The sequence below is a fragment of the Dromiciops gliroides genome, chromosome 6 (genome assembly GCF_019393635.1).
Source record: "Dromiciops gliroides isolate mDroGli1 chromosome 6, mDroGli1.pri, whole genome shotgun sequence".
NCBI lineage: Eukaryota > Metazoa > Chordata > Mammalia > Microbiotheria > Microbiotheriidae > Dromiciops > Dromiciops gliroides.
The window spans coordinates 122,825,801-122,969,979 of NC_057866.1; the positions used below are offsets into that span (position 1 = coordinate 122,825,801).

Genomic DNA, 144,179 nt, shown 5'->3' on the forward strand with positions numbered 1-144,179 from the left:
GAAAAACATTGCCTCTTTGGCTCAATTCTTTTCTTTTTTTGGGGGGGGGGAGCAATGGGGGTTAAGTGACTTACCCAGGGTCACACAGCTAGTAAGTGTCAAGTATCTGATGCCAGATTTGAACTCAGGTCCTCCTGAATCCAAGGCCCGTGCTTTATCCACTGTGCCATCTAGCTGCCCCAGCTTGATGCTATTCTGTGGGATAACTCTATCCACACTAGTCTATCTCTTCAACTATCAATCAGTTAATCAATAAACATTTATTAAGAACCCACTATGTGCCAGGCACTGTGCTAAGTGCCAGGGATACAAAAAGAGGGGGAAAGACACTCCCTGCCCTCAAGGAACTTACAATCTTTTCTTTTTTTTTTAATAGTATTTTATTTTATTTTTTCCCAATTACATATACAGATAGTTTTCAACATTCATTTTTATAAGATTTTGAGTTCCAAATTTTTCTCCCTCCCTCCTTTCCCTCCCCCCTCCAGAAGCCAGCAAGTAATCTGCTATAGGTTATACATTTACAATCTAAGGAGGGGGGCAATATGCAAATATAGACAAAGTAAGCTGTATACAGGATAAATAGGAAATAATTAAAACAGAGAAAGCACTAGAATTAAGAGGGGTTAGGGAAGGCTTCCTGAAGAAGGTGGGGTTTTATTTGAGACTTCTAGGAAGCCAGGGAGGTAAGTAGACAAAGGAGAGGAGGGAGAGCATTCTCAGACACAGGAGACAACCAGAGAAAATTCCTGGAGCAGAGAGAGATAAAGTGTCTTGGTCATGGTTCATCCAGGAGACCAGTGTCACTAAATCAAAGTGCAAATGTCGGGGAGTAAGGTGTAAGAAGACTGGAAAGGAAAAAAAAAAAGGAAAAGGGGCAGCTAGGTGGCACAGTGGATAGAGCACTGGCCCTGGATTCAGGAGGACCTGAGTTCAAATCCAGCCTCAGACACTTAACACTTACTAGCTGTGTGACTTTGGGTAAGTCATTTAACCCCAATTGCCTCACCAGAAAACAAAAAAGAAGAAGAAGAAGGGCCTAGCTTATGAAGTGCTTTGAGTGCCAAACAGAGCATCTTGTATTTTCTCCTGGAGACAATAGGAAGCCAATGGAATTTATCAAGTAGGGGAGTGACACAGCTGAATCTGTGTTTTAGGAAAATCACTGTAGTGATTGAATGGAAAATGGACTGGATTGGCCACACTAGCCAATGGAAGTCATCCAGAAATCATTGTGCTGAACCCTCCTTTTTTTTTCTTTTTTCTTCTATACTCCCTTGGTGATCTCACTTATTCTTGTCACTCAAAATACCACTGATAACGCTGATGATTCTCAGACCTACGTCTATTACTGTGATTTCTCGCTATCTCTATATTTCCTCATCTTTCACTGTCAGATCATATTATCAAAACTGAGCTTATTTTTCTTTTCAACAATTTCTCTTACCTGTCTCCCTTATCACTGCAATTAGAATTTTCATTGACTTCTCAGCCATGTGGCCATGGGGAAGCCATTGAATTTCTTTGGTTCTTGATCTCCTGATCTATAAAATGGAGATATACTCTTTTGCAGCTCTTACTTCACAGGTGTCATACATTTTGATTTATCATTGCATGGGACCTTAAAGGTCATCTAGTCTAACCCTATTATTTTATGCATAAAGAAAATTAGGTCAGGGGAGGGAAAGTGATTTCCAGGCTGGAATTCTAGCCTACATCCTTTGACTTCACATCCATGCCTGTCATAGGAGCTAAAATTTTGAGGTAGCTGAGGTGAGCCATTGTTTTTGCTATTTCTCCCAGGTTTGAACTTCTAGTGTCCAGTTCTTTTTAATTTTTTGTCATAGGATTTAGAGCTAGAAGAGACAGAATATCTAGTCAGAAACCAAATAAAGCAATGAGAATGACAAACCCAGAGAGAGTCACCTGGAGGAGGGTAGGGAGCTTCAGAATTATGGCTCTTCACAATGGAGAGAAGTACCAGATATGGACTAGAGAAAGAAGTTCTGGACCATCAGCTGAGCAGTCCACTGAGCAGAAAGCTGCATGCAGGAGAGTTGCAAGAAGACTCTTCAAAGACAGAAAGGATCACTGAGGCCAGTAATTGTGAGTTACCTCTGTCTGGTCACTCATTTTTCCTGTGGATACTATGTATATTTGTGGAATAGTGTATCCCAGACTTTGTGGGAGGATATTTATACCAACTGTTCTTATAGCACTTCAAAAATGTCTTTGTTAAATACTAATTAAATCTACTGGCTGATTGCTAATGGGAAATATACCAGTGAGAGCTCATGAACTACAGTAGTAAAAGTAGCTACACAGAAGGTTGTTTCTAGAGCTTGAGAATAATCACCAGTAGAGGAGACACGGCCTATGAGTGTAAGTTCAATTTGGTGGAACAACCTAAAGGGGGTGTCACACAGGTAGTAAGTAAAAGATCTAGGATTCACTATTGATTAGACAAATGCAAATTAAAATAATTTTGAGATTACACATTATACCTATCAGCTTGAATAACATGACAGAAAAGGAAAATGATAAATGCTGGAAAGGATGTGGAAAAGTAAGGATACTAATGCATTGTTGGTGGAGTTGAGAATTGGTCCAACCATTCTGGAGAATGATTTAAAACTATGTCCAAAGGTCTATAAAGCAATGTTTACTCTTTGATCCAGCAATACCACTACTAGGTTTGTATTCCAAAGAGATCAAAGGAAAAGGACCTATATGTATAATAATATTTATAGCAGCTCATTTTGGAGTGGCAAAGAATGAGGGAATGGCCCGTAGTTGGGGAATATCTAAAAAAAATGTGGTATATGCTTGTGATGGAATACTATTGTGCTATAAGAAATGATAAAGTAAGGGTGGGGGGAGCCAAGATGGCAGAGGAAAGGCTGTAACTTTCAGAGCTCCTTGCAATCCATCCACATACCTGCAAAAAATGTCATAAAACAATTCTTGGAGCAACAGAACCCACAAAAGAACAGAGTAAGATCATTTTCCAGCCAAAGACTTCTTAAAAGGGTGACAGGGAAGGTCTGCTGTACTGACGTGAAAGAGGAGTGCAGCACATGGTGCAGATCCAGCCCCAGGCAGGCTGCACCTCCAAAGCCTTGGAATCATCAGTGTCAGCAGCTACTTCTGAAACTCTGCTCATAGACAGGTGAGGGGGTCCAGCTGTTGGCTGGGGGGAAATAGTAGAGGTCTCTGTTGGAGCTAAGGCAGAATGCCTGTCTTCTGAACCAGTAAGCAGACTCAAGTGGCAGTGGCCCAGTGGGGCAGAGGCACAGGCATGCCATGCTTGTGACTGTAGAGAATCAGATTTCAATCAGATTTCTGCTTCTGGGTTAAAGAGTAAGCAGGCCCATGGTTACTTACAGGACAGGTGGGCTGAGAAAGAGACTCTCCTTAAATAGTACCACCTGGGACCCCCTGAAGTTTGGGACAGTACATCCTGGTAGCAGTGCTCCACTTTAAGAGTTAAAAGCCAAGAAATAGGTGGGCAAGATAAGTAGACAGAAAAAGCAGTGGATCATTGAAAGTTTCTTTGGTGAAAAGGTAGATCAAAATACACCCTCAGAAGAAGATAAAAAAGTCAAAGCTCCTACCTCCAAAACTTCCAAGAAAAATATGAATTGGTCTCAGGCCATGGAAGTGCTCAAAAAGGACTTTGAAGATAAAGTAAGAGAGGGAGAGGGAAAAGTAAGAGAGGCAGAGGAAAAAATGGAAAGAGAAATGAGAGTGATGGAGGAGGGTCATGAAAAAAAAAGTCACAGCTTGAAAAGCCAAATTGGCCAAATGGAAAAGGAGGCACAAAAGCTCTCTGAAGAAAACAACTTCTTAAAAATTAGGATTGAGCAAATGGAACCTAATGACTTTATGAAAAATCATGCAACAATAAAGCAAAATCAAAAGAATGAAAAAATAGAGAGCGATATCAAATATCTCCTTGGAAAAACAGCTGATCTGGAAAATAGATCCAGGAGAGAGAATTTGAAAGTCATTGGACTACCTGAAAACCATGATCAAAACAAGAGCTTAGACATCATCTTCCAAGAGACTGTCAGGGAAAATGGCCCTGATATTCTAGAAACAGAAGGTAAAATAGAAATTGAATGAATCCACTGATCACTTCCGGAAAGAGGTCCCAAAAGGAAAACTTCCAGGAATATTATAGCCAAATTCCAGAGCTCCCAAGTCAAGGAGAAAATATTGCAACCAGCCAGAAAGAAACAATTCAAGTACTGTGGAGCCACAGTCAGGATAACACAAAATCTATCAGCTTCTACATTAAAGGATTGGAGGGGATGGAATATGATATTCTGGAGGGCAAAGGAATTGGGATTACAACCAAGAATCACCTACCCAGCAAAATTGAGTGTAATCTTTCAGGGGAAAAATGGGACTTCAATGAAAAAGAGGACTTTCAGGTATTCATGATGAAAAGACCCGAACAGAATAGAAAGTTTGACTTTCAAATACAATAGAGAAATATAAAAAGGTAAACAGGAAAAAGAAATCATGAGGGATGTTAAAAAGGTTAAACTGTTTCCATTCCTACATGGGAAGATGATACTTCTAACTTATGAGAACTTTCTCAGTATTAGGGCAGCTGAAAGCAATATACTTAGAGGCCACAGGTAGGAATTGAATATGAAGGGGTAATATCTGTGAAGCATTTATTTTTTGCTTATCCTTTTTTGTGGGGCAGGCAGGGTGGGGTGGCTTATATCTGGGGCTGGATTTGGGCTCAGGGCCTCCTGGGTCCAGGGCTGATGCTTTGTCCACTGCCACATGATTACATCTTTAAAATAAAGTTAAGGGAGGGGCAGCTAGGTGGCACAGTGGATAGAGCACTGGCCCTGGATTCAGGAGGACCTGAGTTCAAATCCGGCCTCAGACACTTAACACTTACTAGCTGTGTGACCCTGGGCAAGTCACTTAACCCCAATTGCCTCACCAAAATAAATAAATAAATAAATAAATAAAATAAAGTTAAGGGGTAAGAAGAATGCACTAGAAGAAAGGGAAAGGGAGAAGTGGAATGGTGTAAAGTAGCTCACATAAAAGAAACAAGAAAAAGCTTATGGAGTACAGGGGAAGATGGGGAAGGAGTAGGGGAGTGAGTGAGCCTTACTCTCTTCAGAATTGGCTTAAAGAGGGAATAACATACACACTCAAGTGGGTATAGTAATATATCTTGCCCTGCGGGAAAGTGGTAGGGGAAGGGGCAGGGGATAAGGGGGAAGAGGTAAAGAAAGGGAGGGCAGATTGGGGGAGGGGGAAGTAAAAAGCAAAACACTTTTGAGGAGGAATAGGGTGAAAGAAGATAGAAAATAGAGTAAATATCAAGGGGAGGGAATAGGATGGAGGGTAATACAGTTAACAATAGTAACTATGAAAGAAATGATGAGCAGAATGCTATCAGAAGGACTTATGAAAAATACAATCCATCTACAGAGAAAGAACTGATGGTATCTGAGTATAGATTGAAGTATAATTTTTTTGTTCCTCTTTCTAAAGTTATTTTGTCTGTTTTCTTTTACAAGCTGACTAATATGGAGTCATTTTGCATGATTGCACATGTATAACTTATATTGAATTCTTTGATTTCTTAGGAGGGGAGAAGAGGAAGGAAGAAAATTTGGAACACAAAGTTTTGAAAAATCAGCGTGGAAAAAATTTGGTTTTTACATGTAATTTGGGGAAAATTCTATATAAATTGATTAATTTTTTTAAAAAATGAAAAAGTAGATGATTTCAGAAAAACCTGGGAAAACTTATATGAACAGATGCAAAGTGAAACAAGCAGAATCAGGAGAATGTTATACATGGTAAGGACAATACTATAAAGATGATAACCATGAAAGGCTTAGCAATGCTAATCAGTACATTGATCCAAGATAATTCAAGAGGACTCATGATGAAAAATGCTAGAGAGAGAACTAATGAACTCTGAGTGCATATTGAAACATACTTTTTTCCCTTTTTTCTGTGGGGCAATGGGGGTTGAGTGACTTGCCCAGGGTCATACAACTAGGAAGTGCCATGTGTCTGAGGCTGGATTTGAACCCAGGTCCTCCTGAATCCAGGGCTGGTGTTTTATCCATTGCACTACCTAGCTGCCCCCAAAGCATACTTCTTCAGTATATTTTTCCTGCTTCTTTTTCTTTTGCAACTTGGCTAATATGGAAATATATTTTGCATGACTCCACAAGTATCATATTGTTTGTCTTCTAAGTGTATGGAGGAAGGCCTAAAGGAGGGGAGAGAATTTGAAACTTAAAATTTTAAAAAAATGAATGTTAAAGAAGAGCTAGGATTCAAATTCTAGTCATCTGACTATAAATTTATCACTGTGCCATGATGCTTCTTAACATGGAATAGAGTATAATTTGCATAAATGTGAGGACATGAGTCCAGTAGTCTAGATGAGACACTGGGCAATATCCACCAAGTGGAGGAAATGAAAGTGACTTACAAAGGAACCCAATCAGATCCTTTCCTTAGTACTATTAAATCATTTGCACGCTGTTAAGTTATTGTCATATTTAAATTTCCTGAAGTTGCTGGACCTCAGAAATATTCATTAACATTTTCCATATTCAGCTTAATAACCAGAATACCCCTCATTTTAAATACAGCATTTTTAACATGATTCCAAGCTTACAGAATTGATAAATGATTATATTACTTATTCTATTTTACCTGAAGGGCTGAAACATAAGGGGTTATTACATTGGAACACATCAGGGCTTACATGGCAGCATGCAATCTGTGCTGTATGTTACTTGGAGAAGCATATTATTCAAACTGAGCTTTACTAAACATTGGAAATGTTTAGTATTGCATATTGAAGATGTAATGAAAGGAGGGAGATCAGTTCCAAGAGCTATGTATGTGAAGTCAAGAGAATCCCTTCAAACTAAAGAACTTTCTCTGTTCTAGGAAAGAGTGTTGGGCAAAGAGAGGCAGAGTAGCTAAGAAAAGATTCCAGAGTTCAGTAAAACCTTCATGGTAAAGTAAAAAAGTACTCACAGAATTCCAGAATCCTACTTCCAGATCCCATGCTATGGATTTGACCACAATATGTTTCTTGACCAAATTATACTTTAATACCTGATTTCCCAATGAAGTAAGAGTGAAAAACTAAGTTCACTTTGCTAAAATTTTCTCAAACAGCTATGCTGGAACATACATTTGTTCTGTCAATCAAGGGAGACCTGTACTTACTGCAAAAGATGGCAGGATCATGGGTCTAGAATAGCAAGAGAACCCATAGGGTTTATGTTGCTTGAATACTCCCAATTTCTCCTCCAAACAACTTTAAAATAATGCCTCAAATCAGATTTTGCAGCTGCAGAGTCAACAAAAAGTTGGAATGAAACCATTTTTGAGCCCAACGCCACAGTGGTGGTCATGCCTGGAGTGCAATGCAGGCCATGCCAAGGTAATGCCAGCAATAGTCCTTGTAGGTGTCTACATTAGCAGCAGCAATTTTAGGAGCTCTCAGCCCACAGACAGTAAGGAGCTGGGACAATTGGTCAGCAAGAGATTACAGGGGACCCTTTGATGGAAGAAAGTGAAGAGGAATCAGGAAGCCTCTTGAGGGTGAAAGAGGAAAATGTAAAAGCTGACTTGAAACTTAACATCAAAAAACTTATGATCTTGGAACTGGTCCCATCACTCTTTAGCAAATAGAGGGAGAATAATGGAAGCAGTGTCAAATTTTATATTTGGGGGCTCAAAGATTACTGCAGACAGTGGCTATAGCCATGAAATTAAAAGACGCTTGCTCCTTGGAAGGAAAGCCATGGCAAATCTGGAGAGCATACTAAAAAGTAGAGACATCACCTTGTGGACAAAGGTCCATATAGTCAAAGCTATGATTTTTCCAGTAGCAATGTCTGGCTGGTAGTGTTGGACTATAAGGAAAGCTAAGTGCTGCAAATTCAATACTCTTGATTTATGGTGCTGGAGAAGACTTTTGAGAGTCCTTTAGACAGTAAAGAGACTAAATCAAATCAGTTAACATTCTAGCTGTTCCCTGGAAGGTCAAATACTGAAGCTGAACCTTAAATACTATGTCCACATACTAAGAGGATGGGATTCTTTGGAAAAGACACTGATGTTAGGAAAGATTAAAAGCAAAAGGTGAAGGGAACAGCAGAGGATGTGATGGATAATGAACATGAACTTGGACATAATTTGAGAGGTAATAGAGAAGAGAAGGGCCTGACATGCTATGGTCCATGAGGTTATGAAGAATTGGATACATGCAACAATGAACAAATAAATGACAATCAGAATGGTTTCAGAAAAACCTGGGAAGACTGATGGGTGTTGATAATTATGAGGGAGCCATGAACTCTAACTGGTGTTTGGTATGTAATTCAACAGTGTGATTTCCAGCCAATAGCATTAGGAAAAACATACCTTAACCCCTCAGGGGTACTCTTAGAACCCTGAGGGGGAGAAGGAGTCAACTATAAGAGCCTTGAGGGAATGACTCATGGTTGTAAGAGAGGATGGTCTGGGGGCAGCTAGGTGGTGCAATGGTTAAAGTGCTGGCCCTGGATTCAGGAGTACTTGAGTTCAAATCTGGCCTTAGACACTTGACACTAGCTGTGTGACCCTGGACAAGTCACTTAACCCCCATTGCCCCGAAAAAAAAATATATATAGACAACAAATCATTCTTTTAAGAGAGGGAGGGAGGGAGAGGGGATGGTCTGAGTATATAAGATGATACTAGCATGACTTGTTTTTATTTAAAAAAATATTGCTGCCTTTTGCTTATATACCACTAAAAGGCAAATTGATTAATTGTCCCTACAATGAACTATTTTCATCTTTTATGTCTTTTCCATTTTAATAAGGGTGATACTTCAGGGTTGTTTTCATTGCTCTTCCCTTATTAGTAATATTTAGAGGGTTTCTCCTTATGACTTATTCTTGAATGAACAGAGTTAGAAAGCACAGTGAGTAAGGAAAGCCTTAGTTTTGGACTTAGATGACCTGAGTTAAAATCCTAGCTCTACTACTTATTACCTAGGTAGCCCTGGGCAAGTTGCTTAACTTGCCTCAGTTCCCTCATCTATCAAATAGAAGGTTAAATTAGGTGATGTACAAGGTCTCTTCCAACACAAAATCTATGATCCATGATGGCTGGTAGTGATTACTGTTTCACTTTCAGAGTGCTCATGGATTGCCCTTTAATAATTCACTCTAGAGTATTTGCTAGAGAATTTTGAAAATGCTTAATGTTTTGCTTTTTCCAGATAACATAATTATTAAAAAGGAGATCCTTAATGCCATAACCCAGAGAAGTAACCAGTAGTAGGAATTTTAGGCACCATGGTAGGCAAAAATGGAAGTATTTTGGGTAAGAGATACTTTTTCATTTTTATCCAAATTATACTGCATAGCATTACAAGCATTGGCACTGATCCAGCTTTGTCTGGGACCTTAAGGGAGCTGCTTCAAGCATTCTTGACAAAGAAGAGCCTCTGTAAATATGAAGCACATAGCTAGCCTAAACTTATATTTAAAATGTAATTAATTTCATAATTAATGGAATCTTTCTCAGGTGGTATCTTCATTTAAAATTTTTTTAAATTTAACTCAACCTTAAATTTTTGTGGGGTAGGGGGGCCTTTGATTAATTTCTGTCCTCTGAAGTTCTTTCACTTACAAGACTGTTTTCCATGTTACATTTGAATCTAAGTTCAAGGAATATTGTAATGTAATAATATTTGATTAAAACATCATGCTGCAAAGCTAATGACGTAGAAAAATCCAAATTAAATTAGGTTCTAGTTAACACAAGATATCCCCCCTATGCTACATAGAAAAGCAGTAGACAGATGAAATGAAATATAGCACAGTGCTTTTGTTCCCAACTGTCTGTGCCTGCCTCAAATTCCCAAGACACCTAATTATTACACTTCTCCCTGGTGGTTTGGACATAAATGGACTGTATCTCCATACAAGTGTGTGAGTGTAACATTGCCATCTCAGAAAACATCCTCAAGTAACTGCTATTTAGGGATTTTCCCAGTGAGCTCAAAATGAAATTCTGTACAGTAGAGTGACAATTCAGCCTCCCTTGGATTTCATAAAACAGAACACAACATTTAAAATACAAACTACAGCACTTATATCAGAACAATATAACAGCCTTCAAATAGGGAAGGAAATTTTAAGACATTTGAGACAGAGAACGTTATGCTGTAGAAGAAGGGAGAGCTGGGTTCTAGTCCCTATGACTTTAGGTTAATGGTACATTCCCTTTCTGGGTCACAGTTTCCTCAGCTATAAAATGAGAGTTAGACTAGATGATCTCTTGAGTCTCTTCCAACTTTAAAATTCAATGCCTTGGTCAATACAGTTGTTGTTGTTGTTGTTGTTGTTGTTGTTGTTGTTGTTGTTGTTTAATACTTGTAAAGTGTGTTATAAATATATTATTTGTTTCCAGTGAGATGTAGATGAGAATCTGGAAACCTCCACTCTAAGCGTTGAAGATCCAGGGCATCAGAATGCACATATAAGAACGTTGTGGGTAAGAATAGGCTGTAAATTAATGCTCATAGAGAACTATGCTCCAATAATATCAAAAGAAATATATAAATCAGAGGAGTGGTTAAGTCAGTCATAGAGTCAGAGCAAGGGGACAGCTAAATGGAATGCTTCATTTGTAGCCGTGGAATGTCAGGAAATGTAGAGGAAGGAGCTTAGTACACAGCTGAACCCCCTGATGGAAAATTTATAGAGGGCATAGATACACTTGCACAGGTCACAACCTGCATTGTAAAGGAAATCCCAAATTGATTAGAGCACAGATCCATCTAAGTATCAACACATTATTCCTGTGTTATTAGTTATTCATATTAACTATGAGACAGTGTGGTTCTATAGATTAAGAACGTACGTTTTCTTGGTATTGCCAATATAGGGCTACTGCTGGAATATTGGAGACTTCGGTAGGTCACTTAATGTCCACTGTCCATACAGAGAAAGTGAGGAATATCTAGATTTCCTGTGTGTTTTACCAGTATCCAAGAAATACAAAAGGAGTTCCTCCTTGTTGGATCCTCCATATACAATTTTTGGTAAAATATTGGTGGATCACATAGGATGAAATGCTATGTTTATGTGCATTCTGCACAAATGGCCTTCGTCAAAATGTAAGGAAGTTCTTCGAGATCTGTTATATATGCAGATGTTTCAGAGCAAGGGTTCTCAAGTGGGGTCTGGGGCATCCCAAGGGTCCCTAGAGACCTATTCAGGGGTAATGTTTGAAGTCAAAACAATTCCTTTCTAATGCAGTAAATATCAATAAGTTATAAACCACAGAAACAACGTCTTCAGCCTTTTTAAGAGTGTAAAGTCATCCTAGACCAAAAGTTTGAGAGCTGCTATTTTAGAACCATCCTAAAATGTGAAATTTGGACCAATCTCTGAAGAAGTGTGTTTGTAAGACCTAAAGCATTCTTGAAATATGTTAGATTTCCAAAGAGGCAACTTACACAAAAGGTCATTACTTAGCAAATGTCTGATCAGAAGTGGTAATGGGGGGTGGGGGACAGATAGTGGTACAGTGGATAAAGCACTGGCTTGGACTCAGGAGGACCTGAGTTCAAATCCAGTCTCAGACACTTGACCACTGTGACCCTGGGCAAGTCACTTAACCTTCATTGCCCCACCCCCCAAAAAAACGTAATGGGCTGCTTATATATAAAAAATGAGGATATAAAGATTTCTTTGTGCTCTGCTTGTACCCTGAAATGTAGAGGAAGACATGCCTACAGTTTCTAGGGATGCCCCAAAACTGTAGTTCTCAACTTCTTGGTTTCAGAACCAACCAACCAAACAATTTGTAACCATTGTTGCACACTATTTTTACACAGGTTTGGCTATTAATATTCCCGTATTTGAAATTAGAGCATCTGAGTATTATTATAAAAAATGGTCTAGTAGGATCCCTCTGTAGATCATCTATGGAAACAGACACCAGAATGGCACAGGCTGAGATTGCTATGGATATGTTGTATTCTGTACAATTGAAGGGAAACACCCACATCTATGAGGTCTAGTCCATATTGACACCTTGATTGTAGGTATATCTAGGTGGGAATGATTTTTAGTCTTGCATCTATTTTTAACTTTTATATAACCACCAAACTGTAGGGAGAACAGTAAAGTTTGGGCTGGTAAAAATGGGGCAGAAAGTTATGTATAATAAGGACTGTGAATCAGGGACCTTAATCTGGACTTAGGTCTCAGAAGGCTTTTGTTTTTTCCTAGCTTCATTTGCTTAATCAGTCCTGGAGGATTTTGTGAGCTAGAGAAAACCCATCCCAAACCAGACCCTAGAACATTCCTATGGGTTTTGTGAAGGAAATTTGAGGCAGTTGGGTGACGCAACAGAAAAGAGTGCTAGACCTAGAATTAAGGAAGTGTGGTAGTTCTTTCAATTGTGTCGCTGGGGTTTCATAGCAAGTTACTGCAGTAGTTTGCTACTTTTATAGATGAAGCAACTGAGGCAAACAGGGTTCGTGATCCTATCCAGGGTCCCACAGCTGAAAGTGTCTGAGGCCAGATTTGAACTCAGGAGATGAGTCTCCCTGATTGTGCACTATGCACTTTGCCACCTAGCCTGACTTATGTAGATATCCAGTTAGTGTGTGCTGGCTCCCTCTCTTGGCTATGTACTAAATGCAGTAGGTCTCCTTGCCAAGGAGTGAATTTCTAGTTGCCATGCCCCCAGTAAATGGTAACAGAGAGAAGGACATTGTCCTGAAGAGGCTGAAGAGCTGGAACATAGCAGATAATCCAGAAAGAAGCTTGACAAGCTCAGTGAAAAGTGAGTATGTGATGCTGGGAAGACTGCAGCTTATGACATCACCAGAACAAAAATGCTATCTCTGCCAACCATCATACTCTAACATGGCTGCACCCTGGTCACATGTGTTCCCTAGGTGTGTGCCCTCTGTGCATTTGTCCTAGCCACATGGTCACCTGATGTATCCTCCTATGTTTCCTGGCTGCATGTTCCTACGTATGTGCCCACTATTTGTGTTACCATGGTCCATTATCCCCTGTTCCTGACTCGTCCCCACTTGGTTGTATGGTAAGTCCATGAGAAAAGTAACCCAATATGTTCATAAGGATTCTGTTCTGATCACTTTGTTGACTGTTATTTATTAAAAGGTCTCTTACATTGAACAAACATGTCCTCTGACTGGATGTGAAAGTAACATCAATGAGGGCTCATCATGGGTGCCTAATTTTGTGTAGGAACTGACCCCAGAGGGCCTTAAAAACTGAAGTAAATTATCCGGGGGCCCAGTATGAGGAGGAGGAAGGACAATCCAAGAAATTAAATTAGAATCTTGAAATTTTCGAACTATAAGAGACCTTAGAAGTCACCTAGTTCAACTCCTATGAAAAGCAAGAATTTTCTCTATAAAATTCCTGACATGTGGTCATCTAATCTCTGTTAGATGTCCATTGATTGACAGAGAACTCACTATCTCTTGAAGCAACTCCTTCAATGTTTGAACAGCTTTAATTATTAGGAGGGTTTCCCCTTATATTAAAGTTGAAATATTTGGAAGTTTTTTCTTCTTATACTGACATTATGGACATATATGGACATTATATTTGAGTTAATGTAAGCTAAAGTACATGGAGGCAGCATGGCATTATAGGTAGAGAGTCAGCCTGGGAGGTAGGAAGACTTTGGGTCAGGTAATGTGTATTACACTAATTGTCAGTCAGTTAATCAGTCAGTCAGTAAGCATTTATTAAGCACCTACTCTATTCCAGCCACTGTCCTAAGCACTGAGGCAAAAGACAGTCCCTTCCTTGGAGAAGCTTATAGTCTAAGAAGGGAGGCAAACATGAAAGCCAGATATTATGGGATAAAATTGGAGATTAAAAATGGAAGCGAGGGACATAAGAGGGAATATAAGCCGTGTGCAGGAAACAAGCATTTGTTAATTACCTACTATGTGCCAGGCACTTTATAAATATCATCTCATTGATCCTCACAACAACCCTGGGAAGTTGGTGCTATTATTATCCTTATTTTATTAATTATCCCCATTATAAGGGAACTGAGACAGAGGGTAAATACCTTGCCCAGGATCGTACTACCAAAAAAATGTCTGAGGCAAGATTTAAAACTCGGATTTCCCGAGTCCAAGCCTAAGCACCTACTGTTCCACTTGGCCAGTGCTCACTACCTCAGAAACAACTCCATGAGTATTAATTCCAAAAAACTGGTGGTCTGTATTGGTAGAGTGAGTTCCTTATGCCAACTAAATTCAGTTATGGACCCAAACAAGATTGCATTAGCCATCGTGGCTGTTAGTTTCCAATACACAGTCTTTCACTATTGAGTCATTTTGAGTCTGCAAACCACCATCTCCTTTTCACACAAATTAATTCTTATTTTTGTGGTTGATTTTTTTTAATCCAAGTACAAGAATTTATATTTATCCCTAGTACATTTATCCTCTTATATTCATCCTAAGCTTCAGCCTGTAGAGATCTTTTTGGATCCCAGTTATGTCACATAAGGCATTAGCTTGTGAGAAAATAATTATTAATAGTGAGTTTCCTGGGGATACCCCAGTTTTATCCCTTTCTCCCCTTCCCCCCCAAAGTCCAGTCTTGGGAAACTCTAGCTGGTTTGGGACCAACCCATGGGTACAATCGAGATGGAGATGGATTCTTTAAACCATATCTAGACTTTGCCCTTTGCCTGAGGAGAGTCTTACACACGTCCCCCTTATGCCTTCCCTAGAGCTCATTTTAATTTGGACCACCCTCAAGTCATGTTAACCAATGGAACTGAATGGTGCTAACCAATTAGCTTTGATAGTGCATAACGACCCACCTCTATCAAGAGTATAAACTGCCTTGACCACAGGAAGATCACCATCTTGGTGATCTTGGCTCTCTCTGCTCGCCTTCTTGGTTTAATATGTTGTCTCTTAGAGTTATGTAATTGTTTAGGTCTTTAGGCCTGAGGCCAGTGGGGAAGCTGGGGAGATGTGGTAAATACTTTGCTAATATGTAATATTAATTAATAATAAATCTTACTACCAAAATGGATGCAGGAGCCATTAATATATAATTAGTAATAATTTTTAGAAAAATACAGTAGCCACAAATAATTTATAAAACACAAGCTATCTCTTTTAGCTTTAGAGTTATTTTTGGATATGATAAACCTACCCTCTATGTCTTTGGCTACTCCATGGATCAAAAGGTTGACTAGATCATGGGCATGGACAGAGCACAGCTGTATCTTCAACAGTCATTCACATCAGTCTTAGCTCAATCAGAGAATCTCTGATTTGCACATTTTTCTTGCTATATGATAAAAATATATTCTTTATTCGTTATTATGTTTTAAAAATAATTGATTCATTATTATGCTTTTGCTACCATGTTCCCTGAACAATGTAATGAGTTTACAGAGTGGTGAGTTTTTGGTTGTGACATTATATCTCACCAATTAAGAATTATTATTAGCTTGGATTGCTGTTTGTCAGAGATACCCCTTTCTGCTGAGCCTATAAAGTCTTTGTTAAAGACTCAGGACTTTCCCTCCCTTTTGCCTTTCCCCTGCCCCCACTTTCTGAGCACAGGTTAGAGTCCAGAGACCTGAGAGGAGACTTTGGTCTCCAAAGCGGTAACTGTGCATTGGCATAGCTCCACAGGAATCTCTTTTCCTCAGAGATGGCAGCCTCTTGGCTGATAAGTATACCATTTGCCTGTAATACCAATGAACAATCATTGATGTAGGGAGAACAGAGAATTTTATGCTGTCTGAGGTTGTAATGGAGTTCTCTTACTCTTGAGTGTCTGGCTCTAACCCTGGAGAGGCAGAGGTAGTCATGTGGAGCAGCTGTAATTGCTCTCAGCCACATGGCTCCAAGAGAGGGGGAGCCCCAGTCTTCAAGAGAGAAAGGAAAGCACTAAAAGGTGAAGTTCTTGGACAGAGCTAGACTCCTGGAAAAGGATCACCATTCCCTCTTGTTCAGCAATGGGGAGCCAAAACAAACAAATAAAAGACAAAAAAGTCCCATTGGACTCTCTTTCCCAACAACTGGGGATTATTTGGACAGTGTAGTGCCAGTGGGAAGGGGGATTCCTTCTCTAAGAACTACAAGAACATTTTCCTTCTGGAGAGAGGTCAGGATCTCAAGGGTAGTACCAGAAGTATGTGGATGCTTCTGTATGTCTCTAGTGTAAAAGTAGGACCCACCAGAATGTTGGGGGGGGGGTTGCCCTTTTCTAGAAAGCTCAAATTCATTTTCTTTCTGTGGGGCAGTGTTATAAATCTGGGTGACAGCATAGCCACTTGGGGCAACTAGAAAGGGAGAAGAATTCTATTGCCTATTCATGGACTACCGTGAATCCTTCATGTCTTCTTCATTCTGCCTATGGGATGAAATAAGATTGTCTCATATCTTGCACTTGATATTCATTGTAATCTTCACTGCTTGTACAGGGTTTGGGGGCCCTTTTACCCATATCTGTGGAGACATGAGTTATATGTAAAGTTATATTTGAAGATTTTCCAGAAGATATTCTGGGTTGGGGTAAAATGGGATTAAAAAGATATGATTTTGGGGCAGCTGTGGATAGAGCACCAGCCCTGGAGTCAGGAGGACCTGAGTTCAAATCCAGACTCCGATACTTAACACATACTGGCTGTGTGACCCTGGGCAAGTCACTTAACCCCAATTGCCTCACACACAAAAAAAGTGATTTTGAAGTCAGGATGCAATATTGAATTTAGTCTGTATAAACCCAGAATTTGGGGGCACTGGACCATGGGTTACATATGAATTGGATTGGTCAAATTTATTTCTAAATAATCTCTGAAAAGAACAAATATACAGTGACAGAGGCATAATCATGTGGTAATTTGATCTGAAAGTATTAAATAATGAAAGGTGATATTTGAGAGAGGGGTACTTAGAGAAAAGGTGAAATTACTTGAAATAGAAGGAAGCTTAATATCCAGAGAATCCCCCTGAATGAATACTTAGAGAGAATGTTTTCTGGTAAGCCAGTTTCCTGGTTCATAAAGGAGCCAGGATAGTTTCTGGATGAGCATGGCTACAGTCTTAGTCTATCAAATAGAATTGTATTGGGTTCTCTAGAAAGTGGCTTCAATTTAGTTCCCAGGGCTGAGTAGCATAATCAGTTCAGTGTCTTTAGATTTGGGGGCTGGACCAGACATCTGGTGGTTGACTCCTGCTTAGGGGAAATGATCTTTCTGGATATGTTGGTGGACCATTGATCAATTTTCTTTTAAATCTGTCACCTGATTTACTTTGTTAGGAACATAGCTACATGTAGATGATATATTGCTGAAATTTTTAGTCAGATGTCTTAAAAGCCATTTTAGATGAGCAGGAATTAGTTCAAAAGAAAAGGCTCATGAAAGGTGTGGGGGAAAGAGGGAAAAAGAGACAGAAAGACAGAGAGACAGAGATATGCTATAGGAGAATGGGAAAATTATTACCTATCAGAGGGGATGATGGAGATGGAAGATGTAGGCACACTTATTTTGTAATCAGTCTCTAAAGGGGTTTCTTGTAGGAAAGGGACAGAAACCTTTGTTGAGCTCTCTCCCATGTCTATGTCTATTTCAATATTCCTATAGCAGTTAGGCTTTACCAGTAAATGCTGACAATATTTCCCCTTTCTTAATAGAGAAGAGGAAGGAAATAAGCTTTTATTAAGCAGCTGATATGGGCCAGAAGAACTATACAAGAAAGATCTTAACATCGCTAATGTGGTTACTGACTTATGTAAGGGGCTAAAATTCTAGCTATGATGTCTAAAATCTAATGAGTGGTTGCCCCAAATTAGAAGCTTTAGCAAGAGTTTAGACGTTTAAGTGTTTATTAAAGTGCAATCAGAAGTTGGTGAGGAGAGAGAGAGGTAATAATCTAACTATCTCTAAGAGACCCCATCATACCAACATCAAGAACCCAAAAGCCCAACACTTCAGCAGCTACTCTGTTTCATCAAGGAAACACTCTGTGTTTCTTGAAGAAACAAAGGGGAGACTGTAATGATTGGAATGATGCCACCTGCTGGAGACTTACTGTGGAAAAGCTCTGCCATGAGGAGAAGGCCTCTGAGGGCAAGCCATGCAGTCAAGGTCCTTGGTGTCAGGAAGTAACGTTTGCTCGTGGGTACTGTCTATCAAGGCTACCAGCCAATCAACTTGAGGAGCCTCCCATTTCTGGGAGGAGGACACAAAGGAGGAAGCAGATGTTGGTGGGACTGTGTTTCCTCTTTGGCTGCGAGACATTGCCATGGTGGCAGGGAACTTGAGAAGTGGGAGATTAGGAAGGCTAGGATTGCCAGGTTATAAGAAATCTCTTCTCAATCTTTCTCTTTCTTTTATTATCTTTCAATAAACCCTTAAAAAAATTCTAAACCCGTTTATCAGTGATTTTAGTCAGTTTACCCCCAAAACTGGGGGGGGACAGATTAGAACCCACATTTAGAATTTTAAATTACACAACTCCCAGAACCTCTTGTGAAACAGGAAAAAGGGCCGTCCACACACATCTCCAAGGTAATTGGCAGGTAACTTTGACAGGACCCACAAGCAAACATCACTTCCTGAAGCCAAACTGACCTTCAAAACCCCAGAGAAGGTCACTTCCAGATGCTAAAATCACATGGTTTCTAAATCACATGCTTTCTCCTCATGGTGGAGCTTCCCTGCAATATCTCCTCAGGTGTCATTTCAATTCTCACACCTAGTACCATACATCCTGGAGAGTAAAGTCAAGTGGGCCTTAAGAAGCATTGTTAACAATAAGGTAGTGGAAGTGACAGAATTTCAACTGAACTATTTAAAATCCTAAAAGATGATGCTGTTAAAGTACTGCACCCAATATGCCAGCAAATTTGGAAAACTCATCGATGGCCACTGGATTAGAAAAGGTCACTTTACTACCCAAGAAGGGCAATTCCAAAGAATGTTCAAACTGGAGAACAATTGCACTCATTTCACATACCAGCAAGTTTACACTTAAGATTTTGTATGCTAGGCTTCAGCAATATGTGAGCCAGGAAATTACCAAAAGGACAGGCTGGTTTTCAAAGAGGCAAAGGAACTAGAGACCAAATTGCCAAAATTCACTGGATTATGGAGAAAGCAAGGGAGTGCCAGGAAAACAAACAAACACATCTACTTTTGCTTCATTGACTATACTAAAGCCTTTGACTGTGTGGATTACAAAAAAAAAAGTAGCAAATCTTTAAAGAGATGGGCATATTAGATCATCTAACTTGCTTCCTAAGGAACTTGTATTCAGCTCAGAAAGCAACAGTTAGAACCAAACATGAAACAACTGATTGGTTCAAGATTGGGAAAAGAGTATAACAAGACTGTATCTTGTCAGCTTTTAAAAGTTATATGCAGAGTACATCGTGCAAAATGCCAGACTGGAATTAAATGGCAGAATTAAGATTACTAGGAGAAATATCAATAATCTCAGATATGCAGATGATACCACTCTAATGGTAGAAGGTGAAGAATTAAGGAGCCTCTTGGTGAGGGTGAAAGAGGATAGTGTAAAAGCTTGCTTGAAGCTTAACATTAAAAAACAAACAATCAGGGGCAGTTAGGTGGCACAGTGGATAGAGCACCAGCCCTGGATTCAGGAGTACCTGAGTTCAAATCTGGCCTCAGACACTTAACACTTACTAGCTGTGTGACCCTGGGCAAGTCACTTAATCCCCATTGCCTCACTAAAACAAAACAAAACAAAGGAACCCAGACCCCCCAAAACAAAGATTGTTGCATCTGGTCCCATTACTTCCTGGTAAATATAGGGCAAAGAAATGGAAGCAGCATCAGATTTTATACTCTTGGGCTCAAAGATCACTGCAGACAGTGACTACAGCCATAAAATTAAAAGACACTTGCTCCTTGGAAGGAAAGCTATGGCAAATCTGGACAGCATACTAAAAAGCAGAGGCGTCATCTTGCTGCCAATGGTCTGTATAGTCAAAGGTATGATTTTTCCAGCAGCAACGAGAGTTGAACTATAAGGAAAGCAGAGTGCCACAGAATCCATGCTTTTGAATTGTTGTGCTAGAAAAGACTTTTGAGAGTTTCTTGGATAGCAAGGAGATCAAATAAATCAATACTTAGAGAAATTAACGCTGACTATTAATTGGAAGGACAAATACCAAAGCTGAAGCTTAAATACTTTGACCACATAATGAGAGGACAGGATTCATTGGAAAAGACTGATGCCAGAAAAGACTGACGGCAAAAGGAGAAGGGAACTGCATAAAATGAGAGGGATAAATATTGTCATGTCTAAACTTGAGATAGTGGAGGACAGAAGGGCCTGGCTTGCTATGTGTGGTCCACCAGATCTGGAAGAGTCAGACAAGACTCAACAAATGTGCTAGGGCTTTACAAGTATTATTTCATGTTATCTGCCAGAAAGGTAAGTGTTATTATTATCCCCGTTTTACAGTTGAGGACACTGAAGCAGAGGTTAAGTGATTTGATCAGGGTCACACAGCTAGTGTCAGATCATATTTGAATTCAGGTCTTCCTGACTGGAGGCTCTGCACTCTGAGAGGAGTAGCAAGCCTTTGTTAAGCTCTTACTATGCATGCAGCACTGTGCTTAGGTGATGGGGATACAAAGCTAAAAGTGAAATACTTCGTACCCTTCCAGAGCTTACAGTCTAGCACCGTCAGAGACAGAACACAGTTACATACAACATATTAAGCAAGAGGCTAGAGCACTTGTCACCGGAAGTTGACCAAGCTCATGCTCAGGACCATCCCTTTATGGGTTCAAAATTGATCCAAGATAAGTTTGGAGGGAAATCACTAGCTGCTGCTGGGTTTCCGAAAAGGCTGCATGTAGAAAGTGGTGCTTCGGGTGTGCTTTGAACCCAAGGCTGCTTCTTCTTCTTTTTTTTTTTTTTTTTTGCGGGGCAATGGGGGTTAAGTGACTTGCCCAGGGTCACACAGCTAGTAAGTGTCAAGTGTCTGAGGTTGGATTTGAACTCAGGTCCTCCTGAATCCAGGGCCGGTGCTCTATCCACTGCGCCACGTAGCCGCCCCAAACCCAAGGCTTCTAAGATGCAGAGGCGAGTAAGGGTGTGCCTTCCAACCGTGGGGTTTGGGGAAGGGGAGGCTACGTGAACAGCTACGTGCAAAGTCGAAGGGCCAGTGGTTCCTTAGGTGTGCTGAACAACCAGAAGCCCAGTTAGGCTGGACCATCTTGGGGGCACATGAGGTGGTGTATAGGAAGACTGGAAGGGTAGGTTGTAAAGGGTTTCAAAATCTCAAACAAAGGAGGATATGCTTGATCCTAGAGGTAATAGTCAAGTCAAGCCAACGAAAGCATTTATTAAGCTCCTCCTGTGTTCCAGGCACTTGGGAGAAGACATATTTCTCTCAAGATGAGGTTTGAGACTTAAGGAGAGAAGCCGAAACCGCAGCTTTTCAGAGGTAAAGGAGTGCGGCAAGGAAGACGGGCCCCTGCATAGGAAAGGTAGTGCTCGCCACTCCAACTGAGAGGGGCCGGCTCTGGCCCGGGGGCAGCTGCGGGATCGGGGAAGGAAAGCTTAGAGAACCAAGCCCAGATTCTACGACGCCCTCTGGGCAGAGGAGAGGGCTGGACGGGAGGGGTGGGAGGGTGGGGGGTGGCCGGAGGCAGGGGATGGAGAGAGGGAGAAACGACAGAGTTTAGTTGAAATGGAATTGACTCGGGTCTTCCCATCCCTTTCAGGCAGAGTGGGAGAGGGCGGTCCTAATGGCCCCCGCCCCGCCCCGCCCCTCCCGGCTCTTTTGGGACCATTTCTTGGGCTTTGTCTCGGAGGCCGGCCCCTCTCAGTGTGATGCCTGTTTCTCCACCAATCCCGAGCCTGGAGGCCGAGGGAGGGGGGAGGGCACTGTCTCAACCTGTCCCCAAGCCTTGCCCCTTTACACGCGCTTTCGGACCTCCTGGGCTGATTGACAGCCGTCAGATCCAACTGGCTAGTGGCGGAGAAAGCCTACTGCGGGGGCTGGGGCGAGGATCCGACTCGGAGGCCAATCGCCCTGGGCCTGAGGGGTGGGGCCTGCTCGTCTTCCTCGATCGCCATCTAGAGCCCCCCCCCTCACCCCGTTCGCCAATGGTGGAAGAGGGGGGCGGTGGCGGGCCATCCGGAGAGCCAATGGTGGAGGCGGGGGGGCAAGCCGGGGGCGGGCTCCGAGACCGCGGCGGGTACCCTGCCAGGAGCCGGAGCTGCTGCGAGCCGAGGGGATATCGGGAGGCGGAGAACTGAGGCCGGGCCGGCGGGAGCAGTGGAAGAGCTGCACGAAAATGCACTCGGATGCTGCTGCTGTCAGTGAGTAACGGGCCGGGAGCGGGTGAGAAGCCTCGCGGGCAGGGGGCGGACCGACGCCGCCCGGTCCTGGAGACTGACCCCCCTCGCCCTCCGCCGGCCCTAGCCTTTTCCCCTCCCACACTGACGGAGCCCCGGCCCCGCTACCACGGCCGCTGCCTCCTGGGCGCCGGGCCCTCTCGCGGGGTGCTGCTGGCGGTGACGCTGCGGGTAGTTGGGGGGGAGGGCGCTCTGAGGCCGGCACCCCGGCGACGGGGGGTGGGGGGGGGCCGAGGGCGCAGCCGGAGGGGGAGGGGCAGGCTCTGTTTGGGGAGTTGGGGGGGGCAGTGCAGGGGGTAAAGGGGACCTGGCGGGGGATGACAGCGGGGCACTGGAGCTGGGCAAGCGAGGGGGGAGAGGCCAGGAGGGCGGGACTATGCTGCCGGAGAGGGTGAGTTGTGGGAGTGGGTGCTGGGCGGAGCAGGGGGAGCAGTAATGGGGCTCGGGGATGCGGCTGAAGATTTAACTGTGGGGGCAGGAGCTTGCAATTAATGAAAGGGAGGGGGTTGAAGGGATTAGGAAGGATGGTATGCGGACACCTGCGTGGGGGGGCGAGTTGGGGGAAGAACAATATTTTTGGGGGGCGCTAAAATATGCGAGTGGGGGGTTGAGGAATAAGATAAGATCTACGAGGTGGTGTGGGGGAGACAGCATGAGGGTAACTGGCTTGGGGGTGACCAGATGAAGGGGAGGGGCTGTGGGTAGTGGGATGAGAGTGTTGAAGTTTGTGTGTTGTGTAGGTAAAATAATAAGACGGGAGGGGGGAGGGGAATGGGGCAAGATTGCTTGAAGAGTTTGGGGCGGACAACACTCCGGGCGCTTCGTGGGGAGGGTTGAGGATCGGGCAGAACAATATGACGGAGAGGTTTTGGAAAAACCTTATTGGGGGAGGGGGAACAATGTGGTTATGGGGCATGGGGGAAGGTATGGGAAGGGTTTGGAACGGTAGGAAGGGGCAGGACTGGTTGGGGTAACGGTACCAGGGGGCGGGGTTCTTAGAAGAAGGGCATGGTGGGGGAGGGGGAAACAGCCTAGGGAATGGGGGGGGCTCTGTGGGGGTGGGGGGGAGCAACCTGGGAGAGGGGAGAGGCTGGACTACTGTGGTGGGGGAGGGGAGAAGGAGGGTTGGGGAACTAAGTGGGGGGATGGGGGAGCTGGAGAGCTGGATGGGGGGTTGGGAAATAAACTGTATGGAGGAGGGGAAGGGTTGGCTTGGTGGGGGGGAGAGGAACAGTATGGGGATGGGGGTTGGGGTAACAATGGGGGAGAGGGTCGTCGAGAATGACTTGGGTGGGGGTTTCTAGTCCAGTATTACAGGATCGAACTTAGCATCTCTGGCTCGATCTTTGGGAGTAGGTGGGAGGGGTTCCCCGCCCCCTCCTTCCAGCTCCTCGAGTTCTCTCCCCTCCCCCACACCCCATGGGCCAGGTGACCCCGGCAGCTGGCCCAGCCTGAGGCCAGGCTTGGGGTTTCAGGGATCGGCAGCCCCCAGCCGTGCCCCTGGGGAAGCTGAGGCGATGCCTGGAGTAGAGGTGGGGAGTAGATAGTAGAGGGGATGAAAAGAGACAGCCCGGGTCGGGGAAGGGGGCTGAGCTGTCAGTGACCTACGGAAACGGGGGAGCCGAGGAAGGACAGGACTAGAGGGGGGAGGTGAGTGACACTCACCGGGAGCAGCGGCAGGGGGGCGGAGGCCGGGGGCAGGCTACTTTGGTGCAGGGGCAGAGTCTGGGTCTTTGGAGGTCTTCTGCTTGTGACGCATTTTATCATTTTTAGCGGGGCTTGGTTCCCTGTGACCTGACTGGCCCGAGGGCCCCCTCAGAGCGCCAGAATAGCTGCGTCCCTTTCTTGAGTGAAGGGCGGAGGAATGGTAGGGGTACACTTTAGGCTTGAGCAGAAGCCACAGGCTTGGAAGGGGAAGGTGGGTTTTACAGGCATCATGGGACCTGTAGTCTTGGCTTTGCCAAAACACGGTTGGGTTGGATGCACGTGGGTAACTGTGGAGACGAGTCCCAGAATGCTTGGCGGCTCCTGTAACTTGCTGGATTTCCCCCTTCTATCGTGGGCTGCTTGGCTGCTTTGAGGCTCCACCTTTAATTTAGAACGCTAAGACTCTTTTGCTTTAAACTTAGCGTAGCTTTAGAGGTGTTAAACCAGGTCTAGTACGTTCGCATTTGTTTCTTAAAGCCAGCAACAAAAATCTTGAAAATGTTAAAAGACATTTTGATTACATTGTGTACAGTAATTTGTAGAGCAGAGATCTTTTGGGACCATCTATTGAAGATCAGGTTGAGGAAAAAACAGTCAGCAAGAAACCAAAAACAAAATGAAGAATGTTATTGTAGCTATTGTTAATTATTCAAGTATACTACGTGTACTAGGTTGAGCCTGGATAAAAAAGGCACTGTCTTTTGTTTTAAAAAGTATCCTTTTACTCTATTTTTAAGATACTTAGTAGGCTGAATGTTTCCTTTTCACTAGGGTAGGGAGACCGGCTCCTTTCACCATTGAATTGATTAGTATTTTTAATTGATTAATAAGCTTCCAATAAAGTAGTCTTAAGGTAATTTTTGAATTAAGTGATAGGGATGGGTTAGTGAATTTTTCATTTTTTTGTTCCATTCATAAAACCAGTGTAACATGAAATACGGAGATGACAAGAAAATTACTTTAATTGTAGTGTGGGAAGCAAATGAAAGTACAGAGAGAAGATGGAAGACAAAGGATTGACAAAGGTTTTCTAAGTACAGTTGGTCATGGAATGTTCTGTCTGTAAGGGCTTTACATATATTTAGTCCATGCCCACTCATTTTACTAATTAGGAAACTAAGACCCAGAGAGGTTAAGTAACTTAACCCAAATTCATGTGACTACTTAGTGGAGCTGGGACTAGGAGCCAGCTCTCCTGATTCCCAGAGTAATTCTTATTTCAGTAAATTATGCTGTTTGTCTATAGAATGTGGTGCATAAAATGCTGCTTGGTAAATATTTGTTGTTGATGAAATAAAGTATAAGTATTGGAATTGGAATTTACTAAGAAAAATAAAGTAGAATCAATGAAAAGTTTTTAATTGTGGGAGACCATTTGGTAGAGCAGAAGCGAAAGATTATTTTGACAATGGCATTTGTCATAATATGATTATGAAATTGAAGGTAGAAAAAACTAGAAAAACATCATAGTGGGTCTCCTTCAGCAAAAAGACAAAAAGATGCAATGAGTAAGAAGTAGAAAACAGTTGGGTGTGGAGAGAAGAAACCTTGAATTTGTAGACTGTTTTAAAAATTGGGCAGTGAGTAAGGTTTGGGGAAAAAGATTCAGGAGATCTGTCTTCCATGCTTTGCCAGAGGTTCTGATTAACCTTGTTTGAGATGAAAATAAGTGATATTGTTTCTAGCACATATACTCGGAGTGGAAAGCAAAAGCAAAAATAAAGGTTAGCCGTCTGGTGGAATTGGAAGATATAACAATAACAATAATTGCATTCTGGATTTACTTCCTAAAGGAAATATTAGATTACTGCTTCTTTCCCACTTCCTTTTTGTTTCTCTTCTCTAGCTCTCCCCAAAGGAAGGGATGTGGTCTTCGTGGTTATTTTGGAGTTAACCTGACATACTGCAGATTCTCTAAATTTTAGCTTTCTGCTTTCTCCATTTATATCTTATAGCAAGCACTAGAATATTATTGATGTGTTACTGGTTTTTACATTTTTGTATATAATATGTAATCTTACAGTTTTTCTGGTAGCTTTGTTCTTTTTCCCCTCTTTATTTCATGTTCTTAAAGACATGAATATTTTTATGCTAGACCATATGAGAACATCCTTTATCCTTTTTCTCTCCATCCACAACTCCAATAATTCTCTAAAGCAATAAGTGTTAGTATACATCAGTGGACAAGGGTATCGATAGTCTTATTAAACTCCATAGCCAGTATTCTAACTTAAAGCCAGTAGTGATAATAAAATGTTTACTTTTATTTTATATCGTGGAATATTTCATAGAAAATTGTCATTATCATATGAATATAGAATTCTCTTATGTGCTTCTGTGGCTAAGTGACTAGTGGATAGAGGGTGGGGGCTAGTGTTAAGGAAGATTTGAGTTCAAATGCAGCCTCAGACCCGTATTAGCTGTGTGATCCTGGGCAAGTCCTTTAAACCCCCTTGTATGTTTCAGTTTCCTCAACTGTAAAATGAGGATAATAGTAGCCACCTCATAGAGTTGCTATGAGGCTCAAATGAGATAATATTGCAAAAAGTGCTTAATAATCCTTACCTGACATATAGTAAGTACTACATAGAAATGTTTGCAATAATACTTGATTATCTTACGCACTATAAAATGCAATTGGTCATAGTTCCTGTGTTCTTTTTTTTTTTTTGGTGAGGCAATTGGGATTAAGTGACTTGCCCAGCGTCACACAGCTAGTAGTGTTAAGTGTCTGAGGCTGGGTTTGAACTCAGGTCCTCCTCAATCCAGGGCCGGTGCTCTATCCACTGCCCCATCCTAGCTGCCCCTCCTGTGTTTCTTAATAATAATTGGCCTTATGAGATTATGAAGGGGGCACCTGCTCAATCCAGTATTTCTGGCACATTTGTAATTAGCTACATAGTCAGGAGAAAAGGCCAAGGATATACATGTTTGTCCTAAAGCTAAAAGTCCAATTTTTTACAGCTACTACAGACAATGATAGGAATTGTTATTAGTGGATAGAGAGCATTAGACTCAGAATCAGGAAGAATTGCATTTGAATCCTGCCTGAGACACTTACTTAGCTGTAGTTATCCTGGACAAGTCACTTAACTTCTCTTCCTCATCTGTAAAATATTGGGATTGGACTTGATATCTTTCAGATTTCTTTTCAATTTTAAATCACTGATCCTATGAACCCCACAAAACAGAGGGGCTGCTGTTCATACTGGTTGTAATATAGTCTTCCTTTTCAAACTGAATGTCCTCTAGACAGACATCTCAAACTAAAGTGTAAACATGACAGATTTTATTATCTTTTCCCCTCCAAACCCATCCTATTTAACTTATTTCTCTCAAGGGTACCACCATCCTCTAATCAGCCAGGCTCAAAAGTTCCATGTCACTCACTTTCACTCACCCCATATAGCCAGTCAGTTGCCAGGTCTTGTCATTTCTACCTCTACAACTTGTCTCCTCCTCTCATAGCCACTAACATAGCCAGTCTAGTTCAGGCCCTCATCTCTCACCTGGATGATTGTAATGTCCTCTCCCTACTTCCATTCTTACCTCATCTTTCACAAAGCTGCAAAAGTGATTTTCATTTTAGGAGTTTACTCAATATACTTCAGTGGCTCCCTATTTAGGATCAGCTATAAAACTCTCCACAAGCTGGCCCCAACCTACTTTTTCAGCCTTATTACACATTTCTTACCGTTATGCATGCTGTAGTCCAAACTATTACCAGTTTCTATGTCTTTTTTGCCCTCTCCATGCCTGGAATGTGTTGCCTCTTCACTTCTGCTTCTTAGATTTTTCTTAACTGCCCCCTTTAGAAAATCTTTACTTATCCCAATAGCTAATAGTGATTTCCCCCTCCCCCTCAAATTATCTTAATTGTTTTGTATAAAATGATACCTGTACATTTTATCTCCATTGTCTAGATTGTAAACTACTGGACGGCAAGGATCCCCTCCCCCCAAAAAAATCTCTAAGTCCTAGCACAGTGCCTGGAATATAGCAGAGATTGAATAAATGCTTATTGATTGGTTCAACCTCTTATGGATATTTTAACTTCTTTTTTTTGCTAAAGTGAAAAGAAATTTTCATCTCTTATAGTATTTTTGCCTATGTTATTGTAGCAATTTGTGTCACGGTATGTAGGGGCCAAATTTTAATTGGGGAGTGTTAGTTAGGCGGCTTGCTGCAATATTGGGCAAGGAAGGAGATTAACAGCCTCTTTCAAACCAGAATGGGGTTTTATTAACAAGAACGAATTTTAAAAACAACAAGATTTAGTAGAATTAAGGGAAATGGAAAAAGGGAATGGGGAAGGAAAAAATACGACCTGAATCACACCACTGCCCAGGGCTCAGCAGAGCATACAGCTGCATCCAGTCTCTTTCCAGCTCCAACACCAGAATGGCGAACCTCCTCCCTTCTCCTTACCAGCAACCCCCCTCTCTCCCAGGAAACAGGGAAAACACACACACACACACACACACACACACACACACACACACACACACACACACACACACACTACACACACACACACACACACACACACACACACACACACACACACACACACACACACACACACACACACACACACCTATTGGCTGGCAGCCCTGATTGACAGAAATTAACAGACAATATTAGAACAACCAGCCTTCCAGCTTTTGCTCGATGAAGGGTCACCTGACTGCCCTCACCAGCTTCTCATCATTATAATTTGGGCCAGGCCCACGTAGGCGTTGTGGGAGAGTGGGTGGAGCACTGTGCTGGCAAGGAGGTACAGTGCCTGAGCCCCTGCCAGTGCCGGAGTACGGGCTGGTGCTTCTAAATCAATTCTTTACAGGTGTTTACCCTGTTCTGGGGCGCATAAAGTATTGTGATGTTTGGTCATACATGTTGAATGAAAGAAAAAGCTTTTTTCTTCTGGACTGATCATCAGTTATTTTGTATATTTTCATTTATATTATTTTCCTTTTCTTTGAAATTATTTTCATAAAGTTAAATATAAATCATACTCATTGTGAGGATACCCTAGTTATAGACTTACTCTTGACAGTATTCTCAGCTCTAGTACTATCCTTCCTTATTCCACTACCACATCAATTTCCTAGCCTATTTTTGTTCACATTGCTTCTGTGGTCAGAATCCTGCAGTGGTTCTCCACTGTCTACTAAACAGAATTTCACCTCTTTAGCCCTTCATTCAAAGCACTCCACAAACGTGCCATTCTCCCTTTCCAGCGTTAGCTCATATTCACTCTTTCATGTTTTTTAACTCCAGTTAAAAGTTTGAAATCTCCTATATTTTGCTTATGACACTATGTTTTGCTACCATGTAGTATAATGGAAAAGAGCACTGGACTCCAGTCACAAGAGTCCCAGATCTGGACTCAAATATTAGTTTCTGCTCACTTGCTGCCTTGACTAGTTGACCTTGACCATGACAAGTTATTAATATCTCTGTGCCTCAGTTCTCTAAAGTTCCTTTTCCATCTCTAAATCCTATGATCTTTATTTATGCTGATAGCCATTGTCTTTCTCCTTGAGTCCTCTGCAGAATCCTACTTATCCCTTAAGGACAGCTCAATTGCCACCCTCTCCATGAAATATTTCTTGGTTTCCCTTCCTTGTTAGTAATGAATTTTTACTGTTTTAGAATTCATGTAGCACTTCTTATTCATCGTTTGGCAGTTTTGTGTGTGTGTGTGTTTTGTTTTGGTATTGCAATTATTTGTGCATATGTCTTGTTTCTTTACTAGCTGTAAGTTCCTATAAGGGGAGGGACCAGGTCTCATTTTGGGGAGGAACTTAAAAGTAATTTTAGTGAAATCTGTTTCTTTAATACAGGGGTTTTTCAGTTGAGGACCATGAATTTTTTATTGTTTTGAAAACTGTTTTTAGATATAATTTTTTTTTGTTATTTTACATATTTAAAAACACTCTTGTGGTGCAGCAAGGTGGGTGAAGTGATAAAGTACTGGCCCTGGATTCAGGAAGACCTGAGTTCAAATCTGGCTCCAGACACTGGACACTTTGTAGCTGTGTGACCCTGGGCAAGTTACTTAACCTTTGTTGCCCCTCCAAAAAAACAAAACAAAACCATTATTCTGAGAAGGGGGTTCATAGGCTTTACCAAATTGCCAAAGGTGGTCAATGACACAAAAGATTAAGAAACACTGTGTTTTTAACACATTGTTCTGTGATTATATGGGTGAAAAATTATTTTATTTCCTTTTCTTTTGGAACCTTCTTTTTTGGAATTAGCCTGTATTAAATATGGCTATGTTGCCTGGTTTCCTAATAGTTCAGTTCTCTGAACTAAAAATTAATCTCTTTCTGACTAAAGAGTAATTTCTTTCTGTGAACCACAAATTTAGGACATTGAAAACTCTTCCTTTATCAGGTAAATTTGACAAGTTGGGAGATGAACAGAAGATGAACATTCTGAGTTAGCCAGGAATTAATGCTGATGAGCTTTTTATAGGTGGTCAGCCTGCAATTAGTGTTAATATCGTTTTATAGCTTGTCCTTTGATGTACTTTCTTGCTTATTTTCAAAGTAAGGTTAAGGAAAGTAACCACTTGATAATTAGACTATCTAAAAGAAACATGGAGAACAAAAGGGGGAAGTAGCATAGAGATTTCTAATTTTCAGATGCTTTTATCCCCGCAGTGTTCATTTTTCAAGCACACTAGGTACTTTACTTCAGGTTTGAACTGCTTTATTCCTCACAAAATGATTATCATTAATTGAATTATTTTTTAGCTAAAAATTAATTTTAGCGTGCCTTTCATGACATACAAATCAAGAAGAGCAATTTAGTGATGGGGAAGAAGACTTTTTCCTCCTCTTCCCCTTCAATGCCATTGTTATCTCTGAAAATGAATTTTCATTATGCCTTTTTGAAAAATTTTCTTTTGTAACTGTTTGAAAACATTACTTGCTGATAAGCATTCATGAGTATTTGATAAGAAACAATTCACTTGAAACTAAACATCCAAACCCATCTGCAGAGAGTAATGTTCTTGCTTGGCCTTTTCTCTCATTGTTTGTAGACTACAGAAGAGAATCCTAGAATCTTAGCAGGAGATGGCTATGTGACTGAAGTGAAAAGAGCTTGCATGTTGTGCTGCAGTATTGTAGCCAGCATTGGTGAAGCAGTTGTGCCCCAGAGTGGATCACTTGCTTTAGTCCATTTCATTTTATGAACTTTTTCTAGTTACCTTTTCAACTGCTTGTTAGCATTTCTCTTGGCACTTAAAAAAAATTGGGAGGTACAAACTTTAGGTCCAAACGAAGCATTCATTTTCATTGTAGAATTTTGAGTTTGTAGTATGATTTTCAAGTCAAGATATCCTAGTGAAAATAATCAAATGTTGGGACATTGTTTTTGTTAATTTAAAAAATTAATTGGGGGGCAGCTATGTGGTGCAGTGGATAGAACACTGGCCCTTGAGTCAGGAGGACCTGAGTTCAAATGTGACCTCAGACACTTGACGTGTACTAGCTGTGTGACCCTGGGCAAGTCACTTAACCCCAATTGCCTCACCATAAAACAAACAAAAAACCAAACCAAAACAACAAACAAAATTAATTGGGGATGATAATAGCATCAACTACACAGGGTTGTTGTGAGGATAAAACAAAGTAATATGTAATATACTTTGCAAACCTTAAAGGTGTTATATAAATGCTAGCTACTGTTATTAATCCTTTCTTATGAACATTATTATGAGTTTATTGATTTTCTAATTGAATATATAGCATGAACTGATGACTAGTTAGCTTTTATACAAAGAATAATAGTCTAGATTGCAAGATAAACTTTTCCCTTGCTTCTTAATCTTTCTTAGTGCTATACAATCCAAAATTAAATTAGGACCATACTACCTATTCTGTACTGCTGCTAGCCAAATTCCTGCAGTGTGGTTGTTGAGCTATGTTGCTTTGTTTAAACTACCTAACTGAGCTGTTTCCTGAACTATGTGTCCCTCCTCTACTCCTCTCTTTTACATGGGCTGCTGCCCCTCACCCAGTGAATTACCTCTTCTTCACCTCTAGACTCTTAGAATATTCTTTAAGTGTCACTTCCTACAGGAAACCTTCCTATGACTTTCCTTTCTACTAATTGTTGTGTTCTTATATGAACAGTAGAATGAATGTCCCTTGAAGGCAGGGACTGCTTTCAGTTTTTGTCATTTATTACCTATCACATAGCAAAACACCTTCACAGGTTTAATACGTGCTTCTCGCATTGACTTACATGATTGGCTTTTTAATTACTGGGGTCCAAAAAGCATGCAGTTAAATGCTTGCTCTTTGTGCTTGTGTAATACACTTCTATTATTCGAAATTTTAGAAGAAGATCCAAGAAAGGGTTGAGAAGAAAGATTATTAAGAGAAAAACAGAACTGGGAGAGGTTGAAGAGAAAGAAATTTTAAAATCTTAATAGAATTTGTATGTGGATCAATAGCATCTGATATTTATATAGGTCTTATGTTTAACAAAGCACTTTGCTTACAGCTTTTGTCCCCATTTTACAGATGAGAAAACGGCTTCAGAGAGGTTAAATGAATTGTATCGGGGGAAAAAAGGTAGTTGTGAGATTCTATCACTTCTGACTCTCTTTGGCATTCTTTTTCATTCACTATGAAAAGTGAAGAGTGAAAGCTATTTATGCAAAGCCAGAAATGGTAGAAAATAACATCACTTGATTTATTTTCTTCTGATTCCATGCCAGGTGAAAAAATATGTTTGCACATATCATATATACACACATATTTATGTGGTTTCATTACCTTTCCCACTTATTGCTGTTCTTGGCCAGTGGCTCTGGGCTGCGAATAGTACCTGCAACATTAGTTAACCTATATTGTCTCATTGTTTCTCTCAATCTTTTTTTAAAAAACACTTGATCAAGTCAGAGAAGTTTTGAGATATTTCCAGGATTTCCCCTTCCACCACTTGCCCATCTCAATTTTTGATGCTATCTTATCTCATTTAACCCCCACACTAAAATTTTGGGAGTTATTTATAAGAGGGGTTATTTTATTCTTTGTATTTTTATCCCAGCCTCTAGCAGCAGTGCCTGGCATATGCTAGGTATGTAGTCAATGCTTGTTGGTTGATCATTTTTACCTGACCAATCAAAGAATCACTATATAAGTATTTCTACGTCCTTTTTCTTAAGTTAGGAATGACTAGGTTGAGGTCATATAGACCTGTTTCAAATTTATAAAAATAAAGGGATAGATAGATATCAGTCAATCTATCTATCATCCATCCATCCATCTATCCATCCATCTATCTATCTATCTATCTATCCATCCATACACACTCAGTAGGGTCACTCAGATATTTACAGAACATATCTACCAGTTTTGGGGAAAACATGCCACATATCATCTTTCCTTCTTTCCCTCCTTTCTTCCTTCCTCCCTTCTTTCCTTCCTTCCTTCTATTCCTCCTTCTTCCTTCTTCATAGGTGGAGCTGAATGGAGGTAACATTTCTTTTAAAAATTTTCTTCCTTCTGCACAAACTATACTGAACGTGATTAAACCTAGTAGCTAGTTAAGATCAGCCTATTAAAAAATAATAAACATTGGAGAAGCTGTGGAAAAACTGGAACGCTAATGCATTGTTGGTGGAGCTGTGAACTGATCCAACCGTTCTGGAGAGCAGTTTGGAACTATGCCCAACAGGCTATAAAGCTTTGCATACCCTTTGACCCAGCAATACCACTATTAGGACTTTTCCCCAAAGAGATCATAAAGAAGAGAAAAGGACCCACATTTACAACAATTTAGCTGCTCTTTTTGTGGTGGAAAGGAATTGGAAATTGAGGGGATGTCTATCAATTGGGGAATGGCCGAACAAGTTGTGGTATATGAATGTAATGGAATACTATTGTTCTGTAAGAAACAATGAGCAGGTGGATTTCAGAGAAACCTGGAAGGACTTGTATGAACTGATGATGAGTGAGATGAGCAGAACCAGGAGAACATTGTACACAGTATCAACAACAGTGTGTGTTGATCAACTTTGATAGACTTGATTCTTCTCAGCAATACAGTGGTCCAAGATAGTTCCAAAGGACTCATGATGGAAAATGCTCTCCAAATCCAGAAAAAAAAGAACTGTTGGATCTGGATGCAAATTAAACCATACTATTTCTATTGTTTTTATTTTTTTGAGGTTTTTCCATTTTGCTCTGATTCTTCTCACATTACATGATGAATGCAGAAATATATTTAATGTTTAAATATAACCCATATTAGATTACTTGATGTCTTGGGGAGGGAGGGAGAAAAATTTGAAACAAGAAATCTTATAAAAACAAATGTTGAAAACTATCTCTACATGTAACTGGAAAATAATAAAATATTTATATGGGTTAAAAAAAACAAAAACCAAAACAAACAAACAAAAAAGAATTGGCTCAAAGACCTTAATGCCACCTCCACCTTCCCCCTCCTCCAGTGTATTCTTCTCATCCCTCAATTTTAACCTAAAGATGTCATCATGGGGCAGCTAGGTGACACAGTGGATAAAGCATCCACCCTGGACCCAGGTGGACCCCAGCCTTAGACATAAGACAGTCACCCACTGCACGACCCCAGGTATGTCCCCCCAACTCCAATTTTTTTATGGTTCTCTAGGGTCTTGTATTTGAAAGTCAAATTTGCCATTCAGTTCAGGTCTCTTCATCACAAATACCTGAAAGTCTTCTTTTTCATTGAAGTCCCATTTTTTCCTCTGAAAGATAATCAATTTTGCTGGATATGTGATTTGTGGTTATAATCCCAACTCCTTTGCCCTCTGGAATATCGTATTCCATGCCCTCTGGTTCTTTAATGTAGAAGCTCCTAGATCCTGTGCTGTTCTGACTGGGGCTCCACACTACTTGAATTCTTTCTTTTTGGCAGCTTGCAATATTTTCTCCTTGACCTGGGAGCTCTGGAATTTGGCTATAATATTCTTGGAAGTTTTCCTTTTGGGATCTCTTTTAGGAAGTGATCAGTGGATTCATTCAATTTCTATTTTACCTTCTGCTTCTAGAATATCAGGGCAATTATCCCTGATGATTTCTTGGAAGGTGATATCTAAGCTCTTAGTTTGATCATGGTTTTCAGGTAGACCAATAATTTTCAAATTATCTCTCCTGGATCTATTTTCCAGGTCAGTTTTTCCAAGAAGATATTTCACACTGTTCTCTATTTTTAAAAATTCACTTGGATTTGCTTTATTGTGTCTTGGTTTTTCATAAAGTCACTAGTTTCCATTTGTTCAATCCTAATTCTTAGGCAATTATTTTTGTCAGAGAGCTTTTCCATTTGACTTTTCAAGCTGTTGACTTTTTTTCTCATGTCTTTCCTGCATCGCCCTCATTTCTCTTTCCATTTTTTCCTCTACCTCTCTAACTTTATCTTCAAAGTCTTTTTTGAGTGCCTCCATGGCCTGAGACCAATTCATATTTTTCTTGGAAGCTTCAGATATAAGGGGCCTGATGTTGACATCTCCCTCTGAAGGTGCACCTTGCTCTTCCTTGTCACTAAAGAAATTTTCTATGGTCCTCACCTTTCTCTGTCTGCTCATCTTTCCTTTCTTTTACTTGACTTTTAGCTCCTTAAAGTGGGGCACTGTTACCAGGCTACAGTATCCCAAACTTCAGAAGGTCTCAGGTGGTATGATTTAAGGAGGATCAGGTTCTTCACTTGCCTGGTCTGTTCCCTGGTCCATAGATGACCCCCAGACCAACTTGCTAATCAACCAGTTTTGTGTGTTGTGGTTATTAGCTCTAATGACCCTGTGCCCCTCCCTGACCTGGGCCACTGCTACTCAAGCCTACCTCCTGGTTCCCAGCAGGGGTGAAAGACCCAAGTTCTGCCTCAGTACCAGCATAGCCCCCTGTAGTCTCCCCCCTGCCAAGGGCTCAGCCCTCTCACCAGACTGTGAGCTTAGTTCCAGATGACACTGGCACTTCAACTGATTCAGAGGCTCTTGGGGTCTCCTTCTCTGGTGAAGCCTTCCTGGGACTGGATCTGTTTCAGGGTGATTGTGGGGCTGGGCTTAACTCCTATCTCAGCACAGCAGCTCCCTCCTTCTGACCTTCCAAGCCATCTTTGGTTGGAAAATGATTTCAGCACATTCTTCTGTGGGTCTTGTTGCTCCAGGCATTGTCCTATGGCATTATTTGGATGGTTTTTGAAGCGATCGTGTTGTGAGTTTGAGAGCTCATTGTTTTTCTCCCTCCATCTTGGCTCCCAGTTCAGGTCTTTTCATCACAAATGCCTGAAAGTCCTCTTTTTCATTGAAGTTCTGTTTTTCCCCTGAAAGATTATACTCAGTTTTGCTGGGTAGATGATTCTTGGTTGTAATCCCAATTCCTTTGCCCTCCAGAATATCATATTCCATGTCCTCCAGTCCTTTAATGTAGAAGCTGATAGATCTTGTGCTATCCTGTCTGTGGCTCCATAGCACTTGAATGATTTCTTTCTGGCTGCTTGCGATATCACTAGCTTCCATTTGTTCAATCCTAATTCTTAGGCAATTTTTCCAGTTATTTATGTCTGTCTTTACTTCTATAAATAGTTATTTGTAGTTCTATCTGTATAATTCCTGTGTATATCTTGGAAGATAGTTTTCCAGATAGTTGATGTATTCTGTGGTAATTTTAAATAAAATTTCTCTTTTTCTTTTGCTAGATTTTATTGACATTATTTGGAAATGCTGATGATTTTTATGTATTTATTTTATTTCTTGCAAGTTTGCTAAAGTTATTGGTTGAATTAATTTTTAATTGATTCTTTTGAGTTCTTTAAGTACATTTATTATCATGCCATTTATAAAAGTGCTAATTTTCCTTCTTCTTTACCTATGCTTATTCCTTCAATTTCTTTTTCTTGTCTGATTGCTCTATTTAGCATTGCTAGTTCGGTACTATGGATATAGTAATGACAGTGCATATCCTTGTTTTAAGCCTGATCTTATCTGAAAAGATTCCAAATTATCTTTATTACATTTAATACTAGCTCTTGGTTTTAAATATATACTATTTATCCTTTTAAAGAAATCCCACAAACTCCTTTGTTTTCTAGGGTCTTTAACAGAAAATTTTTTTTTTAAATCTAAAGCTTTTTCTTACTCCATTATGATAGGATTTTAGTTTTTGTTATTAACTTAGGTTAATTATATTTTTAGTTTTCCTAAATGTTAAACCAACCTTCCTTTCATGGTATAAATCCAATCTGATTGTAGTGTATAATCTTTTTGATGTGTTGTTTTAGTTTCTTTTCGCTAATATTTCATTTAAAATATTTACATCAGTGTTCATTTAGGGATATTGATGTAACATTTTTTCAATTTTGACTCCTTAGGTAACAAAATCGTTTTTGTATTCTAGGAGTGTGATAAGGAGTGCTACTTTTGTAAACAGTTTGTGTAACATTGAAATTGTTCTTGAACATTTGATACAATCCACTTATTTTATTTTTAGCGGGAAGGGTTCATTTATAGATTTTTAAAAAACAGTCATTGTTTTGGTTCTGCTTACTTTACTCTATATTATGTCATGCAAGTCCTAGCTTTTTCTAAATCTCTCATTTGTTACTAATTGTAGCTCAGTAATACTGCATTACATATTCATATACCATGATTTGTTTAACTCTTTCCTAGTTGTTGTTTTCCTATTTTGTTTACAGCTCTTTGCTACCACAAGAAGTGCTCCCATAAATATTTTTTAATATGGGGGTCTCTTCCTTCTTTGGGATATCACTGGGTAAAAGAATACTCATAGTTTAATGCCTCTTTGGATATAGTTCCAAATTGTTGGACTGTTTCACAGCTTCTAGCAACAATACCTCAGTGTACTTGTCCTTCAAAGCCTTTCCAACACTTGCTATTTTCCTTTTTTTTCCCTTTGCCAATTTGATAGGTATGAGATGGAAAATGTTTTAATTTATATTCCTCCTTATTAGTAGTAATTTAGAAAATTTTTCTGTATTTGTTCATAACTTTGTTTTCTTCTTTTGAGAATTATTTGGCCACTTATCTTTTGGTGAACAATTCTTGCTATATATTTATGTCAATTCTGTATATAGATTAGATATATATTCATCAGAAAAATTTAACACAAAAGTTTTCCCACAGTTAGCTGATTCTCTTCTAATCCTAAATGCACTGGTTTTGTTTATGCACAAATTTTTCAATTTTATGTAGTCAGTTATCTTCTATGAGCCCCTCTGTCCCTTGTTTTGTCAAAAACTGTTAACATCATTGTGAAAGATTTTCTTCTTTCCTGTTCCTATATTTGTTTATTGTATTACACTTAAATTATGTATCCATTTGTAGCTTACTGTATTACTATTTGTAGCTTATTATGGTATGTGGTGTGAGATTTTGGGCTAAACCCAATTTCTGCTAAATTTCTTTCCAGTTTTCTTAGTTTTTATTTGAAAAATAAATCCAACCTAAGCCCCAGTGGAATCCCTCAGTTTATCAATGTGCTCTACTGTTTCTGTGTTTTGTGTATCTAAACTTTTCCACTGATTATTTCTATTTTTAAATTAATACCAAATATTTTTGATGATCACTGATTTGTACTATAGTTTGAGATCAGGTTCTGCTGTATGGCTCTTTTCCTCCTCTGGTAATAATGTTCATAATTGCTATAAAATTTTTTGATCCAATTAGATCTAGGGTGATTTAATTTAAAAAAAAACACTTGATGGGAATGATGTCTGAATTCTTATCCTAAACTCTGGTACAGATTAGCTTTGTGAATGAAAAACTTAGATAAGTCATTTTTCTGGTTCTCAAGACACTTCAGTGTTGAACTTTGGATGACTATGGTCCCCTCCAGTGCTAAAATTCTGTAATAATCACATTTATAAAATTGTACTCTTTTGTTTATATAGCTAATGTAGAGGTTGAATGCAAACAAGGTATTAATCCTCAAGGATGGTGTCATTTTGTAAAGCAACAAGATTCTGTGACCCCAGGAAGAGAAAAATGCATGTTTTATTTTTCATACAATGAATGAAAGTTTTCTTTCTATAAAAATTTCAGGTCTGAGTTTTTTCCTTCTTGTTTAAGATACTTGCTATTTGCTTAACACTCATCAAACTTTAGCAGTGAGCTCCTAGTGACTCTAATATGTCCGTCTAAATCCTTAACATTTCTGAGGGTTTCCTGTGTTACAATAGGTAACAGGATTTTCCCTAAACAAGTTGGATTTGTACCCTTTTCTAGACTCTGTAATCAAGAGTTCCTGGGTTTAATGACACCTCAGTTGTGTGATCCCAGAAAAGTTGTACCACTTCTCAGTTTGCGTTTCTTCATCTGTGAAATGAGAGTAGTAATGCATATATTATTTCATAGGGTTATTGGGAGAATCAAATAAGAGGATGTATCTAAACCGCTCTGAAAACCCAAAAATGTCACACTGATTTCACTTATTTTTCAATTCAGTAAACATTTATTAAGCTGTCTGCTATATTAAGATATCTGTTTATTAAGCTATAATTTATCTACTATGTTTAAGGCACATAGCTAGGTGGCTCAGTGGATAGAGCACTGGACTTGGAATTGGGAAGACTCATCTTCATTAGTTCACATCTGGCCTTGGAAGCTAGGTGTTTGACCCTGGGCAAATCACTTAATCCTGTTTGCCTCAGTTCCTTATCTATAATGAGCCAAAGAAGGAAATGACAAACAACTCCAGTGTCTTTTTCAAGGAAACCCCAAATGGATTCATGAAGAGTTGGACACAACTGAAATGACTGAACAACAAATGTTTAAGGCATGGGAATAAAAAAAGGCAAAAATCCACCAGTCTTCTGCCCTTCAGGGGCTTGTGTACTAGAGGTGGTACCACAGTAGAGAAAGCGCTGGGCCTGGAGTCAGGAAAACCCAAGTTCAGATACAGCCTTACATACTAGAAATGTGATCCCGGGCAAGTCACTTAACCCCTGTTCACCTCAGTTTCCTCAACTGTAAAATGGTGGTTGTTATGAGATAATATTTGTAAAGTACTTAGCACAGTGCCTGGCTCACAGTAGGCACTATAGAAATGTTTATTCTTTCCCTTATAATCTTCCCTTATTCCTTATATGTACACATATATGTACACAAACCCACATATTCACACATGTATTTATATGCATGTTCACACATATCTTTTAAAATACATTTGGTTACAGTTTTCCTAATAGCAAAGGAGATGGTAAAGTAGGCAGGGATAAACAATTAGGAAATTAGTGGAAGCTCAGTAAAATATTTGCTGATTTATTGAATTATCTTTTGTTTACCCTTTACACAATTTATTTGGTAACCAAAGATTTTTCCTTTCTTACTAGCCATCTATGGTTGTGAGTGAAATAGAATTTGCATTTCAGAAATCCTCATTTTGGATCAAGAAGCCAAGCCCAATTTATACTTATGGAAATTTTTAATTAGAGAATTTCAATTATTCAAATTAGCATTTAAGTTTGAAATATAAACAGAATTTATGAATTTGGTTTTTCCTGCTATCATAGGCATTAACTTTATTTGATCTTTACTTCAACATCTTCATCTTCACAAAATCTCTCAGATTTCAGTCCTATTTGCCATGAATAATGAATATGGTTTCAATTTTTAAAATTGGCATTATCACTATGGATTTATTTTTGGTTTCATTTTTGTCTGATGACATGTCATAAATTGATAGACTACTTGTCTACTCTTGAAATTGTGTATTACATACTAAAGTCTTTGCTTTAATTTATTATTTTCCTCTTTCATGGTGAGACACCTGTTCCCAGGCACATACTCCCTCTCTAAATTAGAGCCACTCACTAAAGAAAAAATTTCTTAAACTATGGGTTGCAACTCCATATGGGGTCAAGTAACTGAATATGGGGGTTGAGAAAAATTTGACAACAGTAAGAGGTTATGTATACCTATTTTATAAATCTATATGCCTGAGGTCACGTCAAAATTTCTTGGGTGGAAAGGGGTCACAAGTGGAAAAAGTTTAAGAAGCCCTGCACTACAGCAGTCAGACAGAGAATTCTCTGAGTTGGAAGAGTTTGAAAAGGAGAGAAAATTTATCAGTTTGTCCTACCCATTCTTGCATTTGTCAGAAAATGCCTCTCTAAATAAGTGATCATGTGGTACCCTGTGTCCACATGAGGTAGGGGAAGAACAAATCCATGCACAAGACTTCTGTGTCCCAAGGAAGTTTATTAAAGATATTCTTGACAGCTGTCTAGAGATGATAGTTTTGGGTACTACAGGCTTCCAGATCTGTTTGCAAATTCCAGGGGTATAGCAGTTCCCCAGATAACTTTCATCTTTCATTATGTGTTCACTAAAAAAGCCTATCTCTGGCATGTTAAAGAGGTTCCCTCTATTTGGGGAAGTCACAGGATGGTGATTGGTGGAACAAAGTATTAATCTATCACCTCTGCTTCCAGAGCTATGCTTTGGGATCTTATAATTCAGTAACTGGTTGAGGGGAATAAAAGAATTTGAATAAAATATTCCCTAACATACACAAGGTTAGCTTAAAAAAAGGGGATTATGGACAGCTTTAACCTGTGGTGCTAGGTGCTATAGAGCTATTTAGGGTCCAGATAGATACTTATCTATGAATTTATTATTGGGCAAAAAGGGAGAGACCTTACCTTTCTGGCTAGTTTTTGGGGATGAATGAAAAAAAATAACAGGCATTTATTACTTAACAAGATACATGTCAATTACCTGGCAAGTGCTGGGAATATAGCCTTGGATGGTTCTTTAGATGGAGGACTTTATCACAAGAAGTACTTATTATTTTTTTCCTTTGGGATTCAACATTAACTCAGAATAGGGGAGAAAGAATAAACTTCCCATACTCAAGGATCATAGCGAGGGGATAAAAGTTTTATTTATTAATACAGAGCGATCAAAAAGTCACCCTGCAGTGTTAGACTTTTGGACCACTCTGTATAGATATTTGTATGCATATATATTCTATCCCAAGCATTCTTAATTCATTTACATTTCTCAAACTTAGGAAGGATACCACTTGAAGTTGCAAATTTCTATGAAGTAAAATAATGTCCTTATTCACAAAGTGAGAAATTGCTGAGTCTGTCTCATGGAAAGTCTTTATCATGGAAAACACTAGAGAAGTTAATTTCTTCATTCTGCTGCAGTCTGATCTCTTCCCCACTTCCCAGTGGAACTTGGGCTGAAATGGTGATTCAGGGAGAGGTATGAGATCTTGGTTAGGAAAAGAAATGAAAGAATTACTACAATAGAACATAGATTTTCTAGCCTAGGAGTCTGTAAAATTGAATTCTGTTTATTCTATGTCATTCTCCTATGGGTCTCCATTTGAAAATGCAAGCTGTATTATGGTAGGGTGTTACAGTTCCTTTGTGCCTTATCTTCCCATGTCTATCTAGACTGTCATCTTGAAAGGTGTTGTGGGCAAATCAGACCCTTTGAGATACCTGGTGTTTAGACCTCTCTATTTTAGTTTAATCCACTTACATAATAAGTTATTCTAAATAAATATTAATTTCTTTGCTTATAGAGAGATTTTTTTTGATTTTGATTTTCTTTTGGATTCTAATGCTTGGGGTAGTTGAATTAAAACATGATTTTGTAGGTGTCAGCAGAGCTAATATTGTAGTCTGGCAACTGGTCTTTTTTGACAGGTTATCTCTTTTCTATACTACTTTCTTCAGTCTGGGATGCCTTTCCTTTTCTGAAATCCTTCAGAAAATTCCCCCAATTCCCATCTTTTATGCATCCTTGCTGATTAAGCCTCTCTGCTTGTGACATTAAAGGTGGGAGCAGTGAGAGTGCCAGACTTGGAGTCAGGAAGGCCTGAGTTCAAATCTGGCCTCAGATATAGATTAGCTGTGTAGTGCTGGGCAAGTCACTTAATACTGTTTGCCTCAGTTTTTCATCTGTAAAATAAGCTGGAGAATGAAATGACAAACCACTCTAGTATCTTTGCCAAAAAACCAAACCTAAATGGGGTCATAAAGAATTGGATACAACTGAATGACTGACTTAATTGTCCATGCATGCTGTAAACTAAGACTTCTCATGGTTTTTTTGAATAGTTAAAGCTTTCCACAAAGAGGGTGGGGAAAAAGGAGTTTTTAAAAACGTTTTCCCCTTTCAGAGCAATGTGTAGTTTAATAGTTGCAGCCAGAACTACAGAAGGATCTAGTCCTGTACAAATATCTTTGAATTATTGCATTTGTGAGTCCACAGCCTAGCAATGCCTGCCGTACAGCAGGCACTTAATAAATGCCTAGCATTTGATTGATTGGAAGTGTATTTGCTGTGATTGAGACTCATCTGAATTATACTTGTGTACCAAATTCAATTTCTCTGATGTGATAGAGAGCTCCTACTTTTTTATCACACACTGTTTAGGGATAGATTAGTATCATTTGGAATAGGAGTTCTTCACCTAGGATCTCTGAACTTAAAAAATAGATTTGGAAAATGATTTCAATTTGTAATTGGTTTCCTTTGAAGTCCTTTGTATTTTATGTATGTCTAAACATTATTCTGAGTTGGAGTCTGTAGGCTTTACTAGCTTGCCAAAGGGGTCCATGACACACATGACAAGGTGAAGAACATTTGATTTAGAGGATTGCAATAAGGTTGTGCCTTTTCAAGGACTTCTCTTGGAGAGAAGGATATAGGTTCTATTATTGAGGAGGATTTGTGTAGTTAATATTTATACATAGGCTCAAAACATTCTAGGAAGGGACCTTAGAGATTATCCACCTTCCTTTCCCCTCATTTTTGTAGATGAGGAGACTGAGACCTAAAGAAGTTAAATTACCTGTCTGAGGTTACATAGGTAGTAATTTGCACATCCAGAATTTAAATCCACAGCCAGCCTAGTTCTTGATGAATGGTAAAATTTTAGTTGTCCCTTTCATCTGTGATGTGCCATATTAAGCACCATAGTTTTGAGTGATATTTTTAGATAGAGGAATTAACTCTACAGTGTTTTAGGACTAGACTCTCACTGCAAATGATCTCAGTGCTGGAATAGTAAGGCTTTATTAATTCTTTTGGTTAGAAATGCATTTTGGGGGCAGCTAGATGGCGCAGTGGATAAGCACCGGCCCTGGGTTCAGGAGTACCTGAGTTCAAATCCGGCCTCAGACACTTACTAGCTGTGTGACCCTGGGCAAGTCACTTAACCCCAATTGCCTCACCAAAAAAAGAGAAAAAGAAATGCATTCTGGTGCATAGCAACCACCTGTGTATGTTTGTTTAAAAAAAACAACCACCACTACCACAAGCTAATACACTTAAGAAAACCCATAATTATTACATTTTCAATTGTCTTCTTGTTTGGTGAGTGAGTACCTAGTATGCTAATAGTTGTTGCAGAGGGGAAAAGGAAACTGTCCCTTACTGTCCAGGACCTATATTTTCATTTTATGGGCCTTGTTTTTCATAAGCTTTTTGATACTTTTCTTTAATTTTAGTTGCACGAATGGCATGATTTTGCCACTCAAATATATTTTTATTTTAAAATTAACAGGATTCATATCGAAACTACATTGGCTTTAATATAAGGTCTTAGAATTTAGGTATTAACATTAAGTTGAGACATTTGATTTCTAGAAAGTAGGATGGCTGTATGTTGAGTTTCATAAGTTAGTATTTAGCTAGTATCAGAATTTTGATTTAGCTTGACATCTGAAGTTGCACAGCCTTATTTTGGGGCATGGGAAATAAATGAAACTGATTTTTGTTTCTTTTAAAGACTTTCAGTTGAATTCTCATCTCTCAACACTGGCAAATATTCACAAGATTTATCACACCCTTAATAAGCTGGTAAGTAAATATAATAAAAACAAAAATAGCTATACAAGAGCTTTTTTGGGGGGGAATTATGAAAGTCAATTAAGATATATTTAGATGTTCATGAAAATGTTGAATTACAAAACTTGATATGTGACTTATTGATAATAGCAAAACTATTTCTTGCAGAATTTAACAGAAGACGTTGGGCAAGACGATCACCAGACAGGTATATATAAAAACTAAATTTTGGGGTCAAGACTTGTGATTTCATTGGTGTAGGGAGCTCCGGGAGAGGAACTTTCTCTGCCAATGCAGATCAGCACCTTCTGCAGATTATACTCTGAGAATTGTCTGGGGCCCCTCCCCCGCAAGAAGTTCCATGACTTGCCCAAGGCCACATGGCCAGGATGTATCAGAGAAAGGACTTGAACCCAGGTCTTCCTGACTTTGAGACTGGCTTCTTTTTCCACTTGTCCACTACACCTTGCTGTGTGTATAATCATACTTTTTAATATTTAAGCTTCCTTCTGGAAAATTATAATAAAGGTGTGAGAAAAAGCATACATGTTTTATGTCTAGTGATAAACACTGTTTTTAAGCTGTTCATGTTTTCGTAACTGAAGAGAATTTTTAGTGTGTCACTGCTGCTTCCCAACAGGAAGTCTATTCTGGTGCCCTAGTTCATGACTAAGGAAGTGCTACTCAATAGTATTAACGTATTAAGTAGGACTGGATGTTTTCATGGTGGTTTAAAGGTAAATTTCCTTTATTAAAATATTTTGTGAACATTCCATTTACATAAAACTAATTTTAAAGTAAATAGTTTATTTTTTGAAGTTTGAATTGAAATAACTGTGATGATTAAAATGATCTTTTTCCATGTATTTAAATATCTCCGTTTTGCCATTAGTTGGAATAGGCAAGATAAGGGATTCTTGATTCTTTATACATAATATTAATTTCAAAATGTGTAGAATCCTCCAATAAAAAAATAAAACTAATCATAATATTCCCCAAATGGCAGTTTTCTTTGAAGATTTTCAGTGGATAAATCTGTACCATGCTTGGAATTTGCTGATCACTTTTTAGCTATGAATTTGTTTCTGAAATAGTAGAATAAAAATAATTTTCTCTGAATTTCTTAGTAGTAAATATGTAATACTCACTCATAGTTTTTGCTTGGGAATGCAAAAAAAGGAGAATGTGGGGATCAGAGGCAGTAGCAGCTAATGATGTTTGAATATTTCATTTAGTAACTAAGACCCATAGTTTTATGGCTCCTTGCTATCATTTTTTTACAAGGCAGTTGATTAGCTATAAAAACATAAAAAATTTTGTTTTAGTTCATTTTTAATATCTTTTAAAATTATACTGGGTTGGTACTATTTTTTGGTTAAGATGGTAGAAATATTGAGGTTTCACCAGTAGATCACAAAAAAGTCTCTCTCTCTCTCTCTCTCTCTCTCTCTCTCTCTCTATATATATATATATATATATACATATATATATATGTATATATATGTCTTTTTTTGGAAATTCTTAGCTATAAAAGTATAACAACTAGAGAATACAACAAAAGTATAACAACTAGAGAATCTCTTTTTCAGTGTATTTACTATTCAGAAATATCAGGTAAAATTTTAAAAAAGAAAAATGTAGTTTAAACATAGTAAAAAGTCTGCTGCACCAAGGTCATTGCTAAATATTGCAGTTAGGATTTTTAACAAGACTAACTTGTACTGCCAATTAAATGGTGAAAGTAAGTTAGTCATGACTTTTTTAATCTGAAGAGAAACATATACAAAGGTCTAGGCAGATTCCAGTTGTTCTTTGACAGTTGTTAACCAGATATATTTAGTTTGGTTCTTCTATTTTATCTGGCAAGAGGACATTTACTAATCCTTTTATATTTAGATGCCATTTTTATTAGAGTATCAATACAACCTTTTGGATTAATAGTTTAATGGAAAGGCGGTAGTTTCCTTAAAACAGCACTCTGATGCTTGCTTCCTTTTTCTCTTCCAAATGATAATAATAGTTCACATTTAAAGTGATTTATTGTTTACAAAGTGTTTTTCTCCTAACAACTATGTGACAAAGGTTCAGGTCAGGGGCCATTGGTATACATAAAGCATTTATTTTAGGTGACCCCATTTGGGAGCAAAGAGATGAAGGGGTCAATTGGGTGTTCATTTTAAGCTCATCTGAAAAACATCACCATTGGTCACTTGTTCCTTATCTCTGAGGTCACAGAAGCCAGATGTGACAGTGGGACAGAAACCTGTTGCTTCAAAAGGGTGGAGGAGGGGAGCCAGGATTACATTGGATTGGATTTTGATGGTGTTGGCAGTGGCAGTAGTATTAAGGAAACCATTTGGTTGAAAAAAGAGACAGACCTATGGGTTAGGAAGATAATCTAATTGAACCTTGGCACCTGGGAAAACAATGAGAATTCAAATAAGAGGTAAAGTAAGCAGGAGATTGAGGCTTCAAGGAAAACAAGTATAGCTGGATTTCATTTTTTAAAGGCTCCATGGAGTATTGGATCTAAGCAGCCTCAATCTGAGTTCTTTTTCTTTCTTCTATAGCTGTCAGGACTGTGGCTAGTTGATTACACTCTGGATGCATCTCCTGTCTTTTCTGCTATTTCCTTTGCCAGCACTAGTGCATTCTGCCCTATCCTGTTAGCATAGCTGCATCAGCAACTGCATCATTGGAATATCTTACTTCTGTGACCCACAGAGATGATCTGTGATCAGTGATTTGTTAGAGCTTGCTTTCTTGGTCTCATTCATTTATTGGTGAAATTGCTTATTCTACCCCTCACTGCCCTCCTTATTCTTTTTTCTTCCTTTTTTCTTTTTGGTTGTTCCTTAAATTTTGCTGTTGTTTTTGAGGAGCCCTCTGATGAACTTCCCTCCCAGAAATAATTGATTCATGAAGGAAACAATCTGGTATGGTAGATGCTACTATTTTGTGTCACAGGACTCAGTTCTACTCCATGACTGTTCTCTAATTGCCTTTCCTGAGGTTGGGGCATTTTACCTTTTGGCCTGTGTCCCCAGTCCAACCTGAATGCTAGATAAGCTTGGATGTTATATATGTACTATGGTAGGGTAGAATGCTTAGAGACACTTGGAGAAAGGTTTTTCTCCTGAGGTAAAATACACTAAGGCCCTCTTCTTTATTACATTCTTTGACATCCTTTAATCATTGTTTTTCCTGGAAGAGATTCTTATCTCATCCCTCTTTGACCACCACTGCTCTTGGCTTTTACTCTCATAATGTTTCCAGCAAGTTAAGATGGTTTTTGCTCTGCTTTTGAATGGGAGATAGGCAGGAGTACATCAAATAAATACTCCGTACCTCCCCACCCCACCACCCTTGCCCCATTTTTTTCTTTTGCCTCCTTTCTGCCTACCTGAGCAACTTTCACTATGTGTGAGATGCTGTGGTGGGGATATAAATAACTTCTTTGTTTTCTTTGATGCTCAAATGTTAACATATCTGTTTTTAAATAATAGACATTTTCATGCTCTAAAACATGAAGACATTGATCTTTCGCTTAGTCTTTTCTTGTTAGTGCTACTTATTTATTTTTCTGGTTTTCCCCCCTTGAAGTGTTTTTTTTCTCACTTTTTGGTTTTTAAATGCATTTTCATTAATGTCTTTTTTTTACATCTCCAAAATTTCCCCCTATAATATTTCTCCTCCTAGACAGCCATTCCATATGAGAAATAATATTTTTTAAAGAAAAAGAAAAATAATCAACAAAACTGATCAATATATTACAGAAGTCTGAAAAATCTATGCAGTATATCACATTTATATACCTTTGACCCCTGCAAATGGGTGGAGTGTTAGTGACTTCTCATATCTCTTTGTTGGAACCATGCTTCTTTGTAATTTTGCAACTTTCATTTGAATTTTTGTGTGTGTGCTTCTTCCTGTTTACATTACTGTAGTTATGTGTATTGTTTTCTTGATTTTACTTCATGCTGCATCAGTTCATATAGATTTTTCTGTGCTTCTCTGTGTTCTTCATAGCCATCATTTCTTATAGCGCAGTCATTCTATAATATTCATGTACCATCATTTGTTTAGCTATTCCCTGATTGATGGATATCCACTTTGTTTCCAATTCTTTGCTCTCACAAAAAATAATGTTTATATTTTTATATATATGAGGACTTTCTTATTATCAATATCCTTTTTAGGATATAAACCTAGTAGTGGAATCTTGGGTTAAAAGGTATTGACATTGACACTTATTTTTATAATTCAAAATTGCTTTCAAAAAAGGTTATACTGATTATAATCATAATATTTGTTATACAGCTCCACCAGCAATTCACTAGTATGCCTATCTATTGACAATTGACTATTCTTTTCTTTGTCAATTTTCAGGGTGTGAGTTAATAATATCTCAGGTTTGTTTTGACATGAATTTCTCTTAGTATTCTTGATTTGGAGCATTCTATTGTTAATACTTTGTTCATATTACCTCTTGGGGAATAATTTTTGGTTACATATATCTGTAAATTGTTTATATACCTTGGATATCACCCCCTTATCAGAGAAATTTCCCTTCCTATACTAGGTGTTAATTTTGTCATCCCTCAGCTTTTCAGTTTAATATAATCAAAGTTATCTATTTTATCTTTTGTAATTGCCTGTATCCCTTGTTTGGTTAAGAATATATCTCCTCCCCATCCATTGGGTCACGAAGAATCGGATCGGAGTGAATGAATGAATGACCTACCCGTAGCTGTGGAGAGTATATGATCTCTTTCTTTACTAATTTTTTAATGAGGTGAACTTTAATATTAAGGTTATTTGAAGTGTCTATGGGGGGCAGTAATGGTTCACATACTTTTATTGAAAATCTATCTTTTTGCTTTTATGATTTTGATCAGCTTCATTTGCCTTTCAGAATGTTATATTACAACTTTTTTGATTCTTTGTAGATGAGTAATAGTCCCGGGCTTTTCACATTGATTTTCCTTGATTTTTTGCTCTTCCTAGGCTATTCTCTTGATTGTAACATTTATTGTTTGACATTGATATGATGAAATTTAATTGAAGCCTATGGTTTCTTTGTGATGGCAGTCTGTGGACTTTATCAATCAGTATTTTGTCCTTTGTTTTCTATATATCTGGCCAGTTTTCTTGAATTTCCTTATATTAATTTGTCTTTGATATGATAGAGACTTTTCCCCAATCTTTTGCTTTATTCACTTTTAATCTTGTATTTCTAGGAGACTAATTAGCCTTAAACTGTTTCTATGACAATTGTTTTTGCTTATAAAGAACTTGTGTTCTTCCAATGTTGTTTTTTGATTTTGCTTTGCTAAATTTTGTTCCACTCTATCAGCCTTTATTTTTCATTTACTTTTACTGTATGTTCTAAGTTGCCTATATTCTCATTGGTTTTTATTAATTTTTCTTTGAGAACTCTCTTGACTTAATTTCAGTCTCAATTTCCATCATTTTTTCTTTTTTCCCCCTAATTTTTCTACTGAAACATTCCAGAATTTCTTGCTGCTGTTCTTATTTCTGAGACCGTTTAGAAATTGCCATGTTTACAAGCCTTTCTACTAGAGCTTGGTAAAAATCTTTGAAATGCAAACCCAGGAAACAGGAGAAATCTTGAAAGGTAAATAAATACATGGAGCATTTGAAAGTACTTAAATGATGATTAAATACTTATATTCCAATAGCAGGAAAAATACTGCTCAAGAATCTCATCTTCAAACTTACAGAAAGAGTAAAGTAAGACAAATATATAGGGCTTAGGGGTAATTTTCTTCTGTCTTATTGGTTTTAAGAGGACATATAAAGGGAAGGGGAGAAAGAACCATACTTGGGAAAAAATGAGGAATAAGGGAGAAGGAACTTAATGTTTTTCATAATTGTGATGACTCTTCAGAATAAGAGTATACAAACCATGGGCTAGAATTATCTTTAATCAGTTGTTAGAGGTTTTTCTAGTAGGACAAGGGTTAAAATAAGTGTGTGTGTGTGTGTGTGTGTGTGTGTGTTTGTATATAATCTCCACTGTTTTTATATAGTTCTTAAAATACTAGCTATCATAATAATGAGATAAAGGAATAAATCATAAGCATTTTTGTATATTCACAGTGAAAGTTAGAGACAGAAAAAGAAGCTCTATTGAAAATAACTACAGAATGTATAAATATTCACGACTCCATATACCAAAACGTATTTGGGTTTTTATATGTATGTGTATGTGTATATATATATATATATATATATATAAAACACCTACAGAATAATCTTTATAGAAATAAAGGAAGATTTAAATAAATATTATAAATATATTATAAATATTAGATTAACATATAGTGTTTGGCACATAATAGGTGCTTAATGCTTATTCTATTACAAATAATTAGAAAGATTAATTGGTCATAGTAGGACTGTTATGTAAATTAATTTAGGTAGCAATTAATTTACATATTTAGTGTTATATTGGTCAAAATACAGAACTAGGCTAAATAATAATAGTTCATTTGAAGGAATAAAAAATCAAGGATCTCCAGGGAGATTAAAAAAAAAAAGTGGTAACAAAACAGGCCTGATGTAGTACTACATCTCGAACATTAAAAAGCAAAAATCATACAAACTATTTGAAATTGGTTTAAAAAATAGGAGAGTGGGGCAGCTAGGTGGCACAGTGGATAAGGCACTGGCCCTGGATTCAGGAGGACCTGAGTTCAAATCCGGTCCCAGACACTTGTTACTTACTAGCTGTGTGACCCTCGGCAAGTCACTCAACCCTCATTGCCTCACCCCCCCCCAAAAAAAAAAAACCCCAAACAAACAGAGAATAAAAAATAGGAAAGTATATCATTGGAACAGATTAGGTTAATAAGCCACAGAAGAAACCGAATAGTAGCATACTCTTTGATCAACACAAGGACTCCAACTAAAAGGGTAAGAATTCCCTTTTCTCCAAAAATTGGAAAGCAGTATAACAGAAATTTAAGTTTAGATCAACATCTTACATCATATATCAGAATAAGTTCCAAGTGCATACTTGACCTGAATGTAAGAGGTCACATCATAAACAAATTAGAAGAGAAGGGAAGAATATAGCTTTCATAGCTATGGTTGTGCAATATCATTTGATCAAACAGATCTGATAGAGATAATCATAAAGGGTAAAAGGGACAAATTTGAGTACATTAAATTGAAACGCTTTCCCACTAATTGTTTTTCATTGATGGATAAAATTCAGTTAGAATAAGAAGGGAAAGAACTGGAAGAATCATTACAATAAGTTTCTCAAATAAAGGTCGTTTATCTAAGATATTAAAGGATTGGTACAGAAGTCTAAGAACAAGAACTATCTCCCCCTAAGTAAATGATCAAAAGGTACATTCAGTTTTCAAAAGAAAGAAATGCAAGCCATCAGCAGCTATAATGGATAGGCTTTAGGTTTGGTGTTAGATAAAGATCTGACATCCACGATATGTGGGGAATTGATAAAAAATATTAAGGACAAGAATTATCTTCCACTAAATAAATGGCCAAAAGTTACAAACAAGCAATTTTCAAAAGAAGAAATGTGAGCTGTTAATGATTGTGGACCTGACTTCCTTTGTTTAGATTTGGTGTTGGAATAAAATGAGATGCTCCTAGGTTATTCAGCAGTTAACAAAAGGAAGGTCAAGGATACTACAGCATGTAGTTTGGTTAGACTCATCCTCATATCTCCACATGAAAACATGTCTGATTTTGTGATATTGTGACATCTACCAAATGTAAACGGCCCCAATTCCACATGGGTGAGCCTTTTTATACCCTTACACCTGAGGGCACCAGGAAGCCACATCATTATAGCCAGAGGAAGCTGGGTCAATGGAAATGCACTTGAGCTTTTGTCCTCTGGGCCAATCACGTTGGCCTTTCTGGGGAAAATTAGCCTAACTCATATAGCCAGGGGTATCCTTGTAAATAGTGGTCTTGTCACAACTGTATAGAGTCAAATCACTAATAATAGAAATGCCAGTTTAAAGCACTCTGTTCTGTCTCATACCTATCAGATTGGCAATGGTAACAATAAAGGAAAATGGGAATTGTTGGAGGGCTTATGGGAAGACAAGCATACACATTAATACATTAATGCATGGTTCATGGAGCTTTATCCAACAATTCTGGAAAACCCTCTGGTGCTGTGCCCCAAAGGCACTAAACTGTGTGTATCCTTGACCCTGCACCACTAATTCTAGTTGTATAGCCTAAAGAGGTGAAAGAGGAAAGGGACCTATAGGTACAAAAATATTTATGAAAATGATTTTTGTGGTAGCAAAGAACTTAAGACAAATTGCATGTCCAATGGGAATGGTTAAACAAATTACGGTAAATGGAATATAACTGTGCTACAAAGAATGATAAAAGGGATGTACTTAGGGAAAGCTGGGAAGATTTTTATGAACTGATACAGAGTGAAAAGAGCAGGACCAGGGGCCCAATTTATAACTACACTAATATAAAGGAAAACAACTTTGGAAAACTTCAGAATTGTAAATACTGCAGTGATCAATTGTGACTTAAGAAGATGGATGAATTATGCTTCCCATGCCTTGGCAGAGAAAGTGATAGGCTGGGGCTGCGGAATGATACATATATTTTCAGACACAACTAATGGGTGAATTTGTTTGATTGTCTACACTTATTTTTCACAAGGTACCATTTGGAAGTGGGTGTGAATTAGGGGTGAAATTGGTACGGAGTGATAGGCAAAACAAAAAAAGGAAAGAACAAAAGTGTCAGTGAAATATTTTAAAAAATAACTTAGAACAGCAGAAAGACATTCAGAAGGGGACACAAAACAGTGTAGTTTTTTTACTGTCATTAAGTTGAATATGCTTAAAACACTATAAATAAAAGTTCATAGTTTCTTATATAGCCCTCTTTTTCCTTCCTTGTATATTGAAATGTTCATGTTTGTTGATGTTAAGGTGATAAAAGAAGAAAATTCATTTTTAAAAAGCATCAAGCAGTCCACAAAACAGGAAGAAACATGCTTGCCAAAGTGTTTGCTGCTGTCATGACAGATGATGGACACTGAGTCCAAATGCAAGAGGTATTATATATTAATGGTGAGGTGTCCTCCAGGTGCTCCTGTCTGCAGATGCCAGTTGTGCTAATTGCATCAAGTTCCAGAATACTACAGAGCCTTTTCAGTGAAACAGAACTATTGTTTTAAAAGGAAATCAAAGAGGGCACCTGGATTGTCCTGAATTGTCATTTTGTTGGTAGGGGGGTACTAAAGGAGAGGACCACTAAAATGAGATCACATTGTTGGTTGGTTGAATTATATTGTCCACACAGGAATAACCAAGTGAATGAGGAATGCCCGTTGTCTGGACCAGTGGTATCAAACTCGAATAGGATTCTTGCAGACTGCCATAATGACTTGGAAAACCATATGTTAATATTATCTATATTCTTATATTTTTATTTTGTTAAATATTTGCCAATTACATTTTGCAAGCAGACATTCTTTCCTTTCCTTTCCTTTCCTTTCCTTTCCTTTCCTTTCCTTTCCTTTCCTTTCCTTTCCTTTCCTTTCCTTTCCTTTCCTTTCCTTTCCTTTCCTTTCCTTTCCTTTCCTTTCCTTTCCTTTCCTTTCCTTTCCTTTCCTTTCCTTTCCTTTCCTTTCCTTTCCTTTCCTTTCCTTTCCTTTCCTTTCCTTTCCTTTCCTTTCCTTTCCTTTCCTGTCCTTTCCTGTCCTTTCCTGTCCTGTCCTGTCCTGTCCTGTCCTGTCCTGTCCTGTCCTGTCCTGTCCTGTCCTGTCCTGTCCTGTCCTGTCCTGTCCTGTCCTGTCCTGTCCTTTTTGCCAGGCATTGAGGGTTAAGTGACTTGCCCAGGGAAACACAGCTAGTAAGTGTCAAGTGTCTGAGACTGGATTTGAACTCAGGTCCTTCTGAATCCAGAACCAGTGCTTTATCCATTGCGCCACCTAGCTGCCCCTGCCAATTACATTTTAATCTGGTTTGGACCAGGTAGCATGTTTGACACCTCAGGTCTAAATGATCACATGCAGTTGGGCAAGCAGTCCCATCAAACTTTTATTAAATGTTACATGTGTTTTAGATGTCTACTGCAGATAGACTTTAAACTGGGGCTCAGAACTGAACAAGAAGTACTGAATGATTTTAATTATGTTTGGAGAAGGGAAGGGGATAAGCACTTATATAGAGCCAGGTACTCTGCCAGCTGCTATTCAAATATCCTGTTTGATCCTCAGAACATTTTACTATCCCCATTTTACAGTTGAGGTGGCTGAGGCTGGTAAGTGTTAAGTGACTTTCCCAGGATCATACAGATATTTATTAAGTATGGTAAGACTTGATTTGAATTCAAGCCTTCCTGATTCCAGACCCAGCTATCTAGGCATTATATACCACCTCTGTGTCCCTTTGTTTTGAGACAGAGCAGAGTGCTTTCAGTGATCACAAACTGTTTCCCAACACAAATCTTTTTTACATCGGTATTTCTCCATTAGTGCTATATAGCTATAACAGGTACAACCCAACAGTCTCTGTAGAATTAAAATCTGAAGGACAAAGAGGGCATTGGAGGGATGCGTGGTGGGTATAAAATAGACTACTGGTTATTACTAATGACTCATGGGCACGTGGCGTACAATCATCATTTAGGAAGTGGACATTGGCCAGGTTTGTAGCAGCAATCGGGAATATACTTACAAAGCCTGATGGATACGCTGGTACCCTTGGTCTATTAAAGATCCTAGAAGTAAAAGGCATCACATAGATCTTGTATCGAAGATTGATGGGACAACATGAACAGAAATCATATAGGATGAGAAGGTGGGTATGGTTTGGGGTCTGTACTATTGGAAGCAAATCCACTCTGAGCTATGTGTGGATCCATTAACATAAAATAGCCACGTGCTGTTTCATATCCAACAATTCTGGAAAACCCTCTGGTGCTGTGCCCCAAAGGCACTAAACTGTGTGTATCCTTGACCCTGCACCACAAATTCTAGTTGTATAGCCTAAAGAGGTGAAAGAGGAAAGGGACCTATAGGCAAGAATCAATAAGTGCCAAGAAATATTTCCCAAAGGGTTCCATTGTCATAAATTGTTCTGAGCCTTCATGGTTGTTTTCAGGCTGTCTCCCATTAGAATGGAGGCTCTTTGAGAGCTGGGATTGTCTTTTAACTTTCTTTGTATTCCCAGCACTTAGCACAGGACCTGGCACAAATTATATCTATATACCTAGTCAATGTTAGCTACCAAAACTGAGGATAATGTTACAGGGGGGGAAATGGATAATTTTTTATGAAACAGGACTAAATACCAAAGCGTTCCTGATAAAAAAGCCAGAGTTGCATAGAAACTTTGAAGTTCAAAGACAGGAGTTAATAGAAGCATAAAAAGGTAGACATGACTTAAGGAGGGTTAAATGGCTTACATTAAGTTATGTTGAGATGATACATTTCCCCCTTGAAACCAAACCTTACTATCAGGGGTCATAGAGGGAGTCTAACTAGTAAAAGACCACAGAGTGGTTTTTTTATGTCTTGATCTTAGGAGAAGAATGGAAAGATGAAAACTGGAATAAACTAGGGGAGAAGGGAAAAGATTAGGGAAAGTTATAACATAATTAGAATGTATAAGGAGACATCTGTACCAGTGAGGAGGAGATAAGGAGAGCAACTGACATTTGAAGATCATCTGTGCTGCCCAAAGGAGGGGAAAATAGGCAGTTGGATACAAAAATACATTTTACACAGTAGGGAAATAGGAGGGAAAAGGGACAGATTAAGCAAGGGATTAATCCTGCAAAAAACCCCAAATAAAACCATAAGGATGTGTAAGAAATGTTTGTAACTCTTTTGAAGAATGGGAGCCTGTGGGGGGTGCCCATCAACCAGGGAGTGGCTGAACAAGTTAATAGTCATATGTGAAATACTATTGTGCTGTAAGAAATTATGAAGAAGGCTTGAGAGAAACCTGGGAAGATTTGTATGAACTGAGTCTGAATGAAGTGAACAGAACCAGGAGAACAATTTATACAATGTCAACAATATGGTAAAGACAAAAAAAACAAAACCCCAAACCTGAAAAGAATAAGGACTCTGATCAGTCAGTGAACAGCTATGACTCCAGAGAACTAATGCTGAAACATGCTACCCTTTCCTGATAGAGAAGTTAAAGGACTTAGTGAACAGAGTGAGTTTGTGTTGTTTGGTGGTGGTGGTGGTTTTTTACACAGCCAATGTGGAAATTTGTTGCTATACTATGCATTCTTGTAACAGGGATTTTGTTTTTTGTTCTAGGGGGGAAGGGAAGTTGGGATGAGGAGGCAGATTTTTGCTGATTGAAAAAGTATGTAACTTTTAAAAATAATTGAAAAAAAATTGAATACTTAGACAAGGTTTTTGGATTCTCTTTTCCAATTGAAAACCAAATAAAATTAAAAACTGGATGGATATTTTAGAGGCCTTTTGCTTGATCCTCAGGGAACATGGATTGCCTTTTGAGTTTCTGGAGTGTGTTATGAGATATGTTGAAAAGTGTCAGAATGTCCAATTGTTTAAAGTAGGAAAGAAGTTAGTCTGTATTCAGAGCATCATTTTATTCTTTTGATATGTGGATCAATCAGTGCAGCCTAGAGACCATTTGCTCTGTGGTCACTTCCAAAAGAAAAGGACCCAAAACTAATACTGCTTTTCCGAAGAGAAGGACTTTTTGTCACTTTACTGAGTGTTGCATAAATATCATAGCATTAAAGAGGAACTCTGTTAAAGAATGGTTTTCAATATATTACATTTACTTTTCAATAGATCCCATTCTTTCCTCCCCTTTTACCATTCACTCCCCGCAATAAATCTTCTCTTATAACAGTGCCTTTTACTATTATACTGAAAATGAAAATAATATCCATTTAGACTTGGAGACGGGAGAGATCTTTTGCCTAGTATAGTAGATAAGTTATGAGGGTTTTTTAAAATATATTTTTCATGTGGAGGAGAAAAATAAATTTGTCCTCTTCTACATGCAAATGCACATAACTAAGAATTATGGAGTACCTCTGAAATTTTTAGCATATTAAATCTACCTCATATTTCACTGGATAAAATGTTCTAATTTTGGTCATTATGGCCTTTTATTTTTAAATTAATCTGATCTGTTTCTGGTTAAGATTTACTACCAAGATAGATTTCTTGTGTTCTTTATGTCAAGAAACAAAGATAAATGTGATAGTAAATTCTGTGTTGAAGACATTTGTTAACAATAATTTATTGGGGCGGGGGGGGCAGCTAGGTGGCGCAGTGGATAAAACACTGGCCCTGGATTCAGGAGGACCTGAGTTCAAATTCGGCCTCAGACACTTGACACTTAACTAGCTGTGTGACCCAGGGCAAGTCACTTAACCCTCATTGCCCCGCAAAACAAACAAATGAACAACAACAAACCTCAATAATTTATTAGTTGTCAATTTGTTAATAATGGCATTGTACTTGACCTTTGTATTGATCCCAGTAACTTCTTTTATCAGCGTGACATGTGTGGATGGATTCTCATCTCATTGTGGGTACACCCTACAATGGGGCAATCAATCAGTGAATCAATCAGCAAGCACACTGATTAGGTACCACACACTGTACTGTATTTTTTTGGAGGGGGAGGGGGTGCAATACAAAATTCCTACTTAGGAATAACCAAGTTAATAAGGAATGCCTTTTGTGTCTAGACTATAGCACAATTGGAAAAGTCCCCATCACAAGGTACAGAATAATGTCACCTTTCCATACCTTCTTCCTTCTGTAAATTTTTCATAGGGGCTCCCCCCACAATGTTCTAGGTCCTTGATTTTGTAAGATACTAAGTAGGATGTCTATCAGTTACCTGTTACAGCATCATAGGAAGGATTCTTAGAGGTCTTATAATCCGCCTCCTCCCCTCATTTTACAGATGAGGAAACTGGAGCCCAGAAGACTAAAATAACTCACCAAAAGTTGCAGGTAGTTAAGTAGCAGAGTTATCATTTGAACTCAGGTAATATGAGCCAGTATACTTTCCATTGTTCTGCACTGTGTCCTAGAGTATTACTGGTTTTTTTTTTTCTGGATTTTACAAAAAAAATTTTTTTTTAAGTTTTTCCTCATATATAACAGATCACAGAAAGGATTTTATGTAAAACAGCGAGTCTCCATCTCATACTACTTTTTACAAGAGTATATAATTAACTCCACATGTAACTTTAAAAAAACTGGTCTGTCTGTGCTTCCATCTCTTCTCTTAATATACATTTTAAAAAATATGTGTGTTCAATTCTCTTCTGATCACTGTGATCCTTAATCTTTTTTCTTAATGTATTCAGTGATGGAAAATTTCTTCTAGGAATTGTTTTAGTTGCATCCTATAAGTTTCACTTTGTTGTCTTAATATTTTCTTTTATCATTTCTATGATTTTTTTTTTTACTAACTCAGGAAGTTATTTAGTCCCTAAATAAATGTTTTTGTTCATATTTCCTTTATTACACCGTTTTATTGCATTATAGTTTATAAAGGTTGTGTTCAACATTTCTGTCTTTCTGAATTTATTTGTTTTTTATGCCCTAGTAAATAATAAATTTTTAAAAGATGCCAACTGACACAAGAGAATAGGTATATTCTTTAAAATTAGCCAAAGATCTTTCAGGTTTTTTCTGACATGCTTTTCAGATTCTTAATTTCTTATTTCTCTTTCTCCTTGATTTTTGTAGGTCTGAAAGAGATATGTTGAAGTCTCTTTCATCTGCCTTACTGTTTAAATTTTATAATATCCTAGCTTTTTACTGTAAGTACTTAGATGCTGTCATTTGGTATGCATATGTATAGTTACTTATTTTTAGTCTTATTGATGCCTTTTCTTTTTTACACTCGAATTATTTCCTTATAGTCATCTCCCTTTCTAGCCCTCTCTTGTAATAAAGAAAAGCATTTAAGCAGAACTGATCAACAGTGCTGTCATGTGCAGCATTCCACATTTGAACTACTTCTAGGTTCTTATTAGAGGGGGTATACTATATCACCTGTTCTTTGGGACATTCATTGGAACACATGTATTTAATATTGATGCTGTTTAATTTATGGTGCCTTTTAAACACAATGCTTGTTTTCCTCAACCTTATCTTTTTCCTGTCGTTTTGTTTTAAATTTCAACTGAAGCATAATAAATTCCAACACAGCTTCTCATTTTAACTCTATATGAATCTTTGCTTTAAAAAGGAATATTTCATATGTATAGTAAATTATCTAATCCTTTCTGTCACACTTTTATGGTAGAATTTTTTACTTACATGATTAGAATTAAGTTTTTCCCTCTGGCAAATTTTAATTGTCAAGGGATTAGGGATAGAGCCTGGACCAATGACTTTATTGGTATAGGGAACTCTGGAGTGAAGAAACACTTCCCCTCCCCCACTCCTTTCACGGTTCAGGTTGGCCCTTTCACTGGGGCTCTTTGTTGTAGAGGGCTGCCCAGAACACTGAAAGGGTAAGTGATTGCGTTGTGTGGCCAATACATTTCAGAGGTGGGACTGAAACCCAGGGTTCTGTTTGAGACTTTTTCTTCTATGCTATGCTGCTTATAATAACACATTTTATGATTTTTTTCCTTTTCAAAATAGAATAAATCAACCAGTCTCAGTTTCCCTGTTCCTCAAAGCCTAGCTTTAAATTTCCAAGTTCTTGTAGAATTATGCTCAGTTTGCAGATAAATTCATTTGGACTACAAACCATTTTCTTTTCTTCTTTGGCATATCATATTCCAGTATTTTCTTTCATTTGTGCTTGATACTAAATTGTCCTAAATGACTTTGCCTGGAGTTCCTTGTTATGAGGTATCTTTCTTCTTGGACACTTGAAAATAGTTTATTTTTAAATTGGGAGGCTCAGAAACTATGTAACCACATTTCCAATTTTTTTATGCCCTGTGCTGTAAAAAATAATGGAAGTGAGGGAAAACTGGCCTTAGAGTCAAGAGGACCTAGTTCAAGATCTGCCTCTGGCACCCAGTAAAGTCACAAATTTTTCACGCTGTAGGTTATTCTCTAAGTTGCTAATGGTTTTCTTATCTTCATCAGTGAAGAGAATTTTCACATTGAGAGTTCCCTACACACTGATTGATGTAATCACAAATCTAAAGATGCCTAATTTTAAAAATAAAGACCTAGGGTCTAGCCCAGTGTCTTGTACATATTAGACATTTAATATGTTTGTGGAATAAAATTGAATTTGTTTTTTTAAAGTATTTATTTTATTCTGAACTTAAATGAAACAAACATTTCCATAATACAGTAGAATAATATTAGAGAATAATCCCTCCCCTCCCTCCTCAAGGAGGCAAACAATCTGATATAGGCCATACATGTATGATCATGTAAAACATCACCATACTTGTCACTCCGTACAAGCAAACTAAAATCATTAAAAAATGTAAGAATGTGAAAAATAGCATGCTTCAACCTGTTCCATCAATATCAGTCCCTTCTTTGGAAGGGGATAGTATGTTTCATCAATAGTCCTTTGAGATTGTCTTGGATCACTGTATTATTGAAAATAGTCAAATCATTCAGTTCTTCATCAAACAACATTACTGTCTCTGTGTACAGTGTTCTCTTGGTTCTGCTCACTTCCCAGGACATCATTTTATACATGTCTTTCCAAGTTTTTCTAAAGTCATCCTGCTTGTCATTTCTTATTGTACATTAATATTCCATCACCATCATATAACACAGTTTGTTTAGCCATTCCCCAATGGATAGGCATTCCTTTGATTTCCAATTCTTAGCCACCACAAAAAGGGCTGCTGTAAATATTTTTGTACAAATAGGTCTTTTTCTCTTTTGGGGGATGTCTTTGGGATATAAACCTAATAATGGTATTGCTGGATCAAAGAGTATGCACAGTTCTATAGCCTTTTGGGTATGGGTCCAAATTGCTCTTCAGAATGGTTAGATCTTTTCACAACTCCACCAGCAGTGGATTAGTGTCCCAGATTTCCCACATCCCCTCCAACAACCAATATTTTCCATTTTTGTTATATTTGCCACTCTGATAGGTGTGAGGTGATATACCTCAGAGTTGTTTTAACTTTCATTTCTCTGATCAATAGTGATCTGGAGCATTTTTTCATATGATTATTGATAGCTTTGATTTTTTTTGTCTGAAAGCTGCCTGTTCATATCCTTCAACCATTTATCAATTGGGAATGATTTGTATTTTATAAATTTGATGCAGTTTATATATTTGAGATATGAGGACTTTGTCAAATTGAATTTGATACAAATATGAATATCCTTTGTTTTTAAAAGCTTATATCACCTATGATTATATTCCAATCTGAAGAATTTATATTTTAAGACCATAATAATTTGGGTAGAGTATGATGCTTTTCCTGATTTATTTCATGTTACTCCATTTTACATAATCTTATTTTCTAGCCAAACTGACCTACTTAATAGTCTTGAAAATTGACATTCCATCTTCCATCTCTATGATCTTATACAGTTTGTGTTGGCTCCCTATCACTGACAAAGTCTTATTCCCACCTGCATAACATCTCTTGTTTATACCTCCTTCTCCCTTTTGACACCACCACCATCCTGATATAGGCCCTCATCACTTCATGACTAGACTATTTAAGTGGCCTGCCTGCCTCAATCTCTCCCTATTCTAATTCATCTTCTACTCAGCTGTCAAACTGATCTTCCCAAAGCACAGGTTGGAACATGCCACCTCCTTATTCAGTCAGCTTCTCATTACCTCCAGAATCAAACATAAAGTGTTCTCTGTGACTTTTAAAGCCCTCCATGACCTGGTCCCTTCCTCCCTTTCTTGTCTTCTTATACCTTGCTTCCCTCTACAGACTCTGTGAACTAGTGACACTGGCCTCCTTGCTCCTTGCCTCCTTACTTACACTGGACACCCCATCTCCGAACTCTGGGTATTTTCACTGGCTGTCTCCCATGCCTAGACCTCTCTCCCTCCTCATCTCCCCTTCTCTCCAAGTTTCAGCCAAAGTCCCACCTTCTACAAAAAGCCTTTCCTGATCTGCCTTACTGCTAGTGCCTTAGTGCCTTCCCTCTGAGACGATGCCCAATTTATCCTCTCTGTATCTTGTTTGTCTTTAGTTGTTTGCATATTGTTAGACTCTGAGCTCCTACAGAGCAGGGACTATTTGCTTTTTTACCTTTCTTTGTCACCCATGTGCTCAGCATTTGTACTAGGCACATAGTAGGGACATAAATGTCTGTTGACCAAAAACCCAAATTCTTTGATAGCGAGCTTGCCATTTTATGCAACTACATCTGTTTTATACTTTGTGCCTGTGTTCTTAATTCCTTTTTCAGGAAGTCTTCGATCTTGCAGTTCATCAGACTGCGTTAGCAAAGTGATGCCACCAAGGAAAAAGAGAAGACCTGCTGCTGGAGATGATTTATCTGCAAAGAAAAGTAGACATGATAGGTATGTTACAATAACATAATTTAAAATAAATGAAGTAAGTAATCATTTAAACTTATTGGCTATCAACTTGTCAAATGTATCTTAAATGTTGGCAGTTTAAATTGTGGTATGTGGGTAACTTAAACAATGCTATGGTCCAATCAGGTTACACATTGAAGATGATATTTATTTAATAGTTCTCATTTTATGTTTATCAAGCTAATAAATAAAAATAAGTATGGCAATTTTGAGCCTTTAGGCAATATATTTTTATTTTAGTGCTTTGATTTCCTAGAAAGGTGGACTTAAAATCCATTTCTCTATATTTAAAGCTCTTCAGTTTGTGTATTCCTAAAGCAGAGACTATTGCATCTTTTTAAAAGTGGTCTTCACTAATGGTATAAAATGAAATATAATTCAGTTATTACTTTTCACAAAATTATGTTGATCATGTCATTGGAAAGAAATTTTTGAACTGAAATGAGGAATGACTGAGATTACCAGTGATATTGGAGTTTGTTCTGTAGATGGGAAAACAGTAATTATCAAAATAATCTGTTACTGACCAAGAAATAGAGAGGTAGATAAGTGGAATAGAATAGATAGAAATTACACTTTAGTAAATGATTATAATAATCTAATATATGATAAACCCAAAGATCCAACCTTTTGGAACAAAAACTCATTATTTGACAAAAACTGCTGGGAAAACTGGAAAGCAGTATGGCAGAAACTAAATATAGACCAACATCTCACACCATATGGTAAAATAAGGTCAAAATGGGTACATTTACACATAAAGGATGTTACCATAAGCAAATTAAGAGAGTATGGAATCATTTATCTGTCAGACTTATGGGCAGAAGAATTTAGGAGCAAAGATATAGAGAGTAAAACAAAATGTGAAATAGATTATATAAAATGTAAAAGCTTTTGCACAAACAAAACTAATGTAACCAAGATTACAAGAGAAGTAGAAAACTGGGAATTTTGGAAACAAGTATCTTTGGTAAAGGCCTCATTTCTCAAATATATAGAGAACTGAGTCAAATTTATAAAAATATAAGTCATTCCCAATTGATAAATGGTCAAAGGATATGAATAGGCAGTTTTCAAAGAAATCAAAGCTATTTATAATCATATGAAAAAATGCTCCAGATCACTATTGATCAGAGAAGTGCAAGTTAAAACAACTCTGAGGTATCACCTCACACCTATCAGAGTGGCAAATATAACAAAAATGGAAAATATTGGTTGTTGGAGGGGATATGGGAAAGCTGAAACACTAATCCACTGTTGGTGGAGTTGTGAAAAGATCCAGCCATTCTGGAGAGCAATTTGGAACTATGCCCAAAGGGCTATAGAACTGTGCATACCCTTTGACCCAGCAGTACCACTGTTAGGTTTATATCCCAAAGATATCCCCCCAAAGAGAAAAAGACCTATTTGTACAAAAATATTTATAGCAGGTCTTTTAGTGGTGCCTAAGATTTGGAAATCAAAGGAATGCCCATCCATTGGGGAATGACTGAACAACCTGTGTATATGATGGTGATGGAATATTATTGTGCTGTAAGAAATGACAAGCAGGATGACTTCAGAAAGGCCTGGAAAGACTTACATGAACTGATGTATAGTGAAGTAAGCAGAACCAAGAGAACATTGTACACAGAGACAACAATGTTGTTTGATGAAGAACTTTGAATGACTTGACTATTTTCAACAATACATTGGTCCAAGACAATCCCAAAGGACTATTGATGAAACATACTATCCACCTCCAATGAAAGAACTGATATTGATGGAATAGACTAAAGCATGCTATTTTTCACTTCCTTTCATTTTTTTCTTTTAATCAAGTTTATTGTACAAAATGACAAATATGTTAATGTTTTACATTAAAAAAAAGAAGTGAAGCAAAAATATCAAAAACAACTTGTTTGAACCACTTCTGGAATTAATATCTGCACTGTTAAATGTAGTAACTCTAAATGTGTTAAAATAATTTTTTTTGGATCCTGAATAGTTTTCTTGTTTTCTTTTTAGCCATTGAACATACTAGTTCGAAACTATCTGATTTCCCCTATTATAGGTCACAATGTCTGCAAAAATACATCTTAGAGATGAGAAAGTATTACAATTCATTTTGTTTATTAAGATTGTCCCCAATAAATGAGGAGTGTTAAATATATATGTATATGTGTATATGTGTGTGTGTGTGTGTGTGTGTGTGCCAAAAATGTAAAATTTAATCACCAATAAGTAGACTTTAGGCCTGTCACCAGACATCTTGTAAATATAGTCTGCTTGACCTTTCAGTTATAGTAGTAATTCTGCTGGTTTACTCATTTAAATAATATTTTATAAATATAAAGTGCTTTCTAGTTTTTTATAGAACACTGATAAATTTAGTATCATGCCAAGTTATAGATGAGCTATCTGACATACAGTTAGAGCAGGGTTAGAATTCTTAGCCTGCCTGAATTGGCATTTGCTTGGTACATTCAACTTTCCCATCTTTTTATATAAAGTATTTGAGTGGTTGAAGCATGTCAGTGTAGTACATAAACTTTATTTCTTTTATACCTGCAATAACTGTTCTATAAACTTTGTTCCAAATAGCTGCCTTTATGCCTAGGATGTATGTTTAATCCTCTGGACACTTAACTCTTTCTAGGGTAGTAAGTAACCTCCTCTGTCTTCAGCCTGGTATGGATGCACTGCGTTTAGAGTCAGAGGACCTGGATTCAAATTCCACCCTTTTCACTTAATGAGTCCAGTTAATTAGGTTCATTCCTTTTGTGTGTGTTTTTTTTTAAATTATTTAGTATTTTATTTTACCCCCGTTATACATAAATACAATTTATAACATTCATTTTTTAAAACTTTGAGATCCAAATTGTCTCCCTTTCTCCCTGTCTCCCCCAATTGAAAAAGCAGGCAATTTGATATAGCTTATACATGTGTAGTTGTGCAAAACTTTTCCATATCAGTCAGGTTGTGAAAGAAAACATAGACCAACCCCCCCACCAAAACATAACACCAAACTTATGGAAAATAAAGACAGTAAAAAAAGTATGCTTTAATCTTTATTCAAATACTATCAGTTATTTCTCTGGGGATGGATAGCATTTTTCATCATAAGTCCTTAAGATTTTCCTGGATCATTGTATTGCTTAAAATAGCTAAGTCATTTACAACTGATCATTTTGCAGTTTGCTGTTACTTTGTACTGTACACAGTACATTTCACTTTGTATCAGCTCATGTTCCCCATTTCTTATAGCACAATAGTATTTTATCACATACCACAGTTTGTTCAGCCATTCCCCAATTGATGGGCATCCCCTCAATTTCCAGTTCTTTGCCACCAGAAAAGAGCTGCTATAAATATTTTAGTGGATATAGGTCCTTTTCCTTTTTGTTTTTTTTTTATCTCTTTTTATATACAGATGTAGTAGTGGTTTTGCTTGATCAAAAGGCTATTTACGGATGGTTTTATAGCCATTTGGGCATAGTCCCAAATTGCTCTGCAGAGTGATTGAATCAGTTCACAACTCCCCCCAAAATGTCTTATTTTTCCCACATTCCTTCTAACAATTGTCATCCTCCTCTTCTGTCCTGTTAGCCAATCCAATAGCTATGTACCTCTGAATTCCTTCAATTTGCATTTCTCCAGTCAACAGTGAGTCAGAGCATTTTTTCATATGGCTGTAGATATCTTTGATTACTTCATCTGAAAACTGTTCATATCCTCTGACCATTCATTAACCAGTGAGTAGCTCTTATTTTTATAAATTTGACTCAATTATTTATATGTTTGAGAAATTTTTTTCAGTTACTATTGCTATCTGTATTTCCCTTCATCCTTTTCCTCCCATTTATTTTTCTCTCTCTCCTTGCACCCTGCCCTTCCTCAAAGTGTTTTGCTTCTGACTACACCCTCCCCCCAATCTATCCTCCCTTCTATTACCAACCCCTTTCTCTTATTCCTTTCCCCTTCTTCTTTCCTACAGGGTGAGATAAATTTCTGTACCCAGTTGAATGTGTTTGTTATTTGCTCTTTGAGCCAATTCTGATGAGAGTAAGGCTTATTAACTCCTCCTTACCTTCTCCCTCTTCTCCTCCACTATAAAAGCTTTTTATTGCCTCTTTTTTGTGAGACAATTTACCCCATTCTATCTCTCCCTTTCCCTTTTTCCCAGTCCATCCTTTTTGGTCACCTCTTAATTTTATTTTTTAGATAGCCCATTATATTTAGCTCACACCCCACCCTCTCTCTGTGTATACTCCTTTTAACTACCTTAATAATGAGAAAGTTCTTATAAGTTAAAAGTATCATCTTCCCATGTAAGAGTATATATAGTTTAACCTTATTAAGTCCCTTATAATTTGTCTTTCCTATTTACCTTTTTATGTTTCTCTCTGGTCTTGTACTTGAAAGTCATATTTTCTATTTGGCTCTGGTCTTTTCATGTGGAATGCTTGAAAATCATCTATTTCATTGAATGTCCATTTTTTTCTCCTGAATGATTATATTCAGTTTTGCTGTGTAAGTGATTTTTGATTGTAATCCTAGCCCCTTTTCTCTCTGGAATATTATATTACAAACCCCCCTGATCCTTTAAAGTCAAAGCTACTAAATCTTGTGGTATCCTGACTGTGGCTTCATGATGTTTGAATTGTTTCTTTCTGGTTGCTTGCAGTATTATCTCCTTGATCTGGTAGCTCTGAAATGTGTCTATAATGTTCCTGAGAGTTTTCATTTTGGGATCTCTTTCAGGAGGTGATTGGTGGTTCTTTCAATTTCTATTTTACTCTCTGGTCCTTGAATATCAGAGCAGTTTTCTTTGATAATTTCTTGAAACATGATGTCTAGGTTCTTTTTTTGGTCATGGTTTTCAGGTAGTCCAATAATTTTAAAACTATTTGTTCTGGATCTATTTTCCAGGTCTGTTTTTCCAATGAGGTATTTCACACTGTCTTCTGTTTTTTCATTCTTTTCATTTTGTTTTATTGTTTCCTGATGTCGTATAAAGTCGTTTCCATTTGCTCAATTTTAATTTTTTAAAAATTTAATTTATTTTTATCCATTTTAATGGTATTTTCCCAATTGTATGTAAATATAGTTTTCAACATTCATTTTTGTAAGATTTTGAGTTCCAAACTTTTCTCCCTCACTTACTTCCTTCCACCCTCCCTAAGACAGCAAATCCGTCTGATATAGGTTATATGGTACAATCATATTAAACATTCAATTCTATTTTTTAAGGAATGATTTTCTTCATTGAGCTTTTGTACCTCTTTTTCCATTTGGCCAGTGCTACTTTATAAGGAGTATTTTTCTTCAATAAATTTTTATGCCTCTTTTTCCAGTTGGCCAATTCTGCTTTTCAAGGCATTCTTCTCCTCATTGGCTTTTTGTACCTCTTTTACCATTTAGCCTATTGTGATTTTTAAGGTGTTATTTTCTTTAGTTTTTTTTTTGTGTGTGTGTGTGTGTGTGTGTGTCTCCTTTATCAAGTTGTTAATTTATTTTTCATGATTTTCTTGTATACCTCTCATTTCTCTTCCCAATTTTTCCTCTACTTCTCTTACTTTTCAAAATCCTTTTAAATCCTTCCATGGGCTGAGACTAATTTATATTTTCCTTGGAGTCTTTGGATGTAGGAGCTTTGACTTTGTTATATTATTCTGTGTATGTGTTTTGATCTTCCTTGTCACCATAGTAGTTTTCTGTGGTTGGAATATTTTTCTCTTGCTTACTCATTTTCCCAGACTTTCTTGATTTTTAACTCTTTGTTAAAGAGTTCCAGTGTGAACGGTACACTGTCCCAAGCTTCAGGGGTTCTGCAACTGTTTTCAGATATACTTCTAGGGACCTGTAAATTTTTAGTTCTTCCAAAGTAATATGATCTAAATAGAGGTGTGTTTATTCCCTCCTGGCCTCTGCTCTGGTCTGTGAGAGACCACAAGCATTCTTTTCTATCCTGGAACTGTGACAAGTGTCCCTGCTCTACTATGGCCACACACTCTGGTGTGCTAGTGCTCCTCCTCCCCCTATGACTGCTACCCAGGACTATGACCTGCATCCAGGTATGGGCAAAACAAGAGTCCTGCCTCAATGGCAGCAAAGAGACCCCTGTATATCTTTCTGAACAGTTGTTTAACCCCTTTACCATCTGTGGGCTCAGAGTTCTAGAAGCAGTGGCTTCTGCTGCAGATTTGATGGCCCTCAAGGCCTGCTCTTTGTTTGTTGGGGCCCAGCCTGTGCTGGACTGTGCTCCATTCTTGCCCAGCTAGGGCAGACCTTTCTTGCCAACCTTCTAAGTTGTTTTTGGCTATAGCATTATTTCATCCCATCCTTTTGTGGGTTCTGCCATTCTAAGAATTGTTTTATGGCATTATATAAAGATTTTTCGAGGAGTTTTGAGAAGAGCTCAGGTGAGTTGCTGCCTTTTCTCTGCCAGGTTCATTCTTTCTACCTGACTCACTTAGCACTTAGAACAATGATGGGCCCATCTGCAGAGCATCCCTTCTTACTTCACAGTAGTCACCTTTCATGTCAAAGGGACCCCAGTTGGCCTTGTTCTTGGCACCACTTATTCCTGTTTAGGAGTCTACCAATATGGAAAGGTGGACATCTTTGCTAATAATCAAAGAAAAAGGACCACCTCAAGCTATGTCACCTTCACCAACATAGAACATTTAATTGGTGATACTATAAAGATAAAATTACAGTGAACCCTGCCCACAATTTTTGATGCCAAATGACTAATTGATCACAGATTTGATGATGCTGTTGTAAAGTTAAACATTAAGTATTGGCCTTTAAAAATAGTGATTTATGCAGACAAACTTGTGGTCCAAGTAGAGCACAAAGGGGAGACCAAAAGTTTTGGTCCAGAAGAAAGATCTGTGGTCTTGATCAAGATGAAAGAAATTGCTGAAGCTTACTTTGGGAAGACTGTCACAAATGCTTTTATCACAGTACCAGCTTATTTCAATGATTTCCAACATCAGGCCACCAAAGATTCAGCCATTTCTGAATCATCAGTGAGCCAACTACTACTGCTGTTGCTTATAAACTTGGATAAAAAGGTCGAGGTCAGGAGAAATGGGTTAATCTTTGACTTTGGAGGTGACACTTAGGGTGTCTCCATTCTTATCATTGAAGATGGCATCTTTGAAGTCAAGTCTATAGTTGTGGATACCCACTTTAGTGGGGAAAACTTTGATAACCATATGGTCAACCATTACATTGCTGGGTACACATGAAAGTACAAGAAGGACATCAGTGAAAACAAGGGTGCTGTCTCCCATCTGTGCACTGCTTATAAACCTGCAAAGTACACTCCCTCTTTCAGTGCCCATGCCAATATTGAGATTGACTCCCTCTATGAAAATATCAGCATCTATACCTCTATTACCCATGCCAATTTTGAAGAGCTGACCTCTTTTGTGCCACACAGGACCATGTGGAAAAGGCCCTAAGGGATGCCATCTGAGATGAATCATAGATTTGTGACATTATCTTGATTAATGGTTCTACTTAGATCCTCCAAATCCAGAAACTTCTTCAGGACTTTTTCAATTTAAGATGTTAAATGAGAGTATCAGTTCTGAGGCTATTGCCTGTGATGCAGCTGACTGGGTTGCCATCTTGTCTGGAGGTAAATCTGAGAATGTACAGGATTTGCTACTGTAGGATGTCATTCCCCTTTCTCTTGGTATTTGATACTTCTGATGATGTTAAGGCAGTTATGATCAAGCACTATACCATCATCCCCACCTAGTACAGACCTTTACGACCCCCCTCAGACTACCAGATTGGTCTGCTCATTCAGGTTTATGAAGATGAGAGAGCTGTGACAAAGGATGATAACAACCTGCTTGGCAACTTTGAGGTCATAGTACCTTCCCCCCTTTCTCTAGTGGTATTCCTCAGATTGAAGTAATTTTTGACATTGATGCAGGTGACATCCTCAGTGTTTCTGCTGTGGATAAGAGCACAAGCAAGGAGAATAAAATCACCATCACTGATGACAAAGATCATCTGAGTAAAGAAGACATTGAACATATAGTCCAGGAGGCTAAAATGAGATATAGGGAGATGAGGTGTCTTTCAAGAACTCTCTTGAATATTATGCTTTTATCATGAAGACTATAGCAGAGGATGAGAAACTCCAAGACAAAATTGGTGAAGACAAACAAAAAACCCTTGACAAACATAACGAAATAACCAACTCTTTGGATAAGAACAGGCTGCTGCCAAGGAAGAATTTGAGCATCAGCAAAAATAATTGAAGAAAGTATGCCATCCCATCATTATCAAGCAGTGCCAGAATTCAAAGGTTATATCAGGGGGTATGCCTGATGGGTTCCCAGGGTGTGGAGCAGTCCCATCTGGAGGTTTTTCTTCTGGATCCACCATTGAAGAGGTCAGCTAAACACACCAGAAGAGAGCATTCCATGTATCTTTCCAAAAGTGGAAGAAGGCAAATTTGTAGCCAAGGCAATGCCAGTTTAAAAGTAATATTTAAGTTACTGTGTAAATTTGGACATTCTGAATACTTGAATGTGTGCAGAAGGAGAGAAAAGAACAACATTGCACGTTATTAGTATTGTAAAGAAGTAGAGGTACAATTCTTGTCCTGGAGAATAAAGTCTATTTAAAATTGGCTCCATTAAAAAAAGAACATTATGGGGTAGCTAAGTGGTGTAGTGGATAAAACACTGGCCCTGGATGCAGGAAGACCTGAGTTCAAATCTGGTCTCAGACACTTAACAGCTGTTTGACCCTGGGCAAGTCACTTAACCCTAATTGTCTCACAAAAAAAAGAACATTAAAGCATTTACTGTGTCTAAAGGATTTTAAAATGTTTGGGGCCGCTGGGTGGTGCAGTGGAGAGAGCACCGGCCCTGGAGTCAGGAGGACCTTAGTTCAAATCCGGCCTTGGACACTTAACACTTACTAGCTGTTAGGCAAATCACTTAACCCCAATTGCCTCACAAAAAAACCAAAAAAAACCCCAAAACCCCCCAAAAAACCAACCAAACAAATAAATATGTCTTAATAGTTTCTTTCATGTTTGTCAGTTTAGTCAGGGACAGATAGGTGGTGCAGTGGATAAAGCACTAGCCCTGAAGTTGAGGACCTGAGTTCAAATTTTACCTCAAACACCTACTAGCTGTGTAACCTTGGGCAAGACACTTAACCCTGATTTCCTCAAAGATCTGGGGCCATCTCCAGTCATCCTGATGTATATCTTGCTACTGGACTGAGATGGCTCTGTAGGAGAGAGTAAGGTTGGTGGCCTTGCACAGCCCTCCCTCACTTTAATCCAGTTCACTGCAAGTCATGATATCACCCAGTCAGTGTTTCATCATTGAGAACAGTGGGCAAACAATAACACCTTAATCAAGTCACTTACCTTCTGGGGGCTTCAGTTTCCTCATCTGTAAAATGATGAGTTTGTACTAAATGGTCCCTTTAAACTCTGATGATCCTTAAGATCCCTTTGCAAAAGAAAATTTTGGGGAGAGCTTGCTGTGGTAGAAAAAGTACTGGGCTTGGAGTCAGAACCTGGGTTTGAGAACCTGCTCTGCCTACTTTCTGTGGGCAAATCACTATTTGGCCCTCCATTTCCTCATCTGTCAAAGAGGATATTGGGTTAGATTATTTCTTTTTCAGGTCTAAATCTATGGTCCCACTGAATTACTTTATTATGGACTGTGTTTTTAAAGCTTTTGAGGTAACTAAAACTTTATTTGTATGGTTTCAGTTATTTACAATTCTATGCTTCTGCTATAATGTACCAGTTTTTGGTTTCTGTCCACCATTTCTCTTCATTAAAGTTACTGAGATAAGTGCTTAGCCACGTGAAGTTTGATATTTTTAAAAATGTGTGACCTCTTAGCTAATGTTTGAAGAAATTGTCTTTCCCTGTATTTTTTAACTTCAATTTTATTTTTAGTGTCCAATAGCTTCCTTTCACTTCCCCCTCCCTTGACCCATTGAGAAAGCAAGAAAAACAAAACCCATTACAAACAAGTATAGTCATGTGAAACGAATTCCCACATTAGCTATGTCAAAAAGAAAAAAAAAAGTGAAGAAAAGAAAATACGCTTCAACCCAAACTTAGTTCATTAACTCTCTATCTGGAGGTGGAGAGCATATTTCATCATGAATCCTTTGGAATTTTGGGTGATCATTGAGTTGATCAAAGTTCCTAAGTCTTTCAAAGTTGATTATCTTTAGAGCTGTCATTGTATAAATTGTTCTCAAATTTTTTCTCCCATTCCTCAAGAAAAGTGCCTTATAGGCTCTTTTTATTGTGGAATAGAATTTCCAAGGATGGTCACCAGAGTTCCCTGTTAATGGGGCAAATTGTATGTAGGCTTTTCTGGCCTATTTTCCCTCTTTTATTATAGGGTCTATTCACCATAATATTAGAAGAATGGAAGGGAACAAAGATTTTGTCTTCTTTCCTTAAAAAAAGTACTTTACTACTCATTCTCTGTCTCCTTTGATGAATCTTCAGTCAAATTACACCCACTAACAGGATCCCCCAGGACTCAGTCCTGGGCCCTTGTTTCTTCATATACTAATTCACTTGAGCTCATCAACTCCCATGATTACAATGATCATTTCTATGTAGTTGACTCTCAGATTTACTTGTCTAGCCCTCACCTCATTCCCAACTTCGAGTCTTTCATCTCTGAGTGCATTTAGACATCTTGACCTGAATTTTTTTATAATTTCTCCCAAATGTTTCCCTCTTCTAACTTCCCATTTACTGTTAATAGTACCACCATCCTCCCAGTCACTTGTGCTTACAACCCACATGTAATTTTCAAATCCTCATTTTCTCACCCCCATATCCAGTCAGTGGACAGTCATTTTCACCTCCATATCTTGTCCTCCCTTTTGACACCACCACCATCCTGATATAGGCCCTCATCACTTCATGACTAGACTATTTAAGTGGCCTGCCTGCCTCAATCTCTCCCTATTCTAATTCATCCTCCACTCAGCTGTCAAACTGATCTTCCCAAAGCACAGGTTGGAACATGCCACCTCCTTATTCAGTCAGCTTCTCATTACCTCCAGAATCAAACATAAAGTGTTCTCTGTGACTTTTAAAGCCCTCCATGACCTGGTCCCTTCCTCCCTTTCTTGTCTTCTTATACCTTGCTTCCCTCTACAGACTCTGTGAACTAGTGACACTGGCCTCCTTGCTCCTTGCCTCCTTACTTACACTGGACACCCCATCTCCGAACTCTGGGTATTTTCACTGGCTGTCTCCCATGCCTGGACCTCTCTCCCTCCTCATCTCCCCTTCTCTCCAAGTTTCAGCCAAAGTCCCACCTTCTACAAAAAGCCTTTCCTGATCTGCCTTACTGCTAGTGCCTTAGTGCCTTCCCTCTGAGACGATGCCCAATTTATCCTCTCTATATCTTGTTTGTCTTTAGTTGTTTGCATATTGTTAGACTCTGAGCTCCTATAGAGCAGGGACTATTTGCTTTTTACCTTTCTTTGTCACCCATGTGCTTAACATAGTGCCTGGAATACAGTAAGTGCTTTATAAACACTAATTCATCAACTACTGAAAGGTCCCTAAAAGGTGTGATTAGTGTCTTAATCTCTTTTCTAAGACTTCCTTTTTCCTTGCCTCTATTTTTTTTGAAAGCTCAAAGACCTTTTAATGCCACTTGCTTACTGTGGCAGTTAGGTAGCATAATGCATAGAGTTGCTGAATATGGAGTCAGGGATTTCTGAGTTAAATACTACCTCAGTCACTTGCTATTTGTGTAACAGTATACAAGTCATTAAGTTCTTCAAGCCTCAGTTTCCTCATTTGTAAATTTCCTATAATAATAATAATAGTAATAATATCACCTACTTCACTTGGGTTGTTGTGAAGATCAAATGAGATCATATATGTAAAATGATTTACAAAGTATAAAATGATATATAAATGTTAGTTTTTGGGATTATTTTAGTCAGTCTTTTGCACCTGCTTAACTCCCAAGATGGACCCTTCACAATATGTTAATGGAGAATTTGAAAAAAATCTCCAGTCAACACTATCAATAGTAACCTATGATAAATTGTAGTCAGGGATATAAAGCAGTAGCTTATGGTCTTAGAACAAATCCCAGATATTTTTAAGATTGTTTTTTAACCAGACCAATAGGTATTTACCATAAAAAGTCTTTTAATTTAATTCCGGGGCTAGTAGATAACAGTCATCTAATAAATAGTTTGTATGAATAGTGAGGCATCACAAATTCTTCTTTAAAATGCTTATAAGAACACAAAAGTTTCATAAATCAATGTGAAGATTTGTTTATTATGTGTAGCTTAAGGAAAAGTATGAATGAATGAATGAATGAATGAATGAACGAAAAATGAATGAATGAATAAATGAATGAATAAATGAAAGAAATGCTTATAAGTAAATTCTTGGCTTGAGTAGAGCCACCACTTTTTTTTTGTCCTCTCCAAGGATGTGTAAAATATTTAGTTTAAATAACGTGTCTTTTTTTCTAGCATGTATAGAAAATATGATTCAGCTAGAATAAAAACTGAAGAAGAAACGTTTTCAAGTAAGCGATGCTTAGAGTGGTTCTATGAATATGCAGGTAGGTGATCTTTTTTTGACTCAAAATCTTACTATCATAAATGGTTGTAATTTTTTGTATATTTTTAAGTTTCTTTTGGAACAAATTAGTGATGCTCTATTTATAGCCAGAAACTCAAGCCCAAGAATTTAAATATTAGGAGGGAACTGAAAGGATAAAATATATTGGGGAGAGGGGCAGGCACAGTGGATAAAGCACTGGCCCTGGATTCAGGAAAACCTGAGTTCAAATCCAGCCTCAGACACTTGACACTTACTAGCTGTGTGACCCTGGGCAAGTCACTTAACCCTCATTGCCCTACAAAAACAAAAACAAAACAAACATAAATAATCCAGTACAATCCTTGGGGCAGCTAGGTGGCACAGTGGATAGAGCACGGGCCCTGGATTCAGGAGTACCTGAGTTCAAATCTGGCCTCCGACACTTGACATTTACTAGCTGTGTGACCCTGAGCAAGTCACTTAACCCCAATTGCCTCACCAAAATACTTTAGATCACTAGAAATCCCATTTTTGAATGCAGATATCAAAGATTATTTGACTTAATTTATATAAAGTTAAACATTGTAGCTTTGGACCATAATGAATACAATGATACTCTTATTTTTTATTTTAAAAATTATATATTATGAAATATCATTAGCAAACATTTCTCTTTGTTTTAAATTGTTTTAATATGTATTTTTGAACTTTATAATTATAGAATAGTAACAGTACAATTTGTCTAGTTAGGCGATATATTTGCACATTGTAATAAAACTTTGTTGCTTTTGCCCAGATTTTAGCATGAAATACCATACTAAACCAAAGTATTTATTAGACTCATACCTGTGTTTATTTTTTAGGAGCAAAAAATGTTTTTTTTTTCTCTTATCAGGCTCATATTTTATCATTAAGGTAACCAGGTAAAATTTAATTCTCTTGCTTTCATTTTAGTTTCAGAAAAATGTGTTGGGTTTGGTAGTAAAAATTAAACTACAATATTAAATTACTCTTGGTAGTGCTATCTGACCTGCTGACATAACCCAAGAACCCTGGGGTATTTCCTTCCATCTTGTTGTTGATCTTTCTTTTTACATCTATTTTTTCCCCAGTTCAGGGGAACTTCTTGAGAACAGATTCTATTTCACTTTTTCTTTTTGTATCACCAGTGCTTAGCATATGACAAGCACTTAATACTTTAAAACTCATTCATATACTTTTATTTTCTTTTAAACTGTAGGGTTAGTTGAGTAATCAGATTCCACTTAACATTTCTTTTTAAGACCTAACTGAGGGGGCAGCTAGGTGGCTCAGTGGATAGAGCACTGGCCCTGGATTCAGGAGGACCTGAGTTCAAATTTGGACCCAGACACTTGACGCTTACTAGCTGTGTGACCCTGGGCAAGTCATTTAACCCTCATTGCCCCTCCCCCCCCCAATAAAAAGACCTAACTGAATGTATAAAGCATTTGAATGGTCTTTAGCTATTGTTATTTTGAAATTGACAGCTTTCTTACCTAAATCTTTGGACCTTTTGTTAATGTTAGTTGTGGGTTTGGGAGAAGAATTCTAAGTGAAATATCTTCATTTTTCTGTTTACGTTTGGAAGGTGGAGAAGGTTTGTAAATTAAAAAAAAATGGTTGGCTTTCTCCTCCAAGATGAATTCTCTTATTTGTTGAGGAAACATTTATTGCATAATGCATAGAGTGGACCTGGGTTTAAATCCCATCTCCTATATTTACTTATTAGCTTTATTGACCATAGGCAAGTCATTTAACTTCTGAGCCCAAATTTGCCCCATCTGTAAAATGGGAGTAATGATACCTGCAGTACTTCATAAGATTGTTGTAAAGCTCAAATAAGATAGATATGCAGAGTGCTCTGCAAACTTTAAAGCATTATATAAATGACAGTTGTCATTGGTCCAAGACTTTGATTTAGTTACAGTATCCTAGGATCATAGATTTAAAGTTAGGAGAGAGTGTAGAGGTCTTCTAGGTTAACCCTTTCCTTTTCCAGATGAAGAAACTGAAACATAGAGTTAATTAGTTTAAACCCAAGGTCATACCTGATATTTGAACACAAGTCCCCTGATTGTAAATGCATCGTCCTTTAAAATTGGCATTTTGGATTTTTATTTTTACCAATTATAACTTGGTGCTGTCTATAATTGTTGACTTTTGGTAGAAATAATTTTGTAGTCTATGAAGTTTGAAATTTTATAAGCTAACTATTCGAGAAAAGTAAATTACTAGAGTGATTGTAGAAGGATAAAATCTATCAACCTGAAAATTCCTCCCTTGATAATTCTTTCCTTTTGGGGTAGTATTACATATTGTATATTTATTTCACTTTCGCTATTGTTATTCTTGGAAGGAATTTAGTAGGACAAACAAAAGAGGAAAATAATACTAACTCCATATTTTTATGGACGCAAAAGGGAGGCAAAAGACATCCTTCCCTTCTTTATATTACCACCTAGTTTTTGAACAGGTGCTTTTTAGCCAGATGAATATGCCTTTAAAAGAAAGGACAGAAAATTCTTACCTAGTATTATGTACAAGCAAAAGTTACTTCAGCTATTATGTTTTGATTTGTTTCACAAATGTGAAACTTGGAAAAGAATTTTTATCCTTATGTATAAAATAACGGGAATTGGAATAGACCATTTCTAAGGTTCTTCTAGCTTTCCTATGATTGTAGTTAGTGGCCGTTCATTTGTTTAGAACCAGAAATTAGATGAAAAAAATGACCTTTAAGCAGCTAAAGTAGAAGATGCTTAGTGGTCTCTGAATTCAGTTAGCAGGTATTTTTAATTCCTGTTGTGTGTGGGTGCATGGCAGACTTTGCTCTAGGTGATAAATAAGACATAATTCTTGCTGTCAAAGACCTTATAGTCTAGTGTGGGAAAATAAGCTATATTCATAAGTAACTATAATATAAAACAGAATATTATTAGTTGAGAGAAAGTAGGCAACATGAGAGTTGAGTAGAGGTAGAGGTTGGATCTTACTGGAGATGGTTTTGGGGCCTTGGAGGAAGATAGAATTTTGACGTGGACTTGGAACATAATATAACTTCACTAACACTTATGTACTTAATAGTAAAGCACTAGAAGTCTTCATTCAGAGATAGTTCTAAAATGCCAGTCGATAGCATAGAAGCAGTGCGTTAGAAGAGAAGGGGAGCTCTTAGTAGTTGTCACACTGACATTAAATGGATAGTGATGTTTCATAGTAAGGAAACAGATACAAAACATATAAAAAGCAGACATACTAACAGAGAAAGCTTATCTATTTGGAGCCATTTAGGATATGGGCAAATCCACTTACCCAGTTCACCAGACCCTTTGATATTATCATTGTTTTGCAGTTTGAGCAATAGAATTTTTATACTAAGACAGTCTGCCATATTGAAAAGAACTATAGACTTCGAAAATACTTCTTTAGTTGTATAACAATCTCTCTCACCCTCAGTTTCCTTATCTTTGAGATGGGGATGATAGTTATACTATATAACTCGAAGGATTTTTGTGGAAAAAAGTACTGTAAACTTAAAGTACTATAAAAATGTGAGGAGGAGAGCAGCTAGGTGGCACAGTGGATAAAGCACCGACCCTGGATTCAGGAGGACATGAGTTCAAATCCGGCCTCAGACACTTAACACTTACTAGCTGTGTGACCTTGGGCAAGTCACTTAACCCTCATTGCCCCACCCCCACCCCCCAAAAATGTGAGGAGGTGCTTTCTGTTCCTCTATTTAAAAAGAAAAGTATGTTCCATTTGCAAAAGTTTTAAGAGATATTGTTATCTTAAATAAGTTTCAGCTATCTGGAAAATTCACATGCAGAATACTTTTATTTTCTTGGTATTTTGAAAACTTGTGAGAATACTTTATAATAAATTTTGTTTAAAGCAGGCAACTAATAATACTACTAATAATAGCATTTCTATATTACTTTAAAAGGTTTGGAAAGCAGCTTATATATGTTAACTACAAATGCACACAGATTTCAGCAATTAAAGGAAAAATTATAGTGTGATCATAGTTTTGGATAGCAAATGAAAATTCTAAAAATCACTAAATAGAATTTTAGTGATATACTTTACATTAAATTTCTTAAATGTAGGCAAAATCAGTGTGAGGAACAAATTTGTGTGTGACTTTATAGCTTTACAACAAGTGTACATAGCTGAATTTAATTTAAAGGTTAATGTACAAATTCCTTTTTATTACAGGGACTGATGATGTTGTAGGTCCTGAAGGCATGGAGAAATTTTGTGAAGACATTGGAGTAGAACCAGAAAATGTAAGTTCAAGCTTTTTCAAATGTTTATGAAAGCTTTAACAGTGAACAATCTGATTTCTGTTACTTAACTTGTGTGAAAATTCTTGGAATCTACAGTTGAGAGACTCCTAGAAAATCTAGAGGGGCTTTTTATTCATTCTCTGGATGTTCCTGGTTTAAGGATTTTTTATTTTTTTTGATTGGTGATGAATTTTCAAACTGATAACCCTTGAAGTTCTGGATATTGGCCTTTCAAATAGAAGGAGTTATAAGATACTCGTTTAATTGAATTCATATCAGATTGTTTTGTATTCTTTTTTTTTTTTGTAGGGCAATGAGGGTTAAGTGACTTGCCCAAGGTCATACCGCTAGTGTCAAGTGTCCGAGGCTGGATTTGAACTCGGGTCCTCCTGAATCCAAAGCCAGTGCTTTATCCACTGTGCCACCTAGCCGCCCCCTGTTTTGTATTCTTAATTCATACTTTTTTCTCCCTCGAATTCCAGGAAAGGACTTCTTTCTTATAAACTCTCTTCTTTCTTAATTCAGTTTTAGTGTAGTAGGAAGTTCCTTAGTAGGCATACACAATGTACATATATAGTATATAAGACTTGGTGATTTAAAATTTTTTTGCTTGGTGAATCTAAATGAGTTAATAGAATTTCAAATTACCCATATTATTGGAAAAAACCACCTTGTTAGTTCTGGTTTTGACCTGGGAAATGCCACTTTAACAGCTACCTAGCACAAATTTCTCAGTTTACAGAGAAGGAAACTGAAGCCCATTCAACTATGATATCTATCTAATTACGTTATTGTCTGATTTATATTTCTCCATAAGCATAGTAACAAATTATAAGCTTTGCTAAAATCCAAGTAAACTATATCCATGGTATTTCTCTCATCCACTAGTTTAAAAATCTCATCAAAAAAGGAAAATAAAAAGATAGTCTTATATAACCTAATCTTGATGGAGCTATGCTGGCTCTTTGTAATCACTGCTTCCATAGATGTTCACCAAATATTTTTTAGTGACTAATTCTAGAATTTTCTGAGGGGTTGAAGTCAAGCTCACCGATCTTTGGTTTGCAAACTCTCTTCTCTTTCCTTTTTTTTAAAGTCAGAAGAGTATTTGCCCTTCTATAATATTCTGATACCCCTTCCTCAGATATCAACAACACTGACTCAGTCGTATCTATGAATTCTTTCAGTACCTGTGAGTATAATTCATGTGAGTCAGGAGATTTAAATTCATCAAAGGAAACTAAGTGCTTTCTTGCTTTTTCTTTTAGCTTAGGTATTAGCTCCACAGTAGACACTTTTAACTCTGTCATGTCTAGCACAAGTGTGCTCTCTTACTACCCCAACTCCTGACCTGAGACAAGTCTGCTAGGGATGTGGTCACTTCTGGGGCCTGAATCAACCACTGCTCCCCTGTGATTGAAAAACATGAAAATTTGCAGTGTTCCACATTCATGAAACTACCACCATTTCTCCAAAGGATTTTGGGAAGGGGAGGGAATTGTCTTTTTGTATCTCTTTTTTTAGAGCCATCCTTGTTCTTTACAATTTTGCAACATGAATATTTGATTGTTTTGTGGTTCTTTCCAATTATTATTGTAGTCATTGCATAGATTGTTTTCTAGGCTTTGCTTACCTATGTCAGTGCATATAAGCCTTTCTTTGCATCTTTCTGTTCATTATGATGGCAAAGATGACAAATAATCCTCAGTAATCAGTGTTGGAGAGATAGATTATGGTAAGAAAGGCATACCAGTGCATTTTTGGCAGAGCCATGAATTAGTACAGCTATTTTAGAAAACAGTTAGGCTTATTGAACACTGAGTTCAGTTGTTTCTTATTCTTCCTTATCTAATCTGTTCCATTGGTTTACTTCTCTATTTTTTAACCAATACCAAATGGTTCCACTTTATAATGTAGTTTGGGGTCCAGAAGTGCTGTTCCATGTTCATTCATTCCTACTCTTTTTCATTATTTCCTTTGATATTCTAGATTTTTTTTTTTGGTTTGGTAGAGGATTAAAAATGTAAATTAACTTTGGTATGTTGTCATGTTTATAATATTGGCTTCACCTAGCAATAAGCACTGATGATTCCTCCAGACATTTAAGTCCTTTATTTCTTTCAGGAACACTTTTTTTTTTTTGCGGGGCAATGGGAGTTAAGTGACTTGCCCAGGGTCACACAGCTAGTTAAGTGTCAAGTGTCTGAGGCCGGATTTGAACTCAGGTCCTCCTGAATCCAGGGCCGGTGCTTTATGCACTGCGCCACCTAGCCACCCCCAGGAACACTTTTTAATTGAATTGATACAAGTGTTTTGCGTGCTTTGGTTTGTTGATGGTTTCAGTACCTATCTCTCCTACAGGCCACATCACCATAGGCATTAGGTCTGAACTGTAGGAGGGCAGTAATGTGTAAAAAGGCTGGAAAGAAGGATGAGACCAAATTGAGAAGAGCTTTCAATGCTAAACAGAGGAGTATGAGAAGGGTAAGGCCTGTGCCTTGGAAACCATTTCGTTGGCTGTGTAGACAATGGGAAAGCAAATAAGAGGCCATTGCAGTAGTCAAGGCAAGAATTGATATGGGCTGGTCCTGGGCAGAGACTCAAGGCGTGGCGCAGAGGGGACAGATCCAAGAGATGTTGGGTGGGGGGTGGTAAAAATGAGGAGTTGAGGACAGTGTTGTGCATGTGGCTGACTGATAGGGTGTTTCTCGTGTCAGGAAAAGGGAAGGTCAGAAGGAATGTGGGTTTTGGAGGAAAGATGATGAATTCTGCCTTGGATATGTTGAGTTTGAGATGCCTTAGGGATATTCAATCAAGAATATTGAGTAGGCTGTTGGTATTATGGGACTGGCTGGCTCAGAAGTCAGTCTAGGGTGATACATAGTCATGAGATGATGAATGAACCTTTGGGAAATAATGAGGTTCCTAAGTGAGAGACATTAGAAAAAAAAAGACAAGGACCTGGGGCAGAAACTTGGGCATGCTTGTAGGCACCAGGGAACAAACTAGTGGAGAGGGAGTGATTGAATATTAGAGAGAGAGTGGAGGAATATGATGGAAAAGAGGGAAAGGAATGGTAATAAATACACAAGGGGTGGGATCGACACAGGAGAAGTGCCACTTTTTCATCAAATACTAGAGTCCACTAAAGGAGGAGATATTGAATTATGATGTCAAGGGTTTGAGAGGAGGTGAAGTAGAGAAGAGAGAGCTCATGGTGAATGGCCTTTGTTTTCTTGGTAAAGCATGTGTCAAGACCCACCACTGGGAGCACAGGGAGAGGGATTGGTATAAGAGGGTGGAGGAGAGAAGAGATGGCTGCTATACAGAGTAGAGTAGAAAACCAGTTAGGAAGGAGTAAGGGAATTGATTATTTTGTTGCAGTGTTGGCCAAAATGAGATGAGATAGTACAGATTTGTAGAGGACCCAAATAGCACAGGGTAGTCTATTTAAGAGCAGAGGAAGACACGTTCTTCAGGAATAGGGGCAGAGGAAGTAATGAGTGAGAGGCATTCCTGCCGTAGAGTTTGGCAAAGCATATGAAGGTGTTGAGGGCTGTTAAGGAGTCCCCTGAACTTGTCTTTTTGAGTTACTGTAATTTCCAGAAACAGCAGATCCAGAGCATGCAGAGACCCTGAATATGTCAAGGACAAAACTACATAATTTGTTGTTGCACTCCAAGCTGGATTCCCTGTGTTTTCTTGGAAGCAAGACAGGCTGCAGCCAGTCTGTGCCAAGCTGAGATAATGATCGTACAGCTGGGGTCCTTTGCAGATAAGCCAACCCTCCTGTCTTCATAGTCTAGCAGTTCCCAAGGGAAAAGAATAAGGCTTTCGCCTTCACCTTGCTCTTCCCCATAGGCAGTGGTCTGGTTCATTTCCCACCTTTGCTGCATTGTTCCCCCTCCCATGGCATGCCCCTTCCTGGTATCCCCTCCTCCCTTTGTCCTATTAACATAAAATTATAAACTTAATTTCTTTTGTAATAAACCTGGTTTTCAAATAAGTCTCATGACGTTGCGATTGCCTGTTGACAGTGGTAATAGGATAAGGGAGTGAGGGAGTAGAGAGTAGAGGATAGTGTAAACGTAAACTGATTCACCTAGGAGGTCAAGATTGGAAAGAGTGGAATGTATATCAGAGCAGAGGGGATGGCCTAGGAAGGAACTGAGTGCTAGAGGGTTTTGAGGTCACAGTAAAAACAAGAGTTGGTTTAAATGTTTGTAAAGTGCTATATATACATTATTTCAGTTTGGTCCTTTTACCAGTCTACATCTCTTTGGTTTGTTCATAATTCTCGCTTTAGTTCTTGAATTGGGGCATTGTGCAAAGGCTAGGCTCTACCCCTTGATTTACTTTGGAAGGGATATGGTCATTCCTGATTGACCTTACCCTGGGTCACCTGGGTTCTTGCATTTTCTTCCTCCTGGGGTTAGGCCCTCCTAAATCTATCAGATTTAGAGACCTGTGGATCTTTAGGGCCCCTTTTGAAGTCCCACAACAGGATGCTACAGAGTATGGAACCCTACAGCATGTTGGTTGAGGATGTACTAATACTTACTGGTCATTGCTGCATTCATATTGGGAACTGGCTACTTCTGTTTACTGGAACTTTCAAGGTCCCTACTATAGGTTTTTCACTTTTTTTTTCAAGTGAGACAATTGGGGTTAAGTGACTTGCCCAGGGTCACACAGCTAGTAAGTGTTAAGTGTCTGAGGCCGGATTTGAACTCGGGTACTCCTGACTCCAGGGCCGGTGCTCTATCCACTGCACCACCTAGCTGCCCACCTACTATAGGTTTTTAATAATTACTGTTAGCCTTTTTTAGCAAGTTCTCTCTTCTTGCTGACTCTGGACAGAAAATTCTTTAGGCTTCATGTGTCACTGGACTATCCCTGGTTATATTGGGAGGCCATGAGCTTCTTTGTGGATCCTGACTTTGTTGGTAGCCCCCTTTCATACTGCTTTTGGGCTATAGACTGACTATTTGTGCAGTTTTGGGGTGGAAAAAGTTAATATAGTTCCTCTTTGGATTTCTTGATTTTTCTTTGGTCTAGTGTGAATTTTCAGTTTTTGCTGGAGTCAATGCATAGAGCTGGGCAAGTCTGCCACCATTCAAGTAGCCGTCTTAGCCAGAAGTCTAAAGCTTCTTTGTTTAACGTTTCTCAGTTCATTTTTCAGTGGTCCCGTAAATGGAAAGATTTGGCAAGGTATGTTTTAGAAACTAAATTCCAAAAATGCATTGCCTTTACAACTTCATTCTGTTCTTTTTTTAAAAAAAAACAGGTGGTCATGCTTGTACTAGCTTGGAAATTGGATGCACAGAACATGGGTTATTTTACATTGCAGGAATGGTTAAAAGGAATGACATCTCTGCAGTAAGTCTTTTTATTATTATTTTAAAGAACAACAGTTACCTAAATTTAGCCTGTATATGCAGACATTTATGTGTATGTAAATTTTGTTTCTGCTTTGGGGAGTTTACTAAGATATCTTTCAAGTAATATACTTTAACATCTGTTGCATATTCTTACTGTTAGGGCAAAGTAAAACTCCATTAAATGTTTAGTGTTTGGTGAGGTCCCCATTTCATCCCAACATTGAATTTGAACCAAAAAGTTGCTGGTATTAGAGTTGTGCCTACAACATGCAAGAATTACATCAGTCTAAATATTTAAAACTGCAGAAATAAAGACAGGCAAATAATTGGAGAAGATATTATTTAATAATTGGATGAGCTATGTCAATCTAATAAAAATGACAAAACCACTGAAATTAATGTAGTTGTATAGTTCTCTACTAGTGAATTACCAAAGTATTATTTTGTAGAGCTAGAAAAAATAATAAGGAAATTCATACAGAGGAACTAAAGGTCAAAAATCTTAAAGGGGAAATAATGGAGCTAAATGTGGGAACAATGAGTCTACCAACACCAAATCTCAAACTATACTGCAAATCAGTAATTAATCAAGGTGATTTAAGAGTGGTTAAAACTTTATTATGGTCAATCAGTGGAATTATTAAATATCCAATATAAATGAGGAAACAAACACATTAGTATTGAGTTTGACAAAAGACCACAGTTATTGATGTAGGGGCTCATTATTTGACAAAAACTGTTGGAAAAACTAGAAAGCAGTCTGGCAGAAATTAGTTGTAGACCAACATATCATACTGTATACCATGATAAACTTCAAATGGGTATATAATTTAGACATAAAAGGTGACATCATAAAGTAAATTAATAAAAGAAGGAAGAAATTACCTTTCAGATCTATGGATGGGCTGGAGGCCCTGGGGGACGGGCCACAAGTAGGGGTAGAGTTCATGACTAAACAAGTGATGGAGGATTGTAGGAAACAAAAGGTTGTTTTGGTTACATACATTTTCCACAAAACTAATGGAGTTAAAATTAGAAGGTAACCAGGAGGCTGGGGGGAAAAAACCCTTTGCATTATCCAAGATATATAAGGAATTGACTCAAATGTATAAGACTTAAGGAGCCATTCCCCAATAGATAAATGGTCAGTGAATATGAACTGGCAGTTTTCCAAGGAAGAAATCCAACCTTCCAACCATTATATCAAGAAATGCTTCAAATTGCTAAAAAATTAGAGAAATACAAATTAAAGCAACTCTAAATTTCTACCTCACACCCATCAGATTGGCAAAAATGACAAATTTTGGAGGGGCTCAGGGGAAAATGGGCATACTAATGCATGTTTGTGAAGCTGTGAATTGATTCAGCTGTTCTGGAAAGTAATTTGGAACTGTGCCCTAAAAGTTAAGAAACTATTGACTGTGTAAAATCTTTTTGCCAACTTGTGTTTGTCATCTCCGTCTCCCTTTTCCTCTCTGAGATTTATGACTTCCTCTTTGAACAAAGTAGGGGAGAGTTTTATTACAGACCTGCTTTTTCCCAAAGCTATCAGACCAGGATGCTGAATAAAAATCAAACCATCTTTCTTATGACAAAAACTAATGATATTTTTAAAATAACTAAATATGTTTTGAACTTAGTACTGTTTCATCCACAGAAGGCAAAAAAATGTGAAATAAGCAGTATCAATGACTTTACAAATACATATAGTCTTTTACTATACAAGACACAGTAAGTAAATTTGTGGGGGATGAGGGAGTGGGGGGATATGGGCATAAAGGTAAAAGGAAATTACTGAAGTATCTAAAAAATTTATTATGATTAGCAGTATAGTATCTGATTGTGAGCACTCTAAGGAGTGCAGAAAACCTCACTTGTTGAGCCAAAATCAAGTAACCACCTGCCTGGGAGCTGTTCTCAAGGAAAGGGAATAGCAACCAATCCTGTCAGGACTGGGGTAGCTCCTGTTTTTGGTTCCCCGAGGTTTCTAAGCTCAAATTTGCCCTCAGCTGCAGGAGGAAGGACAGGAAGAATTTGATCCCTCGGATCATGGGGTAAAATTAAAGTAGATAAGAATTTTCAATAGTTAAGATGTTCCTCTTTCTCCAGCTTTCGTAGCTTGAATAAAGTTGTAGGGTTTGCCCTCAAACTCCCAAGTTTCATACACCAAGGAGGTAGAAACATTTTGTCTTGTGTCCATTGCTTCATATTTACAGGATATTTTGCACCATCGAAGCCAAATTACTTCTTTTGGACTGCTTATGTAACAATTACCAGAATTAGTGTGATCACATTTCATTAAGATGATATTGGAAAATTTAGAATAATAAGCTAAATAGCAAAATGCATTGCTTTGGATGCGTGATCTTATTTAGTTGTTTTCAGTCATGTCTCACTCCCATGACCCTATTTGGGGTTTTCTTGGCAAAGATACTAGAATGGTTTGCTGTTTCCTTCTCCAGCTCATTTTTAAAGATGAAGAATGGAGGCAAAGAAGGTTAAGTGACTTGCTTAGGGTCACACAGCTAGCAAGTGTCTGAGATAAGATTTGAATTCAGATCTTCCTGCTTTGAGGGCCATTGCTCTAGCCACTGTGCCCAGTCATCTAGCACTTAAATTTTGAAGTAAATTTCCTTGTTGACAAATGAACACTTTTTTCAAAAGCTAAGCAAATAATATTCTCCAAGTATATAGTAATCTAATTTCACCCCTCCCCCAAACCCTAAAATCTGAACAATAGAAAAGTGACAATAACTCTTTAAAGTATGAAAGAAAATTGTTTCAACAATTATCTAATTTTTCCACCTCTTGTTTAAAGTGAGAAAAACAATCTTTTCTCTTTCACATTAAGCCCTACTCCACTCACTATTCTTTTTTTTTTTTTTTGGTGAGGTAATTGGGGTTAAGTGACTTGCCCAGGGTCACACAGCTAGTAAGTGTTAAGTGTCTGAAACTGGATTTGAACTCAGGTCCTCCTGAATCCAGGGCCGGTGCTTTATCCACTGTGCCACCTAGCTGCCCCACTCTTTTATCTAAGAAATTTAAACTTGTATTTTTCTCCTCCAGTTTGGAAATATTTTCTCTACTTTTTCTGAGTGGCTTAGGTACTGCATAAACAATGAAAATAGAATTTTGAGTATAGTAGAAAGTATAGATCTAATTTATTGAATAGGAAAATCGAAGCCCAGAGAAGTTGTCATATGGGCCGGTTTTTACATGTGGTTTACACCAGCTTGTTTTATAGAGTTGTACCAACTTGATACTCTGTGTAGTGTTATATGAAATTGTGCTATTTGTTTTTAAAAGCTGTTTTTGGTACTTTCTGATCATTTTCTAAAAAATTTTAGTGTATTGATAGTACAATATAAATAATTTTTATTCCATAGTTTGAAATTTTTAAAAAGAAATAAATTAGTTAATTTGTTTTTAATAATCTAAGATTGGAAAGAAATTCAAATCATTTTTGTAACAGAAACTTTTCTTTTAATAAACAAAAATTACTTTCCCCCTCTTTTTTGTAAACAAATGTATTAATGTATCAATAAGTAGGATAACAAATAAATACTAGTACTTACTTAGTCATGCTATAGTTTATAATTTATTATCAAGCAAGCCAGTTTTTAATATTTAGTAAAATCTGAAAGTACTTAGCATCACTGTGACTTTTGAATTTATTGGTGTTGAATATATATGTTTTATATAGGAACAAACCAGAAAGAAATCCATCATTCCTTTTTGTGTGCTTCAGAATAAAATTCAGATTAAATATTCACAATAATTTTTTGAGTTTTAGATTGTTGCTCTCTTGTTAGGGCACAGAATACTTAGTTAATGGCTACAAAAAGTAATTTCCTGTATAAATGATTTACATAGAAATGTACTCTATTATAAGCTATATTTTGGAAGTGCTGTTTAGATATTTTATGTCTATAGCATATGCATTTATCTATTTGCAAAGTGTTTATATATGTATATGGTATACATACATGTATTTAGTGTGTATACACACATGCATATGTGTACATATTTATACCCATGTTTACATTCTTGTATAAATTATTGTTGTTGTTTCTGACTTTCTGACCCATTTGGGGTTTTCTTGGAAGAAATACTGGACTGCTTTGCCATTTCCTTCTCCAGTTCATTTTATAGATGAGGAAACTGAGGCAAATAGGGTTAAGTGACTTTCTCAGGATCACAGAGCTAGTATCAGAAGCCAGATTGGAACTTATGTCTTCTTGACTCCACTGCACCACCAAACTACCCTATATATAGATATATATAGATATACACACACATATACATATTCATTATACAAATAGATAGAAGGCATTTAGGGTGTGATGAGTTTACCTGTCCAGTGTACTATAGTTTTTATTTTGAAGTTGAAAATGGAGACTTAAGACTCAGCTTTATAGGGTTAATGATTGTAAAAATAAAGTTGATTTGTAAAATACTGTACCTTGTTCTAAGAACACCAGTTTCATTTATTATTTGAAACAGGTTATCTGTTTATTTTACCATTGCCCTTTACCTTTGTTTTCTCTTTGTAGTATATGTTACTACAAAGGGGGTTTTGTGTGGCAAATTATAAACCTGAATTTTATATGTAGCTCCTTTCATTTTTCTCTTTTCTTTAGATGTGATTCAACAGAGAAATTAAGAAGTTCTTTGGATTACTTGAGATCATTATTAAATGAGCCTGCAAATTTCAAACTTATTTACAGATATGCATTTGACTTTGCACGGGTGAGTGTTCTGACATTCAAGCCAGATGTTTTTGCTTTTTATTTTAAATGTTTCCTGAGAGTTCATTTTTATATGCATAGAGGCTGGCTTAAATATCTCCCATGATGCTAGCTAATTTTTCTCTCAATATGTACATTCTTTTAAAACTAACCCTTTGTCTGTGTAGAAATTAGATATGATAGCAAAACATCTATAATAGAAACTAACAATTCATTTAGTTTGATTAAAGTTAGCTTTAAAATGGAAAGACATTTATTTTCTGATGTTTGTATTTATTGAGGTTGGTTGTAGGTCTTGACTATCTCCTTCAGTAATGACTATAGTAACTGTTCAGCAGTTTGTTAGGTAATGATGAAAAGCGTTTTATATTCTGTAAAAACAACAAAAAAGATCTATAAATTTAGTTTAATGGTTCAATTTGATCTTTTCTAATGTAGTTTTGATTTGATGTTAAGACTAGATCATCTTGTGGAAATGATTGGAATATTAAATTAAGTTGAATTTCAGTTGCCATTACACAGAGATGGAGACTTACATTCCATCTATTGTCTTAGATCAGTCTACCTAAATTTTCAGAAACTTATTACTTGTACTTCTGGCCACCATGTGATTTGGCGGGGGGGGCGGGGAATGTCAGAGAAATTTGAAACTATTAAGGCATGAAAGGAGTTGCACTTTGCCTTACTAGAACAAGTTTCTACATAGAGAATAATGAATCTTTGGTTTAAAGAAATATTTCAAAACTTCAAAGTATTTTGAAGTTTTGAAATATTTCTTTAATCCTGTTTATTTTATAGTTATTGGGTCAAACTCGGCCACATGAGAAAGTTACTCCTGGTTTGATAATGTCAGTTTTTAGTTAAGATGTAAGAAAGTGAATTCTGAAACTATAGATGAGATTATTAAGCATATATTGTATGTTTATATATGTTATAAAATATGTATTAACTATTTGAAGACAGTCACTTATCCAGATGGCAAGGATCTTTCTAAAGTGATAGATTTGTTTCTTCACAGTGATCTTTTAAATGTTTTTTTTAACTACATGTCATATAAACAAAATTCTTAACATTTATTTTTAGAAAAAACTTTGAGTCCCAAATTCTCTCCTTTCCTCCTTCCCTTTCCCCTGTACCTCCATTGGGAAGACAATTTTATATAGGTTATACATGTGTCATGCAAACATATTTCTTTTAGTCATATTGTGAAAGAAAACAGACAAAAAAAAGCCAAAAGGGCTAGGTTGCACAGTGGATAGAGTACCAGTCCTGGGGTCAGGAGGACATGAGTTCAAATCCGGCCTCGAACACTTGACCCTTACTAACTGTGTGATCCTGGGCAAGTCACTTAATCCCAATTGCCTTACAAAACCAAAAAAGAGAAAATAAAGAAAAAGTATGCTTCAATCTGCATTCAGACTCCATTGATTCTCCGGAGATGGATAGCGCTTTTCATCCTTCTTCAGAATTGTCTTGGATCATTGTATTGCTGAGAATAATAAAGTCATTCACAATTGGTCATAATAGAATATTGCTGTTATTATATATGATGTTCTCCTGGTTCTGCTCATTTCACTTTGCATCAGTTCATGTAAGTCTTTTCAGGTTTTTCTGAGAGCATCTTGCACATCATTTCTTATATCACAATAGTATTCCATTATAATCATATACGACTTGTTCAGCCATTCCATAATTGATGGACATCCCCTCAATTTCCAATCTTTGCCACCAGTAAAAGAGCTGCTATAGAATCAAGAGAATGTTGTGCATAGAGAAAACAATATTGTTTGATAAAGAATTGTGAATGACTTAACTGTTGATCCCAAGGGACTGGTGATTACTAAGGGGGAAAAAAAAAGAACTGCTGTAAATTTTTCTGTACATATAAGTCTTTTTGCTTTAAAAAAAAATCTCTTTTGGAATACAGACCTGGTAATAATATTGCTATTCCAAATTGCTCTCTACAGAATGGTTGAATCAGTATACAACTTCACCAACAGTGATTAGTGTCTCAATTTTCCCACATTGCCTCCAACATTTGTCATTTTCTTTTTCTGTCATATTAGCCAACCTGATAGGTGTAGGCTGGTAGCTCAGAGTTGTTTTAATTTGTATTTCTCCAATAAATAGTGATTTAGAGCATTTTTTCATGTGACTATGAGGGCTTTGATTACTTTGTCTGAAAACTGCCTGTTCATGTCTTTTGACCATTTATTAATTGAGGAATGGCACTTATTTCTATAAATTTGACTAAGTTCTGTATATATTTGAAAAATGACGTCTTTATGAGAGAAACTAACTGTAAAGAAATTTTTCATAGTTATGTTTACTAGGCACAGGGTGAGCCAAAAGTCATGAAGGGGTGTCAGTATTTAATATTTTGTTTTTAATTTATAATACTGTACCATCATATACAATATATATTGGTTATGTACATATGTATGCATGTATGTATGTAATAAAGAAAAAATAATTTTCAAAAAGTTATTAAAACATAAGACCCCTTTGTGACTTTTGGCTCACCGTGTATTTCCCTCTATTTTCCCCCTGTTTGTACTACTCTCTCCTCCCTTTCACCCTGTCCATTCTCAGAAATGTTTTGCTTCTGATTTTTACCTCCCCCAGTCCTCCCTCCCTTCTATCAACCCCCATCCTTCTTTCATCCCCTTCTCCTCCTACTTTCCTGTAGGGTAAGATAGATGTCTATACCCAACTTAGTGTTTATGTTATTCCCTATTTGAGCCAATTCCAATGAGAGTAAGGTTTATGTGCTCTCCCCCCCCCCCCGCATTTCTACCTTCTTCTTCTGTACTGTAAAAGCTCTTTTATACCTCTTTTATTTCTGATAATTTACCCCATTCCACCCCTCCTTTTCCCCTTCTCCCAGTGCATTCCTCTTTCTCACCTCTTTATTTTTTTAGATAATTATTCCATCATATTGATTTCACACTCACGTCTTAAATCTATATATACTCCATTTAACTGTCCTAATAATGAGATAGTTCTTAGGATTTACAGGTATCATCTTCCAATGTAGGAATGTAAACACTTTAACATTATTGAGTCCCTTATGATTTCCCTTTACTGTTCTACCTTACGTTATGAAGCTCCTCTTGAGTCTTGTATTTGAAAGTCAGATTTCCTGTTCATCTCTGGTCTTTTCATCCAGAATGCTTGAACATCCTCTGTATCATTGAGTATCTATTTTTCCCCCTGAATAATTATACTTAGTTTTGCCAAGTAGGTGATTCTTGGGTGTAAACCTAGCTCTTTTGACCACTGGAATATCATGTTCCAACCCCGCAATACTTTAATGTAGAAACTGCTGAATCCTGTCTTAACCTGATTGTGGCTCCATGATATTGAATTGTTTCTTTTTGGTTGCTTGCAATATTTTCTCCTTGACCTGGGAGCTCTTGCATTTGGCTATAATATTCCCAGGAGTTTTTATTTTGGGATCTCTTTCAAGAAATGATTAGTAAGTTCTTTCAATTTTTATTTTATCCTCCAGTTCTAGAATATTGGGACAGTTTTCTTTGATAGTTTCTTGAAAAATGATGTCTGTTTTGTTTTTTAATCATGACTTTTAGATAGTACAATAATTCTCTTTTTCTTTTTTTGGCTGGTCAATGGGGGTTAAGTGACTTGCCCAGGGTCACACAGCTAGTAGGTGTCAAGTGCCTGAGGCCAGATTTGAACTCGGGTCTTCCTGAATCCAGGGCCCATGCATTATCCACTGAGCCACCTAGCTGCCCCCTAGTCCAGTAATTCTTAAATTATTTCTCCTGGATCTATTTTCCAAGTCATTTTTTTCCAGCGAGATATTTTTCACTGTCTTCTGTTTTTTCATTCTTTTGGTTTTGTTTTATTGTTTCTCGATGTCTAATAAAGTCATTGGCTTCCATTTGCTCAGTTCTAATTTTTAAGGAATGATTTTCTTCAGTGAGCTTTTGTACCTCCTTTTCAATTTGGCCAATTCTACTCTTTAAGACATTTTTCTGTACATTGGATTTTTGTGCCTCTTTTACCATTTGGCCTATTTAGTTTTTTAGGGTATTATTTTCTTCACTGTATTTTTGTGCCTCCTTTACCAAACTGACTCTTTTTTTTCATGATTTTCTTGCATCCCTATTGTTTCTCTTCCCAATTTTTCCTCTACCTCTCTTACTTGATTTTCGCAATCCTTTTTGAGCTCTTCCATGGCCTCAGACCAATTCTTATTTTTCTTTCAGGGTTTGGATGTAGGAATTTTCACTTTATTGTCTTCTACTGAGTGTGTGTTTTGATCTTCCCTGTCATAGTAACTTAGTTCTTGACTTTTAACTCTATTTTAAAGTGGGACTGTGTTTCTAAGTGGAGGGGGCACTGTCCCAGGTTCAGGGTTTTTGGGTAGGTGTTTTTGAAGATAATTCTGGGGACCTGTAAGTTTTCAGTTCTTCCAAGATGCTATGATCTAGGGAAATGTGTGCTTACTTCTTTCCTGTATGTACACTAGTTTGTGAGAGACTATAAGCTCTCTTTTCTGCCCCACATCTGTGACCAGGGTCCCTGCTCCCCTGTGACTTTGCAAGGCCTGGTGTGCTAGTGCTCCTCCTCACCCTCAGACTAAGAGCCAGAACTGTGACTCAGATCCAGGTAGAGACAAAGCAACAGAGGCCTGTCCCAGTTGCCAGCAAAGGAACTCCTTCTGACCAGTTGTCTGACCCCTTTACCGTCTGTGCACTGAAAAGTCTAGAAATAGTCACTGCAACCTCTGTTTCACTTGCTCCCAGAGCCTACTGCTGGTTTGCTGGGGCATGGTCTGGGGCCTATGCTGCACTGTGCTACACTCTCACCCTGTTGCAACAGACTTTTCCTGCTGACCTAAGTTGTCTTGGACTAGAAAATTGTTTCACCCCATCCTTTTCTGGGTTCTGCTGCTCCAGAAATTGTTTGCCTAATTAAAGTTGTTTGGAGGGTTTGGTGGGGGCAGGGGGAGGAGCTCAAGCAAGTCCCTGCTTTTTCTCTACCATCTTGGCTCTGCAACATTCATTGTTGTTGTTTCTTTTTTTTCAGTTCTGAATTCTTTCCCAAATATAAATTTTGATCTATTTGGTAGTCAGAGCCCTTTCTACCTTTCCAGTGTACTTACTGTCTTTGGGGCCAAGTTTGTTCTTGATCATTTTGCAGCATTTAATTTTGATTGTTTTGGGGTGGTGGTTTTTTTATGCAGTTGTAGTCATTGTGTATATTGTTTTCTTGGCTCACTTACTCTATGTTAGATCATGTAAGTCTTTAATGCTTCTCTTAATGTATTCATCATTCCTTATAGCAAAGTAATCCTTACATTCACATTCCACAGTTTGCTTAGTCAGTCCCCAATCGATGTGTATCTACTTTGTTTCCACTTCTTTTCTACCACAAAAGTCCTTCTGTAAACATTTTGGTATATATGGATCCTTTCTTTTTTTCATTTGCCTCATGGCAGGGGGATTGGGTGGGGCGGGGAAGGGGGGAAGGTGTTAGAGTGAGATGTGTATGTACCACTTTGGAATCTCTGACATAAAACATGAAAACTGTTTTCTGGAATGATTGTGTGAATTCATAGCTCCATCAACAATGCAAGTGTACCTGTCCCTACAGTCCCTCCAACATTAATTATTCTGGTCCCTTGTTATCTTTGCCAGTTTTCAGAGCGTTAGGATTGTTTTGATGATGTGCTTTTCCCTTATTAATGATACAGAGCATTCTTTCATGTGATTGTTATCAGTTTAAACATCTTTTGAGAATTTTTTTTGTTTACATCCTTTGATGAAACTATTGGAGAGTGCTCCCCCTTTAATCTGTACCTTCACATGCATATATCTTAATATGCAATGAAACAAACCCCCTCCCCACCATTTTAAAATCAGTGTTTATTTTGAATGAGATATGCCCTTCCAATCTATTTATGGATCTCATCCCACTACATTTTTTTTTGTATTTTGTTTTTGTTTGTTTTTGTTTTGGTTTTTTGTGGGGCAGTGAGGGTTAAATGACTTGCCCAGGGTCACACAGCTAGTAAGTATCAAGTGTCTGAGACTGGATTTGAACTCAGGTCCTCCTGAATCCAGAGATAGTGCTTTATCCACTGCTCCACCTAGCTGCCCCTCATCCCACTACATTTTAGTAATATTTGTGAGATACAGTTACTGCCTAAAGGTAAGATTTCTAGTTCATCTGGCTTATAGCCCATATTTTGTGCATTTGGGACATCTGAAGTTTTATTATTGTTTCTTTGCTTGTAATTTGTCTCATGAATTTCTGGGTGTATCAACTGCTATTCTTCCTACATTATAGTTATTCTCTATGGTATCTAGATTAGTAGATATACGGAGGCAATTTTATCCTTTCCTCTTACTTTTCAATTAAAACTTTTAAAATTAGATTTTGCAAGACTTTGGGTAAGTACATTCTTTCATAGAAGCCATTGTTAACTGTATTACACCCTGTCCAGAATCCGTTAATTTTATAGGAGGTGTGTGTGTGTGTGTGTGTGTGTGTGTGTGTGTGTGTGTGTGTGTGTGTGTGTGTGTGTTGTATTTGGAGGTCTCATAGCTTTGGGTGGGTGTTGTGTTGTGTTTTGTTTTTTTTCTTCAAACTTAGGATTTCATTGGAGAAAGGTATAGCCTGGTGTAGCAGATAGAGAAGGAGCTAACTTTGGCCTCTACATAGGTGTCAGACCTAGTTCAAGGTCTGCCTCTGGCACATACTGACAGTGGGACCTGGAGCAAGTCACTCTAAACTCAGATTGACTTCTGGGAACTCTCTTAGCAAATGTTATGGATGACAAAATACAGCACCCATTCCTAATAAAAACACTAGGGAGCTTAGGAATACGTGGAGCTTTCCTTAAAATAATAAAAAGTATCTACCTAAAACCATCATAAGCATTATGTGCAATGGAGATAAATTAGAGGCCTTCCTAATAAGATCAGGGGTGAAATAGGGATGTCCATTATCACCCCTATTATTTAATATTGTACTAGAAATGTTAGCTTTAGGAATCAGAGAAGAAAAAGGAATTAAAGGAATTAGAATAGGCAAGGAGGAAACAAAACTATCACTCTTTGCAGATGATATGATGGTATACTTAAAGAATCCTAGAGAATCAACTCAAAAATTACTTGAAACAATTAACAACTTTAGCAAAGTAGCAGGATATAAAATAAATCCACATAAATCATCAGTGTTTCTATACATGACCAACAAAGTCCAGCAACAAGAGATAGAAAGAGAAATTCCATTTAAAGTAACGGTAGATAACATAAAATACTTGGGAGTCTACTTGCCAAGACAAACCCAGGAACTCTATGGACACGATTACCAAACACTCTTCACACAAATCAAATCAGATCTAAATAATCGGAAAGATAACAATTGCTCATGGATAGGCAGAGCTAATATAGTAAAAATGACAATACTACCTAAATTAATTTGCTTATTCAGTGTCATACCAATGAGACTACCTAAAAATTATTTTATAGAGTTAGAAAAAATAATAACAAAATTCATCTGGAAAAACAAAAAATCAAGAATATCCAGGTTTGAAATAATGAAAAAAAAATTCACAGGAAGGTGGGTTAGTGGTACCAAATCTGGAGCTTTACTCTAAAGCGGCAGTCATCAAAACTATCTGGTACTGGCTAAGAAATAGAGTGGAGGATCAATGGAATAGGCTAGGCACAGGAAACACAGTAGTAAATGACACTGGTAATGTAGTGTTTGATAAACCCAAAGACTCCAGCTTCTGGGATAGGAACTCAGTATTTGACAAAAACTGCTGGGAAAACTGGAAGATAGTATGGCAGAAATTAGGCATAGACCAACAGCTTACACCTTATACTAAAATAAGGTCAAAATGGATACATGATTTAGATATAAGAGGTGATACCATAGGTAAATTAGGAGAGAAAGGAATAATCTACCTTTCAGACCTTTGGAAAGGAAAACAGTTTATGACCAAACAAGAGAATAGAAAATATTATAAAATGTAAAATGGATGATTTTTGATTACATTGAATTAAAAAGGTTTTGTACAAACAGAAGCAATGCATCCAAAGTTAGAAGGGAGACAGAAAGCTGGGAAACAATTTTTATGGCCAGTACTTCTGATAAAGGCCTCATTTCTAAAGTATATAGGGAACTAAATCAAATTTATAAGAATCCAAGTCATTCCCCAACTGAGAAATGGTCATATGAACAGGCAGTTTTCTGATGAAGAAACCAAAGCTATCTATTCCCATATGAAAAAATGCTCTAAATCTCTAATGATTAGAGAGATGCAAATTAAAACAACTCTCAGGTACCACTTGACACCTATCAGATTGGCTAAAATTACAAAAAAGGAAAATAATAAATGTTGGAGAAGCTGTGGAAAAATTGGAACACTAATGCATTGTTGGTGGAGCTGTGAACTGATCCAACCATTCTGGAGAGCAATTTGGAATTATGCCCACAGCTGTGCATACCCTTTGACCCAGCAATACCACTTTTGGGTCTTTTCCCCAAAGAGATCATGGAAAGGGGGAAAGGGGGAAAGGACCCACATGTACAAAAATATTTATAGCTGCTGTTTATGTGGTGGCAAGGAATTGGAAGTTGAAAGAATGCCCATCAATTGGGGAATGGCTGGACAAGTTGTGGTATATGAATACAATGGAATACCATTGTGCTGTAAGAAACAATGAGCAGGAGTTGTTCAGAGAAACCTGGAGGGTCTTGCATGGGCTGATGATGAGTGAGACGAGCAGAACCAGAAGAACATTGTACACAGTATCATCAACATTGTGTGTTGATCTACTGTGATAGACTATATTCTTCTCACCAATGCAATGGTTTTGCAGGGAACGCATGATGGAAGAGGATCTCCAAATCCAGGGGAAAAAAAAGAACTGGGGAGTATAGATGCTGAATGAACCATACTATTTCTTTTGTTTTTCATGCTGTTGTTTTTCTATTTTGAGGTTTTTCGTCATTGTTCTGATTTTTCTCTTATAATATGACTAATGCAGAAATATGTTTAATGTTATCATGTATGTGTGTGTATGTGTATATATATATAAAACCTATATCAGATTACCTGCTGTCTAGGGGGGAGGGAGGGAGAAAAATCTGAAATTGGAAAGCTTGTACAAACAAAAGTTGAGAACTATCTTTACATGTAATGGGAAAAAATAAAATACTTTATTTTTTTTAATGAAAATGTTATGGAATAGTTGCTGATTTGCATTTATAGAATGAGTTTCCTTACCAGGAATTTTCTACATTTAAGAAATCAGAGGCTAGATAGCTTAGTGGGATTAACTACTATCTCTCATGGAACATTTTCTTCCCAAATTATTTATTTCTTTTATCAGTAAATATCCTTTAAAATGTGTGAAGTGTTTTTATTTTGTTTTGTTTTGGTATATGGTGGGGGGACACTATTTTTCCCTCCACCAGCAACCTAAGTTTTCATTTTAACTCACTGTGTGTGTGTGTGTGTCTGTGTGTGTGTGTGTGTGTGTGTGTGTGTAGGGTATAAATATTCTACTGGTTAACTAAGATTAAAATGAATCATTTTTTCTCTTTTCCTTGCTCTCCCACTTAGAATCAATCAGAATGGACTGTGAATTCTTTCCAGTGTTTCCATTCCCAGTCCCACTTCCTCTACATTTTATTGCATATAAAATTGTGTTCTAATTTGAGAAAAGAGAGCTTGTTGCCTATATTCTTAATTCAGCCCCATCTTATTTCTCCTGAACTATTTCAGTAAGCTGCTAATTATTGCATTAGTTGTTGTGCATGTAGTCTATCCTTCCTCTACATCTTATTGCATATGACTTGAATATTGCTCTTTCCACAGCATTGTTTTATCATGTCACTCTCCCTTCAAAATCTTTTATTGCTTCAAAATCTTATTATTTCCTGAATCACTTTCAAAACCTTCAGTCTAGTATTTGACACTCCACAATTTGGCTTCTCGTTTGCCATTCCAGCCTTAAATCCCATTGCTTCTTTGTATGTACTCTGTTCTTACCATTTCCTGAACATGTCCTGACTTTCCTACCATCCATCCTTTGATCATGCCATGGGCTCCTCTGGAATGCTCTCCCACCTTATTCCTTCAGGGTCCACCTTGGTTCTATGTGAAGCATTAATCTGATCATTATATTAGAAGTTTTTTTCTTTCCTAACCTATGGCACTTGATTTTTACCACCTTAAGAAACTTACCATGTTTTGCCTTGCATTGTTGAAAGTTAATAGCAACAAAGACTGCTTTGAGAGAGATTGCTATGTGTTTTTGTCTCTAATGAAAACTAATTCCTAATTAAAGAAATGGTGTTTACTTTTGGAAGTTCCTTCCTGCTTTCAGGCTTGGGCTTAATTACTTTTGAGCCAAAGGAAGAAGGACCAGGTGACTTCTGCAGCCTGCTGGTATCATTCTTCCAGTTTGAAGTTACATTGGAAGACCAAGAACCTTGAAAACTTAACTAGGGGAAGAGGTGGGAGAGAAGAAATATTAGAGAGAGCTGGGAGAGAAGTAGAGAAATGAAGTGTTAACGAATTCCCATTTTCTCACCCCAATTTAAACAGTTTGTTTTTATTTGAATTTAATCTTTATTTTCTGATTTAGTGAAGTTTTTGGTTGGTAGGTTTCAGAAAGGGGTGAGGAGAGAAAGAGGATCTTCTTATTAGAGATTTAATATAGAGAAAACTTTTTTATTACTTCCTCAAACAAGGTGGGACAATATGCTTTGAGTAAATACAAGAGTTAGGGTAGTATCTAAGATAGTGAAGTGGAATGAGCCCTGGTTTGGGAAATATAGGCTGTCTGCATTCTAGTGTTGTTGGGGTGTTTTTTTTCAACATTTATTTTATTTTTTCCAGTTACATGTAAGGGTGGTTTTCAACATTCATTTTCATAAGATTTAGAGTTCCAAATTTTTCTCCCTCCCACCCTTTCCTCCCCCCTCCACAAGACAGCAACCACATTATATATGTACAATCCACAAGTGCTCTTTTTATCAGTTCTTTCTATGGGGGTGGATAGTAAGCTTCATCATTAGTCCCTTGGGGTTGTCTTGAATGATTGCATTGCTGAGAGTAGTTAAGTCATTCACATTTGCTCACTGAACAATACTGCTGTCACTATGCACAATGTCCTCCCAGCTCTGCTAATTTCACTATACATCAGTCCATGAGTCTTTCCAGGTTTTTCTGGGATCATCCCATTTGTCATTTCCTATAGCACAATACCATTCCACCACAATCATATACCACAGCTTCTTCCATCATTCCTCAATGGATGGACATTCCCTTGATTCTTAATTCTTAGCCACCACAAGGAGTTGCTATAAATATTTTTATATAATTTCCCCCCCTTTTCTCTTTTTCATGATTACTATTGTTAACTGTTTCCCTTCTATCCTCTTCCCTTCCCCACGATATTTATTCTATTATCCATCTTCCTTCATCCTATCCCTCTTCAAAAGGGATTTGCTTCTGTCTGTCCCCTCCCCCAATCTGCTCTTCCATCTTTTGCGCCTCTCTCTTTATCCCCTTTCCCTCCTATTTTCCTGCAGGGTTAGAGAGATTACTCCACCCAATTGAGTGTGTATGTTATTCCTTCCTTGAGCCAATGCTGATGTGATTGAGGTCTTCGAGCCTTTTCTGATGAGTGTAAAATTCATTTACTACCCTTCTCCTCCCCCATCTATTCCCCCACTCCATAAGCCTTTTCCTGTTTCTTTCATGTAGGGTTTCACCTCTGCCCTTCCCTCTCCCCCAGTGTATTCCCCTCACCCTTCAATTTAACCCTAAAGATGTCATCATGGGGCAGCTAGGTGACACAGTGAACAAAGCAAACACCCTGGACCCAGCCAAAACCCAGCCTCAGACACAAGACAGTCACCCACTGCACGACCCCAGGTATGTCCCCCAACTGCAATGTTTTATGGTTCTCTAGGGTCTAGTATTTGAAAGTCAAATTTGCCATTCAGTTCAGGTCTTTTCATCACAAATGCCTGAACGTCCTCTTTTTCATTAAAGTCCCACTTTTTTCTCTGAAAGATTATGCTGAGTTTTGCTGGGCAGGTGATTCTTGGTTGTAATCCCAATTCCTTTGCCCTCTGGAATATCATATTCCATGCCCTCCAGTCATTTAATGTAGAAGCTGCTAGATCTTGTGCTATCCTGACTGGGGCTCCACAGTACTTGAATTCTTTCTTTTTGGCAGCTTGCAATATTTTCTCCTTGACCTGAGAACTCTGGAATTTGGATATAATATTCTTAGGAGTTTTCCTTTTGGGATCTCTTTCTGGAGGTGATCAGTGGATTCTTTCCATTTCTATTTTATCTTCTGCTTCTAGAATATCAGGGCAATTTTCCCTAAGAATATCTTGGAAGATGATATCTAAGCAATAATTTTCAAATTATCTCTCCTGGACCTATTTTGCAGGTCAGCAGTTTTTCCCAGAAGATATTTCACATTGCCCTCTATTTTTTGCTTTGCCCTCATTTGGATTTGCTTTATTGTGTCCTGGTTTCTCATAAAGTCATTAGCTTCCATTTGTCCAATCCTAATTCTTAGGCAATTATTTTCATCAGAGAGCTTTTGTACCTCCTTTTCCATTTGGCCAATTTGACTTTTCAAGATCTTGACTTTTTTCTCATGTCTTTCCTGCACCACCCTCATTTATCTTTCCATTTTTTTTTCTTCTACCTCTCTAACTTTATCTTCGAAGTCCTTTTTGAGTGCCTCTATGGCCTGAGACCAATTAATATTTTTCTTGGAAGCTTCAGATATAAGGGCCCTGATGTTGACATCTTCCTCTGAGGGTCCCCCTTGGTCTTCCTTGTTACTGAAGAAACTTTCTATGGTCCTCATCTTTCTCTGTCTGCTCATCTTGCTTTTCTTTTACTTGACTTTTAGCTCCTTAAAGTGGGGCACTGTTACCAGGCTGCAGTATCCCAAGCTTCAGAAGTCCCAGGTGGTATGATTTAAGGAGGATCAGGTTCTTCTCTCGCCTGGCCTGTTCACTGGTCCTTAGATGACCCCAGATCAACTTTTTCTAATCAACCAGCTTAATGTGTTGTGGTTGTCAGCTCTCATGAGCCTATGCCCCTCCCCCACCTGGTCCACTGCTACTCAAGCCTACCTCCTGGTTCCCAGCAGGGGTGAAAGACCCAAGTTCTGCCTCAGCACCAGCATAGCCCCCTGTAGTCTCCCCCCTGCCAAGAGCTCAGCTCTCTCACCAGACTGTGAGCTTAGTTCCAGAAGACACTGGCACTTCAACTGATTCAGAGGCTCTGGGGATCTCCTTCTCTGGTGAAGCCTTCCTGGGACTGGATCTGTTTCAGGGTGATTGTGGGGCTGGGCTTGACTCCTGTATCAGCACAGCAGCTCCCTCCTTCTGACCTTCCAAGCCGTTCTTGGCTAGAAGATGATTTCAGCAATTCTTCTGTGGGTTTTGCTTCCCCAGGCATTGTCCTATGGCATTATTTGGATGTTTTTTGGAACAATTGTGTCATGAGTTTGAGAGCTCACTGCTTTTCCTCTGCCATCTTGGCTTCACTCTGGAAGTCCTCTGCATTCTAGTTCTTGCTCTGCAGCTAACCAGCTGAATAACTTTTGGCAGATCAGTCCAATATTTGTGAGAATCTCTTGGCTCATCTGAAGTGAAGGAGTTGAACATAAGGATAGCTCCTTTGTTATGATCTCTCCCAAATTATTCCTTGAGGGCAACTTATTAAATCATTGAAAATGATTAAAAATCTACAGCTTTTTATCAGTGTTCTTTTTCTGGAATAGATCCTAGTATGCAAAAATTTCAGACTAATCATCCTTAAACAATATTTTATACAGACAAAAAAAGTCTTATAGAAATCTGCCAGAGTTTTTCTAAAGGAAATATCAGAATATAGTCTTCTTTTAAGAATTTGATTCTATCTGCAAGCTCTTTAGCTTTCATTTATAGTATAATATAAATGAATTCTTCTTAATGATATTTAAATTTTTAGTATGCTCTTAAAATTGTCACAAAACGAGTTCTACAGATCCATTTGTTATATTTTTGATAGCTTATAATTTTAATTTTGTATAAAACACAACCCTAAATTAGATGATTTGTTGAACATTTCATTTCACCTTTACACTATTTTACTTGGACCAACTAAGTTAAAGAGAACTTTCTGTTCTATAACTTTTCTGTTGTATGTATTTTAAACAATCTTGACTATTCTTGGTCCTTTTGGCATTTTTATTTCCATTACTAAGCATTAACAAGGTTTTCTTTGTATAACTTTGTGAAATATTGTATATTTTGATTCGTGATTCAGTTTATTACGTCCAAAATCTGAGGCTAAAGACTCACCTTTTCTTCTGTCTCTCCCCCTTTTCAGGATTCATTTTTCCTCCTCCTTACTAGTATTAGGAATTGCATTATACTTATACATAGACTTTGGGAAGTGAAAAGTACATCATCTCCTAAAAAAAAGTAGTTACCATATATACTTTCTATCTGGATGCCCAGTTATTAAAGACAGATTTTTAGCAAATCCGTTAACTTGGGGTCAGATGTCTTCATTGGGCTTGTTATTTGCTTGTTTTAATTAAGATATCTCAGTTTATTATCAGTGCCTGTGATGAAGAGAAAATGTTAAATTTTATGTCAATTCTTATTAGCAGGAATCAGACTTATTAGGTCTTAGCTAAGCAAGAAATGATTTTGCTTTACAAAAGAACTACTATAAACAAGTTCCACTAATAAATATGCTAATTGTACCTTAACAGGAAGAAAAAGTAGTTCTGATTGTTTCTGAGGTTAAAGTACATATCGTTGCATGTGCAGTATTTTATTCACAATTTCTCAGAATATTTAGTAAGTTGCTTTGGTTTTTCATTTCTTTTTATTTGACTCATGGTCATACCTTATAATATTTTTATTTTTATGTGTTTTAAATAGGCAACAAAGTATCCCTAGGAGCTATTCTTTCTGGTGTGTAGGGCCCGTTTAGTTCTAATGCTTTTTTTTTTTTAATGAAATTACTCTATTAAATCAGATGCACTGAGATCCTAAATCATTTTGAGACTTGTTTGGTTCATGGAAGTGTGTGCATTTTTTGAGGGGTGGGGGCTATTTCCTTTCTTCAACAGTTAAAGACCACTGGGGAACTCTGAAATCTTCTAGGCTGCCAGATTATCATTCCATGACTCTGGGTTCCTTCTGCTTAGATTTCTTACATTAATTATGCTTGTATCTTAACTTTATTTGTGCCTCAAGCTTTGAGGTACTATATACATAGTATTACGTAGTGTTGCCAGTCTTATTCAATTTGTTTCAAATAACATTTCTGAATATCAGGAGTGTTCTCTTTGAACTAGTTCAGTTGACATAGACTAACCAAGTTGATGACATCTTGGGAAGATTTGCTGTATAGAGCCATCCTTGCAAATGGAAATCCATTCTCTGACAATGCTACTATGATCTTGTCACAGCTGTTTATTAGATGGTTTGGATTCTGTTTTGGTATTTATTGGATATATTGCTCTCAGACCCTAGTGTATCAGGTGGCGATCAATTGTATGTTTGGCTTTTATAATCTTAATCTCCTCCAGGTCCCACTAACATATGATAATAATAATCAGTGAGATGCCACTGTTTAGATCTTAAGTGCATCCATAATGTCTTTCTCTTGTTTGCTAGGCAGAAGATGGTGTTAGTGATTACGAGCTGATGTCTGGCACGCTTGCAGAGCAGGAGTAAGTGATTGCTGTTCAGCTTTCCAATCCTGTGAGTCCGATGACTTTTCTTCATGTTTTGGCATGACTGCCAAATACATGCATTGAAATCTCTCATGATAATCAGTTTGTCAGATGATGGTATTGTTGCAAATAGTCTGTCAAGGTCCTTGTATAATCTTTCTTTTGTTACCTTAGTAGTGTATCCATCATGACGAGGACATATAGACTGAAACAATGGAAGGAGACCTGTTTTAGTGGTAGCATTGTTGTAAAGACAGGGTTGAAAGTTTGAGATAAGTCAATGATTGCAAAACTCATTTTTTATGAACCATTCTTTTGGGAATGGTGCTTTGCTCAGTGCCATAGTATTGACTAACTGCCTGTTTCTCTGGTTCATGTGCAGTTCTTTCTGGACAGCTGATGTTCTTGTTGTTGCATAGTTTTTGGTTTTCTGTAACATGATTGTTTTAGGCTGGAACGTATCATTCTACTTTCTGGAGAGTACAAGGCAGTTAAAAACTTACCCTATGTGGCAAACTAACCAGTTTTGGTTAGGGTGAAGCAGTCATTTGAGTATTTTTCTAGATTCTCCCCACTGTTGTGTGAATAATGCAGTCTTAAGTAAGATGACTCAGCTATACAATGGGCAATCAAGCACTGACTAATACCTAAGGTTTACCTGCTTGTATAGACACTTTTTGGTTTGGGTCATCCTTACTATCATGGTATTTAAGCTGAATTTCCACTAATAGAGATGGGTGTATATAAACGTCTTGCCTGATCTGTTTGTATACAATACCATTCACTATGAGAAAAATGACAGTGAGTGATCCAAGGAATAAAACTTTTGTGGTTTCTTCTTAGTAGTGTAGCAGGCTGTTGTGCCTTTATCTTATTCATTTGAAATTGTTGAGTGAGATGCACCCATTTCTGAATTGTTAAGTTCATTGCTACTAAATGCAGTATCGTAGTTAAGGTTGTTTGTTTTGGGGTTTTTTGCATATAGAAGAATACTTGAGTTATTACTTGAAATAATCACATTATCTTATCAAGATGTGCTAGCATAGAATACATTAAAATTTGAAAAAAATTATTGTTGTTTCAGATGCAGCATCCTATATTTTATACTGCTAGAAAGCACTATCCTTTTAGCTAGATCCAAAGTCAGTAAACTTCCAGTTCATGCAGATAGCTCAGTGGTTTCTTACAGTGGCTACCCATTTGAGCAATATTTCATGATTATTTCTATTCCTTGGTGGATAGTGACTTTAGCCAACTATTTTAACAGAGTCTTGATCCTTCAGTTCTTTTTCTAAGGTACTCTTTAGTTTGGTTTCCAAAAAAGATGACTTTGGGGGGGAAAGTGAAAGAAAAATTCATCATTTGCCAGAAGTATAATGGAGAAGAACCAAATCTGTCTTTTTATATCTAAGTTTATGGGCTATTTCTCTCTGTTTTCTCAATGAAATGTAGCCCCTATATCTAACATGAGGTATTATCTTTCCCATGGTTATCGCTTACAGAGATGTGTGTGGCTGCATATATATTACTTAAATATTTCTTTGAAGAGGAAGTATACATATAGATCCTACTATTTCAGAGAGTGAATATATGCACTTCTCTTTTTTTTGTAGGCTGACTTGTTTGAAGAGAATTTCCAGAGACATAAAATTATTATGCTAGGGATGGATTTGGTCCTGTCTAATTTCCATATTTGTAATACAATATAGTGTAGTATAGAAGAAAGCTTATTAACCTGTAAATTTGATTTCATAAGAAGCTCATTCCTAAAAATGATAGATCTTTGCTGCTAATCTTGGAATACCTAAATCTACTTGTAAATATTAAAAGAGTTTTATTTTGTTTTTATTTTTGTAAATAAAGCAAGTGTTAAATTAGAGTTAATTACATTGTGATGATTTTCGATTTCTTTTAATGAAATTGCAATGTTTGCTAGTGTGGATTTAATTGATTTTGTTTTTAGTTTGATCATTAAAAAGATGCACACACACATATATGTATTATTCCTTTGTGAAATTGCAACTTTTTCATAATAATTCATTTTTCCTACTCCCTCTCTTTACCTTTATCATCTCCTATGGATTTTTGTGATGTTTGTGATAAGTGAACAGTTTTCAGTTTTGTTTTGGTTTTAGATTAAATAGAGGTTTTAGTTATTGTAACATAGAAAATTTTTCTTCAATTCTCTCATTCATGTTTTTAATCTATTAAACAGGAAAAGGACCAGAGAAGCCTAGACATCAATACTGCCAAATGCATGTTGGGACTGTTGTTAGGAAAAACCTGGCCCCTTTTTCCAGTATTCCACCAATTCCTAGAGGTACAGAATGATGCTGTTGAGTGTTTATTTTCCTGTTAAAAAACCAATTATGTTATTTGCGAAATTTTACATAATTATATTGTTATTGTATTTTATAGTTAGAGCAATTATTTGGACCTCATTTCATTCATGCTTTAAATTTTAAAAATTTTATAGCAATAATACATTATACATAATGGAATAAAATACACTGAAATAATCTTAGGTATAAATAATTTTTCCTTGGCCTATCCCTCTTCATTTCGGAAATTCTACTTTTATTTAGATTTTGCTTTGAGTAGAGTAAAAATTCAACATTTACCTTTTGCAGTCGTGATTGAAGTTCTATTTCATTAAGCATTGGCTTTTTTGTTTGTTTGTTTGTTTTAGACATGCTTGCCAAAATTCTTAAGACATTAGGAGTTTATTCTTGAGATATACTGAAAAGGCAGCATGAAATGGTGAAGAGTTGACTTTAGAGTCAAGAAGGCCTAGGGTCAAGCCCTGCAACATCTGATATATACTCTGGCCGTGTAACCCTCAGGAAGGTCTTCAATATCCCCAGAAACTCTCTGAGACTCTGGGTTACAGTCTACTTGCTGGATGCTTCCAGTTGGTAGAGTTGGTTTCCTCATAAGCAGTTCCCCTACAGCAAAGGTGTCAAGCTCACTGACTGTTTCCCACAAAACTGGACTACCAGGATACAAATAAAAATACAGTGTAACATGGATAATGATAATTTGTGGTTTTCTAAGTCAATGTGAGGCCAAGAAAGAATCCATTTCTGTTTGAGTGTGACATCACTGTCAATAGCATTGAAATCATACCCCTAGATTAAAAAAGAGGCTATTACTGTCAGTGTTTGTATGTGTGTGTTTACTGAAACCTGTGAGATTTGACCATTTTATCTATAAAGTAAATAAATATTTTCTTTAGTTTGAAAGCATCTAGCACTTTAAAACTTTAATATGAAAATATTGCTTGATCATAATTTCTGACCCATTGACTATAAAGTGTCTTTTGTTGAAAAGTAATGGTAATAACCAAAATGAAATCCCAGGAGTTTCTTGACCAGGACTCAAGTTTTTATTTTGTATCAAATAGGACATTTTCCTTTTTCCCTCCCTTTTTTTCCATTTCCTTTGCGTTTATTCATAAAGAAAAAATGTTTTTATGAGAAGTCTTTTTGGGAAGACATTTCTTTCCATAAACACTGACCACTTTTTTGCATATTTTAAATGATAAAGTCAACAATTAGATACATAATCAGTAATAAAAATATCATATATGAAACAGTAAGTTGCCATTTCCAGGTTTAAATAAATACATACTCCTTTTATGTTTTCATGAACCCTTTTAAACATATTAGAACTTATTTTATAAGGGGGGGGTCTAGAAAAATTGTTGATACATTCATTTCTTTTATACTGTTTGTTATTACTAACTCTTTTGAAGAAAAGATATGGGGCAGCTAGGTGGCGCAGTGGATAGAGCACTGGCTCTGGAGTCAAGAGTACCTGAGTTCAAATCCGGCCTCAAACACATAACACTTACTAGCTGTGTGACCCTGGGCAAGTCACTTGACCCCAATTGCCTCACTTAAAAAAAAAAAAAAGAAAGAAAAGATACTAGAATTTGTTTGGAAATGTGTTGGTTCTTTAAAAAATTCTTATGTTTCCCATAAAAGTGAAATAATGCATATGCAAAATGCTTATACACCTTAAAGTATTATATACACATGAATTTTTATCATTTCAAATAATTTGTACTGATTTTTATTGAAAAGCAGTGATAGCTGTGATAGACTTAATTCTTCTCAGAAATACAATGATCCAAGATAATTTCAAAGAACTCATAATGGAAGGTGTTTTCCACATCCTGAAAAAGGAACTGTGGAATCTGGATAGATTGAACCAGACTGTTTCTACTTTTTTTGTTTTTGTTTTTTGAGGTTTACCTTTGTTTTTTGGGTTTTTTTGTTTTTTAAGTGAGGCAATTGGGGTTAAGTGACTTGCCCAGGGTCACACAGCTAGTAAGTGTTAAGTGTCTGAGGCCGGATTTGAACTCAGGTACTCCTGACTCCAGGGCCGGTGCTCTATCCACTGCGCCATCTAGCTGCCCCTGGTTTACCTTTGTTTTGATTTTTTTTTCACAACATGACTAATGTAGACATATGTTGAATGTGATTGTACATATATAGCCTATATTGGATTGCTTGCTGTCTTGGGGAGAGGGGAGGGAAGGAGAAAAATTTGAAACTAGAAATCTTATAGAAATAAATGTTGAGAACTATATCTGCATGTAACTGGAAAATAATAAAATGCTTTTATGATTTTAAAAAAATAGCAGTGATAACAAAATACAGCCTTAAACTTGTCTGCCATGTTCATCTTACAATGGTAAAATATTCCTTGATCAATCCAACAGTGACTCTCTAGTTATGAATTTTAATGAAGGCATAAAACAGGGTGACCTACATTCACCAAAGCTTTTGCTACCATTATGAAGGGTATCTAGTTCAGAGTCCAGTTGGAAGAGAGGGCTCCCAAGATGCTAAGGTTGTCCAGATCCTGTGGTTTGGAGATGATTTTGTGCCAGTTTGATTTCAACAAGCCTGGAACATTGCAGAACCTCCTAAATGAGATCATCCAGAAGAGGGATAGTATGATGTAATGGATAAAGCCTGCCTTTGAATCAGACCTCTGTTCAAGTCCTGCTTCTGACTCATGTACTGGTTTTGTACCTAAGGCATGTCACTTAATTTCTCATTTTCCCAGGCATTTCTCTTAAAACTATAAATTTCAGAGAGGTTGTCACTTTGCACTGGCAAAATTTTATCAATTGGAATTTCCTTAGGATAAAAAAAAATACCAAAACTGTTCTGGATACCACCTCTTTCACCCATAACTCTAGCTTTCTACATAGGAAAAAACAAGTACTGGCTGAGCTCCCTCCCCCATCATGTTCTAGGAACCTCATCAGACCTGCAAGATGAAGATAACTTTTTAGCCCTAGACCTTATCCCTCTTCAGTTAATATCTCCTGCCCCCTCTGACTGAGGAGCTCCTCCCAGAACCTCCATTTAAGAAGGGTGCTGGGGCAGCTAGGTGGCGCAGTAGATAGAGCACCAGCCCTGGAGTCAGGAGTACCTGAGTTCAAATCCAGCCTCAAACACTTAAGACTTACCATCTGTGTGACCCTGGGCAAGTCACTTAACCCTAATTGCCTCACTGGGAAAAAAAAAAAAAGAAGGGTGCCCAAGCCAGCCAGCTCTTCATTTTCTACCCATTACGCTCTTCTGGGCTTCACTGTCATGTCCCTATCCCTGGGTACCTCTCCTCCCTCCTCCTTTTTTCAGATTCCTTTTGTTTTTGTTATCTTCTCTCATTAGATTTTAAACTCCTTGAGTTCAGGGACTGTCTTTTTTCCCTCCTTTTTTCCTTCCTTCTTTTTTTCTTCCTTTCTTTTCCTAGTATTTAGCACAGTACCTAGTAGGTGCTTAATAAATGTTTATTGACTGCCTGTTACGCATATGTAGCCAATGAGCTGATCAATCAGTACAGTATCTTGGAGAAATGTCAAAGATGAAGATTGAAGTTAGATCCAGAATTGAATGGGAGGAAGAGAACTGTTGAATTGCATTTTTAGTTACTAATTAAAGCAGAAACCCATTGATTTAACACCTATATTCTCCTGGAGAAGGACACACATGATCAGTGTCACAAATGGCATAAATAAGATCAGAGAGATGTATGTCCTGGTCATGTATCAAAAACAAGGTATAACAGACAGCCCCTTGTTGCCGAATTAGGAACCATGTAATGACTGGAGCCCCAGAGGAAGGCCCCTAACATGTTGGGCAAACCTCTTGTGAAAGTTTATAGGAGGTCAGAGACATGGGACTCATGATGTGAAAAGACATGGGTAGGTGGTACTCTGTACTTTGGAGGGAGGATCCATATCACTAAAATGATAGATTCTTTGAAGTATTGATTATGCTCATAAAAGTTGGAAGATTTACTTTCAAACCAACCACTAAAAAAGTCATCAGCTTAGTATGTTGTTTATTAATGTAACTTTACTAATGTCATTTTACTTAGTTCCTAACTTTGGGACCCAGGTAAAACTTTCTGACTCCCATTTTCTTTTAAAATACTAGCTAGTGGCAGAAAAAAGATCTTTTATTATGCTAAACCTATAAAGAAAATTATTGCCACTATGAAAATGATTGAAGCAGTAGCCAAGGGGGAACGTATTAGATTTAGATATTGAAGAGGCTCTTAAACACACAGTTTTTAACAAGGCCTTGGATAAGTACAAACTGCATAGTGTTCATGAGCATGCTAAATCTCATCTCATCTTTAAAAGTTACCTCAAATGGAGTGAGTGAATATTGTTGTTTTATGTTATGCTTTGAGGTTATTTGTTGTTGTTGTTGTTGTTGTTGTTGTTGTTGTTGTTATGGGCAAGGGTGAGTAGGCAGAAAGTACAGAGTAGCCTATATTGTTTTGTTTTTCTCTTAAAATAGCACAATGGCAGTAATCCATCCTTTATGTTGTTGGATGCAAAATTTTTCTGTGTCATAAAAATGAATTGGGTCACATGTTACCCTTTGCCTATTATTTATACATTTGGATGGCTTATGTGTCTCCCTGATTTTAGTGGCTAGGAGATATGTGTGTGTGTGTGTGTATGTATATATGTATGTATATGTGTGTGTGTGTGTATACCAATTATTGGCATCATAACTTTGTATTTAGACGTTACAATACTGTGTGGAAAATAAATCTAGAACATGAGCCTTTACTATAGTTTAGATCCTAGCTTCTTAAACTGTGCATTGCAACCCCATATGGGGTCATGTAACTGAATGTGGCGGGGGGGTTGCAAAAAATTTGGCAACAGTAAAAGGTTCTATATACCTATATACCTAGGGTTACATAAAAATTTCTCAGGCAAAAAGGGGTTGCAAGTGGAAAAAGTTTAAGAAGCCCTGGTTTAGATGACACAATGGATGCTAATTCATTGTGCTCTCTAAGGTTCTGTTTAGTTGTTTTATTTTAATTTGTGTGTACCTATTTTTACTTTGTTTTTTTAATGGCAAGGACATTATCTTTTACCTTCATATCCCCTGTTGTACCTAATAGGAGTGAGACTACAGTAAACCTGTATTATAGAAAATATCTATTGACTTCATTCAATGTGACTTAAAGTAGAAATCTTGGTGGAAAACCATGCTTATACATATTTAGGAGTTAAAACCTTCCCTGTATGAATCTCTTAATACCTCAAGACTGAAGGATATGGATTTTTCGGACCCTCATATGATGACTGCTAGTATTCTGTAGTATTTTTGTCATAAAATATCCATCAGGGTCTTAAATATCATTTTTGTTCTGTTACATAATTCTATTTACTTGGTACTAGCAATTTGAATTCTTGGTTATATCATAAGAGTTTATATCGATCATTTTATTATTATAATATTTATATTTATCATATTTGTATCATAGGAGTTCAATAATGTAGAGATTGAAACAATTTTTAATTCTTCATGTTTCTCTTTTTTCTTTTTAACAGCAATCAAAATATAAAGTTATAAACAAAGATCAGTGGTGCAATGTGCTAGAGTTTAGCAGAACAATTAATCTTGACCTTAGCAACTATGATGAAGATGGAGCATGTGAGTACTGGACGGGGCAGGGGACAGTGTATTGACATTTTTTCTACCATCCTTTTGAAAAAGAATTTATGCAAAACATACTCACTTTCTTTCTTTTCACAGGGCCAGTTTTGTTGGATGAATTTGTGGAATGGTATAAAGAGAAACAGATGACATAGGAATTTAACTATGCACAGCAGCTCAAGAGTCCCTGTTAGCACAGTTCTGTCAACCATTAGCCATAAATTGCTGTTTGTATCAAAGCGCATGCTGCTTTTCTCGCACAGTGTCCCTTCTTCGGGGAAGTTGTGGTGTTTTGCTATTTAACAAGCCAATGATCCTTGCTGTGTAGCATTGTCCTCTTTGAAGGCTGCTTTGCATTTTGTATTTACACTACAGATTGGTGAATTTGCCAACGTCTTCACTGTGATTATGTGTATATTGCTGTTTAAATTTTGTATATGTGTATAAAAAAAGCTTCACCTAGAGATTATTTCTGCAGAAATGTATTGTAAAAATAATTTTGTGGCCCATTTTCGTCACTTTTTTCAAATGAATCTTTTATTTCTTTATTTGGTCTCAAATGTAGCATTTCAGAAAACAAGACTCAAGAACTCTTTGGACATTGTTGCCATGAGCAGCCATTGCCAGTATAACCTTTCTGTTTAAGAGGCCAATTTTTTGAAAGGGGAATGAATAGCATTTCTTCCTTCAGCAGCACATGCCAAATGTCACTTAGTTTTGGTTAAAACTATTGGCCTTCAAAAAATGGTTAAAATTGTAATTATTGGGAAACATATTGGTGATATGCCACAGATAATTTCTGCTGGGTACATAGAGTGTTGTTTGGTTTTTTAACATACACATATTTAAACTTTGTTTTAATGTTTAATCAAAACCCCTGTACTATTTTGAACAGTGCTACAGATCAGCAAATTAAAAATATACCTTTACAAAAATGATATTTAAGCTCCTCTAAATTGCCTTTGGCATACTCCTTCCTTCTTCCTCAGCACTCTCTTTTCCTTTGGCTTACAAAGAATGCTCAGACTTCTATTGTTTCCTAAGCTACTAAAACTAAAATTGATGTTCTCCCTCCATCCAAAATGAATGGTTTGTTGGCAATCACAATTTATCAACTCCAGCCAACTGTGGGTCATGGTTTGAATTTTTAGTTAGGCTTTCATAGTGTTTAATTTTCAGTTTCTTATGTAATTAAAGAACTGTATTGAATAGCGAGGATTTGTTTTTCCTTTTCTTTCCTGCTGGGTTTTTCCTGGCAAAATGTTCATTGCAGGCAATGGATATTAAACCACCAGCATTGAGTTAAATACACACTATCTTTTAAGTAGGGACCACTTTTTTTGGTGACTGAGTCATTTGTACAGGAAAGTTTTATTTGCCTAAATGAGGAAAACAAGAGTGAGTGGAATGATATCATAAGGTTTGTATTTTATGTCTTTTCTTTGCCTTACCCTTTCTTAGGAAATGTATTGTCAATACCAATGCTTATTTCTTCAGTCTTCCTGGTGCTAAATAATGCAGTCCCTAAGGTTTTATGAAAACAGAAAATTGTATGGTTGACAAGTAAAAATCTATTGGTGCATTTGAACAAATGAAATGAATGCAGCTATTATGTAGTATGAGCAGAATCCAAGACCAGGCAAGTAATTGGAAGCAGTTGGAACTTGGTTGAAATCTGCTAGTAGTTCTTCTGCTCTCCCCCTAAATGTGAATTTTTTCAGTTGTATAAAATGAGAAGCAGCACACAGGCATGTGCCTCTACACTGCTGTGTCGCAGTTTCTCTTCTAACAGTGTCCAGGGTTTTAGATTGGATTTGAATTTTTTCCCCTGTTGTAACTCAGCCAACCACCAAAGACAAATTATATGTATATACAGTGTGTGTGTGCATATACAAAATCACATTATGGTAAAAATACAACTACTACCTTTCCCCACCAAATAGAAATGTTTGGTTTGCTGTGAAATAAACACATATTGGAGTTTCAAAAACAATATGATGACTAAGCATACCTGATTGTTCCTAAATTATATGCTCACATGTGGTCATTTCTGAGTTAGTGCCAGTTTGCACAAGAATAATAACTGTGAGTGGATTAGAAAATATTTATGACAAGCAACCAATATTAAATTCAGTATTTTGAAACATTTTAGCACAAGTGTACCTATTTCAATGGTGATAGCCAGAGGGGAAATATAGAGAGTACTGTTTTGATTTTTTTTTTTAATTAGAAACAAACCACATTTTAGAAGTAACATCTTATAAATTTTATCAATTGTGGGTTGTTGTTGTTTTTTTTTAAAGTAACAGCAACACACACAAAAACCCTGGGTTTTTATTTTTAAAAGTCAGATTAAGAATCTGGAGAATTTTTTTAAACACAAAATGGCACAATTCTCTCAGAATATAAAAATATGTGTTGCAAAGGGAAAATTATATTAGGTAAATAATTAGACTTTTTAGCAATGGAGGGTAAAACCTGAGAAAGCTATTAATTATGTATGATAAAAACATGAATCTCAAGGGGCAACCAAAATCTATGTGCTTAGAAAATCCTGAATGGTTTTCAGATTTTAAACTTTTTGTTAATAAGCCTTTGGGATTATTTGATTGAAGATTCCTTCCCCCCTTCCCCCTTTTTAATGTAGTTCTTTTTAAGAGTAGAGAGATATTGGAGGGATAGGATGCTTAGACTTTTTTTTTTTTAAGTCTCTGTCTACTTATCCCTGGACTAGGCTGATATTGACTCCTCATAGATATCGTCAGATGGTTATTTAGTGGCTTATGCCAAAAGATTAGTATGTTTCTCCTCCTTCTCCAGCAAGATCCTCAACCCTTTTACCCTCATGATATTTGAACGTTACCATATAAGAGCTCACAGTGTAATGGAATGTAAAGTTAGATTTACATTGCCACAATGGTTGGTCAGAGGTTTCATTATTGGATTCTTTTTTTAAAAATCTGCTTAAATGTGGTGTATCTTTTTGAACCATGAGCTACTAGTTACATGGTTTTTTGTTTTGTTTTTGTTTTATTTTTTGCAAATCTGAGTTAAAATACCTTTATACTTTTGTCCAACTTAAGATGTTTTTGACCTCCACTTTCTAATTTAATTGTACTTTTGAGGTTTATAAAGAAAGCTTTAAAAATTAGCTTGTCCCCCTAATTTTAATTCTTACAACTGCTAAAATACCTCTGTAAGCCTTATCCTTTCATATGTTCTATTATAAATGTATAGAATTCATCCACCAACTGAACTGTTGGTTGTCTGTAAATGAGACCAAAATGTGGGTTGATTTTTGTCACAAAATAATTTCTACTGGAGGTTACTGTTTGTTGTTACACAGACAACAGTTAACCTATAACTGTGAATGCTTTTATGTCTTCAGTATTTGCATTACATACATGAGGTGTGCAAGTCTTGTGATTCACTGCTTAACTGAAATACTGTCACGCCACCTAACAGGACTTCAGCAGGTTGGTTTTAGGTTTTAATGGAGTTGATGTAAAATGGTATTCCCACAAATAAAAAGAATTTGTGTTTGGTTTCAAAAAAAATGTGTGATTTTCTGTGTTTTTTTGCTTAAAAAGTAATCCAAGAGATTCTGTTAAAAGTGATTTTTAACTACATTGGTTTAAAATATTAAATAGATCAGTGCATTTATCTTGGCAATGATTTCCTCCAACATGATAGTAGAAAGAGTGTTGGGTTTGGTTTCTGTAGACTTTGATTTAAGTTACTTACAAGTTATTTAATTTCTGTGTAAAACAAGAAAGTTTCACTGGACAGCCTCTCAGGTCCCTTTTAATTCTGAAGTCTATACAGTGCTGAACTTGGAGTTGGCAAGATTTGAGTTCAAATGTGGCCTCAGACTCTTGCTAGTTGCATAAATTGGGAAAAGTCGCTTAACCAGTATGTGCCTCAGTTTCCTCAGCTGTAAAATGGGGGTGATAATAGCACTTACCTCCCAAAGTTATTGTGAGGATCAGAGGTAAAATTTTTAAAGCACTCAGTACAGCACCTGCCACATAACAGATACTTAATAAATTCTATTTCCCTTCCTCCCCTCCCTTAATCTGGTAGAAGGATGAAAATTTTAGTATTACTTAAATGTTCTCTCCCTTAAACTGATTATTTCCATTTGAGGGTTTGTTTAAAATTATTAAAAGTGAGTTGGGGGGGGCAGCTAGGTGGCGCAGTGGATAGAGCACCGGCCCTGGAGTCAGGAGTACCTGAGTTCAAATCCGGCCTCAGACACTTAACACTTACTAGCTGTGTGACCCTGGGCAAGTCACTTAACCCCAATTGCCTCACTAAAAAAAAAAAAAAAAAAAAAGTGAGTTGGGGGGCAGCTAGGTGGCGCAGTAGATAAAGCACCGGCCCTGGATTCAGGAGGGCTTGAGTTCAAATCCAATCTCAGACACTTAACACTTACTAGCTGTGTGACCCTGGGCAAGTCACTTAACCCCAATTGCCCTGCAAAAAAACAAAAAAAAAACAAAATCCATGGGTTTATATACCCTTCCAAAAGTTACACTTATACAACATATAATCTTGATTAGTTTTGTTTCTAAAATTAAAACATATTCTTAGGAAATATGAGGAACTACTTAAGTGACCATAAATGGCAGCATTATGATGACAATAGGGTGGGTCATTGTCAGGCCACTGGTGAGCGGCGTGAACTTGAGAGAAGTATGTCACTCGTGGTTACTAAAATGTAGTATTGCTGATTACTGTATCTTGTGATATTAATGCTTGACATTGGAAAGTTAGAAGAGAGACTTAACCTTTTGACCTTATATAATTGTAATAAAATAATATCTAAATATAATAAATCACAATTTTAATTGATATATTGATTATTATCTTAAATCACTTATAACTATGGTGAATCTCTTATAACTAAAGGATGGGGAAAATCTCACTCACAGATAGCCCCTCTGTTTATTCTCTTAATCTTACCTCCTACTGTTACCTTCAGAAGCTTGTCCCTTTAACTGTTATTTTCTCTTTTCCCCTTCCTCCTCTCACTTCTGGACCCTGTCTTTATCTACTGCCTCTATCCCTACTGCCAAAAACATATTCAGCTCTAGCTCATCCTTTAAAAAAAAAAAAAGCCTTCCCTTGACTTTGTTAGTCCCTTACATTATTTTTTTTTTTTTTAGGTGAGGCAATTGGGGTTAAGTGACTTGCCCAGGGTCACACAGCTAGTAAGTGTCTGAGGCTGGATTTGAACTCAGGTACTCCTGAATCCAGGTCTGGTGCTTATCCACTGCGCCATCTAGCTGCCCCAGTCCCTTACATTATTATTATATGTGGCTCATCCCTTTCATGGGCAAACTCCTAAAAAAAAACATACCCAAAACCTTTTCTTATCCACTTACTTTTCAACCCTTTGCAGTCTGGCTTCAACCCTAATACTTCATTGCTGTTACCAACAATCACTTACTTACTAAATCCACTGGCCTTTTCTCAGGATTCATTCTTAGTTTCCTTGTAGCATATGATCCAACTGACTGTCCTCTCCTCCTGGATCCTTTCTCTTCCCCAGGTTTTGATATTACTTCATTGTATATGGTGGTGGTGGTGTTTGTCCTTTGTTCTTAATGACATTAGAAGGGTGGTGTCTTGACTTGCAAGTGAATTGGATTTAAATGAGACAGAGCTGTGCAAAGTCACCAGCCTCTCTCTCTCCTCCAAAGTCCTTGAAGTCTAGTGGCAAGACAAAGGTCAGGATAAATGGAGATGGTCCCAGATATAGTGGGAGACATGGACTTTTTAAGCTCTTTCCCAGGTCTCACTTTGTCTGAGAAAACACTCATTCAGGGCAAAAGAATCAGTCTGGGAGGGAAAGACCCTTAGAGTTTCTGGCCATGACAGAAACAATTTACATCTATTCTGAGCCATCAAAACCCAAACAATAAGCAAATGAATCTTGGGCTGGAACCTATTATTGGCCAATTAATGATGAATCCGCAGTGGTTGGATTTAAAGGCAGAGCTTCATTTGAATCCTGATGGGCTTTATCAAAGTCTGGTTTTCCAGAGCCCTATTTCAAGAAATCATAAATGAAAGCTACATGAAATAAAAGAGTTTTTTTAAACCAATGATAGAATAAATAGTAGGAAATCTAGACCCTAAACCCCAGGATACCTTGCAAAGTATAAGTGATCAAAATTTATATTCCTTTGGACAGAGCACCCACATGTAAGGGTATGACTCATATGGACAGAGGGAGAAGAGCTTGTCTATGGTACCTTTACCAAAATGTAGTTTCCCTGCTTAGCTCTTCAAATAGGTATATTTTTGCTTTTGCTGTGTCTGAGATCATGATTACTACCTTAGCTTTTTTTTTTTACCTCAGCTGTAGCATAATAGACTCTGTTTCAGCCCCTTATTTTTACTCTATGTGTCTTGTTACAAGTGTGTTTCTTATAAAAAAACCAAACATATTGTTGGATTCTGTTTTTTAATCCATTCTACTATCCACTTCCATTTTATGGGTGAGTTCATCCCATTCACATTCACAATTATGATTACTGTATATTTCTCTCCATCCTATTTTTTTCTTCTTTATTCATCTTTCTCTTTTTATCCTTTATCTTCTCAAAAGTCTATTTTGCTTCCATTACCCCAATCAACCCTTTTATCACTTCACTCCTTTCTCTTAAGCTCTTCCCATCCCACTTCCACAAGAGGTTTTAATGATAAGATAGATTTCTATCCTCAACTGTGTGTATGTTCTTCCCTCTTTGAACCAATTCCAGTGAGTATTGCCTGCTACCCATACCCCCATTTTCCCCTTCATTGTAAAAAATTACAAGTATCATCTTCCAATGTAGGAATGTAAACAGTTTGACCATATTAGTTCCTTATGATTTCTCTTTCATGTTTACTTTTTTATTCTCTTGTGGAGTCTTGTTCCTGAATGACAGCTTTTCTATTCAGCTCTGGTCTTTTCATCAGGAATGCTTGAAAGTCCTCTATTTCATTAAATACACATTTCTTCTCCCGAAGAATTATACTGTTTTGCTGGGTAAGTTATTCTTGGTTTTAATCCTAGTTCCTTTGCCTTCTGTAACATCATATTCTAAGCCTTCTGATCCTTTGATGTAGAAGCTGCTAAATCTTGTGTTACTCTGTATGGCTTCATGAGATTTTTAATTTGTCTTTAATACTCCTGGGAGTTTTCATTTTGGGATCTCTTTCAGGAGGTGATGAATGGAGCCTTTCCTTTTCTATTTTATTTTGTGGTTCTAGAACACCAGGGCATTTTTCCATGATAAATTTTCTTGGAAGATGTTGTTTAGGCTCTTTTTATGATCATAGCTTTCAGGTAGTCTAATCATTTTTAAATGATCTCTCTGGATCTATTTTCCAGGTCAGTTGCTTTTCCAATGAGTTATTTGACATTTTCTTCTATTTTTTTGCATTCTTTTGATTTTGTTTTTATCATTTCATGATGTCTTATGGAATCATTAGCTACCACTTGCCCATTCCTAATTTTTAAGGAATTATTTCCTTGAGTGAGCTTTTGTACCTCCTTTTCCATTTGCCCAATTCTACTTTTTAAAACATTGTTTCCTTCAGTGAATTTTTGTACTTGTTTTTTTATATTTGACCAATTCTGCTTTTTAAAGGAATTCTCTTTAGTGAATTTTTGTATATCTTTTTACATTTGGCCAATTCTGTTTTTTAAGGTGTTGTTTTTTTCAATAATTTTTTGCTTCCTTTACCAAACTGTTGACTTTTTCCATGATTTTCTTGCATCACTCTCATATTCTTTCCCCTGTTTTCCTTCTACTTATTTGATTTTTGAAATCCTTTTTGAGCTCCGCAAGAAATTATTTTCTTTTTTTTGCTCCTGAAACCAACAAACTTCTTTTTTTTTCTTTTTTTTGTTTTGAGGCTTTAGATATAGCAGTTTTGACTTGTCTTCTGAGGTTGTGTTTTGGTCTTCCTGTCACCATACTAACTTTCTATGGTCAAGATCCTTTTTGTTGTTTGTTCATTTTCCAGCCTATTTCTTGATTTTAACTGTGTTAAAGTAGGGCTTTTCTTCCAGGATGGGGTGGGGGGTGCAGTGTCCCAAACTTCCAAGTTGATATAATCTAGGAAGAGGTGTGTTTACTTCTCTCCTGGCCTGTGCTCTGGTCTGTGAGAGACATTAGCAAGTACATTGACTAGCAGGAAATTTGTAGCTCAGGAGAAACAAATCAAAGAACAGTCGTAAACCATAACATGACTGCTTATAATGAGAATAAGGTGATTTAAAAGTACTAAAAAATAACTAATAGCAAAGTCTTTTGGAAGGCAATAATTATGTACTCTACTATTCTGCAGACAGGATAGACTCTATATTTCAGTATGATTTTGTACATTTAATTTACTAAAAATCATGTCACTGATTTTTAAATTTTTTTACCCTTGACCTTTTTTCTATTTATATGAACTAATTTACTGATAATATATTGAAGGAAGGAGATTTTGCATCAAGGTAAACATAAAAAGGAAGATATTTTAATTGGACAAATCCCAGATTTTCTTTTGTTTTAACATCCAGATTTTCTTAATATAAAAGTTTCATTTATTAGAAAATTATGTCAAGAAATCAAGAGGTTTTAGTTAACTACCCAAAACCATGAAATATATTATACAATTAACAAAAAAGAAAAGAAATCTGATATTCACATACACAACTCAGTTGTCTCTTAAACAATGATAATGAAACACATAAACAAAATCAGTAGCAATTGAAATTTTTAAAAAACCAGGAAAATAATGGGGAAAAATGAGAAATAGGGGTTGATATTCAAAGAAAAACTGACATCACATGAAGAAAGATAGCTAATATAAAGCATGCAGATACATTGTGGGTATTGAAAGGGAAAATTTTATGATACCTTCTATTTTTTTATCAGTCATTTCCTGCATAGTTACCTCCCTTGTAATAAAAAATTAAGCCAAACTAACCCATATCAGTGACAAATACTATAATTGTGATGAACTCTAAGGTAGTTGTTGAAAACAGTATCATGGAAAACAGCAAAGGGTAAGGAGATGAATAGATATTTTCTTAGAAAGGAATAGGGGAGGGACAGCTGGGTGGCACAGTGGATAGAACACTGGTCCTGGATTCAGGAGGACCTGAGTTCAAATGCAGTCTCATACACTTGACACTTACTAGCTGTGTGACTCTGGGAAAGTCACTTAACCCTCATTGCCCCACCCCATAAAAAATTAAAAAAAAAAGAAAGGAATAGAAAAGATTGTTGAATAATCCCATTTTATTCAACATGGATAGGAGCTTTGTTTTTGAATGACAACTCTTGGTGAGAACTAAGGTTGGGCATGTTTTCTATTTAAAAAAACACAATTTTTTTATCAATTAAAATTTTTATTTTCTTTCCCTTTTCCCTACCCTACCCATTGGGAGGGGAAAAAATCAAACAAACAAACCCCTTATGACAAATATGTATAGTCAAGCAAAGCAAATCCCTGCACTGACAATATCCAAAAATGTAGCTCTCTAATCCAGCACCTCTCTATTAAGAAGAGGATAGCATGCTCCATCATTGGTCCTCTGGAATCATATTTTGTCATTGTATTGACCTGACTTCTTAAATTTTTCAAAGTTGCTTTCTTTACAGTACTATCCTTTGTTTTTGTTACTGTATAAATTCTTCCAGTTCTTTCTTCATCAGCTCGTAAGTCTACTAGACATTTTCTACAGTTCTGATGGTGTATTGGTATGTAAGACCTGGACATATCATTTGGAACTTTTGTTTGATGATAGGAGTCAAATAGTGGAGAACCAGCATTTGGGGGTCCTTAAGGAAAGAATGCTTAGAGACTTCTTATTTCTGGGGAAAAAATTAACTCTGAGGCAATGTCATTATTCTTAGAGTAGCAGGATGAACAGTGTGAATAGTCTCAAATATGGAAGATAAACATATATCCAGAAACACAAGCTTCCTAGTCCAAAGTCTACATCCTACCTCAAACGTTCATTTAATGGATTTGGTTCCCAGAATTTCATATTCTGTGTGTGTGTGTGTGTGTGTGTGTGTGTGTGTGTGTGTGTGTGTGTTTAAATTATTATTTTGGGCTTTACTTAGAAATTGTGACTCATCTTTTCTAAGACTTGAGAGTACATATCAAACTTGAGTAACAATTGAAAGCTGGGACTAGAGATCTGTTATTGTTACAAGTAAGTAGAATTCTCTCTGTCTCTCCCTCTCTGTCTCTATCTCTGTGTCTCTGTGTCTCTATGTCTGTCTCTGTGCCTCTGTCTCTCTCTAACTCGCAGTTTATATCAAAGCTCCTGGTCTTTGAAAAATTATATTTTTGAAAGTCTTTTATTTTTGTTCCATTGAATTGCGCTTCTTTGCAGACACCATCTGAAGACGATGGGATCATAAAACCCTGGCAATGAAAAAAGGAAGTTCTGAAAGAAATCTTTCTTTGACTCTTGCTTTAGAATTGTCTAAACTTGAATATCTGAAATTGCAAAACCAATGTTCTCTAGAGTCTTTATCCTTAAACTTGGGCCCATGAAAGCACTGCAGCTGTACTCATTACCAGTGAATTAACAGACCCTCACAAGATTACAGCCTATTTCAACTGTAGAACAGGTGGGGAGGATATAAACCATGGCATATTTTCTTTCTTTCTTAGTCTGTACTGTTTATTTCTGTTTTATTCATCATGTGTGGCTCATTATACATGTTTCATCTTGAAGGGTGAACAGGAATTGGGATTGCAGCACTGGTTTTATTCCAGAAGCTGCCTTTAGCTATTGCATAAAAACAGCATGTTAATGAGTGTACCTTTTTTGGACGAGTCAGATTGCTTTAGAAATCCTCAGACTTTTTTTTACTACCACCAAAGCCTAGAGCCTCTGATCTTAATCTCAGTGTAATAATTTGTACACAGATTAACTGCTTTCTTTGTTGCTCTTTGTTATACTGGGTGGGCCTTTTGCCTTATCATTCAACAATATTATTGAGTCCCCATTTGCTGCTCATCATTGTGTTTGGTTCTAGAGTAACAAAGTGTAATGAGGACCAAAAGTTAATAAGATATCATCCCTGACCACAAGTATCTAGTATACCCTACATTTAGATCTGGAAGGAAGAGTAGAAGTCATGGAGTCCAACCCCTTCGTTTTATAGATGAGGAAATTGAGGCCCAGAAATGTTCAATGACTTTCCCAAGGTCATAGGGCTAGTCAGTGGCAGAGCCGGCATTTAAACCTAGGTCATAGTGTCATAGATTTAGAGCTGGAAAGGATCTTAAAGGCCAGAGGCTAACTCCATAATTTTACAGATGAAGAAACTGGCAGAAATATTCAATGACTTGCCCAGGGTCACCACTTAGTAATTTACGGCAGGATTTGAACCTGATGTTTCCTGACTCTGGGTCCAATGTTCGCCGTATACCACATGGCTTCTTGACACCATGCAAACGTGAATAAATTATGTAGGCACACGATTGAGTTTTAAACCTAGCTGTATGAATGACAGCTCAGATAGATAAGAAATCACATTTCATTGGGATAGGTGGGGAAGTCCTCATGGAAGAGCTGAACTTGAATTAGACTTAATAAAATAATTGGAGAGGAAGGAAGAATTTCCTCCATGGGGTAATATAGGGATCTTCTAAGCAAATTCTGCCATGAAAAAGAAAAACAAACAAAAACCAGGTGTTTATTAAGTACCTACTAGGTGCCAGGTACTGTGCTAAGTAAGCATGTGATCTCATCTCATAAACACCCCTAGGAAGTAGGTTTTTGTATTATCTCCATTTTACATTTGAGGAAAGTGAGGCAAGGAGCATTTAAGTGACTTGCCCAGTCACACAGCTAGTGAGTGTCTATTGGCCAGACTTAGTCTCTGGTCTTCCAGGCTTCAGGCTACTATACCATCTAGCTGGGGTTTCAGGGTAGGGAAGGATAATGGAGAGAGAGAAGAAGAAGAAAAAAAGGAGAAGAGGAAAGGGAGGGAGGAGAGAGAGAAGATGAGAAGAGGAAAGAGGGAGGGAGAGAGAAATTTACTCTGGTGAATGGAATTTGAAGATGAAAGGATTAGCTTTAGAGAAAATCCCTCATCCTCTGAAACTGGAAGGATGAGAGGATAGTATTATTCTTTGTTTTGTTTTGCTTTTGCAGGGCAATGAGGGTTAAGTGACTTGTCCAGGGTCACAAAGCTAGTAAGTGTTAAGTGTCTGAATCTTGATTTGAACTCAGGTCTTCCTGAATCCAGAGCTGGTACTTTATCTGCTGCACACCTAGCTGCCCCCTAGAGGATATCTTTAAACAGCTGTGTTGAGACAAAGACAAAGAAGTTCACTGCAGACAATCTCGACTTCGGTGAAATGGCAGGTCATCTTCTGAGTGTGAGAACAGGAAAAGATTTAGGGCAGGGGTTCTTAACCTTCTTTTGTGTTGTGGACCTCTTTGGTGGGCTAGTGAAGCCTTTGGATCCCTTTTCAGAATCATGTTTTAAAATGTATTAAAATAAAATAGATAGGATTACAAAGGAACCCAATTATATTGAAATAGAAATAATAATACATATTTTTTTAAATGAGCCTCAGGTGAAGAGCTCCTGGTTTAGGGACTTAAAACAAGAGGGAATAAATAGTCCATGGGGTGTGTTAGTGTTAATTACAGCGTTAGTTTAATTACAGGTTTATTGTCAGCAAAGTGCTTCAAGAACCTGAAATCCTTAACGTTCACATGGATGTGATTTCCCTGTTGTGAGTACTCTTCTCTCTGCAGATTGCCCATGCCTTCTCATCCTTTGCTGTTCCTGTCCCTGGCCTCCAAGGAGTTCTCCCCTAGGGGTCCACCCAATATGTTGATTGCTTTCCGAGCTTTCTCTTGACATCATGAGGATACTTTTGTTGTTTAGTTATGTTCAACTTTTCGTGACCACATTTAGAGTTTTCTTAGCAAAGATATTCTACTGGTTTGCCTTTTCCTTCTCTACCCTCTTTTATAGCTGAGGAAACTGAGGCAAACAGGGTTTAGTGACTTGCCCAGGGGCACACAACTAGTTTGTGTCTGAGGCCAGATTGGGCTTCTTGTTTAAACAAGACCCAGTGTTATCCATCATGCCATCTGGTTCCCCCAATGAGGACACTAGTCCTATCACTTGTCACCTCTCAGACCTTTTTTTATTCATACATTTCTTGGACAACATCCTTTACACCACTTCTTTTTCCTTAATTCTTTGCTTGTGATGTGTCACAGCATACTCACACCCACCACATACCTCTCCATTAAACCTTGGGGTGATTCTCAATTTCAATTCTTGAGAGTCATTAGTGTACCCTGACTCAATACCATGGAACACTGGAAGAAAGCTCCATAAAAAGGCAGTTTTAAAAAAAAAATAATTAGGCTCTCTCTGCCTATAAAAATATTATTAGACCAATCAGCATAATAAGTTCAAAGTTAACAACATAGCTTTGACCAATATCAGAAGTAGAATGCTTAACTAAAGAGCAAAGGAATTTCTAGTCTTTCTGGTTCAGATTTTCATTATTATAGTCATTTCCATCATTATAGTTATACTAGATTTTCTTTTTGTGAGTGAATATTTTTTTACAGTCTAACTGCCAAGAAGATGAACTAAGAACTATAATTAAGACATAAAACTAATGGCTTATTAGTACCATTAGGAACCTTCCTGAATACTAGAAGTCAGTATTCAACTGTTGAAGCATTTTTCAATTTAGGCTATAATACTAAAGATCTGGGATATAGATAGCATCCTATAGTAGAGAGAGCCTTAAATTGTGATAAATGGGAGACCTGAGCTACAAACTCTGAGTCTGTCACTCACATGCTCTGTGATCATCAGCAATTTATTTCACTGCTCTGGGCCTCTTGGATAATAGACTTTATCAGAAATTCTATGGTTCTGATAAAATCATCTGCTTCAATCCACTGTCGGTTAGGAAAGCTTTACTTGAATCACATAACTACAATACCAATCTAATTTAATCTAATCCATCTCTCTCTCTCTCTCTCTCTCTCTCTCTCTCTCTCTCTCTCTCTCTCTCTCTCTCTCTCTCTCTCCCCCCCTCCCTCCCTCCCTCCCCTTTCTTTTTCCCCAACTCTGCTCTCAACCCCTTGAGCCTGATTAATGCTCTATGAACGCACTCGCACACGCACGCACGCACGCACGCGCACACACACACACACACACACACACACACACACACACACACACACAGCAAGGATAGTATTTTAACAATAACTGCTCCTGGTTCCAGGGAGCTTGTGTGCTGGGGTGCGGTGGAATGTCTGATCAATCAATTAGAAGGAGGGAAGATGGCTTTCCTCCTACCCTCTCAGTGATAGCCAATCATGGGTTACATTTCCAATGCTACCATCCCTATCCTTATCCCCCAACATTCCTCCACTCTGCCCTCTCCCTCCGCATTGTGCAAGCTCCCAGATCCTCCCATTCTTAGACTCATAGCCTCTCAGGGCAGTTATAACCTAGCTGCGCCCCAGGCAGTCACGGTAGCAGCTGCACAGATACCTCTGAGAACTTCCCTCTTAATTGTCAGAGAGTCCCATCATCCTTCCAGGCACCCAGCTTCACAATCTTAGTGTCATCTTCAACTCTTCACTCTCCCTTACCCCACATATTCGGTCAGTTGCTCAATCTTGTTATTCCTGTCTCCACGTCTATCATAGCTGTTCCCTACTTTCTCTTCACACAATGACCGCTCTAGTTTACATCTTCATTATCTCTCCTCTGGACTATTTCAATAGCTTCCTAATTAGTCTCTTCTGGCACCAATTTGATTTCCATGCAGCTGCCAAAGTGGTTTTCCTAAAGCATATATGTCTGACCATTTTACTCCCTTACTCAATAAACTTTGGTATAGAAGTATATTATATAATTGCGGGGGGGGGGGAGGAGGGGGGTGTAGGACAATGAGGGTTAAGTGACTTGCCCAGGGTCACACAGCTAGTAAGTGTCAAGTGTCTGAGGACGGATTTGAACTCAGGTCCTCCTGAATCCAGGGCCTGTGCTTTATCCACTTTGCCACCTAGCTGCCCCACATTATATAATTTGTAGAAGTAAATATACACATACTAGTGTTTGTTCAAAGATTTTTTGCTGATAGAGATGCATTATCAAAAAAAATGTTGAGACCACTAAGCTAGAGCAACCCAGTGTCTAAACAATAGTGTCTTCTATGAGGTGTTTGTAATTTCTTTGCCACCCCATCTTGCCTTTTTTCCTGAGGCAGCCCATTTTACCTTAAGCTTTTTATATAGAGCTGAAATTCATTACCCTGATATTTCCTTTCGGTTTGTCCTAATTCTGCCCTCTTGAGGTCATGCAAAATTGATCTAATTCCTCTTCCAAAATCATCTTGTATAGGCATTTTGTATAAACCTATATAAACAAACATATTGTTTCCCCTGATAGAAGCTATTTTTGAAAGTAGGGGCTGCTTCATTTCTGTCTTTGTATGCACAGTGACTACCACAAAGAAAAAGTTGAATAAATATATGTTGTTTGATTAATTCAGAGGTTCTCATTTAATGGTTCTCAAATCCCTTAGGGGATTATAGCAATGGTCCAAGGAAGAACAGTGAGACCTGAAGCAAAAATAACTGCCCAATTATTTTACAAATATATAATTTTCTTTCTGCAACAAGTATGTGCATATTTGAAGCATCATAAGTTGTTTCAGCAATGATTCACACAAACAATGATTTTGATGTGTGTGTGGTGATAACAGCAAACTCTGACCACTTCTAAGGGCAACATATTCTTGAGTTTTCTTGTCATCAAATTGTTTCCAAACCAACACAAGGGTGTGACGTCCTGGCACAAACTGATCCCAACCAATGGTGAGATGAATGCTCAAACCCTGATTTTTGTTCTGTATGCTGCACTAGGATAGCTCCATCATTACCCCACAGTCATACCTTATTGGCTATGTAATCATGTGATAAAGATGTTCTAGGGTTTGCCTTCTTGCACTGCAAGATTGTGATGATTGTTGGCCATTTGTAGCCATCTTGAAATCATCACAAGTGTTCTGCAGAAACAAACATATTACCTTTTATGGCAGTATTAAGGTTATCTTCCATTTTAAATTAATCCTCCATTTATGTTGCTCTTCTTCTTTCTGGTAGATTTTCAGATGAACTAGTTGGCGATGTGGGTTACTTGTTAGTAGAGTTCCTATGAGACTATAGCCCATATGGCAGTGGCAGAAAAGAAGAAAATCACACACATCTGAAGAAATTCTTTCTTACAAAAGTTTTATAGAAAAACTTTTTTTTTCAGGGCAATGAGGGTCAAGTCACTTGCCCAGGGTCACACAGCTAATAAGTGTCAAGTGTCTGAGGCAGAATTTGAATTCAGATCCTCTTGAATCCAGAGCTGGTGTTTTATCCACTGTGCCACCTAGCTGCCCCTAGATAAACATTGCTTTGGGGGGGGGCAATGAAGGTTAAGTGACTTGCTCAGGGTCACACAGCTAGTAAGTATCAAGTGTCTGAAGTAATATTTGAACTCAGGTCTTTGAGGAGGAAAAGAGCTTTGGAAACCATTGAATTAACTGATTGATTCCACCTTCCCGTCTCCTTAATTTTCAGGCTCTTTTTTTATTCATCGGTTTCTTCTGTGCCACTTTCAAACATATCCAGATCTCCTCATCCTTAAAAAACCTAGCACAGTACCTCACACATAGCAGGTACTTGATAAATGTTGGTTAATTGATTAATTCCACATGACAGCCTTTTGGATTTGAGTGTTCTTCACCACCTTCCTGCCCCTATCAAGTTTTATCTTCTGCTTTATAATTTTGCTTCAAGCATCATCACTCAACCAAAAATGCCCTCTTTAAAATTACTCACAATCCCTTAAATGCCAAATCTGATGCTCCTGTCTCAGTCCTCATTCTTCTTGACCTATCTGTTGCATATGACACTGGTGATCCTTCTTTCTTCCTGGGTTCTCTCTCCTCTCTGATTTTTCCTTACCCTACAGTTCTCATTCCTGTCGTCTTGCTGGCTTATCATCCATATTACACACCCTAATTATGGGGATTCCCCAAGGTCTTTTCCCTCTACACTGACTCATGGTAACTTCAGCACCCATGGGTACTCTATGCCGATTATATATATATATATATATATATATATATATATAGTGTATTATATGCTGATTATACACATGTATATATGTATACACACATGTATATATAGACATATATTTCCATATACATATCTATATATAAATATGACACAACGTTGGTGACACACATATCCAACCCAAGTCTCTCCCTTGAGTTTCAAGCTTACCTCATCAGTTGCCTATGAGACCTTTCATTTTGGATGTCCCAGAGACATCTTAAACTCAATATATCCAAAATTTAACTCGTTATCTTTTCTCTCAAACCCTTCACTCTTTGCACCACCCATCTTATGTCCCAGGTTCATGACCTCAGGATTACCTTCCTCCTCATCCTCTCACTCCACATATCCAATCATTGTCAAATCTTTCTATTTCTCAAATCTGAATGTTCTTCCCCACTCCCACAGCTACCACTTTAGATCAGGCAGGCCCTCATCACCTCTTGCCTAGATTATTGCAACAGTCTCTAATTGGTCCTCTGGCCTCATCTCTCCTTATTCCAGTCCATCCTACACATTTCTGCCTAAATAATTTTCCTGAAGCACAGATGTGACCAGAAAAACACACCTACTCAGTCGACTCCAGGCTTCCTATATTGCCTTTCAGTTAAAATACAAAGTGTCCTGAATGTCTTGGTACAGGCTGTTACAGCTTAAAACTGCACTGGGGGGGGGGGATGGCAGCTAAGTGGTGCAGTGGATAAAGCACCAGCCCTGGATTCAGGATGACCTGAGTTCAAATCCAGCCTCAGACATTTGATACTTAACTAGCTGTGTGACCCTGGGCAAGTCACTTAACCCTCATTGTCCCACAAAAACAAACAAAACAAAAACTGTACTAAGGGGGCAGCTAGGTGGTGCAGTGGATAAAACACCAGCCCTGGATTCAGGAGGACCTGAGTTCAAATCTGGCCTCAGATACTTGACACTTACTAGCTGAGTGACCCTGGGTAAGTCACTTAATTCTCATTGTCCCACAAAAACAAACAAACAAACAAACAAACAAAAACTGCACTAAGGGGGCAGCTAGGTGGTGCAGTGGATAAAGCACTGGCCCTGGATTCAGGAGTACCTGAGTTCAAATCCGGCCTCAGACACTTGGCACTTACTAGCTGTGTGACCCTGGTCACATAGTGTCACCAGTGTCATATGCAACAGATAAGTCACTTAACCCTCATTGCCCTAAAAAAAAGAAATATCAAATAATAATATTAAAAAAAACAAAAACTGCACTAAGACATTTGGAACACCCTGCATAAACTCCCCTTTTGGCAAGTATGTTCATTTTCAACAACAAAAAAATGAATCAGAAATGAAGATAAAGCAACTCTGAAATAAGGTGAGTCAGCAGGGAAATGTTTGTTTCACAAAAATTCAATTTATCTGTCACCTTTCAAGAACACTTTATCTATTACACAAAGAATAGTGCCTCAGTTGTAGCTGCATTCTTCTGATAGCACCAAGCAGAGCTCTGTGCACTCCAAATTTTACAGTGTAATCTCTAATTATATGGAAAGCAGACACTTTAATGATGCCTAAGCCAAGGTATTTTACCCCAGTTCAGAAGATTTGTGGCTTCAGTTATGATTGCAGCTACATGGCGCAGCCCTAGCTCAAGAGTGCAGAAAACTAGTTCAAATCCAGGCTCAGACCCAGCAGCCCTATGACCCTGGGCAAATCATTTGCCTCAGTTTTCTCATCAGTAACATGGGTATAAAAACAGCACCTACCTCTCAGGATTGTTTTGAGAATCAAATGAGGTAATATTTATAAAGTCCTTGACAAACCTTGAATTGGTATATAAATGCTAGCTGTGATGATGATGATTTGGGGTCTCCACTAATAATTCTGTACATTTGCCTTCGATAAGGTAAGTGATACGAGTTTTATGATTCCCATTTTATAGATGAAAAAATTGAAACTGGGAGATTGTGACTTTTTACCAGTCATGTCGCTAAAAAGTGTGAAAGGTAGGACTTGAGCCTGTGTTTTAGGAACATAAGATCATAGATTTGGAAATGGCAGAGAACTTGGACTTCATTCACATCTCTTCATTTTATAATTGGGGAAGGTTAAAGTGACTCGCCTCGGGACAAACAAATAGTCAGTGGCAGAATTAAGATTGGAGCTCAGATTCTTTGACTCCAAACCCAGTTCTATTTCCATTGCACTATGCTACTACCTCCAAGTCCAGCACCCCATTCCCCTATTCAGTTTATTAAAAGAGAAAAAAAATTATTTCTCTTCTCCCCTGCAACTCCTCCCACCTATTATTTCTTAGATTTGCATGGGCCATAAGTATATCCTGCTTATAAATCACAGAAACAAATATCCACTAGGGGGCTCCCTGTCATGGCACAGAGTTGACCTTGGATCTTCAAAGCCAATGCTAGTAAGTCTCTGGTAGGTCCTTCCAATCTATGAGCCTTGACCCTGTTGTTGGAGGATCAGAGTAACTCAATTCAGGAATGCCCATCACCAGAAAATTATCAAGTGATGAATTTTTAAAAAAATTATCATCACCACCATCATCATTATTAATCATTATTTTACCACAGCAATCCATGATGTGGAAGGGGTTGTAATCTGCTGCATGGCATAGTGAGGCAGCTAGGAGGTGCAGTGGATAAAGTACCATCCCTGGATTTCAAATCCAGCCTCACATACTTGATACTTACTAGCTGTGTGACCCTAGGCAAGTCACTTAACCCCCATTGCCCCGCAAAACAAAAAGAAAAAATTTAATTTAATAAACTTAATAATCAACCCTTAATTTAGTCATGAATATTAATAAGAGGCACTGTGTTTTAGTGAATAGAGAACTGTCTTTGGAGTCTGGAACAGCTGAGTTCAAGTACTGCTTTTGGGACTTATTGTCTATGATCCCAGCTAGGTAAATCATTTAATCCCTCAGTGCTCTAGGCAACTCTCTTAGTATTTGTTTTTTGCAGGGCAATGAGGGTTAAGTGACTTGCACAGGGTCTCACAACTAGTAAGTGTCAAGTGTCTGAGGTCAAATTTGAACTCAGGTTCTCCTGAATCCAGGGCTGGTGTTTTATCACTGTGCCACCTACCTGGCCCATGGCAACTCTCTTAGTAAAGGAAGTTGTTTACTGGGAGCTTCCAACACACATCCAGTTAAAAATCACACATCCAGTTAAAAAAAAAATCACATGTCCAGTAAAAAAAAAAGCTAAATGCACATATTTATTAAAAATCTAGACTAATGACTTCATCAACATAGCAGATTCCTAGTGTGTAACTCAATGCAGATGGTCAACATCTTGATTGCTTGAAAAATACTGTTTTTGTAATTCTGTGGCCTAGTGCCTTAACATCTTGGATTGATCCTCTGGGCCCTGTTCTTGGTTTATATGACTATGAGTACAACTGTATCAGTTAGACAACAAGCATTTCAAAAGTACCTACTATGTATCAGGCTCTGTGCTAAGTACTAGAGATACAAAGAAAAGGGGGGGAAATACAATCCCTACCTTTAAGGAGCTGACACTCTAAAGGGGGAAAGAACGTGAAAACAACTATCTACAAACAAGATCAGTTGGAGATAATCAACAAAGGTTAGGCTGTGACATTTAGGAGGAATTGGAAAGGCTTTTTGTAGAAGGTGGGACTAAGATTTGAAGGAGAATTCCACTTGAAGGCAAGAGAGTGTCTCTTGTTCAAGAAACAGCCAGGAAGCCAGCGTCACCCAACCAGAGTAACTAGGGGTGTAAAATAGAAGATCAGAAAGGTAGGAAGTGGCCTTGTTATTGAGGGGAGGGTGATGGACTTTAAAAGCCATGTCATATTTGATCCTGGAGGCACTAGGGAGCCACTGGAATTGAATAGTTAAGTGATATGATCAGACTTGCTTGAGGGAGAACAGTATGACCGCAGAGTGCAGGATAGACTGGGTGGAAAAGGATTAGAAAAGCCTTTGCTTCTTCTAGGGGCGTAGCGAAACCCTGCTCCCCTGGACCAGGAGAAATTGCTCTCCTCCAGGCTGGGACTGGAGCTGAAAAAGTAGCTGCTTCTGACCTCTATCAAAGGGCGTGGCTTTCACTCTTAAGTAACTACACTGATTGATGAAAGAAATCTATTGGGAGCCTTCTCTTCCCAAAACTTTGTTGTTCTGCTCCCAACACCCCTAAAGTAGTGGGACCTCTTTGTGATGTCAGCCTGTCCCCAGTGGGCTCAATAGGCATTTCCTGTTTTTCTCAGGCAGAGTGCCCCAAGCTTTAATTTCTCCTTTTATTTGTAGAAAAGTAAAATTAAGTGAATCTTAAAATCCGCTGAGCTGAGAAATTAGCAAATCTCTCAGTTAAAGAAGTGGATTTTGGCACCTGCACTGTTTTCTTTGAGGTTAGCTGGACAGCCTTCTCAGAGTTTCGGGTTCCAGGCTGCTTTGGTTTCATCTCCAAACAAACGAAGGTTAGTTAGTTACCTCCTCAAATTAAGTCAGCAGCTAAATAGACAGTGTCCAGAACCTTCTGTAATGGCCAAACTGTTAATATTTCATACAATCCGTGACTCATTTCTTTCTGGAAATCTGTACTTCTGGTAATACTTGACTTTTTTTTAAAGTGGTTTAAAAAGAAACAAAGGACAATTCCGAGGTGTGAATTTCAGGCTGGCTCAGGGTGCCAGGATGTCTGTGAACCAGATGAATTCATTTCAGGTAACAATTGGGTGTCAGCATATGACATTTGTTTTTTGTTTTTTTTTTCCCAGAGTCCAAATTGATTTGTGTTATTATTGTGGTTGTTCCTACTTGTCCAGGCAGTGGTCCTAACAAGTGAGATGTAATCCTGTCTCATCTTATAACATCTAATTACATGGGTATTAATATTTTAAAAGGTACTCATAAATGCAGCCGTGGCTTCTTAGGCGGATTGGTAACAGAACAGGAAAAAACAGACAAACGAGAAGGGCCAGGTGCCCCAGGACACTCCACTGCCCCCCTTAGAGTGACTGTGCCTCTAGTGAGGCTGAGTCACCCTGGGATTCCGCTGACTCGATGTTGTGTCCTCAGAATTGCCTCAGCTGTATGTTGGGCTGTAATTCTTCCTACTCCCCAGCTAATGTGAAAGACTTTGGGGCTTTGGCAATATCTTGAGTCATTTTGTGCTACCAAGTCTCTTAACTCTGCTAAGTAATTAACTTGATTATTAGATAGCTACTTTCACAACTTTGTGGAAAGAGCATGGGCCTGGAAAAAGAGGATCTTATCCCCATTCCTCCCATTGGCCTGTTTGACTCGAATCCAATGACTGAACCTCCTGGGCCTCAGTGTTGTCATTTGTAAAACTGGGGAATAGGATCAGCTGATCTCTGAGGTTCTTCTAGCTCTGAAAATCTTCATTTCTAAGGGAACAAATTATGAAGCCCAACTACAAAGCAGCAAGGCTGAGTTTTAAACAAACATATATAAATTCATAAAACCTTTGAGTTGAAATGAATGCTGCAGGGTGTGACAACAGAAATCAGGAAGAATAATGGCTAGCATTTATATAGTGCTTTAAGATTTGCAAAGTGCTTTACAAATATCTTATTTGATCCTCACAAGAGCGATGGCAAGTAGATGCTATGATATCTCCATATTATAGTTGAGAAAACCGAGGTGCAGAGAGTTTAAGTGACTTGCCCAGGCTCACATATCTGTTGAGCATCTGAAACTGGATTTGAACTCAGATCTTTCTGACTCCAGAACTAACATTCTATTCATGGTGTCACCTAGACACCTCCTCTTCCTCTAAAAAGATAGCATTTTAAAGTGATTAGTAATTAAACAATAATTATATAATAGATGGTGGTGGTGGTGGTGGTGGTGGTGGTGATGATCATGGCATAACAGATAGGGAATCAGACTTGGAGTTAGAAAGATTTTCATTCACCTCCTTGCCTCAGACATACTTATGTGGGAGGTAGGACCTTGGGAAAATTACTTAGCTTCTCTGTCTTTCCTCATCTGCAAAATGAGAGGGATGTACTCAATATGTAAGTTTTCTTCCAGCTCTATATCTATGATCTTATGACCCTATGTCTTCTTGTCCTTGTCCTTGATTCATGAATCCTTACTACAGTGTCCCTGAGAATTGGTCATTCAGCTTCTGCTTGAACAAGGAGGGATTCACTTTTAGAATTTACATATTCAAATGTATGTTGTCCTTCAAAGTTGAGAAGTTCTGCATTTATTCCAATGATGCAGCTACCTGTAGTATGGTGGTCTACTGGGGAAAAAATGGTGGGTTTGCCGTCAAGACCTGGGTTCAAATCTTGCCTCTGAAACTTACTAACTACACCACCCATGTTAAGTCACACTCTGTGTTTCAGGTTTTTCCCATGGACTCACCTATCAAATATGGAGGAAAATTCTGCGTTCTGTGTTTTAGACACAAACCTGCCATACATAATTTTTATTAATTTAGAGTATTCTAATATATACATATATATTATTTTTAAAAAATCTTTTCAGTTTCCAGAGAGAAAGTCCCAAAGTAGGAAACTCTATTAATGCCCTTGAGAATCTCTTTTAACACAAGCCATTTTGGAGTTCTGATTTATAATATTCTCCAAAAAAAGATACCAAATTCTCTAGTAAAAACTGAGTCAGAATTCAGAGTTTATAGAACAGTTTGCTTCATCAAACAGAACAATAGACTCAACTTTTGGAACCTATTCCCTTGAAGAATCTTCCTTTTGCCCTACGTAGTAGCATACATATGTGATCCCATCTACCAGGAAGTCTGAGTCTAGCAGATCTCTTGAGTTTGGGAGCTCCGAGCTGTAGTGGGTTAAATTGACTGGGTGTCCATACTAAGTTTGGCATCAATATGGTCTTGACTTGTGGGTGAATTGAATTTAAGTGAGACATAGTTACCTAGTCATGAGCCTCACTCTATCTTCCAGAGTCACTGAAGTCCAGTGGCAGGACAAAAATCAAGTCACAGTGGATTACCCTGGCATCTTCCCTATCTGCCCAAACTCTAAAGCTCCACAGCACCTGCTTCAGCTGCTTCATGGCCTTTGGGACAAATTGTTCTCACCCACCCATTCCACTGGGAGGTCTCACTTGGGGTACACTTCCCCTAACTCACCAATAGGTTTGAGATCTGTTGGTTATCCTCAACCTGGTTTGCCCCCCCTGCTGAGGCAGTTTTACTGGGATGTAGCCACTGTCTGTGCTATAGCTTCTTGCAACCACAGGTAAGAGTTGGGTGACAGGTGGACACCACAGGTGCATGAGCAGCCCTGAAAAGGGCTGGGCAAGCCCTCACACCAGAGGTGCCAGTCCTCTTGAACATCCCATACGTCTCACTGTTTGCCATAATCTGTTAGAGAAGGAAATGACCAACTGCTCCAGGATCCTTGCAGTCACAGGGAAAGAGGTGGTGGGGGTCCTTAGGTATGCCTCTGTAATGAATTACACTCTCAAACACAGTATAATTAGAATTAAAATGGTCCTTTATTGGGTGCTAGAGAAAGTGACTAGAAGATTTTATAGAGGATAGATGGGGTGACCATCTGAAAATGGAAAGTTCCTTATGGGGAGAGGGAGGGGAAAGCTTGGATGCTTGTCATATTCCTGAGAGTCTAGGGGATTATTATTTAGGAATGTTGATGGTCCTGACCTCTAGAATTATCTCTATCTCCTACTTGGTCAAGCTAAACTTTAGTAGTCCCTTAATTACTCTATATGCCTGTCCTGTTATCTGGTCACCTTTGGTTTTGCTTCTCAAAGGAGAAACTTCTTCTGAGTTGTCCTAATGTCCTAATTTAGTCCCATATCACTTTCCAGAAAAACCCCATGAACTACATGGTCCATGGGGTCATGAAGAGTCAGACACAACTGAACAACAACAACAAAGTGCTTAGCACAGAGCCTGGAATATAGTAGGCACTTAACAAATGTTTATTGAATTGAATTGATGGGTTGGCATCTGCACCCAGTGAAGGGAGTTCCCATATTGAATATTCCTTATGCTGACAACATTACAGATCCTTTGAATATTTGCATTAATTGCAATGCTGCCTTTACTCACAATGTTTTGAGAAATGTCTTTGGAGTTTGTTTATGAGAAAGATTCTACTAATTTGCAATTCTACCACTGAGGAAGTACACCTGCCTGCATTGAGTTTGAATGAATGAATGAATGAATGAATAAAAAGCATTAATTAAGATCTTACTAGGTATCAAACATTGTGCTAAATGAGGATACAAGTACAAAAATAAAAACTAACTACCCTGAGGAGCTTTCTTTCTTTCTTCCTTTCTTTCCTTCCTTCCTTCCTTCCTTCCTTCCTTCCTTCCTTCCTTCCTTCCTTCCTTCCTTCCTTCCTTCCTTCCTTCCTTTCCTTTCTTTCCTTCTTTCTCTCTCTCTCTCTCTCTTTCTCTCTCTCTCTTTCTTTCTTTCTTTCTTTCTTTCTTTCTTTCTTTCTTTCTTTCTTTCTTTCTCTCTCTCTTTCTCTCTCTCTTTCTTTCTTTTTTTCTTTTAGCTTCCATTCTAATAGGAAAGGCAACACACATAGGGGAATAGGGACCAAGGAAGAGCACTTTGGACCAAAAAGTTACTGGGGTGGAGAATAGGGATTCAGGGAAGTAGACTAATATGCCTCGTCCAGGAACCATTAATGGTATACTTGATATGATCCTAATTCATGGTTCCATAACTTAAGGCAGTGAAGGAGAGTAAGGAAGGGTTAGACAATGGGGGCGATGGAGAGTAGGAAATGAAGAAGTATGGCTTCAGCTTTCCTAAAAGACTTCTCTTGCTTTTTAGTTATTTTCACTAATGGATTGATATGACTCAGTATTGCATAGTTGTTTTAAATTGCAGCTCTTTAATAATGTGAGCGTGAGCATTTTTCAAGTGATGACTAAAATTTTGCGTTTCTGCTTTAGAAAATTATTAATAACATCTGACTAGTTATCCACTGGGAACTGGAGTTATCTTTGTAAATTAAAAAAAAAATTTTTTTAAGTGAGGCATTTTGGGGTTAAGTGACTTGCCCAGGGTCACACAGCTAGTAAGTGTCAAGTGTCTGAGGCCAGATTTGAACTCAGGTACTCCTGACTCCAGGGCCAGTGCTCTATCCACTGCGCCACCTAGTCGCCCCTCTTTGTAAATTTTTTAAAGTTTTCAAAAAATAGTTGTTGCATTTTGTTTTTACACAACAGGAACTCCTCCCCCCCCAAACACCCAAATAACATTTTCTTCAATGTACATTCTCTGAAAACAGTTTTGAAGAAATCATTCATCAACAGGAAGCAGGGATGAGTTCTTCTGTCTGAGTACAGTATGGACATTTCCCATAATATTTGGCCAGTTTTGTTGCTTCTCAATTATATTGACATGTGCAGAAAAAGCCTTAGACAAAATGCAGTATTCATATAAACACTAAAAACCATAGAAGCAAGAAGACCTTAATATGATCAAGAATATATTATTGAGAGGAAGCTAGGTGGTGCAGTGGATAGAGCACTAGCCCTGGAGTCAGGAGGACACGAGTTCAAATCCAGCCTCAGACACTTAACACTTACTAGCTGTGTGACCCTGGGCAAGTCACTTAACCCCAATTGCCTCACAAAAAAAAAAAGAATATATTATTGAACTCAGCATGTATATTGGTGGTTTGGGGTTTTTGTTTTTGCTATGCTTTCTTTTCTCTGTATACTAATCTTTCCACATTTCTTTGAATTCTTCATACTCATTATGATACTCCATTATATCCATATTTTGTAATTGGTTTAGTCATCCCCAATGATTGTGAGCATTTTTGTTTCCATCTTTTTATCACAAGCAATGGTATTATGAACATTTTTGTATACATGAAGTCTTTTGCATAATTACAAATTGTTTTCCAAAACAGTTGAATCAATCCAAAGCTCTACCAGCTGTGATATAGAACACATCTCTTCTCACACCCATTTCCTTTCCAGTCTTTGTTAGTTTTTAGAGGGAGGAGATATTTGAGTCATTTTGATTTGCATTTCTTTGATTTAAAAAAAAAAAACACTTTTCAAGTGGTTGTGGGTAGTTTGTATTTCTATATTTCTTATTTAGAAAGCTGTTCATATCATTTGGTTACCTTTTTTTGCGGGGGGGGGGAAGACTTATGGCCTTAATTTTGAAGGGTTTTGTTAATTCTCTATAGAAATTGGATGCAAGACATTTATATATTTAATGCAAAATTTCCCCTAATCCACTTCTTCTGAGCCTATCTGCATTGATTTTATTTGCATAAAAGCTATTTAGTTTTATGCGATTGGGATTATCTATTTTCTCTTTGATGATCTTTTCTATCCTTTGTTTATAAATTCTTCACAACCATAATTATGAAATATATAGCCTTTTACCTTCCTCTATTTTCTAATGATGTGACATTTTATATTCAGATCATTTCCTCATTTGGAATTTATTATTGAATATGGTGTAAGGTGCTTATCTAAACTTTTTAGATTGTGTTCCAGTTTTCCCAGCACTTCTAGATGAATTAAAAAAATCCTTCCCCAATTATGTTCATATATATATATTCTTGTTTTCTTTGGTTTGTTTGTGCAGGGCAATGAGGGTGAAGTGACTTGCACAGGGTCACACAGCTAGTAAGTGTTAAGTGTCTGAGGCTGGATTTGAACTCCGGTCCTCCTCACTCCAAGGCCAGTTCTCTATCCACTGCACCACCTGGCTGCCCCTGTTATATATATTCTTATACTGGCTATCCTTGTGGAATTCTTCCTAGGCCTTGTTAATCTAGTCACTTGCACTGATCTATTTTTCTATTTTTAATTCAACTCCAAATAGTTTTGATAATCACTGTTTTGTAGAGGGAGAACAGAGAGGGAAGGGAATAAGCATTTATTGTGTATCTACTATGTGCCAAGCACAGTTTACAAATATTGCTTCATTTAATTTTTGTAGTATAATTCAGAATCTGGTTATGTCACAGGGGAAATTGGTGGCGTGGGAATCTTTAGGCATTCCTCTTTAAAGAATTATACCTTCTTGCACACAAATCCAGTTAGAATAAAATAATCTTATTTAGGCACTAGAGAAAGGAGACTAAGAGAGGAGTCAAAGACTTCTCTCAAAGGGAGATGGTTCAGAGACATGATTCTCTGAGATACTTATCTCTTTGAACAGGAGAAAGGCAAAAACTTTTATAGATGGCGGATGGATGGGGTGATCACCACCTAACAATGTAAAGTTCCCTTTGGGGATGGGGGAAGGCTTGAATGAGGTGTTCATCTGGACTTTTGGAGTTATCTCTGATCCCCCGTAGCTGCAGTAGCCACACTTAATAGGCTTATCTCCCTTACTTCTCAAGGTGTGTTCGTCCTTCAGTTTCTCAAGGAGTTACCCCAGACCTATGTCCTTTAGTTTAGCTGGCTAGTTTAAACTTTAATAGTCCCAAATTTCTTGATATGTCCCAACCCCTTAACAACTAATTTACTCATGATTATCTTTTTCTCACATTCTTGACCTCTATTCCTCCAAATTAATTTTGTTATTATTTTGTCCAATACTATAGCATTTGTATTTGGCAGTTTGATTGGGATAGCACTAAATCTGTAGGGTCATTTTGGTAATATCATCTTTTTTACTATATTGGAATGGCCCAGCCTTGAATAGTGAATTTCTCTTCAACTATTAGGTCTTCTTTTATTTTGGCAAAGAATTTGTAGTTTTATTTATACTATATAATTTATATAGCTGCAAGGTGTGGATGGAACCCCCCCCCATTCCAATTAATATGGATGCAGATTAGACTTCTGGATTGAATCATTCGAAGATGTAAATTAAGGGGAAATAAGTCCTTATTTGGGGAGGAGGTCATTGGATAAAGTCAGACAGGATAAAATCATAAAGAAATGTATTGGAAATACATTTACTATATATACATATACTAGATGATACACTGAACCTGGAATCATGAAGACCTAAGTTCAAAGTCTACCTCAGATGTTTATTAGTTGTTTGACTTAGCAAAAAAATATGAATCACAAGATTCTTACTACTAATATGATTATGTTTATAGTTTTCATTTGTTTGGGCAATGAGGGTTATATGACTTGCCCAAGGTCATACAGCTAGTAAGTGTCAAGTGTCTGAGGCTGGATTTGACTCGAGGGCCAGTGCTCTACCCACTGCACCACCTACCTGCCCCTTATAGTTTTCTAATGTTGAACTATCTTCATATTTCTGATATAAGTGGAACTTGGTCATAGTAAAAAGTTTTGAAAAATATTTCAGTAGCCTCTTTGCTAATAATTTATTTGATATTTTATATCAATATTCATAAATGATATTGATCTGTAGTATTATTCTTCTACTTTATACCTTTCTGGGTTGGGTACTAAGACCATACTTATTTCATAGAAGGAATTTGCTAAGATATTCCTTTCTCTATTTTTGTAAACATCTTAGGAAGAATAAGAATCATTTGCTCATCAAATGTTTACTCTAATTATCTTATGTATCCATATTGGAGCAAGAGGTTTTTTTTTTCTTTGCAAATTCATTTATAGCATTTTCAATTTCTTTTTCAGGATGGATTATGTAGAATGAGAGGCAACAGTGAATAGAGCACTGGACTTGGAGTCAGAAAGACTTGGGTTCAAATCACAACTTAGACACATTTACTAGCTATGTGACCTTGGGCAAGTTTTTTAACCTTTTGGATTCTTGTTTCTACATTTGTGAAA

The 144,179-nt window shown here is 37.6% G+C and overlaps 1 protein-coding gene and 1 pseudogene across 4 annotated transcripts; both read left to right on the forward strand.

Annotated features, from left to right (window-relative positions):
• Nucleotides 1-22,278: 22,278 nt before the first annotated feature.
• DCUN1D4 (defective in cullin neddylation 1 domain containing 4) lies at nt 22,279-117,573 on the forward strand. 4 transcript variants are annotated; one of them, XM_043971179.1, is made up of 11 exons: nt 22,279-22,420; nt 44,941-45,011; nt 45,168-45,207; nt 63,382-63,496; nt 76,031-76,122; nt 80,343-80,413; nt 85,701-85,792; nt 90,435-90,543; nt 108,525-108,629; nt 114,189-114,291; nt 114,394-117,573. In XM_043971179.1, the coding sequence occupies exons 1-11, from the start codon at nt 22,396-22,398 to the stop codon at nt 114,447-114,449; spliced, it is 879 nt and encodes a 292-aa protein (XP_043827114.1). In that variant the 5' UTR covers nt 22,279-22,395; the 3' UTR covers nt 114,450-117,573. The 4 variants fall into 4 exon arrangements, with proteins under 4 accessions (XP_043827114.1, XP_043827115.1, XP_043827116.1 ...); XM_043971182.1 differs by lacking the exon at nt 22,279-22,420 and adding an exon at nt 24,088-24,106; XM_043971180.1 differs by lacking the exons at nt 44,941-45,011; nt 45,168-45,207.
• On the forward strand, nt 69,537-71,924 carry LOC122730892 (annotated as a pseudogene).
• Nucleotides 117,574-144,179: the final 26,606 nt, after the last annotated feature.

Coding starts and splice junctions, on each gene's coding strand:
- DCUN1D4 (XM_043971179.1), top strand. CDS start 22,396: ATGCACTCGGATGCTGCTGCTGTCA. Junction 63,497..76,030: donor AAGAAAAGTAGACATGATAG/GTATGTTACAAT, acceptor CTTTTTTTCTAG/CATGTATAGAAAATATGATT. Junction 108,630..114,188: donor TATTCCACCAATTCCTAGAG/GTACAGAATGAT, acceptor TCTTTTTAACAG/CAATCAAAATATAAAGTTAT.